Here is a 128,565-nt window from a genome sequence, read left to right on the forward strand (position 1 = left end):
GAATTTTTTAAAGTTCATGTTCAGCCCCCTTTGGGTGAGGGTGAGGGGGGTGTGAGATATAAAAATAATCGAAAACAGTATCGAATATACAATTTTCGGGGTCACTGAGATGAATGGTGACATTCCAGATTTTTTTATCTCTTAGGAGGTGGGGCAAGAGGGGGACAGTCTCATTGACAGTTGAAATCCTGTATATCGTATCTATAGTGCGAAACTATCCGGGCAACGCCGGGTACTACAGCTAGTATCAAATAATTCTGGGTCCGGTAATGCGTACTTTCCGAGATATCAGTCTCTGTTGTGGGCTAGCTTGCATGTACTGGTTTACTCCAGTCATTAATTACAACAGGTGTTCGCAAGTTTCATGGAATATCTTATTGATGCGGACTGCATGATGGAAACCATGACATGCAAACCTGGTGACCACATGTCTCAACTCGTAGTTAGACTGAGTCCACTCCCTTTTCTTCATCGCGTCAGTGTCGTAACTTCCCACCAAATGTAAATTATTTTTTGTTCTCGTCTTCTTAATGCAAGTTGAAGGGCGGTCGTTGATGATAGAACCTTTTTTTTCTTTTTTTTTCTTTTTTTTTTGCTTTACGTCGCACCGACACAGGTATGTCTTACGGCGACGATGGGAGAGGAAAAGCCTAGGTATTGGAAGGAAGCGGCCGTGGCCTTAATTAAGGTACATCCCCGGCATTTGCCTGGTGTGAAAATGGGAAACCACGGAAAACCATCTTCAGGGCTGCCGACAGTGGGGCTCGAACCCACTATCTCCCGATTACTGGATACTGGCCGCACTTAAGCGACTGCATCTATCGAGCTCGGTTAGAAGCATTTTATTTCTGATCTCTTGCATTAGATAGTCCTCTCTTGTCAGTACGTATAAAAGTCTCGATGGAGAGAATTTTGATACTCCAAGTGTTTTCACTTTCTCTAGGATTTCTAGATCACGTATTTTTAAATGGTCCATATAACATCTATTTCGTATGTGAGGAATCCAACCTTGAAATGATGCCCTGTATTTTTGAAACACTCGGTATAATTAGATTTTATTCATTTCAAGTTCGTTCTCGATTTTGTACTGTTAGCTTAATTGTAGTCTTTTTATGTCTATTTATGTTTCAAATGGGCCGTAAAATAATGCAACAGAAAGCATGAAAAAGGTTAAGAAACACTGGTATAGGCTATCTATGATAACAGATGGCGGAACTGCTTAGAGCACGGGTGTCAAACCTTGCCCGCCGTAAACGCATTGCCCGTGTCAGAAATACCTCTGCACGCGGGCGCAAGTCTCTTCTCCTCAGTTGGCGTGCCCTTCACCACGTCGCTGAGTCAGGGCTGTGCACGCTTATCGATGACAGGCTCCAGTTACCTGTTTTGATCTACAAGTAATGACTGAAATATAACAGCTACATAGGCTGTGCCATAAGGATTGGCACAGTAATTTGTTAGTGTACTTTTGTATCAATACGGTTACTTGTGGAGATGTTACTTTTATGAAAGCCTATTTTCCTTTGTTTAAGTTTATAAAAACATGACGAGTTGCCACAGAAGTGATACAGAAGTGGCATCATTCTGCTTCATAATAGAATTGTTCATAGGAGTGTTGAGGATGTTATGCAACAAAAAAACTATTACTTTACACTTCATAATTCATGGCAACCTTTAAAATTATTTATATTCCTAGTACACGGTGATTACAAATCATGGTGTTTCGCCCATTTTATACAAACTTCGTATTGAACACATTTAACTTTGTATGTCCCTATATGAAAGAATATATGTACATGTATTGCTGGAGTACCGTAGTTATGAACGTGCAACGTACACCCCTCCAGGCGTGCGCTATAGCGCTCGTATATGATTTTTCACGAGAGTTTAATCCTGATGTAAACAAGGCATGTCCACGCCTCAGCCAAAGAAAGAGTTGTGATTCGCTGAGCGTGTACTATCGACCTCCGCCCCGTCAATGTCTCGTGTTCGGACATACAGTGCTGAGCATATTACCTAAAATAGACGAGGAACAGATTTTGAGCTGTGCGAAACTAAACAGAGGGGTCTAAAGGGAGATCTACTGCTGAAGATTAGGGCCTACGTTATTTATTTATTCATTTCTGAATATTAAAGAAAGCTATCGTAGGCTAGAGCACCTCTTGCTCCATTTCTCTCACTGTGAATACTGACACTTTACAGCTGCTGCAAGATGCAACACCTTATCTCCACGCTGTACAGCTTGGGACTTTCCCTCGCTATGAGAAGACTTCCTGCATTACACCACGCCTTCTGCCTTCATATCTCGTTATTTAATCACTGTTTAATTTTAAAAAATTATAGATACACACCGGTATATATGACAACCATATTTTACTTTGATTACGTACTCTTTCAGACTATCTAAATGTAATAAACTAAGATAAAATTAAATTAATGCCACCTACTAATTTTCTTCGAGCTCGCATACAGTCCAGTGAGTACGACGGTTGCTTCTCCAATCAACTACGTCTGTGTCCACGTGCAAAGCCAAGGTGCTCCGCCTATTTGTTTACATCAGGATTAAACTCTCGTGAAAAATCATATAACAGCTATTTCTTGTGCACGCAAAGCTGTCAGTCAGCTTAAGACCTTGACATGGTGATGGGGACGGAGCGGTGCGGAGCGGAGCAGTTGTTGTGACGTCATCACCCGATTGTACCGAGTGAATGTACTGTGGTGGCACGTTTAAACACGTTATTGGTATGACAACGTAAATTCAATGCCCTTTTCCCACAACATAACTGTTTTGCTGAATACAGCAATCTTGTTTTCTGCTGGAGAAGCCGACCTGCTCATTTCATCTTTGTACTCTTCAGAAGAAACTAAACAATCCAAACGATAGGGAAAGTGACTTAAGTAGATATCAGTGTTATTTCAATAATGTTACATGATCATATCAGAATTTGCCGTGATATGAAGACAATGATTACGAATAGAATACAGTAATAGTTTAAAAGAAATGTAGGATGTGTCTGTAATGTGTGAAGGTTATGTCGTCACAGGTAATTGATAGGAGGTTAGATATGGTTATCAAAACAATATGAAGACATGTTCATGTTGTAAGTGAAGTTCATGATCCAAAGATGCATATAAATGAGAACGGAGTTACGTTACTTATACGTTGATATGAGATAGTTGAGATGAATACGTGGTATACTTCGAAGAGATATGATATGAAATGGAAAGAGAGAGTTATGAAACGACGATATAAGAGAATAATAATAAAGAAATGGAATTAATATGTTCCTACGATGATTTTGTGAAAGAATATGAAATATTTTGGGGAGGTTATGAAGAATATTGGCGTAAACTCGGATCAAATGTATTTTTGGGAGCAATCGTTGCATGTTATTGATGGAGATTCCATATCAGATATTAAAGATAGCTTGACGTGACATCAATGGGCTAGACTGAATACCTCGTATCTCACAAAGTTCTTCCTATCCATTATTTCCCTTAAGATTGGTTACGCCTCCCAGCCACACACGGATATGCAGTCCATCAGAACAATGTTCGTTGTGTTCTTTTTTCTCATGCCGATGTGTGAAGGAAAATGAACCTTACCGTACCGTACTATAGGAAAGTATGTTTATGTGACGTGTTTACTAACTCCTAGAGTATAAGTTTTGTAAGGCTCATTTTCCTTTACTCGTAAGCATAGGAAAATAAACCCAACGAACAATGTTCTAATGAACTGCATATCCAAATGTGGCTGGAAGGCGTGACCATTCTTAAGGAAAATGATGAATAGGAAGAACTTTGTGAGATACGAGGTATTCATTCTAGGCCATCGTTATATGGTTATATCGCACGAATGAATCATCGAAATGAATCATGTTAGGGTAAATTAGTCACTTAATTCCATATTTTCAACCTGATAATCCTATTCTAAAATACGTGTTATGATAGATGTTGATAGTTACGATTAAACATTCGTACGACTTTCCAGTTATTTATATTGAATAATAGTCACTTGCAATCCTTGACAAGGGTATTCCCTAATGTCTAGTTAAATCGTAGAAGATTGTAGATTGAATTTCCATTGCAGTTATGAATTTCTGTGGTTATTTTTAATACATATTTATCTTGATTTGAAGATTAAGTTGATCTTGAATGCAACAGTAGTTAATTTAGTTGCTTCAATGAATAGTAGCCATTGTTTGCTACAAAGATATATGAAACCTAACTTGCTTCTGTTAAGCACAATTTTATGAAACAGCGAAGATGATTATGAGGAAAAACTAACTAACCTCGAATAACTCGCTAACTTAAGAAATTATTAGAGGATATAGATCAAATACTTAAGAACGTGTAACTTAAAGAGGAATTGTTTGACTTTTACTGAATTTCCCACGATTATCTGGAAGTAATTCACATTTTACTTTTATTGATGAAATGTAATATATCCGTTCATTTCTATAAAACATTGTAGGCCTACATAACGATTGATGAATATGGCATTGGTATATGAATATTTAATACCTCAAACTCAAAATACCACAGCAATTTCATGATTTAACCAATTTATTTAAGACACGTTGATGTATTATTTGGAGCTGCAAGCAATGATAGAATTTAGAATTAAGGAATAGCTTAGTCTTTTACATCGAATTTTGAAGCGATGCGTTATCCTTAGACATTCATATGCGATTATGAGAAGTTTGAGGAATATTTCGATTGCGTCACTGCATCTTCTGGAACTCACGTTAAAAATGCAACCTACAACTTTACCCTGGGAGAAGAGATAACCAGAGTTTTCTTATGCATGTCGCATTAGTGACACTCCGAATGTCGTTGAAGTCCATGGTCCAAGCACCATGGGGGTTGCGAAGGGATGAAAAGAAAATGTTCAAAATGACCCAGACTATGGATGTATGTGTGTGTACATTCCAGCATAGATTTCAACCAAACTTGACTCACATTTAACTTACTATCCGGAAAAAATACGGTGGGGGTAAGACACCCCTAACACTATGTACTTTTTCCAGTATGAGCCAGAATAAGTTGGTTACATTTATTGACCTATAATAATAATAATAATAATAATAATAATAATAATAATAATAATAATAATAATAATAATAATAATAATAATAATAATAATAATAATAATAATAATAATAATAATCTCACAATAATAAAAATATTCATAATAGAGTCATTGATTTTACGTCCTACAAACTACTTCAATGGTTTTCGGAAACGCCGAGATTCTTATATTTACCAGAAAATCTACCGCGACACGGACTGACATATGTGAGCATCCTCAGATACCATCGGACTGAGCCGAGATCGAACCAGCAAACATCAGCTCAGAAGGCCGACGCTGCTACAATCTGAGCCACTCAGCCCGGCTCTCATCTTTGGCTTTGACAGAATTAAAGTGATTCATTGCTATTAATATCATTTCTTATGTAGCCAGTCCGTGTGATGAACGGTATGAAAGTATGACTGTGAAGTCAGTTGGTACATAGGTTTCAGTGGTCTTGGAAGGTTGATATGCTGTATCATACCCTGGCTCAGTGAGGAAACTAAGGAGAACCTACCTCTCTCATTTTCCACAGTATGCCTCTTTAGTGTTACCTGGACTTTCAGTGACAGCCGATGGTTGAATTGTTTGGGATCCAACCAACTCAGGACTGATGGCTCAACATACATACATACATACATACATACATACATACATACATACATACATACATACATACATACATACATGCATACATGCATACATGCATACATACATACATACATACATACCGAGAGAGCTGGCCGGACGGTTCGATTCGAGTAGCAGTGAGCTGGTATTCGGCACACCAAGTGAATCTCTCAGCACAGCAATGTGTCGCGGCACATCCGCTGAGAACCGCTGTTCCAAACGAAGCGTTCACACCTAACCAATTCTGAATTCCGTACGTGCAGCTTTAAACTGTAACTCCATACCCACTCGTCTATGCATTATTGGAATGACCGCCAAATTTCCATAACTCTCGTTTTGTATAATACGATAATCTCCCATGTTTCGTTATTGCTATTGCTTTTCCATTAAGTTTATAAACACTGTGACATTTGTTTCTGTCAAACAGAAATATTTCCAATATTTACATTACTTTTATGTCATATTTCACCAGGTAACTGCGTTTTCTATTTTTTAAATGCCGACAACATGAAAACCTCAAATATTAATTTGTTATTTCAGTGACGCTGGTGCATTTGTTTATTGGAAACCGATTTTTGTCCCAGGAATGTAAACACACGCAAACATCAGACTCGTTCCACACTGGTGGTATAGAAAGTATTGTTTAATGAATGAGTACAAAAACGTTAAATAATGGAATAGTAACGATATACAACGCAGATAACGTATGTGGCCTTAATATTGTACTGAGCGACATTAATTACAAGAAACGTATTTTTCTACAAAAAATAAAAACTCGCGAAACCCTTCAAAATAATGATCTGTCATCATGGAACAGAAAATAACACCATATAAAAACTCCCGTGTATAGATATGTATATAATTACTAGTGGCCTGCCGTAGAAATAGCTCCGAACAAAGACTAAAAACGAAACTGATGATAAAGGAAGCGTGAGAAAAGTAGCGATAAATATACTGAACTTTGGGAGACCATTTATTTGCCTTTGAATTCGCACTTCTGTTGTGACTATAGATATGAAATTTGTGAACCTTCGCAATTGCTCTATCATAATCGTCTTATGCATGCTTGTAACAATCATATTTTAATCGCTGTAATGAAGTAGGCTAAAGTTTACGGCAAATGATTGCATTTGACTGTCCTATTCATTGGCTGATTTTAGTATTTTCTTGTAAAATACACTCGTGTTCATATGAAACAGAACACCTTGAAAGACTAGAAATAGGAAGTTCATATTCACAGGACATGTTCATTACTATGTTCTGCAGAAGCGATTAGCATTTCAGTCGACTAGATTCAGCATGTGTCCTGTTGCCTAGTAGGCACTGGATCCACCATAGTCAATGATAACTTGTTCCATGCGTGATGGCATCAACACGTATAAGGCGCGAGTGGTGTCCTGGTGAATAGCCACCCATGATGCATTCACCTGGTTGCACAGTTCATCTTTGGTGGTTGGCATTGTGTCACAGCGCCGCATCCGTCGTTTCACCACATTCAACACATTTTTCGATTGGCGACAAGACCGGTGATCGAGTGGGCCAGGGCAACAGTCTGACATCCTGTGACAACAAGAAGACACGTGTTCGTTCAGCAACATTGGTCGCGCATTGTCCTGCTGAAATATGGCGTCTGGGGTGTCGTGCAGAAAAGGTGTGGCTACGGGTCGCAGGATGTCATTCGCGTAGGTCACAGTGCCCTGTACACGAACCAAATGTGATTTGTGGTTATACCCTATAGCACACCACACCATAAGTCCATGAGTTGGCGCTGTATGTCTTGTGCGAATGCATTCAATGTGATGCCTCTTCCCCTCTCTGCGGTGAACCAAAATGCGGCTATCATTTTCAAAGAAACAGAACCTGGATTCGTCCGAAAACACTACCTGCTGACATTCCTGTCCCCAGTGACGTCGTTCCATACACCATTGCAGTCTAGCACGTTTATGCACAGTAGTCAAAGGTAGGCGGAGAAGTGAACGACGTGCCGGTAGCCCAGACCGTAATAAACAGCGACGGACTGTCACTCCTGATAGTGTACGATGTGTTATACTGTTCAACTGTTGCGCCAGAGCCGAGAAAAGACGCAAATATGTCCTTTAATGCCATTCGAATGAGGTGTCGATCTTCTCGGAGAGTGGTCTGGGTGGTGCGACCAGACCCATCTCATCGCATGTTCTACGTCCCTCTGTGAACCATTCTGCACACATCCGTTGCACTGCCGACACATTTCGTCCCACACGAGCAGCAGTTTCCCGGATGGATGCATCACGTTCTCTCATGCCAATAATGCGCCCTCTTTCAAACTCACTCATTTGTCGGTACGATTCTCGCATATGTCTGCGAGGCATCCTGCACGTCTGCTCAAGTCACACTCATCCATTACCTTCGGTTTATAGCGACAACGAGAGCCGCAGGCACATTTTACCAGTCGGTGGTCGTGCGCCGAGATATCGATGTGGACCTTGAATCTGAGGGCCGACATGGCTCAAATGATAATCATTTCTTTAGAACATACTAATGCACATGTTCTGTGAATACGAACTTCCTATCTCTAGTCTTTCGAGGTGTTCTTGTTGTTATGAACATGAGAGTGTGTGTTTTTTTTTTTTGTGAAATACTCTTCAGTTTCGGGGAACTGGCCCTGATATGCTCTAGTTATAATTCTAATTTTGACATCCCTCGCAGCTTTAACTTTACTAAATACTACATATTACTGACCGTGACTAAAAACGCATCGAGGTAAGTAAAGACGTATTTTGTCAAAACTTTGAACCTGTGCTGTGTTAATTAGCACTGAATAAAGGGAACTCTCTCGTTTTAAATTTGAAAGGCAGGTTACTGCCACTAGACACTAAATCAATCCTAGGTAGATAAATTACCTTCTGGTTCTTGGAAGCACATGTAATGACCTCTGTTGTACTGTAAAATTTTGCCATACATTTCTGAAACTATCACACGCACTCCGTTTACTAAACCGAAGGCCATGTGTATATTTCTTATACTTGCATCAACTTTCAATTCTAATGCATGTGGAGGCATTCCAGATGGCATAATGGAGAGTAGGTATTCTATGGGTGTGCTGCATATGAAACCTGTGTCAACGTCGTCATCTGACAACATAGTATCGAACTGTTGTACAGTATTCCTTAAAATTTCCTGGGATTAGGTGAAGAACGTCTTCATTTATGATTTCATTGAAGGGGCCAATTGCTCTGGTATAGTAAGCTGAAGAATTAAACACCATACAATTGCCGAAAACGTGACTTACCAATGAATCGTTACTTATGAAGTTATTGGGAACCCTTATTATATATATATCATTTCCTATTTGACTTTTAATTTCATTTCCTTATTGTAGAACCCATGCCGCGAACTCCTATTCTGAAGACTTTGCACGCATGTTTGTTTTCAAATGCAATATTTGAATTTTAAGCCTCAGTTATCTGAGCTCTTCCACCTTTGGATACCACAGGAGGAACATGGCGAAAATCTCTCCCAAATATGACAATCTTACTATCCATTTAATTCTCATACTTTATAAAGTCATTTAGTAGGTGATCAATGCAATTTACTCCTAATGAAGAACTCGTCGAAACTTCATAAATAATAATGGCTGATTTTCGCAAAACGTCTGCTTCTGAGCTGTTCCATTAAATACATGAAACTGAACTTTCTGTTACTGGAACAGACAAACCAAACGTTTTGGGAATTGTCTTACCATATCTTAATAACAAGTTTGCAATTTCTGTCCAGGTAGCAGAGATTGCAATGTCACCTCTGCTTCTAATCATGCATACTAAACTTGAATAAAAAGTTTTCCCGCAAGCCTCCTGGCTTCTAAAAAAAGGAGTTCTGATCGTCAGGTGTGAAAATTGCATTTAATATTTCGTCGACAACACCTTTTTATTCTCAGTTCAGTTTATTGTAGGTTTCCATACATCTCTGAGCATTAGGGACATGTAATGTTGCTTTACTTGGGCTTAAAAGTATAGTATCTGTTAGCAGTGGCAAACCAAGATTTTTACATGAAAAACCATTTGAATTCAAAATTATTTCAGTTTCATGCAATGCCATTTGTTCGGAGCGGTTACTGACATTGGTTTCAGCAAAGTCTTCAAATAATTGATCCTTAAAGACATTCCATAAAGCCAATGGCGAGAATACCTCAGTAGTAGGACTTTACGGGTTCTAAACCACCTCGTCAGTATTTTTTCTGCTGAGTCAGCACCCGAGGTCATTGACGTGGGCATGACGTCACGGCCACGTGCTATTGTTTTCAAACAAACCCGCGTGCTTTTGACAGCTGTCATCTTCACGGACCCTAACCGCACTTTTTTGGACAAGAGAATGTCGTTAACTTCACTGCTGTCATCTTGACAGACCCTAACCTCACTGCTGCCATCTTAACCACGTGGGGGCGGGTAATTTGAAATCCACGTGCTTTTGTCAGCTGTCAAGATGACAGCTGCCATTTTGACAGGTCGTAACCACGTGCACTTGCTGATCAAGGGAATGTCGCTAACCTCACTACTGCCATCTTGACAGGTCCTAACCTCACTGCTGCCATCTTAACCACGTAGAGGCGCGGAATTTAAAATCCACGTGTTTTTGACAGCTGTTAAGATGACAGCTGCTGCTGAGGCAAGCAAGAGAGAAGGCTAACTTCAGAGAATTTTTTTTACCAAAAATAGGGGATGGTTGAATGAGAGATGTACTCTCTACCTCTCTCCCTAGAGGTCCACCGCCTTTGCGATGAGTCCTCTACAAAAATATTGCCCCGGATAAGATGCCAGAGCAGGGCCACCTCTCACGAGGCGACCGAGTGAAACTACATCATCATCAAATGCTTTCATTCCCCACCCTAGAGGGTTACGTGCCCTCTCTCTGGCCAAAAGATGCTGGTGGGTTGGGGAGATGTGCGGAAAGAGGGAGTTGGGTAAAGGATGTGAGAAATGAAGGAGGTGGACGGGGTATTTATGGCCAGTGGGCTAAGTTTTATTGAATTTCATGATGGATGAAAATATTGTTTAGACATAGGTACATAATTAAATATATAAAAGTAGGTAAATATGTCGTCGGGGTGTGGTAGGGTGGATCAAAGGTTGAGGAGGAGAACGAGATGGTTCAACACGATGGTGGCGGCCGTAAAGGTGTATCCCGTGGTCGATGAGGCGTTGAGCGTAGTCGGCAGTTGGAAGGTGAAGTGTTACTAAGGAGGTAGGGCCATCTGCTTTGCGAATCCGGAACGCCCTTCTCACTGGGAGTCCTGCCTGGCGTTCATGGACTATGACTTCAGGTAAAATACTAGGGTTCACGCCGCGAATAACGCAGCTGTAAATGGTATTGTAGTCGGGCGGCGGTGGTGAAGATGGTGGACGTGCTGTGTCGGCTGAAGGAGCGGTGGCAGTTTCCTCTTCAGGTGGCTGTAGTGAAGCGTGCTATGGAATAGGTGGATCAGGGATGGGAGGGATGGGAGAGAGGACGTCAGAAGGGGGAAGGATGGGACATAACTGTAGTGGTTATAGGAACGTTGGGGAGGTGTGAGCAGAGGTGGTGGTAGTGGTGGTGGTAGTGGTAGTAGTGGTAGTGGTGACAGGGGTGGTGTAGGAAGAGGACGAAGTCTGTGGTAATGGTATCCATGGACATGGCGTTGTTGTGACGAGCGGCTCAAAAGCGCCTTCGAAGTACGTTGGACAAGATTCCACTCGATGCATGGAGGTGGAGAAGTACATACCGTCGTGGATCAATTGCTGTACGGCGTCTTCTGTGAGTAGTTGTAGAAGCACCCAACGTGTTAGGACAAAGTTGTCCTGTACCCGAGATACATTTGTAACTGGGATGCAGTTGATGCGGAAGAAGTGGAGGAGATCTTCTTCAGAATAGGTGAGATCAACATCGTGGATAATGCCGTTTGGCACGATCGAAAGGCCATCTTCCAGCTTCGTGTCAGCCAATTTGCTTTGTTAGGTCGGCGGGGTGCGAAAGTAGAAGTGTGGCGTCATCTGGCTGGTCAAAAAGAAGTGGAGATGTTGGGAAGTGTTGAGTAGTCCACTTTAGAGACGTCGATGCAAAACGTCTCTGGTGCTGTGCCGTATGTTGGGAAGTGTTGAGGAGTCCACTTTAGAGAAGTCGATGCAAGACGTCTCTGGTGCTGTGTCGTATGTGTGTTTGGTGAAACTACGACTAGCAGTTGCATTTATACCTTCGTTGAGCGGGTGGGAGGATGCACAGATCAGCATGCAGTGCGCGCGCTTTGTGAGACGATTGTTGCGCTCTCTCGTAAAAGAAAATATAAACTTATCCAAAAACTTTTCGATTGTCGATGCAAGCTCATCGACTGGCGATTGTTGCGCATTCTGGTAAAAGAAAATATAATCTCATCTCGAAACTTTTCGATTGTCGATGCATGCACAACGACTGGCGATAGTTGCGCACTCTGGTAAAAGAAAATATAAACTAATCTCGAATTTTTTTCGATTGTCGATGTGTGCACATCGACTGACGATATTGCGCACTCTGGTAAAAGAGAATGTAAGCTCGTCTCGTAACTTTTTTCGAGTGTCGATGCGCGCGCATCTTGATGGGACTTAGCCACACATCACATGCTTTTAACAGGTATGTGGCGCGGAATTTTGAAAAATAGAACGACTTTATCCTTATTGCTGTCATCTGGACGGGACCTAGCCACGTGCTTTTTATGTGGCGCGGAATTTTGAACGATTCCTAACCTCACTGCTGTCATCTTGACGGGACTTAGCCACGTGCAGGCGTGGAATTTTGAACGTGGCTAACCTCGTGCTTTTGACAGTTGTGAGGCACAGAATTTGAATCTAACCTTACTGCTGTTATCTTGACAGGACTTAACCATGTACAGCCGCGGAATTGTCAACATCACCCCTTCCCCGACACCATCTTGGAGGGAACCTCTCCATGTGCTTTTGACAGGTGTGAGGCGAGGATTTTTGAAAAAAGTGAACGATCCTAACCTCACCCCTGTTATCTTAACCTAATTCCACATGCTTTTGGCAGGTGTGAGGCGGAGATTTTTGAAAAAGAGAGTAAGGCTAACCTCACTCTACGTGCTTTTGACAGGTGTGTTGTTTGAAAAAGAGATCAGGGCTAACCTTACAGACGAAGTGTCTACCTTCACTCAGACGACGTGCTCTTGTTTAACAGAGTTGTCAACAAGACTACGTGCTCTTGTTTTTCGGAATTTTCATACGTGATATACTTACGTTATTGTTATGTCATGAGCATGGTATAGAGATGTCCCCTTATCCTTTTCTCCTCCTGTTAAGACATATGCATTGATTTTTTACTTACCTTTTTTCTATTTTTTTTTATTTTTTACAGACGAAAGAAGAGAAGGGAGCGGAGGATGAATGCAGAGGGATCGATAAGGAGGAGGTGATGGATTTTATATGTGTAGCACGATTTTTTGTAACATAATCAGGTATTTTTACCTGCATCTGAGGGCTGGTTCGAGGTCCACTCAGCCTACGTGATTACAATTGAGGAGCTATCTGACGGTGAGATGGCGGCCCCAGTCTAGAAAGCCAAGAATAACGGCCGAGAGGATCCGTCATGCTGGCCACACGACACCTCATAATCTGAAGGCCTTCAGGCTGAGCAGCGGTTGCTTGGTAGGCCATGGCCCTTCGGGGCTGTTGCGCCATGGGGTTTGGTTTCGTATGTGTTGTCACAATGAGTTTAAATGAAATGGAGCCCTGTTGAGATCAACTGTAAAATAAGAAAAAGGAAAAACAAGTGTAAAAGTATGCACACAATACATATAAGACTTAATAATGATGTTGTAAAAAATATATATGGCATACCATAGGAAGGGCTGGCTTATCCCCGTGCTCAGGCTGTTGATCTAGTATTAGACGACGTTCAGCTTTAAATGCGGGGCACGCTGGAAGCACATAATAATACGTCACCTCAAGGCTGTGAATAATATGTTGCTTGCGACTGTTTCATTTAAAATTTTAACAGGTTCTGTTGCCTGCGCCAAGAATATCTCAATGTTTTTGCGGGTATTTAGTTTAAATTCATAATTACCTTTAACAATGAATTTAATGTCTTTTTTAATCCCTAAAGTGTTATGATTGTTGTTATAAATGTGTTCCGCAAAAGCTGAACTGTTTAAACAGTAGTATGGGGAACTGCCACATGGCGCCCAACTTCCATGCATTAGTCAGATGGGCCCCAACACACACGAATATTGGACAGCGTTGCTGTATATCATCACTTCGTGGAAGGATGGGTTCAACTGTTTATAACTCATTTTAACTCATTGTGACAACACACTCATGTAAAATCAAATGTTTTAAAATAATTTCAGCCGGGCTGAGTGGCTCAGACGGTTAAGGCGCTGGCCTTCTAACCCCAACTTGGCAGGCTCGATCCTGGCTCAGTCCGGTGGTATTTGAAGGTGCTCAAATACGACAGCCCCGTGTCGGTAGATTTACTGGGACGTAAAAGAACTCCTGCGGGACTAAATTCTGGCACCTCGGCGTCTCGGAAGACCTTAAAAAGTAGTTAGTGGGACGTAAAACAAATAACATTATTATTTATTAAAATAATTTCAACACTGATGATGGACCTTAGAGTCCGAAAACCGGTTTTGAAATAAAAATGTTTGTGCTGATACGACTGTATATGATTAATTATAATAATAAGTACTACCATCAGCACTGTTAGTAAGATGGCTTTGATATTTTATAATGATTGAAATACATATGAAAGAATACCACGCTGGTTGCTGCGATCCTCCCATTCGCTCGTTTGTAAATTGGTGCGGATATTGCTATCGTCAAAACATGTTACCTCACCATCTTTGAAAATCATTTTATCCCCGACTTGTATGCATGAGTTTCATCCACTCCAGTTATTAAACGACACCATAGTTTATTTCCCATTCTCTCCCATTCCTTGACAGCTGTTTATATCATTGTTTTGTTTTAATATCTTTCCATTCTCATTCTCATCCTATACAGAGTGGTAGCCGCAGAGTTGCCACCTCCACGGCATGAAAATCCTGTAATCAAGCTCTATAAACCTCTCCAGATTTTTCAAATGTTCAAACTCTCTTCTTACTAGCGACAGAAAATTATTACTGTAGGTAGGTTGTTATTATTTCATTAATTCATATCATTTTTGCCCTTGTGGACAGTGTTTGAACTCGAATATCTCATAATGACACAATTTTCACTTATTTCCCTTCTTCCTCTTTTCTTCCCAAAATCTCTTCTTCCTTTGGCTATGCTCCTGTTTCCTTTGTTCTGTCCACAAGGTTCCTGTCTTATTCTTCTCATTTGTTATAAATTTTGTATTCCTAATTTTGTTTCTGAATTCTTTTCTGTCTCCTGCCATTTGCCTGTTGATCTCCACCTGCCTTAAGTCTTCCTCTATTTCATGACATTATTATTATTATTAATCTGAGGACATTTGTTCGCCAATATCTACGAAATACACGAGATCTTACCAAAAGTCAACCACATTTCCTCTATGGTGGCTTTATCAATGAATAGCACATATCATTTTTAACAATGATTTTACCACTTTTACTTATTTAATATTAAACAGTACCAGGAATACAGAAGTATGAGAATACCTAGCAACAATGATAAGCACAAATAATATTGATTTATACACAAAAACAAAAACGAATGCCTGCCATATTGATAAATGCATAGGCCTATATTCTTTCGCTCAAACATGTTTCCTTTAAATGTTAAAATGATTAAGATAAGAAAATGAAGTGTTTATGCAACCGAGATAGGTTTTTTATGTCTCCTTCAAAATCTTGTTTTTGAAACATATAGGCCTGCCCTTTTAACAATGACTGATTCAGTCATTAAATAACATTATCACTTATCCATAATAAGGACAATTTATTATGCTTTAAGAATATGGTTTAAATGTTGTATTTCTGTATGTAAAACAAAAAAAAAGTCATATTACAAATCAAACACTTGCAGGAGACAGTCAGATGCGTCGGAAAATTGTCGACCAAAATTGCCCTCGCTAATTCTAGACAGACCACCAACCCAAAAACATATGATAAAAGTGGGACATTGGAGCGTCCCCAATTTAACTTTCGGGACAATGGGACATTTTGCCAAAAAGTGGGACTGCCCCGCGAAGAAAGGGACGAATTGAACCCTAGCGTAAAGTGCTTTAATGGAGGCCAGAACTCTAGTCGAGGCTCACTGGGTTAGTAAAGAATATTCTTTGCTTTCATTTAGGTATTACTGCACTCTGTTGGCCGAATATTTGAATTAGTCCTCGCAGCGAATCACGGAAACATTCAAACGCAAGATCTAAATAATCACGGCCGACTTGATGCGTCGTTGTAGCTAGCTGCAGCTAGCGCAGCGAGGGATCCAGTAGACCGTGATATAATACACAGGTCAGGACACAAATGTTACTTAAGTAGCCGCCATTCTGGGACTCGATATGAGCGATTTCTACAGCATTTCCATGTTGCATATAGGTGGGTTTCGGGTTTTTAAAATGCATTTAAGAACGCAAAAGCTGTTAAAATTAGTTTTATTTGCCTCAGACTACATGTAATTAATAGTTTTCCTGTAACATGCGAATTGTGATATAATGATAATGACGCCATCTACGAGAACTCGGGTTTCATAAATTGTGAACAGTTGCAATGGAATTAAAACCAGACTACCGGTATGTGACAAAATTATCATAATTTGTTGAGCTAGTAAGCGTAATTCAGGGTAACTGAGCATGAAGTAATATAATGATCAAAAAAAGTGTGGACGGTTAAAATTAAATAATAACATATACGTACGCGGGAGGAACCGAAATAAAAGGGTATGGAATCTGGCCGTAAACTGCGGATAGGAAATTACCTCAGTTGGTAGCCCGTTCGGTGGCCTAAACCAACATTATTACAATAAATATTACAGCCAGCAATTTAGGCTACACTTCAAGTAAGAGGAAAACATGCAAATATTAGAAAACTGCGATACATTACAACAGCGTGTCCGCCTCTGTAACTTAGCGGTTAGTGTTATTAGATGCCGTCCTCGGGGCCCGGGTTCGATTCCTGGCTCTGCCACGAAATTTGAAAAGTGACACGAGGGCTAGAATGGGTCCTCTCAGCCTCAGGAGGTCAACTGAGTAGAGGAGGGGGGAGATCGATTCCCACCTCAGCCATCCTCGAAGTGGTTTTCCGTAGTTTCCCGCTGCTCCTCCAGGCAAATGCCGGGATGGTACCTAACATTAGGCCATGGCCACTTCCTTCTCTCTTCCTTTTTCCCCTTCCAATCTTCCCATCCCAGGCCCCTGTTCGGCATATCAGGTGAGGCCACCCGGACGAGGTCCTGGTCCTCCAGCGCAGTTATATTCACCGACCCAAAATCTCACGCTCCAGGACACTGCCCTTGTTGCGGCAGAGGTGGGATCCCCAGTAGAAAGAAAGACTATTACAATAAATTACCGTACCAACCCACTTAATTGACAAACACAATTTTATAGATAAGTATTGAAGGCAGTCCTTTTTCGTTCGGGGCCTTCCTGAGACACGGGAAAGATTTCTCTGGGTTAGAAAAGTCGAAGAGTGTAGTGATGGCATTCCATTTTAGCAATTTCCTTTCAAATGTTCTCTTTACTCTGAATTGACATTCCTCAAAATGAAGCTGCAGGTAAAGATTATAATCAAGACGTGGTCAGTAAAAAACAACTTTGATAGACAAGCTTTTTACAATAGAAAATAGAATGAATTTGGTTATTATTACATTTTTCTCTAGCAAAATTTATACTAACCTCACACAGCTGTGAATGTTCTGCTGGCTGCCATTTATGACATCGGCAATTCTGCACCCATTTTCCCTCCTATTCTTATATTTCTGGAATCTATATAATCTAGTCCCTTTATATTAGTAACTTTTACAATCTGAAGCGACACAATAACCGATAACAGCAAGTAGAGAGCTTTGGTCCCAAAATGGCCTCTGCCGCAAAAAATTCTGGGAGCACATAAACCACCGCCGTCTCAATCCTATATAGAAATTGAGACGACGGTGATATAGACCTTGTTCAAACGAGTCGTCAGCAATGCTATCCAGGAGCCGAGTTACTCACTTCGCGTTGTCGTGCCACGTTGTGGCACTAGAGAGAGCTGATGCACGAACAAGCCTGTCAGAAAGAGATTTAAAAAGGTAAAAAGACTAGAGGCGGAATTGTGTAATTAAAAGTATTAATTATGTAAATAACTATTGTGTAGCACTTACAGATAAAGCTGATAATTCTGTTCTTTGACAGTGAGAAGAACAATCATTACCTCTACCATCGCCATCACCATTTCCAAGAGGTATTGTAGATGGAAATTAAATGGATGTTCTGCGTTTTAAAAATATTCATAAAGATTTATTTTTTCATATCTAAATCATATCTTTCAGGCGAATTTGAAGATCCGCGTGCGTCGAACTAGCCTGGCTTCAAGTTGAAGAATTTACTCGAGTAATTTTGGAATGTTGTGAAATCTTCAAATGAGGCCGTGTTAACTGGAAGTCAATGTCGGGGCTTTCATGGTTCCCAGGCCATCCATATAGAAATTTTGGAATGAGAAGTTACGTCTCTGTTGTTCAGCTACAACGTTTTTAAAGAGGTCCTGTGGCTTTGTGCAAGGACTAAAAAAGCAGGAGGGCGATATTAGGATCGTGAAGCCGCAGAAGTCGTTTCATTATCCCATCTTTAATGGTCCCTCCCACTCTTTAACCGATGCCATTCTTCGAAGAGTCGAAACTCTCCCTCCTCTTACGGGTGTTGTTAAGAGGGGCTGATAATCCCTTTTATTTGGCCCTTAATACAGTAATCACCAGCACTATTTAAGCTGATCACCGGATATTCATTTTCAATACTACACCAAACCAAACTTTAGCAATGACTATGACTAAGACCATGGTTTCAAAGTTAAGTGAGTACTGTGGAAAAGCTTGTGCGCTGATCATTATTAAATTACTAGGTGGGCTCCCTGATAGGAAATATGAGATGATAATGCCAACAGAATCAATACTATCCCGTATAAAATCATTTTGGTCAAAAATATGAATCCTACGTATGCAGATGATGTCATTTTAAAATGTCAAAACACTGAGGAGGCATAGGACAATATCCTCCGCAAGGCGCCCTTGTAAATTTTGAGAGCGTCCTGGGAGCCGCGGCGTACATTAGGGAACCATTCAATAGCTTCTTTTTTTTTTTTTTTTTTTTATTTTTTTTTTTTGTATACCAAGAGAAATGAATAATTCCATTGCTTTGCGCCTTAATATTTGCTGGAATACCGGAACTTTGTCCTGAAAAGGAACTTCAGCTTATAATTAAGTTACTATATTTCTGTATCCAGCCTGGCTCATTTTCGGCTCTTGCTGGGGATTAAAGGTCAGGCACCTTTGTTGACACACTACGATTTTCAAGGCGAAAATTGTATCGCACTCTAAATGCTAACCGACTGACAGGGAGTGAATCCTACTACCTTGAGCGTAAAGGGTAAGTGCCTAACCAACTATGCTACTCAGTTAATATTTTTTTTAAAGCTTACATTATTATTCACAAAAGTGATTTATCCTATCATTAATAATAATAATTTTATTGCACACAATGTGCAAAGAGGAAGCCTAACATTAACCGTAAGTACAAAATTTTACAAGTAATTCCATATGGTGCCTGTATGTAACTTAACACATTGTGACGGTGGTGGTGATTATTATTTTAAGAGGAAGTATACAACTAAGCAACCATCCTCAATATCACACTAATCAGAGAGAAAAAAATGGAAGGGATCCAACGCTTCGAAAAATGAAGGTATCGGCCAAAGGAAGACAAGGGCCACGAAGGGCGTGAACATGAAAGACTCCCTCAGCCTCGCAACCTAGTACTGTCGGGGTCGGAAAAGAACAAGAGTTAACCAAGGGAGGTCGGATAGGATAGATGAAAGTCAGAAGCCAGGTACAAGTAAGTGAAATCATTGCCAGGACTCATGGTCGCCAACCCACGCTCCAAAATTGAGAGCCCCTGGGGCCTCTTTTAGTAGCCTCTGGCAACAAGCAGGGGATACCGTAGGTGTTATTCTACCGCCCCCACCCACAGAAGGTAATAACGTGACGACACTACATAAATGTTAGTCCTTGACTAATCGAACAGGTCCTAGAGGAAAACTTCTGGATGTAGTATCTTCCACATACTTGGTCACATAGCCTACACACACAGTTTACGTTTGGTTCATGAAATGCTTTGTTCTTACACATCAATCATTAAACTCATACCGTACGTCCATTATAGTACACTTTCCACTGCCCATCAACATGGACCAATAATGGAGAATCATAGAAGCATTCTTCACAATGCCAGATGTTTCATATTGTTGATACCGTAGTTAATATTCAGATTCCCTTCAATGTTTTCATCAACGTGGCAGCAGAAGTTACTATCGTAAAACCTGCACACGCTTTTATTGCCACCGTGGCACTGACACGCGGAACTATTGAGACGTAGCTTTTCGTATCGCAGGCTGCGCAGCGCATGTGGCAGTGCTGGAACATCCTCTTTGGTGTCGAGTTCATTGTGTTGAAATCTGATGCGGAGAAGTGAAGGAACCTATCTTCCTCTCCACAGTGTATTATATATTACAACAACGAACGCGAAATGCGTATCAAGTCAGGTGTGAGCAACGAGCTGGTTGTGAGTAATGACATATCGCTAAGCGCTTGAATCCGTTTTATCAGTGTCAATTGAAGTGACACGCGAAATACCATACCGGTACATCATCATCTTTGCTGTAGGTACTATTTTTTCTTAAACCAGTCCAACGTCACGGAATCAGAAGATTAAGGTAAATATACAATTAATTCTTATTTTATGATTCTTAATATGACTTTATTGACAACTTCTCTAAAATAAAAATAGATTATATATTGGTTGCATGGAATAGCAGACATTTGTCAGTTATTTCTTCTTAGAATTTTTAGAATCCTCCTTGGCTTGTGACGACAACAGTTGATATTTACATTTTTGCTGTCCTGAAAATATTTTTATTATTGCGTACAACGCACGAACGTCATAAAATATGTCTAAATAGCCCTGATCGGTTCGAACTGGCTGACGCAGTTTTCTTCTTCTTCTTTTCGCAATTTATTGGAGGCGGCGCTTTGTATATATTGCCCAGTTTTACGGCCGTGTGTCCTTCCTGGCGCTAACCCTACGTGAAGGGATGTATTCACTATTGCATGTTCTTAAAGTGATTGGTAGTGTGATGTGTTGTATGTAGATGAAGAGAAGTGAATTAAGATAGAACACAAACACCCAGTTCCCGAGCCGGAGGAATTACCATATGCAGTTAAAATCCTCGACCTGATCGGGAATCGAACCCAGGGCCCTCTGAGGGGTATGGTAAAATATATCCACAGTATCCCCTGCCTGTCATAAGAGACAACTAAAGGGGGCTCCAGGGACTCTTAACTTCTGAGCGTGGGTTGACGACCACGGAGCCCTTAGCCGAGTCCTATAATTGCTTCCACTTACTTGTGCCACGCTCCTCATTTTCATCTATCCTATTCCGACCTCCCTTAGTCAACTCTTCTTCTTTCCCGACCCTGATGGTATTAGAGCATTCGAGGCCTAGGGAGTCTTTCATTTCCACATCCTTTGTGACCCTTGTCTTTCTTTGGCTGTTACCTTAATTTTTCAATGTTTTGGACCCCTTCCACTTTTTTAAAAATTTGCTTTATGTCGCACTGACACAGATAGGTCTTATGGCGATGATGGGATATGAAAGACCTAGGAGTGGGAAGGAAGCAGTCGTGGCCTTGATTAAGATACAACCCCAGCATTTGCCTGGTGTGAAAATGACAAACCACGGAAAACCATTTTCAGGGCTGCGGACATTGGGGTTCGAACCCACTATCTCCTGGATGGAAGCTCACAGCTGTGCGCCCCTAACCACACAGCCAACTCACCCGGTCCTTTCACTTTTCCCCTCTGATTAGTGTTAATAGAGGATGGTTGCCTAGTTGTACTTCCTCTTAAAACAATAATCACCACCACTGCCGTCCAGCTCCCTGGCTAAATGGTTAGCACGCTGGCCTTTGGTCACAGGGGTCCTGGGTTCGATTCCTGGCAGGGTCAGGAATTTTAACCATCAATGGTTAATTTCACTGGCACGGGGGCTGGGTGTATGTGTCGTCTTCATCATCATTTCATTCTCATCACAACGTGCAGGTCGCCTACGGGAGTCAAATCAAAAGACCTGCACCTGGTGAGCCAAACACGTCCTCGGACACTCCCGACACTAAAAGCCATACGCCATTTCATTTACCACCACTGTCATACACCAACAATGAATTCAGTTGATAGGAGGTAGGTATTATGTAGCACATGAGTCTGCCATTACCCTCATCTATATATTTCAAACACTAGGCTGATTTTTGTTGCTGTGAGTTTGAGAGAATGCCTGAACTGATTGACATCGTAAAGCACTCTGACAAAAGCTCTTGGCATGTAAATTTGCAGAGGGTCTATAAAAGCATAAAAATTTCTTGCCAAATATTTTTAAGTTAATTTTAAATTAATTAAATTTTGAGAATATTTCCATAAAATATAATTCACCATCATAATGAAGACATCTACAAAAATTCACTTCACACATAATTAGCATTCTGATTGGCCAAAACGCTCACCAGTACTTCAAGGCCACCTGTTAGTCCACTGCCCCAGCTAAGTGTGTAACGGGGATTCTAAAGAGTACACGTACATGTGCCGTGTGGTATGACATCTCATGACATTAACATAATTACCAGGGTTAGGATTTTTAGGTGCAAATTTCAGATGAAAAAGGAAGGAAAAAGGTGTTCAAATAAGGTTTTAAAAAATGGGACAAAAAGGTACTGGTTTATTCAACTAATTCAACAATTTCTCTTTCCTCTATTCTAGTTTATTGAATTACAAACAAGTACATCAAATTATCACACTTCAAAAGAAGGAAAAACATGCAGTTGTTGTACTTCAAGCAGTTGTACTGAGCAGTCAGTCATGGACTCGTGATTTGTCACGCGTCTTTCACATACAGTGTATGGGCTTGCTTAAGTGACTGAAGACAGTCCCAATGGCAGCTGGTATCGTGCATATCATATCTATAGCGGTATGTGTAAAAACATACATTTATCACGTACTTTTATTATTTGAAAGGATCATCTACTTCCCAGACAATCTGGGCTGCCACAAGGATGAAGTTCCACGTGTTGATTAGGTGGAACATCTACCCCCATTTTCTTTAAACTTTTCTCGATATGAGCATGGAATGAAAATCATTAATTACGACTCATATCCCATTGTCACCCTAGACCTATCTATGTCGGTGTGACATAAAACAAATTCAAAAACAAAAGAAATTCCATAAAATATCATTTACCATCAAAATAAAGACATTTACAATCACTTCGCACATAATTAACATAATTACCAGGGTTAGGATTTTTAGGTGCAAATTTCAGATGAAAAAGGAAGGAAAAGGGTGTTCAAATAAGGTTTTTAAAAATGGGACAAAAAGGTACTGGTTTATTCAACTAATTCAACAATTTCTCTTTCCTCTATTCTAGTTTATTGAATTACAAACAAGTACATCAAATTATCACACTTCAAAAGAAGGAAAAACATGAAGTTGTTGTACTTCAAGACATTAAGCATCTCTACATTTTAAAAAGTAAGTCTGTTTCTATCAGGAGATAGAATGCTAAAGCTTTTTTCGACGTCCACAGAAACCAGTTGGGCAAACCTTGTATTCACTTAGAATGGCAACTCTACGGATGTGGCGAATTCCTCATTGTCTGTATTCTTCTGAAGACTAGACTCAAGTTTGTCTTTGGCAAAGCCATGTAACTGCTCCCTCACGGAAGTAAAAATATCCCATTGTTTTTCATTTTCCAGACCTTGTTCTTCTAATCATTTAATAACTGCAGTCAGGTACTTGTAACTACGGACACAATATAGTTCTGTCTGCAAATTATGTATTTTCTCCGGTAACAGAAGTTGCTGTGCCTTGGAAATTGCATCTTCGTTGGCTGGATCCAAAGAAAGCACAAACTCTCTAATTTTGTCAAAATTCTCATACAACACTGCAGCACACTCCATCTACGATCCTCAGCGAGTAATAACCAGGAAATTTGAAAGGGGCAGGCCAGTGGTTTCCCTGTAAGCAACAACACGACTCGGAGCTTTCAGTAGAATCTTTTTCAGGGCAGAGATGAATTGACTTGCGACATCATATTTGTTCCTTATGGATTCACAAACCATGGTGTAGGGGTAGCGTGCCTGCTTCTTACCCGGAGGCCCCGGGTTCGATTCCCAGCCAAGTCAGGGATTTTTACCTGGACCTGAGGGCTGGTTCGAGGTCCACTCAGCCTATGTGATTAGAATTGAGGAGCTATCTGACGGTAGGATGGCGGCCCTGATCTAGAAAGCCAAGAATAACGGCCGAGAGGATTCGTCGTGCTAACCACATGACACCTCGTAATCTGCAGGCCTTCAGGCTGAACAGCGGTCACTTGGTAGGCCAAGGCCCTTCAAGGGCTGTAGTCCCATGAAGGAGGGGGGGGGGGGGGGGATTCACAAACCCTGTGAAGGGCATGAACCAAGCATGTCACATGCTTCAATTTAGGAAATAAAGGTTTCAATTGGTTAACAGCTGAAACCATGTATGGAGCTTGGTTCGTAACCACAAGAAGAAGTTTTTCAAACTCGATACCATAAGGCCAGAGTTTTTGGTAGAATCAAATCAAATCAAAATACTTTATTTGCAAATGAGGTGTCTACCTCAGTGGCAAATGATACAAAAAAATACATTATTCACAACTGCTACATTTTAAGTTAAAAATGAAAAAGACATTTTTCCTAAAATACAGTATTATACAATGTACATTAACATTTTTTCTAATAAACACACAGCTCATCCTTAATAAATTTATATTATTTAAAAAATTCTACTCATAATATCTTCTGCACTTACATACATAATCAAGTCATATACAGTATGTGGAATCACTTCAAAAAGGACTATACAATATTGCTATAAGATTTAAATGTACATTGCTTTTTTTTTGACCCATTTTGGTACCTAACATGCATAATGACCTGCTGTGTCTTAACCAGAGCCCCTCTTGCCACTGCTTTTCAGAGAAGTCCATAACTGATTGCATTACTGTACTGGCATTGGCTTTCTGCAGCCCATACATCTTTAACAACATGGGCTTAATGTTCTTCCCTTCTAAGAGAAAAACTAAAATGTTCAAAATATATTGTTCCATTGAGTCTATGGTTTCATCCACAATGATTCCCACATTGCAATCAGACACTTTCTCCTTGTTTCTTTGTATGGTTTCTTGAACAGGCTCCATGTAGAATTTCTTTGCTTGAAGAGCCTTGTTTATTTGATGCTTACAGCTGGAAATGTGTTGTTTGATGCGATCTCGCTGGTGTTTTTCATCTAACAAAATTCTTGAATCACAAATAGTACACCGCATAATGGTTCCATCAGTGTCTATGAAATCTTGTTCAAATTCCTGAGCCAGAGCAATGAATTGGGCACTGGACACCTTTGGCATGGTAAAATTTAGTAGTACACTCGTTTAGTAATGTAACAAAGTGCTAACACCAGTTCACTTGCTAACTCAATGCAACTATCACACAACTCACTCTTGGGCTCATTCGCTCACTTGCTGTCCACACTCTCTTATAACACCGCGACAGATACCGGAATGTTCTCATTCATGCTGGAACTGCAGTCTCAGCGTTTTCTTTATTGGGTTGATGCATAAGTTCATGTGGTATTCTGTTGGGTTGGCAAAAATGCGCCGTGAAGGGATTGCTTATGATTATTCCATTGTTTTAACTGAGTTTGGAGTTTGTGTGTTGTGAAACGCAGGTTTTCTTGATTGTGAACATAATTATTTATGTATATTTCAGACAAACAGGTATGGAATGTCAGGTTGAGAAAAGTTAGCATTTCTGACACATTTTACTCTCTGAATGTAATTGAAGATCCACTGCAGCAGAAACTGCGAGAATAATTTGTGAAGTGTACGGGAATGAAGCAATTGCTGAAAGAACAGCACAAAAATGGTTTTCTCGCTTTCGAGCAGAACAGTTTGATGATCCACATTCTGAAAGACCTTCAGATTTTGACGAAAATCGTTTGAATAAGTTGCTTCATGAGAATCCTTGTTGAACAACGCGGGAAATGGCATAAGTTTTTTAATGTGATCAGTCAACTATTGTCCGCCATTTGCATTCAATCGGTAAGGTACAGAAATTGAGTATATGGGTACCACATGTGCTAATTGGCAGTAACAAAAATCAACGAGTAAACATGTGTTCATCATTGCTTGCCCGGCCCCGGTTGGTTTGTGATAGGCACGAAGCATTCCTTTTGAATATTGTCACCAGTGACGAGAAATAGTGCCTGTATGTCAACATGAAAAAGAGGAAAGAGTGGCTCAGCCCATCAAAAAAAGTTCCCTGTGCCAAGGATAGTGCCCATCCATAGAAAATCATGTTGTGTGTTTGGTGGAACAAAGATGGCATTCTTCACCATGAACTTCTTCCAAAAATGTAACGATTACCTCTGCTGCGTATAGTGACCAGCTAAGATGGCTTGCCGTTGCTATTGACAACAAAAGACAACAACCAGTTTATTGCTCCATGATAACACTCGTCCACATAGAGCGCAATTGACTTAAGGTGTGATTGCTGAACTTGGTTGGGAACGTCTTCCTCATCCTCCTCATCAATCAATGATCTGAATTTAGGTTTGTTGCCCAGGTGACAGATTCCCTATCAATTGTTTATCTCGCATTTTCTTAAATGTTTTCAAAGAACTTGGAAATTTGTTGTATGCTGAAAAACAATCTAGCATGCAACAGCGTTATTTATTAGCTCCCCTTTACTTTTCTTTTTTGCAGCATGACTACCTTTGAAGAATTCATTCAAATGAATGAAGATCGAGATGGCATTCGGTTCACTTGGAATGTATGGCCATCTAGCCGTCTGGAAGCCTCTCGGCTGATAGTACCAATTGGATGTATGTATCAGCCACTCAAAGAAAGACCAGGTAGGTATTAGACATGCTCTGCAAACACCAGCTAGAACAATGACTACAATACATTAGTGATACCTACTCCGGTAAGAAATGATTCCTCATAACTCCAAGTAGCAAATGAACTACTGGGACATTAGCTCATTATCACCAGTTGTATGCATTATTTTCAATCTCAATAGTATTAAAAAAAATTGTATTCTGAATCCTAAGAAGATTATATTTTGTATTCAAACCTGTAAAGTTAATTAAATTTTAATTGTGTAGATTCATGATGCAGCTTTGGGTGCCTCAACTCTGAACAGTCAAGGCGCCATGTTTGTCTCTTTTGAAGCTAACAACATAGGCAATAATGCCCTTATAACTGAAATGCTCCTTTCCAAATGGGCCTTAGTCCAATTTCATGATGAAATGAGTTATCTGTAGGAAAAGGCAATTCAGAAGTTGACACTTTATTGTACAACAAAAGGGTGTCAGTCTCAGTAACATTTTGTGTGAACTGCCATGTCAAAACAGTGTCAGTCCTGGACTCTAGCCTGTTTGAAGACAATGTTGGCAGCTTTTGTTTCTTGGACTGAGGCTTTTCTGGAAAGGAGGTTACTAGGGAAAGGATTTTTAGGCACAAAGAGGCTAAAGTGCAAATTTATTTAAGCAAGATGCAAGTATCTTCTAGCTCGCACAATGGTTCTGCGGTAAGATTTTCATAAATATTAGGGATATAGACTTTAAAAACCTCTAGAATTTATCCAACTCACCTAAATAACTGTACAGTGGGCTAGTTGATACTTGCGACTTGCCTGAATATGTTTGTATTCTAACCTATTAGCACCTAAAAAATCCTTTCCCTACTTATAATGCTAGCATCAACATCCCTTTAAACTGAAGATCGATCTGGCATACAACAGCTGTACTGCAATTAAACCTGCCTTTAGCGGAACCTTTAGGAACCAGAAAATTATCCATATCAGAATACATTCTCGGTCATGTTAATTGTGGTTTAATATTCATGTAAGTCTATCTATATTTAGCGGAACTTGTCTGATGCAGAAACAGAAAGAAATGTTGTTACTGTAACAGAAAAAATATGTAAATTTTTTTCCTAACCTTTTTCAGTATATGTGTATTCCAAGTGGTTATAAGATGGTCGAGATATCGAGAGAGCATTCGGCCAGGAAATGAACTCAGACCAGGCGGGCTGAATGGCTCAAACGGTTGAGGTGCTGTTCTTCTGACCCCATCTTGGGAGGTTCGATCCTGGCTCAGTCTGGTGGTATTTGAAGGTGCTCAAATACATCAGCCTCATGTCGGTAGATTTACTGGCACATGAAAGAACTCCTGCAAGACTAAATTCTGGCACCTCAGCATCTCCAAAAACCATAAAAGTAGTTAATGGGATGTAAAGCCAATAACATTATTATTATGAACTTGGACCGTCTGATTGTAAGGTGGCAACTCTATATCTGCACACCATGACAGGGATATTCCGTGTGGTTTGTACATCCTTTACTGTAGGAATGTGGAAAGACCAAAACTTGAGACAGGAAACTTGGGGTCCTTCTTCATCCCTATCAGTCATAAAGGACATTCAGTCTCTTACGCTAGTGAAAAATGAGGCAGAATTGTAGGAGGTTATTTGACGTGCCCGCATTTTTATTGAGAACTGTGCTATCAGGGATAGTTGTGTCTAGCGTACAATTCTGTATTACTGGAAGAAGTAAATTATAGTATTGTACAGTATTACCATTGGTGTTATTTCTAAAAAACCTGTCATGTGTATTAAATAAGTGTATGTACTATGCTACTGCGCACCATGAGAAAGTTCTAAGCAAGAACAAATTTGTGTTAGTGGAGATGAACTAGTGTATATAAATGTGTGATTAGTGTCATTATTGTATCTGCTATGACATGAAATCATGTAAATCTACTCCTTGATATTCTAACGGAGGTATGTACTTATGGTTTTTATTTTATTTTGAACCATCTTTTTGAAGCAGAATCCTGCATACAGAGGAAAAAAATTCTGGTTCTTCAGTTTCCGCTGAGGACAGGTTTTATACTTAGCTCACTTTGGTTCACTTCAGCTTATCACCAGGGTTGTCATTGTCCAGCAGTATGCTAACGCATGCAACCTTATTAGACATTTCTGTGTTGATTTCAGGACTTTACAGCTCAAAATGGTAGCTTTGCTTTCTTACAGTCCCCTCATCCTCTCTCCGAAATTTCATCGATATGCACTTATCGATAGCTCCCTTGTAAGGAGCTAAGTACAGTAAAACCTGTCCTCAGCGGAAACCCAAGGAGCTAAGGAGCTTTCTGTGCCAGGCAGTTAACACGTGTTGCTTTGAGAAAGCAGTCCTAAGTCTGGCCAATGTTCTAGAGTATGCATTATGTTATTCTGTGAAAAAGATTTCTCTTCTTCCCATGAAATAACGTTGGAAGAAAGGGAAATTAGTATACATGTGATCAAATTAATTGAAAAGCATTCCATGGGTGCCAGCATTGTCTCACAATTGTGTCTGGAGAGAAACAGTGATAGCAAAACTGATAATGGAAGCAGCGACATCTCATCTGCATTTTCTGGAAGAGAAGGCAGCACACCATTGCCTGATACGAGAGGTGTTATGGATCCAAGTTTGAACCCAGCATCCAATTTCCATCAGTCCAATGAAGCAATACCCCATTCACCTGACAAATCTACCAGTTCAAGCTATGCTTTCAGTCCACAGAAGAAAGTGTAACACACTGTAGATATTGTGTACAATAGGAAAGTTGTAAATTTATGGTTAAATAAGTGGGGTAAGAAGAGGCTTTCATTAACCACTGTTCACAAAATTTGTCATAAGATGACATCACTACAACAACTGTACATGTGGAAGAACCAATTAAAATCTATGTCAGTAAGTCTCGTTGAACACAGGAAATTGATGTATAAAAAATGTTCTTGCTTTGCAGAAGCAAGAAAGTTGGAGTGGAATGTTTGCGATGAAGACCTGCAACTGTGAGCCTTGGAACTTTCAAGAGAGATTTCAATGGGACAAATTAATTTCTGTACGTCTACTGGTTGGTTGAGTCACTTCAAGAAAAAGTACAGAGTCAGAAGTAGAAAAATCATGAAATTTGTATCCCTTGTGTATCTACAAGAAGACAAAAAAGACAAATGATACAGATGTTGATTCCCATAGGGAACTTAAAATATTTGTCCTGAATGAGTAAATTTATAATACCAATATAATGGTCCGTTATTGGACATTATAAATTTTCCAGCTAACTCATTCTTGGTTGCCTGCATTTCGCCCTCGTGTGCTAAGTTAGGCTCATCAGTTGGGACTTAGCACACCACCCAAGACGCAAGGCTAGTGCATACTGTGGAGGCCACTGCACAGGCTACTTGAAGCCACCAGCAGTGCCAATGCACTATGAGAGCTACTGTATGTCTCATTTCCAAAAATTGATGCCTGCCTGGCCATCAGATGATACAGATGTTGATTCCCATAGAAGAGGAAAGGCCTGGAGGGTGTGAAAATATAAGTTTCTTACCTTAAAAATTGCTGGAATCACAAGGAAACCACAGGTGACCTAATAGAGTCAGATAGCAAACATGAGAGAGTGGAACTTAGCACAAGAAAGTGTTATTGGGCTCACTTTAGAACATCATTGTTTCCACTCTATGATCAAAAGTTGTAAGATCCTGAACCTACAGTCATTGTTGTTGTGATCATCATCATCATCATCATTGTTTCAGTTTATTAAATCAACTACTGACTTTTGAAGAGAACTAACCCTTGAAAATGCTGGGTGCAGTTTCTGGTGACCGAGTGAGTTGGCCATGCGCCATGTGGTTTGGGACGCGCATCTGTGAGCTTGCATTCAGGGGACAGTGGATTCAAGTCCCACTGTCTGCAGTCCTGAAGAGGGTTTTCCATGGTTTCCCATTTTCACACCAGGCAAATGCTGGGGCTGTACCTTAATTAAGGCCATGGATACTTCCTTCCCACTCATAGTCCTTTCCTGTCCCATCATCACCAGATGACCTATCTGTGTCGGTGCAACATAAAACCAGTTGTAAAAAGAACGTTTCTGGTGAAACGTGGGGAGAAAGAAACCCAATTCAACCATGGCCATCAATCCTAGAAAATTTTGTCTATATTCATCAATAATAATGTATGTTTAGTGCCCCTTTAATAACTATCAACTGTAAGACATGCCAGAGAGCCAAAATTTCACCCTTAAGAATGTTTTTTTGTAGTGTGCTAGAGAGCCTACTAACATGGGCCTGTTAAATTTAAGTACTCTCAGTGTTAACCAACAACATCAGAACTTAATCTTGCAATTCTGAACACAAGAGGAAAGTACCTGATCAATGAAATCAATTTCATATAAACTGAACAAGTAATCTATGTGCTATGGAATGTCCGACTAAAAACTTACATTCAGAGGTACTGTATAAACTACAGGTACTGGAAATTAAGTATATTTTGATTTTAATATTAGTTAGAGAGTTTAAACGTGACAATCTGCATCCCAGATGGTGTTAGTGCAACATTAAACCAGTAGTAAAAGTGAAATTAAATTTAACATCAGATGATTGTTTGAAATATCTGATGAATTGTCAGAAGTAACTTTGACTAACTGTTACACACAAACAACCCTCATTTTATTTTTCAGGTGTTCCTGATGTCCAGTATGATCCACTGGTATGCAGAAGAAGTTCTTGCCATGCAATACTCAACCCTTGGTGTCAGGTGGATTATCGGTCTAAAGTGTGGGTCTGCAATTTCTGTTTCAACCATAATTCAGTAAGTAAGAGAAAATGCATAAGCAACCTTAGAATGTACGATTTGGGTTTAAGTGATCCACCCATTCAATACAAACACATGTGAATACAACTACAAGTATATCTTAGTATCAGTTAAAACCTCATTTTTTAAATTTTGGTACTAGTTTTGACCTTTTTGGTCATCATCAGCCATCACAATCATTGGTGACAATGAGATAGGCCTAGGAATGGGAAGGAAGCAGCTATGGCCTTAATTAAGGTGCAGCCCCAGCATTTGCCTGACGTCAAAATGGGAAACCACGGAAAACCATCTTCTTCAGGGCTGCCAACAGTGGGGTTCAAACCCACTATCACCCGAATGCTAGCGCACAGTTACGTGCCCCTAACCGCATGGCCAACTTGCCTGATAAACATTTAAACACCTGAATCTGTCTGAAAACTTGAACCCCAGATAAAATGAACATCCATAAAACCACTTTAAAATACACTTATAGACATATTTGAAGTATATTTTAAAGCATTTTGTGTGTTTTTATTTTATCTAGGTTTCATGATTTCAGACAGATTCAGGTATTTAATGTTTTTATGTACCAATGATTATAATGGCCGATGATGACCAAAAAGGTCGAAACTAGTATCAAAATAAAAAAATTAGGATATAATTCATACTAAGATATATTGTATTCATATGTGCTTGTATTGAATAGGTGGACCACTTAACAACCAAATCATACATAATTGATGTCATGGATCAAAAGTGAATCTTATAGCACATGACAACCTTAGAAGTTAAATAAAGTTTTTAATAATGTTATTGTTTTTACGTGCCAGTAAAGCTACCGGCACAAAGGCGTAATTGAGCACCTTCAAATACCACTGAACTTAGTCAGGATTGAACCTGTCAAGTTGGGTTCAGAAGGCCTACGCCTCAACCACCTGAGTCACTCAGCCCGGCTAGAAGTTAAAGGAACAAAATCTGTTTCGCATGGGGAGTAAACATTAATGCTCACATGCATTCCTGTACAATGATACTGGTCTTTATTATTTAGACTGGAAATTAACTGGGAAATAATTCATTGTTTTATGGGAGGTTAAAAGTACTCTTCTAGGTTCCTGTCTAGAGATAGCAAACAAATATCGGATATATCGATATTTTGAGATGAAGATATCAATATATCGACATTATTTTGAGGAAAATAATGTATCAAAAACATATCAGATGTAAGACTTTTCAGGCGTTTGCTCTATTAACCAGCGTTTTGTCTTAGGTCTGACACTAGACTCATCAGAGTGGGATGTGTCAGACCCTACCCACTGACGCTGGGGTGCATGCAGGTGAACGTATCAGAAGCCCTTATAAGAGGCACAGTCTGATAACTGCATACGGGAGATAAATCTCCACAATGGAATTATTGCCTGCCTAGCAATTATTTTGAGGTCCGATATATTGTCGATATCGATGTTTTGTGCCCAATATATCGATATTTCTGTATAATTTAATACTTTTGGCTACAATTTTATTCCTTTTCAGACCCTTTCAATATTTGCATGCCACAGTTATGAAATTTGAATGTTCATTTCTCAGTTCACTTCGGTAAATACAGTGATAATATTACAACTCATTCATCATGCATATATTGCACACCTTGTATGCATAGCTTTACATGTTAGCTAGGCAATGCTCGAGCATTATAGCGACCTCTGTCCCAGCAGAGAGACTGTTTTCAAAGCTGGTAACACCATCACGGAAAAGGGAAACTGATTAAATGGCAAACTAAACATGAACAAATGGAATTGCAGTGCTGAGGAAGAAGTTGGAAAGAAAATGTTTTATTATTTTATAGAGCTCTGATAATTATCAGATGTACTTCGTACACAAATTATACATTTGTAGGTAGTTTTTTCATATGGTTTTTTGGTGTAAGTTCTTAGCTCGTTACTAGACAACTTGCTTATACTGTTTTTGTATGTATCATAACATCTTTCGGCTGTAAATGTATTATAATGTGTCATTGTAGCAAAAAATTCATGTTACTTGGTCATTGTTTTAAGCTTGTTTACAGACTGTTTTCTGATTTGTGTCAAAACTTATTAAACCTAATGAATCCTTTCATCATTGTGTTAAATGTAAAACTAGACTTACAATAATGGATAATAGCACCAATATTTTAAAAGCAGATATATCGGTGATATATCGATATTTTGAAGACCGATATTTCAATGACATCAATATTTTAATACCGATGTATTGAAAAACCAATATATCAATATTTTGTCATCACTACTCTTGTCAGTGAGTAAGCAAATAGACTTGGAAATATGAATGTAACAGCAAGTTAAGTAATAAAGGCATGTGGCCTCCGGAGAGGCCTCTTTAGAGTTGACATCTTACAGGCGACCTGCACATCTGTAAGGATGGGGCTCTACCTATAATGAATAAAGTCAGCACTTACACTCAGCCCCTGAGCCATCGGAATTAACCGTCGTCGCTCGATACTCCTATCCGAGTTTTCATTTCCGCCTGCAGTTCCGTAATCCTTAGGCCATATGATGAAGGTGGCGCTGATGGCTTATCAGACCAATATTTGCATAAAACATGTGGCCACACATGTTGCATCTGATGGAAGGTGGGGGACGTGGCAGTGTTTGACGTAGCTTCTTTCTCTGGCGAGTTTCCTCTTCCTGTCTTCAAAGTTCCTGCTCAAGCTGTGCAACTGCAGCTGAGATGGTAACACACCAGCGAGGGCGATCCAATGTGAGTGTATGCCAAGTATTTGGGTTTATATCTACTCTTCTCATGGTCTGCTAAAGTTGGTCTTTATATCGCTTTGGAGAAGCACCATGAGTCCTCTTGCCAGTGCTGAGTTCACCATACAGGATTTGCCGAGGGAGTCTCCTTTCACTCTTATGATGGACATGACCTGCCCATCTGAGTCGATGACCAGCGATGGTGGCTTCGATACTGTTTAGCTTTGCTTTCTCGAGAACTGCAATATCTATATATATAAAGAGTTTTGTCTGTACATTGCTCAGAATTTGAAAAGAATTGTATTTCTGTATCGGTCATATTCACAGTAACAAGAAAACGCATTTTTTAATTTTCCGTAATGTCTGTCTGTCTGTCTGTCTGTCTGTCTGTCTGTCTGTCTGTCTGTCTGTCTGTCTGTCTGTCTGTCTGTCTGTCTGTCTGTCTGTCTGTCTGTCTGTCTGTCTGTCTGTCTGTCTGTCTGTCTGTCTGTACACTCATCAGAGAAAACAGCTGAAGAGAATGTAATGAAAATCAGAATGTAAAGTCAGGTGATGAACCGCTACAATCTAGGCTATAAATTATTTTAATCACGCTGAGTGAAATGGTAGTTTAGGGGAAGGCCTGAAATTTAATTCTCAAATATTTATATTATTAGTGGTCGTGTCTTAATGAAAATCGCTACTAGAAAAAGATGGGAAATAAGTCGCTACAATATAGGCTATACATGCTGAGAAAAATGATAGTTTAGGAGAAGGCCTAAAATTTAATTGTCAAATATTTATTTTATTAGTAGTCGTATCTTCACGAAAATTGGTGTGCAAAGTCGGGGAATAGGTCGATATAATCTAGGCTATCAATAATGATATTCGCACTGAGTGATATGGTAGTTTAGGGGAAGGCCTGAAATGTATTCTATATATATATATATATATATATATATATATATAAAATTAGAGTTTTGTCTGTACATTGCTCAGAATTTGAAAAGAATGGTATTTCTGTATCGATCATGCCCACAGTAACAAGAAAATGCATTTTTTTACTTTTCCGTCATGTCTGTCTGTCTGTCTGTCTGTCTGTCTGTCTGTCTGTCTGTCTGTCTGTCTGTCTGTCTGTCTGTCTGTCTGTCTGTCTGTCTGTCTGTCTGTCTGTCTGTCTGTCTGTACACGCATCAATAGAAAACGGCTGAAGAGAATTTAATGAAAATCGGTATGTAATGTCGAGTGATGAACCACTGCAATCTAGGCTACAAATTATTTCATTCATGTTGAGTGAAATGGTAGTTTAGGGGAAGGCCTGAAATGTAATTCTCAAATAAGTTATTTATGTTATTAGTGGTCGTATCGATAAATACTACATAACTAACATAACTTTAGTTATGTCGTAAGTTAGTAGTAGTTATGTAAGAAGTTATTAAATTTCCAATCACTTATGTCTTATACATTGTTACCGTACCGCATATAATCAGAGATATTCATGAATTTGGTTTTTTGTTACTAAGTCCATATCAGTGCCGAGTCACGAGAAAATGGGTGAACAGAATTTAGTGAAAATCGGTATGTAAAGTCTGAGAATAAGGAACTACAGTCTACGATATAAATAATTTTGTAAGACACCCTAATATCACAGAGTCGAAAGAAAACTAATGTGAAGGCCTGCAATATAGAAAGCTCATAAACTTTATCAACAATAACATTACATTGACCATTGTTTGTTGTGATGTGCTTTTTGTCTTCTGTTTCCTCTCATCCCCGATAGATAGGATTACTGCAGCGTACCAAGGGTTTTTTAATTTGCTTGACGTCGCACCGACACAGGTAGGTCTTATGGCGACGATGGGATAGGAAATGAATAGTGGTGTGAGGAAGCGGCCTTGGCTTTAAGGTACAGCCTGGTGTGAATGGTGTGAAAATGGGAAACCACGGAATACCATCTTCAGGGTTGCCGGCAGTGGGGTTCGAATCCACTATCTCCCGGATGCAAGCTCACAGCTGCACGCCCCTAACCACATGAGCAACTCGCCTGGTCGTACCGACTGTAACAGCCTGCCTGTATATTGGCGGGAAGTAGCTGGGGAGTAAGATAACTTTCTTCTTTAGCATGCCATTCCTCTGGTTCATACATTTTCTGATATATCTGGTACGTAACACACTGATTCATCATAATATTCGAGCTAATAAATCCCTACTCTGAGGCACTGATTGGAATGAGTAGTGTGCATATTTAACGGAATAATGACAGAGGAGTGATCACGGCAGTCTGCGACCTGGTTATTCCAGCTCTGGAACTTTGGACTCTTAGATCGGCACCGTAGTACTGTTCGTTGAAAGTGAGAAAGTGTGCGGTTTTTCATTTGATCAAGTATTTTATATGATAACATTGCTTTCAATCGCTACATTCCTACTGACATTTTTGTAATGACCTATGTTAAATTCAGTTAGGAAAACCACCAAGTCAGTCTTTCTGAGAATCGCATAGCGGAGCACGGGTACATCAGCTAGTCTATCTATATAAATAAAATCGTAACGAGGGGGGTGCCTCTACATTGACTATTTTGGCAAAATTATCACACAGCTATCCGTTTAAGGGGTAATAATGACCATCTGCATATTTTTTTTGGTTTAGTTTCCTGAAAGTCCTAATTTTTACCCTCCTCGCCCAAAATCCAGATTGCGGCATAATCTGCCAGACGGAAAAGAAAATGGAAATTTGACAAAATTATACGTTTTAGCCTGTAATGGATGGAAAACTTCCAAGATCTTTAAATTTTTCACTTTTTATCCCGGAAAAATATTGAAATACGGAGGCAATTTTAATGGTGGTGCAGACCTTCGGGAAGTCATATCACATAACGGATTGCAGAATCTCCGTTCAATTTGGAATGATCTACAACCTAGGTGTTATGACTTTTTGTCGTATCTGTATCCTTTTTTACGTTTGATTTTTCTCTATTAACCAATGTTAAGTAAATTTGGACTTTCCACATGCATAATTCATACTTTCAATCACATATAGGAAATATAGAGCCATCGAACTCTTCACGAAAATTGGCCCACCCAGTAGCCATATGTGAGCCAAATGTATGTAGCTGTCACATAATTATCCGAAAAGTAATGCAATGTGAGATAACTTACAAAAACTTTACCCTTTTCAACGTTTCTAACTCAATCTGACCCAAGAATAGATGAGGTATCATACGACCAGCCATTTAGGCCACTAAATCCGGCGTCTTATGGTACAATCCTTTGTCGATATGATGTTCGTTTAGCAGCAGTTAATCTGTAAATGAAGATGAAGGTCTGCAATATTGTAAACACGAATATACTTTCGTATGTCGATCTATATATATATATATATATATATATTCACTTATGTCGATTTGTAGCGATCAAGAAGGGGTGTGTTTGCTATTGTAATCAGTACTTCCCACACCGACTTTGACTGGCAGTAGGAATGGGGTCCTTCTCCAACTCCTGTGTAACTGGCATTAATAAGGAAGGCCCACCATTGTAATGAATAGTTCACTTCTCGATTTGACTTGCAGAAGGCAAGGGAGTATGCAGTTTTGTTTAAAACTCCCCTACTCGATTGTGTTTGGCTGTAGGCAAGGGTGACCACAATTATAAACAAAGGTCCTCATATAAAATGTGACTGGCATTAGGCATAGTGGCCTGCTATTTTGATGGAAACTCACCAGCTTGGTGTGACTGGCAGTAAGCTGGCTGGCAGTAGGAAAAGGGGCCTGACATTATAATGATAAGTGCACAACTCAATTTTGACTGATAGTATGGTAGTTGCCTGCCATTATAATAAAAACTCCTCAACTTTTATCTGCCTGGAAGCAGGAAAGGGGGCTGCCATTGTAATGAAAACTCGCCAAATCGATTTTGACTGCGCAGTAGGCAATGGTGCCTGCAATTATAATGTAAACTTCCCAACTTGATTGTGAATGGCAGTAGGCAAGTGAGCCTGCCATTATATCACAAATCCATAACAAACACTTTACATTGGAAACAGCGTATTGGGACTCTCCATGCTGTTTCTCGGATAACGCTAAGAGACATGCAATTTTAAAACAATCTTATTTACTGCATGTACAGTATTTACTTCGATATTTGAATACAATGTAGAATACCGTAGCGAAGCACGGGTACATTTGCTAGTTAGTTATATAGTCATCCCATTTGATGTTCATGATGGATCTAAGATTTTGTTGATGAAAGCGTTCCAGTTTCTTGATGTCCCGGTAATATAGGGTCAAGGTTTCACACCCATAAAGTAACATAGAAATAGCAACAGCTTTGTACACCATTATTTTTGTGCGCACACTTAGATCATTGTTCTGGAATACACAATGTGAGAGACGTAAAAAGGCCACATGGGTAGCCTGTATTCTGTTTTCCACGTCCTTCTCAGAGGTACAGTGCATTGATAGAATACTCCCAAGTTACGACAAGTACCCCATCCTTTCCAGAGCTGTGTCAGATATGGTGATATCAGAATCTGGGGAGGTGGTTCCAGGAGTAGGCTGAGTAAGCACTTTTTTGGTCTTCTGAATGTTGACAGTCAGGCCAACAAAATGTTCATAAGCTGTCTTGAAGCAGATGACAGACTGTTGAAGCTCTTCTGGTGTGTGGGCTGGAGAAGCATTGTCATCTGCATATTGCAATTCTGTGACCCAGATGGAAGAGGTTAATCCTTTGGAGCAAAGTCTGGCCTGGTTGAAAAGCCCCCTGTCATACCAATATTTAATATCCACACCGGTGTTGTTTGCAGGCATTGTCTCATAAAACACAGCTGCTAGGAACAGGGCAAAAAGTGTAGGCGCAAGTATACATCTTTGCTTGACTCCATTTGTGATTGGAAATTCTTCTGAGATATCATTCTGGTACCGTACCTTCCCAACCATACCATCATGGAGAGCTCGGATCAGATTAATAAAATGCTTGGGGCATCCAAAGCGCCTCAAAACCATCCACATAGCATTTTAAGAAACCATATCAAAGGCCTTTTCAAGGTCATAGAACACTAAGAACAGAGGTGTCATTTGTTCTCTGCACTTCTCCTGGAATTGTCTTGTGCAGAAGATCACATCAATTGTACCACAAGAGGCATGAAACCCACACTGAGATTCAGGTAGTAACCTCTCAGAAACAACCTGAAGTTGATTCAGTAAGATTCTAGCAAATATTTTTCCAGCTATGGAGAACAGGGATATACCACAGTAGTTTCCACAGACACTGCAATCACTTTTATTGAAGATTGTAACTATTCTGGAGTTTTTCATGGCAGCAGGCACATATTTGGTTTCCCAGATTAGAAGAATCAGAGGGAAAAGCCTGGTTTTTAGAGGTGAGCCTCCACTTTGAATGAGTTCAAGAGGAATGTTGTCTGATCCTGAAGCCTTCCCTGTTTTCATTCTGCTAAGAGCTTTGATAAACTCATGGAAGGTTGGAGGAGTGTCCATCGTCTAGGGTTGGGGAGTATGTTGAGGAACATGTTGATGAAAATCTTCAGCAGCAGAAGAACTACGGTTCAAGAGTAAGTTGAAGTCCTCTTTCCATCAAGATGTCTTGGCTGTCTGTAAGAATGGTGATATTATCACCAGCTTTCAGAGTTCCTGATGATGAGCAGACAGGACCATACAGCTCTTTCAGTCCTGCGTAAAAGTCCCTGATATCTGAGAATTTCTTAAGTTCCTTGGCTTTTTGCTGCCACCAGTTGTTTTTATTTCCCTAATTTCAGATTGACACTTCTGTTTTAGTTCTTGAAAATGCTTTTTCTTCTCTCTGGAGGTTGGATCTTGAGAAATGGATAGATAGGCATCCCATTTAGGCTTGATGAGGTTCAAGATTTCTTCATTGTTTTTATCAAACCAGTCTTGTTTCTTCCTTTCCTTGCAGCCATTGACTTTCTGTGCAGACTCTGTAATGATATTTTGAAGTGTGGTCCATTCACATAATAATGACATTTACAATAAGATACAAAAGTTGAAAACTAGAAAAGCGGCTGGAATTGATAAGATTTTTGGGGATAAAGACAATGGGTTGGGATATAGTACCATATCTGAGGTACTTATTTGATTATTGTTTGGTTGAAGGAGCTATACCAAATGAATGGAGAGTTGGTATAGTAGCCCCTATCTATAAAGGAAAGGGTGATAGACATAAAGCTGAATATTACAGGCCAGTAAGTTTGACATGCATTGTATGTAAGCTTTGAGAAGGCATTCTTTCTGATTATATTAGACATGTTTGCAAAATTAATAACTGGTTCGATAGAAGGCAGTTCGGTTTTAGGAAAAGTTATTCCACTGAAGCTCAACTTGTAAGATTCCAGCCATGGGCGCCCGCAGGATCTTTTCCAGGGGGGGGGGGGGGGCACATTAACAATTTTCTTGAATATAAAAACCAATATAACGTCAGCAACATTAAATTGTTTACAGAAACTTCCAGTTATAACATATGCTAGATGACTGTCAGTAATTTAAATTTATGAAATAATCTGCTATGATATTAAACAATTGAATATCAACATCTTTAGAATTCCAGGGGGGGGCAAGCGCCCCCCCTTGCCCCCCCTTGCGGGCGCCCATGATTCCAGCAAGATATAGCAAAATGGACTGTATTGCGATTGACATATCTAAAGCATTTGATAGGATGGATCATGGGAGACTACTGGCAAAAATGAGTGCAAATGGACTAGACAAAAGAGTGACTGAATGGGTTGCTATATTTCTAGAAAATAAATCTCAGTGAATTAGAGAAGGCGAAGCTTTATCTGACACTGTAATAATTAAGAGGGGAAATCCTCAAAGCAGTATTATTGGACCTTTATGTTTTCTTATTTTATATAAATGATATGCGTAAAGAAGTGGAATCAGAAATAAGGCTTTTTGCGGATGATGTTATTCTGTATAGAGCAATAAATAAGTTGCAAGATTGTGAGCAACTGCAACATGACCTCAATAATGTTGTGAGATGGACAGCAGGCAATAGTATGATGATAAGCGGGGTTAAAAGTCAGGTTGAGAGTTTCCCAAATAGGAAAAGTCCTCTCAGTTTTAATTACTGTGTTGATGAGGTGAAAGTTCCTTTTGGAGATCATTATAAGTATGTAGCTGCTAATATAAGGAAAGATCTTCATTGGAGTAATCACATAAATGGGATTGTAAATAAAAGGTACAGATCTCTGCATGTGGTTATGAGGGTGTTTAGGGGTTGTAGTAAGCCAACTCATTCCCTATGGGAATCAAAATCTACAACATACTAGCCGATGACGTGACTATTGCTGATCTCATCATCCACTTTATCTGCGACAGTGGATTAATCAAGAGTATATAGATTACAAGTGTACTGTTAATCAGGGAACACACATTCTCTTTTGATTTGTTAGTAATTTTTTGGCCTATTTCAATACGTTTTTGTTTTATTTTGTACTGCGTTTTGAAGCACTGCAACAATTCAACATTGAAAACTTCATATCTGGTCTGTATTGAAAGGAGATAACATACAATAGAAGGAAATTTGATAGATCCATCTTTTTCAAATACATAATATGTTGTTAATATGATCACAACACTTTTTATTCAGTACCGGTTTCGTTGTCTATGGACACCATCATCAGATTAAACAGGTCGTATGAACAAAGATATACAAATATGTAGTACCTACAGTACATAGAATAGAACCTTAGTAACAAATGACATTAATAGGATGAAGTAAAAATACAATGCTTAAAAGAATATAAACAAGTTATGTGCTTGTTGGTCAAAGTACAAAAATGAAAGTAAAAATATTAACAAATGTTTAAAGACTTGATCACTTTGGAATGGTTAAAAAGTCTCAAGCGTAGCACTGCTAAACACACACTCATAAATGACAGCTTCTTTTTATGAGTTGATGTTACAAGCCACCATCAAACTTACTTATGTTACTTTATTATCAATACTCTGTGAAAGGATTGCATACTATGTCAGTTTTTGGGTGTCCATGTTTTATTTTCACCTAGTGTTTAGCAGTGCTATGCTTAAGACTTTTTAACCATTCCAAAGTGATCAAGTCTTTAAACATTTGTTAATATCTTTACTTTCATTCTAAATTCCTTTGTTGAATTTTTTTTTTTAATTCCACTAATTTGTTCAGAGAGGATGATTACCCAGTTGTACTTCCTCTTAAAACAAGAATCACCATCCCTCCCTCTTCCAAAGCTGACCTGTCCTTGTGTTTATCCTATTATGTTTTCTTTTTCTTGATTCTATGTTACTACATAGAGTATGACTTAATTTGTCACTTATTTGTTCCTTTCATTAACTTATACTGAGCTAATTGGGATCCTTTTCTCCTTCTGTGTATTAGGTGGCTAATACTGAAATTCACCTATGATATCCAAGACATTTACAATAAAATACATAAGTTCAATCTACAAGAGCAGCTGGAATTGATAAGATTTTTGGGGTTATAATAAAGGCTGTGGGTTGAAATTTAGTACTATACCTAAAATATTTTATTACTGTTTGCATGAAGAAGCTATAAGATGAATGAGGAGTTGCTGTAGTAGTGCTGTAGTATACAAAGGAAAAGGTGATAAACATAAAACGGATAATTACAGGCCAATCAGCTTGACACGTGTTACAATTAATATCTGGGAAAGCATTCTTTCTGATTATATTGACATGTTTGTGAAATTGCTAACTGGTTTAATAGAGGGCAGTTTGGGTTTAGGAAAAGTTATTCCTGTGAGGTTCAACTGGTACAATTCCAGCAAGATACAGCAGATATTTTAAATTCAGGAAGTCAAATGGACTGTATCACTATTGACCTATTCAAGAGTAGATCATGGCAGACTGCTGATGAAAATGAGGGCTATAGCAGCAGTCAAATGAGTGGTTGAATGGGTGGCTAAATTTATAGAAGACAGAACTCAGAAAATTATAGTAGGTGAAGTGTTTCTGATCCTGTAATGATTAAGAGGGGGTCCCACAACAGAGTTATTGGACATTTATGTTTCCTTACATACCATATATGCATGATATGGAATTGCAGATAAGACCTTCTGCAGAGGATGTCATATTGTACTACAGTGCCAGATTAAGGTGTTTGGGGCCCCTGGGATATTTAAAAATGTGGGGTCCCTTCTTCCTAACATTATGTAAGACTAGCATACTGAAGTCGTTATGGAACTACTTCCACTTAAATTGATGAATAGGGAAGTGTTGAAATAGACTACAATTTTTCTCTATTTTTCATGTTAATATTTCATAATGCCAAATCATATTTTACATTTGTCTCATCATCACTATCAAATCGACATACAAAACAGAACTTACGTTTTGTGCCACCACTAGGATATTTTCTATCAATTTTACAAGAACACTACAATTGCAACTTACGAATGGTTCAATAATCAGAGGTGAACTGGAAGTTCTCTTCCTGATGCAAAGATATAGTATAGCATGTGCATTCCACCGTGCTTCCCCTGTCCCCTCCCGCTCACTTCCTAGACCTCTTCCCCCCTTCCCCCTCTGTACATACCCGCAAGCTGCCAGATTTAAATTTTCGTCAACAATAACCTTTACAATAATTACGTGCGTAAGTAGCAAGGATTCGTGTCTCCAGACAGTAATTGATTCTAGCAGTGATGAAATACTAGTGCAGACAGCTGATAAGAAGGAAGCAAGAGTGCGTGTTCGATATTTTGAGAGCGTAAATATTCATATACACACACGGAGGTGGAGCAGCAGGCCTTTTTATACAATTTTAGGTTCAGCCAAGGGCCGGGGCCCCTTGGCATGCGGGGCCCGGGGCTGCAGCCCCTTTAGCCCCCCCTCTTAATCCAGCCCTGACAGAGTAATAAATAAATTACAGGACTGTGAGCAACTGCAAAAAGACCTCAGTAACATTGTGAGATGGACGGCAGACAATGGTATGATGGTAAACAGGATGAAAATACAAGCAGTAAGTTTCACCAAGAGGAAAAGTCCTTTCAGTTTTAATTATTGTGTTGATGGAGTGAATGTGCCTCACGGGGATCATAGGCTTCATCACATTTGTCCTTATCTTTTTTTTCTGTTGGTTTATTATTATGTTGTTATGTGTATCCTGTTGTGTGTTCCTTTCTTGTTCCTATCTTTGTAAATATGACATAATTTAATAAAAGGTACCATATTCTTGCAGATTTACCAATCTTAGTAATACCAGGTATGCAGAATACAGAATAAGTCTGTGTGAGTGGCATAAAGCCAAGTCACATCATCGCTGGCTTCTCACCAAGGCAGCTGGGGTCAGTAGCGGCGATTGGGAATTAAAAGTGCGGGCAAAAAAAAGGTACAGACAACAAACAGTACCCAGGAATGTTGGATATAGCATGGGGTTGAGATATAATATATATATCAAAACTGAAAGGAAAAAAAAGCTACAAAATGGTTATTTTGAAGCTCTCTGAGTGAATTTTGACAGAGAGATAAAGGTTGACAGTTTACCAACTTAAGTGCACTAATAATAGGGATTTTTTTTAGATTCTGATTCAATATTATACAATAAAACTTTCAGCAATGGCAATATTACACATGTATTACAATTAAATAGAAGTACGACGTGATTTTACAACTACAATCATTTAGTGTTTGACTACACACTAAGAAACTAACTGACACTAAAGAGACTACCAGACTGATGAATGCATGCAGCACGCAGATGAATCATACCTCAGTGTCCATGACATTGGCAAAAAATACATACAGTATACCTGCTACCCTTCCTCACAGCACATGCAAAGTCTCCACTACTTGCTGTGGCACTATACAGGTTAGCCGGGACGAATGACATTTTGTGCATATTTCTGCTAATAATTTTGTTAATAATTAAAGAAAATAAAGGAGACAGTTAGCTGATAAGACAAAAGGGCTTGTACAAATCGCCTTTTTTAATAATTCCTAGTTTTGGCCAGCTAAAATGGAATAAAAACGTAATGTTATCTCCACAAAGTGGGGGGGGGGGTGACTGGGATTTTTAAAATGAAAGGTCATATCCTGGTGCATTGGATCACAATATTCATATAAAACTGCATGCTTAGGGTTTATTAGAATAAGATTTGGTATAAAAGAGTTCAAATACTATACCCCTTGATCAGCTACTTAGAGAAAACTTTTGGAAGCTTATATTTATTTATAATTCTCTCTTTTTATATTTTCAGCTTCCTTCCCAGTACAATACCATTACGGAACATAATCTGCCAGCTGAGCTCAATCCAGCTTTGTCAACCATCGACTATACCCTACCGGTATGTATCTGTGAATTTTTCATTCATGACTGGCAGATTTCCATTCAGATTAAAAGGAATTACAGACACATACTGTTCATGCTAATACTGTATCATCACTACCAATAAGTAACATTATTATTCTTTACAGTTAGATACTCAACACCTTGGACACAAAGAGCTAAACCATAGTTTTCCAAGGGTGCCGTGTCATAAATGTCAACAGTGCCATGAATTCAATGTAAAATTTGCAGTGCGGTAAAACTAATTGTAAGCTCCCTCGACTCTTGTGGTACTAGCAATAAAATGATCTACCTGCACGCAGTCATTTTCTACCAAATTTATCTCTTGTACTATTATTATTATTATTATTATTGTTGTTGTTGTTGTTGTTGTTATTATTATTACGGAGATATCCGTGGTAGTTAGAGGTGAAAGAAGGTGCGGGCTGGAATAGGTCTCAACTACAAAATTAAAGTTAATTTAAAACTTTAACTAAGGTTATATTTCCTTTTCAAAATCAACAATTAACAGAGTATAACAGGTACCAAGTAGCAGATCAACAAATTAACAAATTACAGTTCGTTACAAGATTTGGGCTTCGAGCCCCAAGTTTAATTCCTGAACTCTCAGCTCACAACCACAATTGCTAAAGGGCAGAAAACCCCTAAGTACGAGGAGCACTTGCTCCTAATTACAATGTTAAGAAAAAGAGCAGACCCGCTCTCAATTTTACAAGCCTATCAAAGGCTACAACAAACTTCATTTCTGTCTGCCCTTAAGGCACACAAGGAAACAGGGGTAATTAATACCCAACCTACGGGGCCTTCGCATGAAGAAAACAAAACATCAGGTTAAGTTACTGGCCCAAAGTACAGAAGAGATTGGAGGCGTGAACTTGCACTCCTAAATACACTTTTAAAACCTAAGTGGCTCTAGGCCGAAACACAGGGGCTAATCCCAAACTAAGGAGGTGACCCGTATGAGAAACTTTAATATTTTAAGGAAGAGAAGAAATGGTTATGAAAACGTAGTCACCTCGATTTCCAAATGAAGGGGAGTTCGAGATGGTAAAGCACTCTCTATCCCCGCTTTACAGTAATTTATAGATTTATAATTTATAGATTTACATAGACAGAAAAGAATTTACATTTTAAAACAGGTAGGTTACATACTAAAGGTTTCAAACCCTCCCCGAGAGTTAAACTGCTGAGCTAGCAAGAAATGAAGATGTTAACAGGCCATTACCTTGTAGAAGAACTGCTGCTTGAAGAAAGAGGCGCTTCCCGCCCCCTGCTACATTTCCACACACACTAACTTAGATGTTACTGAAGTGGCACCGAGACAAGAAAATCAGCAGTTTATATACCCTCGTGGAACATTCAAGACCTTTCAGGAATGAGTAGACACACCCTTTCGCTTTTATTGGATAACAGCAAAAACTAATACACAAGACGAGGAAGAAACACCTTATTGGTGGAAAATTAATTACATAAATTCCTGATTGGTTACATTCAAAACGGGCGGAAAGAAAGGATTTATATTGCCAACCCACAAACCACAGAACAAAATTTAGTAAAAATAAAACTTAGGAATACAATATTTCTTCAAGAAAGTTCATTCCATTGCACCAGAGTGTGTTACCATAGTTTTGGGTAGAGACATCTATTAGAGATTGTCCACACCTCTTAATCATTGAAAAACAAAAGGCAAATAAAAAACACTCAGTAACATCTTCTGAATAACCGTGGAATTAGTTCAGTAGTTAAAGTTCCAAGTTTCTCCAGTAGAGAAGTTTCAATTGGCGCAATATTTGAATTAGCGGCGTGGAGGTGTACCGCCCGGTACTATTATTATTATTATTATTATTATTATTTCTTCTTTCGAATGGACAACGAGAGGACCACGTGCCAATTTCAATTCATTCTTCTTTGTTCTTTCCTTTTCTTCCAGTACGCTTTCATCTGTTCACTATGTTTTTTCTTTCTGTCTTCAGACCTCTTTGAACCAGTCTTTTTTACTTTCCTACCTTGGAATCCTTCTATTTTCAATACTTTTTCCCGAAAGCCTTCTCTATTATTTATTTCTTCTGTTGTTATATTGTTTTTTCCTAAATCCTTTCTTACTTCATTGACCCAGCATATCGTTGATTTCTTACCCCACAAATATCTGAAAATCTTACTGGTTAATCTACTATCTTGCATTCGATTATAAATGTCCAAAAAACATAAGTCTCCTTTTCCTCATTACATCTGATATATTTTCTATTTTTTGATATATTTCAGCATTACTTCATAATTTCCAACCTTCTGCTGTGTTTTGTGTGCCTAATATTTTCCTCATGATTCGCCTTTCTAGTATTTCTAGTTTATCTAAATTATAGTTTATTATTATTATTATTATTATTATTATTATTATTATTATTATTATTATTATTATTATTATTATTATTATTATTATTGTACCAACTGGTACACATCTACGCTGCACATTTGAATTTTCTGCCTTATAGTACTCCTCTATAGGAGAAACTGTGAACTTAAATCTGGATGTACTTAAACCTTTCCTCTGAAGATGTCACTCTGTGTATTTCGACGTGTTCTTGTTTACTAATTATCAAGAAGTTTGGACATTCTCTCATAGATGTCACTACAAAAAAAACTATGATCATGCACACTGGTGCGAAGTGAGGGAACTTTCTTGAAGATATTTTGCACTCATAAGTTTTCTTACTACTAAATTTCATTCTTTCATTTGTGGATTGGCAATATTAATCTTTTTCTTTCTGCCAGTTTTGAACTTTGCCAATCCAGAATTTCTGTAATTAATTTTTGATCAATCGTGTCTTTCTTCTTCGATTTTGATGTGTAACTGTAAGCCACCCAATAAACGCCTGTGGGTGTGTCTTAATTACTTATGAAAGGTCTCGAATCTTCCCCGAGGGTATAAAAACTGCAGATTTTCCTGTCTCTCGGCCACATCATCAACATCTAACTTAGTGTATGGACGTGTAGCAGGAGGCGGGAAGCGCCTCTTTCTTCAGGCAGCAGTTCTTCAGTAAGGTAATGGCCGCTTAACATCTTTATTTCTTGCTAGCTCAGCAGTTTAACCCGCAGGGAAGGTCCAAAACCTTTACTATGTAACCTCTCTCTATAAACATGTAAATTTCTTACAGTTTAAGTGAAAACTTCATATATCTTTAACTGTAAATCGGGGATAGAGTGTGTTTTACCCTCTCGAGCTCCCGTTCATTTTCATTTGAGGTGACTACGTTTTTGTATCTGATTTTCTACTCTTCCTTAATGTGTTAAATTTATTCTGTATACGAGTCACCTTCATAGTTTGGGAATAGCCCCTGTTTCATCGGCCTAGTGCCTCTTAGGTTTTAAGTAGTTTCATGTAGGAGTGCAAGTACATGCCTCCATTCATCTTTGCATTTTGGGCCATTTACTTAACCTGTTCTTTTCTGCTAAGTCCTAGTTGGTTGGGTACAAGATACCCCTGTTTCCTTGTAAGTTGTGCCTTGAGGGCAGTTAATGGTAAAGTCTGTTATGGCCTTTAATAGGCTCAGAAAATTGAGAGCGGGTCAGCTCTTTTATTGGTGGTAAACGTGCCTCAGAGAGGCTTGATATTTAAAGTTGGGAGTAAGTGCTCCATGTATGAAGGGGATTTCTGCCCATTGGTAAATATGTGTTTGTGAGCTGAGAGCTCAGAAATTGGAAAATTTGGGGCTTGAAGCCCAGATTGTTAAATTATCTCTAAATCTTGGCTTTTCCTGGTCTTGTACCTGATTGTCGGTTATTTGTTGACTTGTTATTTGTTAAACGTTGAAATTCTATGTGAAAATTGTTAAGTTTTGCTATTTTTGAAAATATAACCTTTAATGCAATTTTAATTCATATCTTGGCCTTGTAGTTAGACCCATTCACCCCGGCACCTTCTTTCACCTCTGCTGTTCCACAGATACCTCGGAATTATTATTATTATTATTATTATTATTATTATTATTATTATTATTATTATTATTATTATTATTATTATTATTATTATCCTTATCCTTTTTCTGACAATGAACTAATGGAGAAGAGATCTAATGTCCACATTTTACAAAGAAAAAATTCCATGTGAAACATGCCAAACTACAGGAAATCTAGTGTCAGAATGGAATCAACTTCTATGAGTTTCTTTTATACTCAAAACAGTGAGTGATCATGTACCCTATTTCTGCTTGACTCTGAGTAGCATAGTGAACCAAAGTCCTGTTACCATTGCTCTTGCAATGCATTGCAGAAGCTGCTTGTTCTGCCTCTAATGAAGCAGTTTTAGGCTGGCCTCTAGGTCAGAGGTTATTTTCCCCCCTCACCGTCCTCTCACATGTCTGCTTCATCCTTCCTGGCAGCATTGTCATCATTGGCACTTGATAGCCCAATGATATTTTCATTGGCTTCTTACCAAAGCAACCATAGTAAAAGCAGTGGGCTTATCACTTACAAAATTTCACAAACAGTTGGAGTACTGTTTCACAAAGGAATGAGGAGTTTTGTCTCTGTGATTTGCTTTCCATATTAAACTGGAAGGAGCCTCTGTGGCTCAGGTGGCAGCGTGCCGGCCTCTCACTGCTGGATTCCATGGTTCAAATCCCAGTCACTCCATGTGAGATTTGGGCTGGACAGGTTTTTTCCGGGTATTCTGGTTTTCCCTGTCATAATTCATTCCAGCAACACACTCCAATATCATTTCATTTCATCTGTCATTCATTAATCATTGCTGCAGAGGAGTGCGACAGGCTTCGGCACCTGGCACAATTCCTATCCTCGCTGCTAGATGGGGGCTTCATTCATTTCATTCCTGACCTGGTCAAATGACTGGGAACAGGCTGTGGATATATATATATATATATATATATATATATATAACTGGAAGTTACTTGGCTATGATAGCAATCTCAACTGGAAGTTACTTGGCTATAATAGCAATCTCAACATTCACATAAATGCAATACATGCACTATCAAACTTTACTCTCACTATACCATATGAAAATTATATAAAATGATTCTCATCCCTTTTCTGACAATGAACTAATGGAGAAGAGATCTAATGTCCACATTTTACAAAGAAAAAAATACCATGTGAAAGATTTATTGGAGTTACTTTCCAATAAAGGCATAGGTTACAACAATATCCACATAAAACTACAAGCTTATTTACTTATTTCTGTACACTCTCATCATGTACCCAAACTATTTCAGCTTTGTTGCATCTGGTAACACCCATTCATTTTTATATCCCCTCATTTTGGACTTTGTCTCGCTTGGTTCTTCATACAGTAGAATCTTAACTGGATTATCTGACAGTCTTTCCTTTTTTAAAGAATGAATAATCCCAGCTAAAATTCTATGTGCTTGCTAGAATGTAATAAAGTGTTGCGTCTCTTATAACGATATGTATAAAACATCCGAGAAGAGACCTTGTGTGAGGATACAGTTACCATTTATAAGATAGGGTATTCTCAACTGTTGAGTGGGAGGGAGCCTTATTGGTTGCTGTTGAGACCAGGCTGCCAAACATCACAACCATTCACTGTTGAGTAGGAGGCAGCCTTATGGTTGCTGTTGAGACCAGGCTACCAAACATCACAATCATTCAGGAGATATTCTCAAGCAGATGTGGAGTACAATATTTCCTGCAGTCAAATTCCAAGGTTCTACCTCCTGTAGTATGAAGGCTTCAACTCTTTACCAGATTTTGTTAAATAAGCCAGTCTTTCTAGCCTGGACACTCATTGGTAGACCAAATTATAAGACATTACAGCATCAAAATTGCTGGTAGTAAAGACCGAAAAGAAAATTGCAGACTTTTTAAAAGAACATAAAATCATGGTAAGAACAAGTCAAATGGATTATCTGTCTTTTCCGATTATCCATTCTTCCCCTCTTCATTATGACAAATAAAATCAATGTTCTACTGTATTTTACTTCATTTTATTTTAAACTACTTCTAGACTCCTATTATTATTTTCCCCTTGCAGTAAAATTTCACACGATGTTGCATGTAATTGACTGTTACAGCGTTTCCAGTACCAAGCACCCATTTTCTTGTTTGTTGTGGATACTGCTCTGGATGAAGATGAGCTGAATGCCTTAAGAGACTCTCTGCAGATGTCATTGAGTTTAATGCCACCAAGTGCTATTTTGGGACTGATCACTTTTGGTAGAATGGTTCAGGTCCACGAACTGGGATGCGAAGGCTGTTCCAAGTGTTACGTTTTCCGAGGCACCAAGGATCTTAGTCCCAAGCAAGTTCCTGAGCTCTTAGGCATGGGAAAATATTCCACACAGCCACAGTTGCAGGGTCAAGATGGACAGCCCCTACCAGTTTCTTCCAGGTACTATTATGAACTTCCTACTGTGAATATTGTTCTTTTCTACTTTTAACACAGTAAAACCGTGTTCTTGCAGAAAAACTGCAATTCCAAATGCTTGATGTTTTAACTTCTGAGCACACAAGCTGCTTAATTAATTAATTTATCTCCCATCCTCATCCTAGTCCTGGAAAGCAAAGCTAAGTCATCACCATATACAGGCCAGTAGGGCCCATGGAGGAGTAGATGGTACAGACTTCCACTGTTCATAACTTGACTGTTACGTGAGATAGAGTGATCTGTTCTATCCCAAGCCACCTTTCCCCTAGGAATTAAACAGGTACTCATTTCTTGTGTAGGCTGAGTGAACAGGGCCACGTGGCTCTCCACAGGTAGATGTCTTGTTTCTAAATTTCTTGACTTCCTTTTCCTGATTGGAGAACAGACAGTCTTTGGAAGGGATCTCATTTATTCTTGGGTACAGGCAAGGATAAAATGCAGAGTCACCAGACAAATTTCCAATAATCTTAAATGAAAGCAGAACAAAATAAATTATAGTAAATGTTTGAGAGTACCCCAAATTACAAACACCCTAGTTTTTATCAGGAATTATCTTTGAATTATAGGGAAGTTTGTGAGCAATGAAATGAAAACCTACAACCTGTTTTCCAGTCATTGACCGGGTCAAGGATGGAATGAATGAATCATATATAGGTTATTAGTACGATGGGGTCGCTGCTTCCAAAGTGATTTAGTAATGACTGATAGATGCTATGAAATGTGAATGGAGAGTGTTGCTGGAATGAAAGGTGACAGGGAAAACTGGAGTACCCGGAATAAAACCTGCCCTGCCTCTGCTTTGTCCAGCACAAATCTCACATGAAGTGACCAGGATTTGAACCACGGTATCTAGCGGTGAGAGGCTGATGCACTGCTGTCTGAGCCATGGAGGTCCACTTTTGTGAGCAATATGCTTGTCATATTGTCATGGTCGGAAATGTTGTCAACTCTAATCTTAGCACTTTATTTCTGAATTATCTCTAAGTTGTGAACCCTAAATTGTTCACATTTTCTTTGAGTTATTGAAAGATTGTTGAGTTCTCAACTTACCATATTCTCTCTAAGTTACTGAAATGTTCGTCAACTCAAAGAAAATCATATTTCTGAATTACTGGAAATTTTGTGTTCTCTAATTTTATCATTCATTTTTGTATTTATTAGAAAATTACTCATCTCTAAGCTTATCCTTTTTCTTTGAATTACTAGAAAAATTGCAAATTGTAAGTTAGTCATATTTTCTTGGAGAACTTGCAAATCGAAGTGTCCATACTACTGTCTAATAAACACAATTTCTAATTGTACAGAAGATCTAATGTACAGGATGTCTTATCCCAAAGAATGACTACAAAATGGCATATGAAGATGTTTTCTTAGGGGCTCTGTTTATTACTGTTTAAAGCAGCCAATTCAATATCATCAGACCCTACCTAAATTTATAGGTTGCATTTTAGAGTGATGATGACCGAGCGAGTTAGCCATGCAGTTAGGTTCACGCAGCTGTGAGTTGGCATTCAGGAAACAGGGGATTTGAATCGTATTATCGGCAGCCGTGAAGATGGTGTTCCATGGTTTCCCACTTTCATGCCAGGAAAATGCTAATGCTGTACCATAAAATGGGGTGAATGGGAACGGTTTTATAGTATTTTCTGTTCCTGTTTTCTTGATTTATATAATTTAATACATTTCTGCATGTGGCAGTGTTGATAAGGTCAGATAGCTAGTTATGGTACGTGAAATGAACAGTTGGGTACAAAGAGTTATGTAATATTGACTGAAAACTTAGTGTTCCCATTCACCCCAAATATGGGTTCAATAGGAACAGATACTTAAGTGTCCCGTCTAAACCTATTATCCTCTCACTGGGGTGAAAAGGAACACTGAAAACCTTTTTAAAATGTTGTATAAGATATGAAAAATGCATAAACATTAAAAAACAATACAATAAAGTAATTGTCATCCTAAAATATGTTACAAAAGTTTACCATTCGTGGAAATTTACATCGAATTTCATGAATCGCCTTCTCAAAATCTTAGGGTGGTTTACCACACCAACAACGCTTGACTTATCATTTTCACAGACATCTTCATGTTTGGACCACTTAAAAATTTGTCCGCTATCAACTTTAGCTGGCACATACTTCAAAAACATTAGTGTGAAGCATTTATTGTCAACACTGATGACTGTTTCAATGAAATAAAATTGCTTTGAAGAACTTGGGTGATTTGATTATGATGTGGATGGACAAGAAAAATCTACCATAACCCAGTCACCTTCTTCAATTTGTGCTTTCTTCACATACACGCCTCTCATTATTTCTTCATCCGGATGTGGTTCACAGTTATAGTCCTGATTTAGGTGTGATTTAGAGTTCTGATTCTGGCGTCCTTTGGTTGGAATGGGCAACTTACTTTTACTGACATGTTTATCAGTAGGAACTTCATTTTCTTTTGAGATCTCCTTCTGCTGTTGCTAATCATCTGACAGATGTCCTTCTTGGCTATAATTTTCCAAGTCGTCAGCTTTCACACTCTGACCAGGAGGAATGTTTTGCTTTCTCTTTCTAATTTTTACTGTCCCAGGATGGAACCTCATATCATTGTGTATAGAAACAATGCAGTCATCAATGATACCATTGTTTCTTTCAACATCGTCCACTGTTTCTTCTGCTGATGAACGGGGCAAGCAACTTAGAATACGGTCTCTGTTGTATTTTGACACATTAGTTGAGATAAAACATTTCGGTGACGGTTAAGGAAACTGAGGGCAAAGTCATGACCTGGCATATTGTTTACTAGCAAGATACCCGTGCTTTGCTACGGTATTATACTGAAATTTATAATTGAATGCTTATTGTTTTAGATATATAAACTGCCGAAATTCACGATCTGACTCGTTTTCTGCGAGAATCCACCAAAATTCGTGATCTGACTCGTTTTCTAATAGATTACGGCAAGTTTCCTCCCATTTTTCAATCTTTCTTTCCAGCAATCGATTTCGTACTTCCCAGGCTAGGTCCAGGTATTCCACCCGGTCAGTTGGGTCCCTAAATCTTTACCATCTTTTCCTATAAGCATTTTTAATATGGATCAAATCTTTCAGGAGATCCAGCGTGGTGTCATCTTGGGTGCCTTGGCGGTACTGAACCCGCGGCCGGACTGCATTCTTAGTCATTACCCGTCCAGGACCTGTTTCCAGCACGGTCCGCACATTTGATGATGGTCCAGAACATCATCATCACCATTATTATTATTATTATTATTATTATTATAGATGTTCTGGACCCCACAGCAAAATGCAAGACCGCTACTTGGCGGTAAATTACATCTGCTGCCATTGTCATTGTTGACAATGTGACCAGCACCATTGTTGCGCGTAGGCAAGTGTGCAGGATTTCTGGCGATACGAATGACATACTTCCGTGCATTATTGACCTTATTATAGAGGTGAAAAATTTGATGGTCAATCTCATTCCTATCATTTATTTCAAATGTGTTTAAATTTTTATTTATATGCCAGGAGAATCTACTGTAATCTAAGAATGTTCTCCGAAGGAAAAGATGGCTGTTGAAAACGAACCCAGGAAAGATAAAAATGATTGGTTTATGACCAGAATAAGTACATCGAAAAGCTACAGCCTGTTTCCAGTCATTCGACAGGGTCAGGAATGGAATAAATAAAGCCCCATCTAGCGGCGACAATAGGAATTGTGCCGGCTGCCGAAGCACTCCTCTGGGGCAATGATCGATGAATGGCAAATGAAATGAAATATTGGACAGTGTTGCTGGAATGAATGATGACAGGGAAAACCAGAGTATCCGGAGAAAAACCTGTCCCGCCTCTGTTTTGTCCAGCACGAATGTCACATGGAGTGACCGGGATTTGAACCAGGGAACCCAGCTGTGAGAGGCCGGCACGCTGCTGCCTGAACAATGGAGGCTCCTTATAAGTACATTATGAACAGTAAAATCAATTGGTCTCACATCCTTTTACACCCCACTGCCATTAAGTTCATTTACCCCACCCCCAAAAAAATTAAAAGAAGGCGTGTTTCTCTATGTTTAAAGGAGATTCCAAACACCAATATTCACGTCTGTTACCTTCAGTTTTGAGATATAAGTATCCCCATAAAAATAATTCACTTTTTCCACTTCCTTTCACATTCCTCCCCCCCACCCCCACCCCCACCAAGTGAATTTTCCGGCAACAAATACTTGTTTCTTTAATAGTAATGGATGTTCTAAATACCAGTTATCATGACTCTAACTTCTTCAGGTTTTGATTTATGTGTCCTCATGAAAGGAATTCAACTCCTTTTCACTCCCCTCCCCCCCAACATGTTTTTCTTTGTTTTAAAGGATATCCAAATACCAATTTTCACGTCTGTAACAAATTTAGTTTTTATTAGATGTATGTATTCTCATACACGTTTCTTTATTTTTAATAGAGATAAAAAAATACCATTTTTCACTTCTGTAACATATTAAGTTTTTTGAGATATACTGTAGAAATTCTCATTTTAAAATTTCACCCTTTTAATTCCCCTTAAGTGAAGTTTCCAAAAACAAATCACCTGTGTTTCTTTACATTTACAGGAGATTCCAAATACCCACTTTTAACATCGGTAACATTTTATGTTTCTCAGATATTCTGTAGATATAGTCTTTAAAAAAATTCACCCCAATTTGTCACTCCTGTTTAACCGCCAATAATTGGATTTTACAAAAACAAAAAAAATATGTGTTTATTTTTAAAGGAGATCCCATATACAAATTTTCAGTTCTGTAATATCTTCAGTTTCTGAGATATATGTATCCTCATTAAAGGCATTCAACCCATTATTCATCCTTTTACAGCCCTCCTGTTGGGATTTACAGAAAAAAATATAAGTGTTCCTTTATTTTTAAAGGAGATTCTAAATACCAGTTTTTACATCTGTAAACTTTTAAAGTTTTAAGATGTAGACACACTCATTTTACAAAATTCACCCCCCTTTTTACCCCCATTATTTTGATTTTCCAAAAACGAAATTATACCTGTTTCTTTATTTTTGAAGTAGATCCCAAACACCAGTTTTCAGGTCTGTAATATCTTCAGTTTCTGAGATATAAGTATCCTCATTAAAGGCATTCAACCCCTTTTTCACCCCTTTTCACCCTTCCTATTGGGATTTTCCAAAAACAAAAAAATTTGTGTTTCTTTATTTTTAATGAAGATTCTAAATACCAATTTTTACATCTGTAAACTTTAAAAGTTTTGAGATATGGATGCACTCATTTTAAAAATTCACCCCCCTTTTCACTCTCCCATTAATTGGATTTTCCAAAAACAAAAAAAAATATGTGTTTCTTTATTGTTAAAAGAGATCAAAAGTACCAATTTTCAGGTCTGTAATATCGTCAGTTTCTGAGATAGAAGTACCGGTATCCTGATTAAAGGCATTCAACCACTTTTTCACCCTTTTCACCCCTCCTATTGGGATTTTCTGAAAACAAAAAAATACATCTTTTCTTATTTTAAAAGAAGATTCTAAATACCAATTTTTACATCTGTAAACTTTTAAAGTTTTGAGATATAGATAGGCCTACACTCATTTTAAAATTTCACCCCCTTAGCGACGGAATATCCAAGAATCCTCTCTTAGTGAGCACCTACATCTTAATATGAATATATCCCCAAAATTTCATTCATGTCCAGTAGTTTCGGCTCGGCGATGATGAATTAGTCAGTCAGTCAGAACAAGTTATTTTATATATATAGATGAACCACCTCACAGTGACTCCCCTTCTATCAAGGTAAGCCTTAACAATAAATCGGAGGTCATATGCATCAAATGGATAACCAGAGAAAGAACACGTCGCCAGCTGATCATCCAAATGCTTTTCACTATCAGCACCAAACAATGTCTGTCCACCTTTTAGCTTCATTTCTATTCTTCCTTCAATTTCATTACATTTCATATGTCTGCATAACACTGTTGTAGGTATGCCATACTTCTCTGAACATTTTCTGTATGATAATCCTCTAATGCAGCAGAAATTGTTTCTGGTGGGTGTTTCCTGTGGATTTTCCCCCTCTGATCTTGCTTGTATTGCCTTGGCATCTTTCTTGTTCAACTGGAATACAAATAAAATAAGGGATAGAATTACCAAACAGTATTTATATGAAGGCTGTATTCACATTTAGCCAGCCCTGTGATGTAGGGGTAGCGTGCCTGCCTCTCACCCAGAGGCCCCAGGTTCGATTCCCGGCCAGGTCAGGGATTTTTCTCTCGACCTGAGGGCTGATTCGAGGTCCACTCAGCCTACGTGATTAGAACTGAGGAGCCATCTGACGGTGAGATGGTGGCCCTGGTCTCGAAAGCCCAGAATAATGGCCGAGAGGATGCATCGTGCTGACCGCATGGCCCCTCGTAATCTGCAGGCCTTCGGGCTGAGCAGCGGTTGCTGGGCAGTCCAAAGCCCTTTCAGGGGCGTTAAGTGCCGTGGGGTTTGGGGTTTTGTATTCACATTTAACCTTCATTTTACATATCATCTATTACTTGCGTAACTTTTAGTGATACATGGGCTCCCAATTGCTGAATCGGTAAACCTCAGTTATCTTCGAAATTCATATTGGCAACCTTTGAAACACAAACTATGAACCAGTTATGCATCGCTGTGGGACATCTGGCGTACACTTTACATACTAGAACTGTTGTTGTTTATACAGCAAAACCAAACTATAAAATTCATGCTAGGAACAAGATTCATGTCGAGTAATGTTATATAATGTGTGCATGGCACAGTTGTTGGCTTAAGATAATAAAGGTTTAGAAAATTCATGTCGATCGATCATATTATCGATTCAGTTCAGATTTCATTTCCATTCAGTTGGCAGTATTACCGGAACTGGGAGAGCTCCCTCCTTACTCTTCACCCCGTAACACCAAATATTACTAAAAGTTGTGCAAGTAATATGTGTTCCCATTCACCCCAATTTTCAATGATTTTGTTCACTAATTCTGCATAGTGTTTACGTGGTAATATGTCATGGTAAAATTATATTTAACTGTATCACAAAATAGCATAGTTACTTATTCTAGACATTAAAAGCACTTACCTCCATGTGATTTTCTAATCCAGAAGAAGATTTTATGGTCTTTAATACCTAGCTATAAAAAATACAAGTATTCCTTATTGCGCACTACTGTTGCTTCAAGTTATTGTTATCCTTTCAGAGCACATTGAAATGGCACGAAATAAGGATAGGAAATATTTGGGTGAAAAAAATCCCACTGAACTGCTTTACACATGATGCAAACCTTCCATAAAATAAATTCCCTACTATGTGTCCCCTTTCCCCACCATGTTCCTAGTCACCCCATTTTACAGTACCTAAAAAGGCCATGGCTGTTACCTTCCAAATTCTAGCCCTTTCCCATCCTTTGACTGCTGAAAGCCTTTGGTTTGTTAGTCTATTGTTCAACCAGTAGTGACTATGTAATGTGCCCCTTTAGAGAGGCCTAGTGCAGGTCTTGCCTATGGGCAATGATGGTAATGATGATGATGATGATGATGATGATGATGATGATGATGATGATGAAGTAGGGAAAGGGAGAAAACCAGTGTCGTCACATAGCCTACTTCTGTTGAAAAACACCAAGGGGTCTGCTTAAGACTTAACGTCCACATCTGACAGACGAATCACCATCAACAGAGCCATATGCCCTTACTCCATATGAACGCTGTGGAGAGGAATGGTACGGAACCCAGGCTTTTTGCACATAATCTAGTGATTAGAAATTGTATACCAGCATCTTCTTCTTGCTGGCCAACATTCTGATTATGAAAAATATTTTCCACTAATGAGACTCAAACCAGCTAACCACAGATTCATGCTACCAGGTGGGCTGCATTTTAAAGTAACAAAACCATATTTGCTTTTGCAGTCACATCATGTTTGTTTGTTTGTTTGTTTGTTTGTTTGTTTGTTTGCTTGCTTGCTTGCTTGCTTTAATATACCTAAAATTATAGAAGTTCACAATTCTTCCTGCGGGTTCTATGTATCATCTTAATGCTATGGTTTTGAAAATCATGCCATTGATTTCTTGATATCTACATACACTTGAGTTCTATCTAGAAGGTATACATAAAAAGTTCTAATACTTTATGTCCGATACATTTTTTTGTTCAAGCTATAAAAATGGAGACATTTATGAAGTTAAGTTTTTATTGCTAAGTCCATCAATGCAACCATCACTGACGGGGACATATTGTTCAGTCATCATGGTAGTCAACTAGCTAACAATGGTGGTGGTTGTGATAGTTGATCAGAAAGATTATAAAGATGACTGTCAAAATGAGCAAAAAAGCTCTAATATTCACTGGAAGAATGCAGGAAAAAGAAATCATAAAAGAGGAGGTTGGAAGCTTAGGCCTCGAAAGCTCTAATATCATTGAGCGTGAAGAAAACTAAGTGTAATGGGCTTCAATTTCCTGTCCCTAAAACTCAACAAGTACCTTATCATGATGGACTGTTGTTGTTAGTTGAGGTGTGCAATAACTCATTTCTAATCTATTACATTTCTGCTGCAATTATATAAAAACTAACCCATCAATGACAGGTACAACAGCCAGTTAAAAATTGAATTAGAGTTATAAGTGACTGACAATACTTTCTTGAAAAGTAAAGGTTATTTAATTCCAGTTCAACGATTGGCCCCTATTGCAATATACATACGTAATGATTGATCATTTTGATAAATAGAAGAGGATGTTTTCACAAATCAATATCAGTGTCTGCACATCAAAATAAAAAGTCTTAAGAAACTGTAGGACATCATCAGGAGCAGTTTTCCTTAGTCTGAAAAGTTAAACTCAAAAGGCAGTCTGAAAAAGAAAGTTGAAAAGTTCAAACTCCTCTAAGGCCTTTACTTATATCTTGTAGTAATTTTCAAACTCTCCATTAAACAGAACTGATTTCCTAACAATTTTCTTCCTCTTTTTAAATATGAAGATGTAAAATGCTCATAATATGCAAAACAAACTGAATTTTGTAGAGTCATTGTATAAGAATTCATAATATTTTGAAGGCAACTGCTGATTACTTTTCACCAGTAAAATTAGCATTGTGACTCTTTGCCTGGTGCCTCCGTGGCTCAGGTGGCAGAGCACTGGCCTCTCACCACTGGATTCCATGGTTCAAATCCTGGTCACTCCATGTGAGATTTTTGCTGGACAAAGCAGAGGCGGGACAGGTATTTATCCGGGAACTCTGATTTTTCCTGTAATCTCTCATTCCAGCAACACTCTCCAATATAATTTCATTTCATCTGTCAGTCATTAATCTTTTCCCCATGGGAGTGCAACAGGCTTCGGCAGCCGACACAAATCCTATCCTCGCCACTACATGGGGGCTTCATTCATTCCATTCCTGACCCGGTTAATGACTGGAAACAGACTGTGGATTTTCATTTTGTTTTATTTTTCTCTCTTTGCCTGTCCATTGACACATATAGCCTGTACTTATCAAACTCACCACTAGTATTTCTAATATAATAGTTCTAACTGAAAGATTGTTTGAACTGGACCTGAGCTCCTATAACTGATTAATTTGTTCTGGAATCCCTATTGGACTTAAGTGAGGAAAGCACCACTGCTTGTTTCAGATTCCTGCAGCCCCTGCATACTTGCGACATTAACCTAACAGATCTACTTGGTGAGCTACGTAAAGACCCATCACGTGTAGCCATGGGTAGACGACCACTCAGATCTACTGGTGTGGCTCTCTCAATAGCCATCAGCCTATTGGAAGTAAGTTTTCTTTCATATTTGTTAGAGTTGTTTTCTACTATCAAATTCAGCCTGGCTGAAAAAAATTGATATTGACAAATCTAAATGACATTAGTTGAAACATTAGCCCACCTGGTGGCCATCATCATTAAGGCATCAAGTCTTTATGATCTGACACCATGGTTAACTGGTTCAAGTCCAGTTGTGGAAGCAGTTTTAACCATCACAAACTTGACCATCAGGGTAGGAGAAGTGGTGGCGGTATACAATTTCTGATCGCTGGATTGTATTCCAAAAGCCTGGATTAACTTCCAAACCTCATACAGAGTGTGAGCATATGATACTGTTGATGGTGATAAGTCCATCGGATGGAGATGTTAAGCCTTGAGCAGACCCCCTTGGTATTATTCGACAAGGAGGAAGCTATGTGCCAACTTTGGTTTCACTCTCTCCCTACATCATTATCACCATTACACACCCAGAAACACAGGTCGCCCATGGGTGTCAACTAGAAGGACATGTACTAGGCCTCTTCAGAGGCCACACGATATCATCACCACTTTAAAACGCAACTTATAAATTTGCCCGTGTCTCAAGTATATGGTACCGGTTGCACACCTTTTCACATAATTCGCATAGACAATATTCACTGGGTTAAAACCTCTTTGTTTGCAGATCTTATAGTGTTAGCTGTGTACAGCAAGGCCTGTTACCATCTGGCTCAATTTGAAGACTGCTTCATTCCACTCCCATTGAGTCATGGCATCCACTGCATAAAACTCTTTGTAAAAATTTAAACATAGTTTCAAAGTCACAAGTATGCCTTGGAATATTGATGGTAAAACTAGACAGTGGCAAGAGAATGTTATACTCCTCCCATATTTCATCTAAGACTACATTATATTTCTCTGTGGCTGACAATAACAGTTCTTTCCTGAGATCTACTAGAAAGAAAATCTCTCTCCCAAGTATATAAACCAGTCTTTATGGTATATATTTGGATAGCCCAAGGATCCTTTTTAAAGGTCTTCTTTTGATGGATTCCAAATTTCGTAGCTGGGCCCATATCAGGTATTCCCATATGATATGAAAACATATGTGCATATTGGCTGAATGTTGACTTCAAATAGCTTCAGGGCTACAGCCAGCAACATGTCTGTTGAACATTTGATCTCATTAATGCCACACACTACTGCCATGAGCCTTTTATTTACATATATCACAAATGTTCTTCCATTTACCTGAATAGTTACCCCTAGGTATCCAAATGACTTTGTCATTCTTCAGGTATGCACATTGCAGGTCACCTGATCTTCTGTCAGTTTGCCCCCTATCCTGCTTACCATCAGTTCTGTTATTTTTCCTCTTTATCTGGATTTCATTTTTCTGTCATCCATTTTGTTAGTTTATTTATTGCATTCTGCATGTTTGAAAGATTCTTTGAGGCCAGAAGCTACATCATCTGCATAGATGTACATTCTTATTTCAGGCACTTTCTTTATTGCTCCACTACATCATGCATGAGTACCTTGAAGAAGAGGGGACTCATAGGATCTCCCTGAAGCACTCCATTTGTTTGACTGATCCACTTTGATCCACATTATCCTTAATTTTGAGATAACTTTCTCGTGAGTATTGTCCTCGTGGGAAGCACAGTAAGGAACGTGTGACACAAATAGTTATGTGCAAATAGTGACAGAACAGAACATCTGCCTCCCTTGTCTATAGGACTGTATCTGCAAAGCAGTGATGTTTTAAAAACATTGTGACACTTCCTATGAGGAACTAGACCTCATGGATCACAATTAAAGTGTTTGAATACTGATCGATAGGAATTGATGCAAAAATGGGTGCTGCTTTTGTGGACAAATGTACAGCGCACCCTCCCAAAACGTCATACCTGAGAAATGCAACTAGAATTTTTCCCTGTAAATTTCACCAGTGAACTGCAACCGCTGGATCTTGGGATCATATGCAGTTTTAAGTTGCACTAGCACAAGATGTTGGTGCAACATGTCATCTGCTGTGTACATAAAGGAGAGAATGATGCAATGAATATCCACATTTTAAGGGCAATATATTTTGTTTTGTTTTTCTTTCCTCCGTAGTGACCAATGATGTGGTAGTCAAACACATATCATATCCTTTCACATGATATATTTTTGTCTCGGTCTTTTCCTAACATTAGTAACTGTAATTCCAAAATTGTGCAAATCTGTAACACTTAAATCTCTTTAATAGGGAATGCATTACACCTCAGCTATGTGGCAGTGAGTGTACCAATGAACATATGCAACTTGTTTCCATAAAGTGGGATTCAGCGATTGTGAAGACTCAAGTGATCAAGATGATGACGATACTCTCGATAGTGATGAAGAAGGACAGTTTGGGAGAACGGGCAATGGTTGTGTTTTTTTTTGTTTTTTTTGTTTTTTTTTTTTAGTACATAGAACTTGACAAGAACGTCATTAATATGGAACCCATGACCATCGGCAAAATTGCTGAAGTTATTCTGTAGGAGATGAAACTGATGATGACAACAATGATGGTCAGCCGTCAAACACTCCCGTGTATTTCAATGAGGTTGTTAGTGCCCTAGAAACTATAAAACGTTATGTGATGCATCATAATGTGTCTGTTGAAATAACCTGAGAGATACCACTATTTGAGGCTGTAGTTTAAGTTACAGCAGCAGATAACGACTACTATAATATTAAAAAATAATCAATTTCTTCCATGTAGTTTAATACAGAATTTTAAATGATGTATATTGCAAATTTATATTACCTCAAAAATATAATTTTCAATGCAATACACTACTATCTTTTTATCTCTCTATATTGTTGGCACACTTTTGGTTATATATTTTGCACACGTACACTTACATGTTGTTTTCTTTGTTTCATGTTCAGGTCGTTGAAAAACATATAAACAAAATGTTACTTTATTTTTTACAATGTGCTTTACGTCTCGCCAACACTTGCCTGGTGTGAAAATGGGAAACCATGGAAAGCCATCTTCAGGGCTGCCAGTAGTGAAGTTCGAACCCACTCTCTCCCAAATGCAGGCTCACAACTGTGCGACCTTAACCACATGGTTAACTCACTCAGTGATACTTCGCTGTAGTCAGCAATATGTAAAGATAATTGGATTTAAGGACAATGTTGAGGTAGAAGAGGTAACTAATACTCATGAAGTACTGAAATTTACAAAAATACAAAAGTATACAGCTAGAAAAGCAGCTGGGATTGGTAAGATTTCTGGGGATATACTAAAGGCAATGGGTTGGGATATAGCCCCATATCTGAAATATTTATTTGATGGTACTGTTGGCATGAAGGAGCTATACCAAATGAATGGAGAGATGCTATAGTAGCCCCAGTGTGCAAAGGAAGGTGATGAACACAATGCCAGTAAGCTTTACATGTGTTATGTGTAAGCTCTGGGAAAGCATTCTTTAAGATTATATTAGTCGAGATTGCAAAATTACAAACTAGTTTAATAAAAGGCAGTTCTGGTTTCAGAAAGGTTGCTCCAGTGCGAATCAACTTACAGGATACCCTGTAATAATATAAGGACACAAGTTAACTTTATGTTATCTCATTTGGCTGTAATTGGGCAGAGAAATCATGAGATTAAAAATAACTAATAATTCTAAGCATCTCAGCCTATATTCTTTTATGAGCCTTGAATTGAAATATGCACCACTGATATTCATTACTGGGATATTTTCTTTTTATTGAAATGCAGCTTAGTGTCCAAATTACGATTTGTATTTTCTATAGCAAGATGTTCTAATTTCTTGTCCTGATTTGCAGTATGCGTATCCCAATACAGGTGCAAGAGTGATGCTCTTTGTGGGTGGGCCATGTTCACAAGGACCAGGTCAAGTAGTAAATGATGACCTCAGCCAACCCATCCGCTCTCATCACAACATCGTCACAGATTCAGCACCATTTCTGAGACGTGCAGTGAAGCACTATGAGTCATTAGCCTCCAGAGCTGTGGCTAATGGACATGCACTGGACATCTACTCATGTGCTCTTGATCAGACAGGACTACTGGAGATGAAGAATTGCTGTGATTCAACTGGGTAAGTATCACATTGTTACTGTTTAATAATGAAATGTCATAATTGTGGGAAGATATTAAATAAGGAATTCTCCTCTTAACTCTATTTTGTTTATATATAATTATCAACCTATAAATTTGATTGCATATTTGTAATAAGATATTAACCAAGCAAACTAGCAATTGATCTAATTTTTGATATGCTCTATTGGTGGAAAAATATCTAATTCCCTCCATGGGAACTTAGAATTTCCATTCGGAATTGCTAGGCGGGCATTAATTCCATTGTGGAGTTTTATCTCCCATGTGCAGTTATCAGACTGTGCCTGTTATAAATGGGCTTCTGATAAGTTCACCTGCATAAACCCCAGCGTCAGTGGGTAGGGTCTAACACATCCCACTCTGATGAGTCTAGTGTCAGACCTAAGACGAAACGCTGGTTAATAGAGCAAACGCCTGAAAAGCCATACATCTAATTTTTTATCTGATTTTTGATATGCTATATTGGTGGAAAAATATCTAATTCCCTCCATGGGAACTTGGAATTTCCATACTAAGACTTACATAAAATCAGCTTCATGGTCCGTATCGCACTTCAATAGATTCACAATTAAGTATTTATTTATTTTCCACCTAGTCGATACAATGATTGCCTTAAGCTGACATATTTGAGCACCTTCAAATATTAATACGAATTTCAGGATTTTTAGTCTTTTGTTATTAACTGCCTTAAGCAATCATTGTATCGACTAGGTGGAAAATAAATAAATACTTAATTGTGAATATACTAAGACTTGTCGGTGCATTTTGGGTATATTCTGTATATTATAATTATACATTCAAAGATTATTTGTATTGAGAGAATAAATGTTTAGGTTCAATTGAATACATAGAATTCCCTCCTTTAGTTTGCACAGTAAAGCCCTTAAGACACTATGCAGGATAAAAACTGTAGTGCTGAGTTGATACTGAAATATTAATATCATAATAATGTTATTGTTTTTATGTCCCCACTAAGTACTTTTTTAATGGTTTTTGGAGATGCCGAGGTGCTAGAATTTTGTCCTGCAGGAGTTCTTTACATGCCAGGAAATCTACCAACATGAGGCTGACATATTTGAGCACCTTCAAATATTAATACGAATTTCAGGATTTTTAGTCTTTTGTTATTAACTGATTAATAACAGCCTAAAACCTGAGTTTGTGCTTCGATAGCTGAGAAGAGAGGAGAGACCACACCAGGAACTTGGACCTCAGTGAACAACTGCACAATGTTTTAAATGTAATATAGAGTACTAGTTGATTGTAGAATAAGTCCTGGGGAACAAAGTAAATTTCATAGAGCTTTCCTCACTAAATGCAAACATGTCACTAGTTCTTCATGATCATCTCTAGGTTACATGCGAAGAGATTTGCACACTGTCATACATTAGGAAAAGTAAAAAAGTGGTAGATGACAAACATACAGAATGAAGTTATTTGATTGCTTCATCTTCCTGGGCTTATTCCCAATTTATTGAGGTCAGCACATGCTGTAGACTTGACCCAGTTTTACAGTTGGAGTGCCTTCCTGATGCCAACCCTATGTTGTATTCACTATTGTATGTCTGCTACTCCATCATCATCATCTTCTTCTTCATTTCCCGTTTCCAGCTTCCCGGGTCAGGTTGTGAATCAAGGACCTCCATCGCTGCCTGTCTCTCCACCACTCTTCTCCCTTTTTAAGTATATCTTTTGGTTTTCCTTCCCTCTTCTCTATGCACTCCCACACAGAATCTGTCCACCTCTTTCGGGGGTCTTCCTCGTGGTCTCTTTCCTGTTAATTTCTCTGAAAAAGCTTTTTTGCCACTCTCTCTTCTCCCATTCTCATTATATGCCCATACCACTTTAGCTTTGTTGTTTCTATCCTGTCTTGAAGTTTCAAGATTCCTGTCCTCTTCCTTATCTCTTCATTTCTAATTCTATCCTTTCTGATCTTGCCCTCGATTCCTCTTAGGAATTTCATCTCCGCTGCCTGTACTCTACTCTCCTCTCGTTTTGTTGTAGTCCACGATCCAGCTGCATAGATTAGTATGGGTTCATAATAGGTTGAATATAATACTTTCTTACATTTCTTCGGGACATCTTGGTTCCACAAAATACCCATTAAACTCTGGTAGAAGCTGATTGCTTGTTGTCTTCTTTTCCCAGTTTCCTCGGTTATCTTTCCATCTTCTGTGATCACATTTCGCAAGTACTTGAAACTTTTAACCACTTCCTGAATGTTACCATTCAATTTTATCTTTCCTCTTCCTTCCTTCCTTCCTTCCTTCTCCTTGTCATCACTATTGTTTTACTTTTCTCTGTGCTTACTTTCATCTCAAATTTTTTCTATCTCTTGATTCCATACATCTACTTCTTTGTGCACTTCCGTTTCATCCTCACCGCATATCACTATATCATCTGCAAACAACATGGCTTTTGTTGCCTGTCTTCCCAATCTCTGTTTAATGTTCTTATGAATTTCATCCATGACTATGATGAATAGTATGGGGAATAGTACATTTCCCTGTCGGAGACCAGTTTCAGCTTTAAACCATTTTGTTTTTCCTATACTAGTCTTCACACTAATAACACAATTTTTGTACATAGCTTTTATCATTTGCACTTCCACTCTGTTAACATCTTTTTTCCTTAATGTGTCCCATACCAACTGTCTGGGCACACTGTCATAAGCCTTCTCAATGTCAATAAATGTCATCACTATGTCTTTTCCAAACTCCCATCTTTTCTCCATCATATTGTCTTAATGTAAAGATCAGGTCAAACGTTGATCTGTCTTTCCTAAAACCATATTGTTCTTCTTCAATTTCTCCTTCTAGCTTCCTCTTCAGTCTTCCTTCCAATACTCTCTCAAATATCTTAGCTGGGCAATAAGGGTGATCCCTCTGTAGTTATTACATGTCTGCTACTACTTGTTTTTAATCTCGCACTAACATATCAAAGGTTTTCGGTGACAGAAGGATGGGAAAGGGCTAGGATTGGAAAGATGGCAGCCGTGGCCTCAATTAAGGAACAGCCCCAGCATTAGTGACGACATTTATTGACATTGAGAAGGCTTATGACAGTGTGCCCAGACAGTTGGTATGGGACACATTAAGGAAAAAAGATGTTAACAGAGTGGAAGTGCAAATGATAAAAGCTATGTACAAAAATTGTGTTATTAGTGTGAAGACTAGTATAGGAAAAGTTGAAACTGGTCTCCAACAGGGAAATCTATCCCCCATACTATACAGAAAAGGTTTTCAGTCTCCACAGGTAGTATAAACTTTATCATGGGTAAATTATGCATGATGGAAACATACTGGCAGCTTGTTTGAATTCAAAATGAAAGGTCAAAAATTCCATAGATATTTATTTGAATTCTAAGGTTCTATTGGAAATTATTTCTATGTTTCAAAAATGATAATGATCAGAGACATTTCCTATCATCTCATATCAAAATTAAATGCATGTACAATATACAGTAATATCCAAATTATTACTTCACTTTGAAATAGAAAGAAACAATGTCTGTATGATAGGAAAAGAAAACTTCTGCCCTTCATAGAGGTAAGGGTGATTACAAACATTAGTTTCAAAAGCTATTAGTCCAACAATAAAATATTATCATTTTCTGATACAGCAATGTCAGAGTTATGAGCTAAAATACAGTAATTATCATGGAATATACACCATTTATCTGCAACTCTAGTTCCTTTGTTTATATTTATTTTTAACTTCCTTTTTCAACAAAATGTTGTTACTGGTGAGTTAGTATCAAGCTTAACTTCTTTTCTGTATTTAGAGGTCATATGGTACTAGCTGATTCGTTCAACTCTTCTCTCTTCAAACAAACCTTCCAACGAGTGTTTGCTAAGGATAAAAAGGGGGAATTCAAGATGGCTTTTAATGGAACATTAGAAGTACGAACATCTCGTGGATTAAAAGGTAAGTTAGTAGTCTCCACCTTTCTTTCCTGTAAAGTATCTTTCATGAAGTTTCACATATATAACATCTCAGGCCAAAGTAATCATATTTATAGTTTGCATGAAACTTATGTGTCTTGTTCTTTATATATACTGGTGGAAAATGAAATCCCAACAGCAAGAAGACATTAGTTTAGCGGAATGTAATTTAGGCTAAGCAATTGTCTAGATAGCATATTTATTTGACTTAAGTTTTTTTTGTCGCACCGACACAGATAGGTCTTGTGGTGATGATGGAATAGGAAAGGGATAGGAGTGGGAAGTAGCCATGGACTTAATTAAGGTACAGCCCCAGCATTTGCCTGGTGTAAAAATGGGAAACCACAGAAAACCATCTTCAAGGCTGCCGACAGTGGGGTTTGAACTCACTATCTCCCGAATGCAAGTTTTCAGCTGCATGGCCTTAACCGCACGGCCACTTGCTCGGTGACTAAAGTTTCCAGGCCACAGGTTCAAATATGCACAAGAAGACATGTGAAATGGTGATACAATAATAACAGCTGTAGTCACCATGATTTTCAATGCAAGCATGTAAACGTGCATGCATTGTGTTGAGGGATGGAATTTCATGCCAATTGCACTTGGTCAGTCGAATCAGCAACAGTTAATGCTCGTATTGGATGACGCTGGATTTTCATCCTATTATGTCCCATACATGCTCAATATGCGATAGGTCCGGTAATCTTGCAGGCCAAGACAACTGGTCAACAGTCCGTAGGGCACATTGGCTAACACCAACAGTATAAGGATGGGAGCTATCGTGTTGAAAAACACTAAATACTGTGAATGAATGGGAACACAACTGGTTCAATCTCCAATCTGACTTACAAATCCTCTGTCAATGTTCTTGGGATAACAAAGAAAATGCTCCTGCTGTCAAAAGAAATCACTCCCTAGACCATAACTCCTGGCATAGGTCCAGTGTGTCAATGCCGCAGACAGCTTGGTTCCAAGTCAAAGAGGATATAATAGGATAGAGATGAAAATCAATAATAAATTTTGGTTCCAAGGCAGATGGCCCCTTGTAGTTTCAGTCCACAATCAGAGATTGTGCCGCAGTGTGCACTGTGTGCAATACCTTACTATTATTATCAACAGATAGCGTAGAGAAGTGACTTCCGCCGTTGTGACACACATCCGGTTTTCCCTCCCTCCACCTTCTATCCTATTCTTCCCCTCATTCACCTCACCCGCTCACCTACTATGACGATTATAATGCAGTTCTACTATTTCCATTCCCAATACATTATAATTCATATATATTTATTTTCAAGTACTTGCTACGTCCTAAATAATGATAATGATCTGATACCCCTAGTTCGTATGGCGTACGGATATAATAGGATATAGTAGGATAGGAGTGGATAACAACTATGTTATTGAGAGCATAACCTCACATAACAAAGTAGCTTTACCTTGAAATGAATGGTTGACATATTACCACAAAGCTGAAATTATGACAAATAATAAATTCCTTCAAAAGCAAGACAGCAGAGCATAGCATACGCAAGATATGGATATCACATCAGTATACAAGTACCACATGAAAATAAAAATAACAGAATTAAGTACACTGAGGCAGGAAATATTTATACATTAATAGAACCATTAAAGCTTCCAGCCCCTGAGGTGTACTCAAACAGGAAATACAGGATTTCAGGAGGACTGGCAAAGACATATTTCTAATAAACAAGCACAAGGAACAAAGATTTACAGCACAGGAATATGGGCACTTGGAATTCAAACAACACAAATACTATAGCATCATGGGAACTATCGCTTAAAATCGATATTAGTTCAAACAAGGTTAATCGATTGGGTAAAGTCGGATTAAATACAATCCAGCAATATTATCTCCATAATACTTGAAGAGCCCACTGATTGAGGTTAGACTTGAAATACTTCACTTCAAGGCAAACGGCCTGTAATTACAAAAATCGGTCTTTTCATGCCCACTTGCCTGCCATCTACAGAACCTTCCTACAACTATCTACACATTGTGAATGAACCCCAGCGCCATCTAAAAATTAGGACTGGAACTACCTGAAGCTAGCTACAGATTGGAACCGGGGCATTCCAAGTGCTCAGCTGGCCTCCTCCTTACCAACCTACGGCCATTAGTAGCACCAAGACAGAAACGGCTCTCATCTGAGAACACAACAGATCTTCACTCCTCCTACAGTGAGCTCTAGCTTGACGCAACTGAAATCACACATGGCAGTGATTTGCAGTTAGTGGCATGAACACTGCAGGATGTCTGGCTTGGAGCTGTCCCTCAAGTAATCAATTTGTTACAGTTCACTGTGTCACTCTGATGAATGGCTGCTGCAGATGCAGTTCAATCCACCACAGTCATGCAGCAAATACGACGGTGTTCCCTCTCCATAGTGGCCCATGTGTGGCCTTCTCTTGACCATTGTTACATATACCAATGCACTGTGGATACATCCCCTGCCATGTCTCTCTCTAATATCTCAGAAAGAACTCCATCTTCTCATAGCCCTATTAAGTGGACTCATTCAAACTCAGTAAGATGTTGACACTGCCTTCTTCATCTCCTTAAAGGCATGTCTGACTCTCACCTACCTCACAACGTCAACACCGGATGATGACAAACACTCACGAAGTGTACAGCGCCTATTTAAAGCAAACTTGCTTTTCAAGATCATAGTGGCACTCCTAGCACCACTCTTCATCGTCTAGTGCGCAAATTTGAATAGGCATCACTTTTCAGATGTGCAAGCATACTTCCTGAATTTCGTTTATCTAGCACAACTCTTTCTTGGTGTTGGAATTTAATTTTCTGTCAGTATATTATGGGCGGTATTAATTTCAGGTAAACTAAGACTGTGCATATGCCTCTGAAGCCATAAAGAAATAATATTGTATTTTATTCCATCCAACTGATCATATAGTGATATGGAACACATCAATAATCATATTTACAGTGATAAATGATAAAAGAGAAATATACAATCTAGTAATGAAACTCAAGTAAACAGTCTTCCTGAGACAGTGCCTTCCCTTGACCATTGTTACAAACACCAATGCACTGTGGATACATCCCTGCCATATCTCTCTGCAATATCTCAGAAAGAACATCCATCTTCTCAAAGCCCATACAAGTTCATTTTCAATATTCTTTAATATAATAAAAACAATTATGACAAATAAATCTAACCTTTCCTAAATTTTGAAGGTGATTTTATACACTTAATGTTGTCTGGTAATTTATTCAACAAATGCACTCCTGCATATCTCTGACTGAATTCATAAAACTTGGTTCTGTGTGGTTTTATAAACAGACAGTATGTGTATGGTATAATACAGTACCTATGTATACTTGAATTTATGCTGAAACTGATTACATTCTTTCATATATACAATAGAAATGTTTGGAAGATGTAAAGACTAGGCAATGGTAAAATGGAAAAGAATTTAAAATATTTTGCAGCTTGTCCTTCTGCTGACCCTAGCCATTTCACTAATTATTTTCTTTTGTAACTTATGGACTTCTCTTCTTCATGAATTCCCCCGTTAAATAAAAATATAGGCTAGCAGAGGATGATTTTTCAAAGACATTATCATGAAATTAATTCCACTTAGCTTTTTCCTATAAACTATGTTCTGTGTTCTTCCCAGGTTAATGATTCATCTGTACATAAACCAAGGAACTTTGTTCATGATGAGTACTCAACTGTGGTCTCTCCAAATTATGTTGGACAAAATTATATATTTTGATTAATCTTAGGGTGAAATCCAATCACAGATGTTTTGTTTACTTAAGATTAATTTCGTATCTTCAAACCAGCTCAGGATTTTGTTCACTACATTGCCTGCCTTTAATTCTAACCCTTCACTTTCATTAGCTACAAAAACAGTAATATCATCTGCAAACAAAGTTATTTAATTCCTTGGAAATTATTTACAATTTGGACCACATCATTAATAGGTACATTACAAAAGTAATAACAAACCTAAAAATGACCCCTGTGGAACACTATGATCTATGTTTCTGGCACAGGAATACATTTTTCTTCATTTCATTTTTGCTCATATCAGTAGGTACACGATATCTCAATGATCTGTTTCCTATCCCCTAAAAATTATTTCAACCAGTTATAGGCCATTCCCCAAACTTTTCAAAAAGTAAGCTGTGGTCAACTATATTGAAATCTTTCTTTTAAGTCTAAGAAAATATCTAAGCATGCACCCTTCCCATCTAGAATATTGTATATCTGTTCGGTAAAGTTAACGAATGCTATGGTAGTAGATTTACTTTTATGAAAGCCATCTTGGCAACCTGCTAATATATTTTTCTCTAAGAAATATAGTACCCTATCATGCATGATTTCTTCCAGCATTTTGGAGAATAGAGATGGGAGGGAGACCAGTCTATAGTTCCCAGCATCTTCTTCCATACACTTTTTATGTATCAGAACAACTTTACTTATCTTGAATTTGTCTGGAAATTGGCCAGTGGATACTGAAAAATTATTCAAATAACACAGAGGCTTCATTACTGGTAACAACATTTAATAAGGTAATTTGAATAACCATTTAAACCAGAAATTATTTTCTCTATATCTTGCTCAGTTGCAGGAGTAAGAAATATGGAAAGAAATATGGATGTTACATTCCTATGAACTGTATTAACATTTGTTCTTGTGTTTGAAAAGTTTCTGTTAAACTCGAAACTATATACAATGAATGCATGTATAGTGAACTGATGTCCAATAAGTAAGAGAGCTGCAGTGGGCTAATAGTTAAGGTGTTATCCTTCCAGCTAGAAGGGTTGCTGTTCGACACCAGTAACAGCAAGGAATATTCACACTGAATCATCAGCAGTTTCAGATGGACTTAACCATCTCTAATTTTCTATTTGTTTAACGTCGCATTGAAGGAAAAGGAAAACATTGAAGGTTTTAGTGACAGAAGGATTGGGAAGGTAGTGGCTATGACCTTAATTAAGGTATAGCCCCAGCATTTGCCTAGTGTGAATATGGGAAACCACCTCTTTAAAAAATATATCAGGACTAGCTCAGATAATTTTTCAGGTTAGTGGGTAATAACAACTAGGGTAGACCAAGGCATGAATATGATAAACAGATTAGAGTAGATGTAGGATTCAGCCAAAACTGTTACACTGGGTTTGGATGAGCCAAGGAACTGCTATATTCTTTTGTCCTCACTTCTCTAAGAGGATCTATTTTTATTCTGAAGAACCATCTTTATAGCCTGTAATAATTATGGTTAAAAATACAAATGTATTTTTTCTTTTTTCTTTTTACAATTGGCTTAACATCACACCAACACAGACAGGTCTTATGGTGACAATGGGATAGGAAAGGGCTAGGATTTGGAAGGAGGCAGCCGTGGCCTTTATTAAACACCATTTGCCTGGTGTGAAAATGGGAAACCACAGAAAACCATATTCAGGACTGCCAACAGTGGGGTTTCAACCTACTATCTCCCAAATGTAAGGTCACAGCTATGTGCCCATAACTGCATGGCCAATTCGCTCAATTTTTAAGTACTTCGTCGTACAGGAGGCCTCAAATGAGGAAAGTTTAATTTTTTTTAAACATTGAAATAAAAATTTAGTACAGGATAGGGTGGCATGGAGAGCTGCATCAAACCGGTCTATGGACTGATGACCAAGCAACATAAATAGAAGCTTTAGAAATGTGGTGTTACAGAAGAATGAAATGGGTAGATCAGATCAGAAATGAAGAGATACTGAATCGAGTCAGTGTGTTTGAGTCATCAGTCCATAGATTGGTTTGATGCAGCTGTCCATGCCATCCTGTCCTGTGCTAACCTTTTCATTTCTACAAAACTGCTGCATACTACATCTGCTCTAATCTGCTTGTCATATTCATACCTCGGTCTACCCCTAGCGTTCTTACCACCTACACTTCCCTCAAAAACCAACTGCACAAATCCTGGGTGTCTTATGTGTACTATCATTCTGTCTCTTCTTCTGATCAAATTTAGCCAAATAGATCTCTTCTCATCAATTTGATTCAGTATCTCTTCATCAGTGATTCGATCTATTCATCTGACCTTCAGCATTCTTCTGTAACACCATATTTCAAAAGCTTCTATCCTCTTTCTTTCTTAGCTAGTAATCGTCCATGTTTCACTTCCGTACAATGCCATGCTCCAGACGAAAGTCTTCGAAAACATTTTTCTAATCCCTATATCAATGTTCGAAGTGAACAAATTTCTTTTCTTAAGAAAGGCCTTCTTTGCCTCGTGCTAGTCTGCATTTTATGTCCTCCTTACTTCTGCCATCATTAGTTATTTTACTACTCAAGTAACAATATTCATCTACTTCCTTCAAGACTTCATTTCCTAATCTAGTATTTCCTTCATCACCTGACTTCATTCGACTGCACTCCATTACTTACTTATTTTCATCTTGTACTCGTTACCCAAGACTCTGTCCATACCATTCATCAATTTTTTCAGATCTACTGCAGACTATCATCAGCAAATCTCAGGGTTTTGATTTCCTCTCCTTGGATTGTGATTCCCTTCCCAAATTCTTTGGTTTCATTTACTGCCTGTTCTTTATACACAATGAAAGGGAGGGGGGACAAACTGCAATCTTGCCTCACTCCTTTCTGGATTGCTGCTTCTTTTTCAAAGCCCTCGATTCCTATCACTGCAGATTTATTTTTATACAGATTGTAGATGCTGTAATTCTTGGTTCTCAGTATCTGATCCTGATCACCTTCAGAATCTCAAATAGCTTTGTCCAATCAACATTATCAAATGCCTTTTCAAGATCTGCGAATGCGACATATGTAGGCTTGTCCTTCTTAATTCGATCCTCTAAGATCAGACGTAAAGTCAGGATTGTTTCACGTGTTTCTACATTACTTCTGAAGCCAAATTGATCTTGCAACTCAGTTTCAACTTGTCTTTCCATGCTTCTGTAAATTTTCACACTTGTCAGTACCGACTTTCTTGGGAATAGGTATAAGAAATTTCTGCTGAAAATCAGATGGCACTTCTGTCTCATACATCTTACACACTAAATGGAATAACCTTACCTTGCTGGTTTCTCCTAAGGCAGTCAGTAATTCAGAGAGAATGTCATCAATTCCAGGTGCCTTGTTCCTACTTAGGTCTCTCAAAGCTCTGTCAAATTGCTGACCTCAAAATTTGGTCTCCCATTTCATCAGCATCAACAGCCTCTTCTTGTTCCACAACCATATCATCTACGTCCTTACCTTGATACAACTATTGGATATGTTCCTGCCATCTTTCTGTCTTGTCTTCTTTCCCTAGAAGTGGTTTTCCATCTGAGCTCTTAATATTCTGACATCTAGTTTTCCTTTCTCCAAATGTTTCCTTGATTTTCCTGTATGCAGCATCTACCTTTCCTAGAATCATACAACCTTCAACATTCTTGCACTTCAGCCATTCTTCCTTAGCTGTCCTGCACTTCCTACCCACTTCATTCTTTAATTGCCTGTATTCCTTTCTGCCCTCTTCATCTTTTGCATTCTTGTACTTTCGTCGTTCATCAATCTGGTCTAGCATCTCCTGAGTTATCCATTGCTCCTTAGTTGATCTTTCCTTTCTTCCTAACATTTCTTCAGCAGTCCTAGAGACCTCATTCTTCATGACTGTCCATTCTTCCTCTATTGTGTTTTCTTCAGCATTTTCATTTAGTTTCCATGCAAGATGTTCCTTAAAACAGTCTCTCACACTGTTTTCTTTCTACTTGTCTAGATCCCATCTCTTTTCATCCCTTCCCTTCTTCAATTTCTTCAACTTCATATGGCATTTCATGACCAGCAAGTTGTGGACAGAGTCCTCGTCTGCTCCTGGGAATGTTTTGCAAACTAATACCTGGTTTCTGAATCTCTGCCTAATCATAATGAAGTCTGTTTGATATCTTCCAGTGTCTCCAGGTCTCATCCATGTATACAGCCGCTGTTTGTGGTGTTTGAACCAAGTATTAGTAAGGACTAAATTATGATAGTTGCAGAATTCAACCAGCCGACTTCCTCTGTCATTCCTTTGTCCCAATCTGAATTATCCTTGGCCTACCACTGCATTCCAGTCTCCCATCACAATTAGATTCTCGTCACCTTTTACGTATTGTATTAAATCTTCTATCTCTTTGTACATTCTTTTGATTTCTTCATCATCTGCTGAACTAGTCGTCATATACCTGCACTATTGTGGTGGGCATTGGTTTGGTGTCTATCTTAACAACAATAATCCTTTCAGTAGCTTACCCGCTGCCCTATTTTCTTATTCATTATTAAACCAACTCCTGCATTTCCACTGTTTGATTTTGTGTTGATAGTTCTGTAGTCACCTGACCAAACATCCTGCTCTTCCTGCCAATGTACTTCACTTATACCAACTACATCTAACTTCAGTCTATCCATCTCCCTTTTCAGATTCTCTAACCTACTACAATGATTCAAACTTCTAACATTCTATACTCCGACTCGCAGAATGTCAGTATCCATCTTCCTGATGATTGCCCTTCTCCTGTAGTCCCCACCCAGAGATCCGAATGGGGGACTAGTTTACCTCCGGAATATTTTACCTGTAAGGAAGCCATCGCCAGTACATCATTCATACAGAGAGAGTTGCATGTCCTTAGGAGATAGTTATGGCTGTAGTTTCCCATTGCTTTCAGCCATTAGCAGTATCAACACAGCTAAGCCATGTAGAGTATTATTACAAGGCCATATCAGTCAATCATCTAGACTGCCGCCCTTGCAACTTCCGAAAGGCTACTCTCCTCCTTGCAACAAACCATTCGTTAGTCTGGTCTCTCGACAGATACCCATCCGATATGGTTGCACCTGCGGCTCGGCTATCTTCTTCATTGGGACACGATGGCAAGGTCACATGATTCACAAGGGAGGATCAAACTGGTGAGGGCAATGAATACATCCACAATATCCCCTGCCTATTGTAAGAAGTGACTAAACGGGGTGAATCTCACAGGCTCTTATTTTGGGAGCATGGAGTAGCAACTACGGGTACCTAGTTAAGAATAAATATACCGTACTTCTATTTACTTCTGCCAGGCTACTCACTTTGATCTTTCCTATCCATCATCCTTTGGTCAACACTTGCTCCCTTCAGACTTCAATGGAAGGTTTACAAAGCTTAGGGAGTCTTTCATTTTCACAATGATAAAGAATGCTAATAAATGTTTGGTCTGTTATAGTTTCTGGTGCCATTGGACCTTGTGTGTCTCTCAATGTGAAGGGACCTTCGGTCTCGGACCTTGAGGTTGGAATTGGTGGGACCTGCAAGTGGTTATTTTGTACCCTGAATCCCAATACAGCATGTGCCTTTTTCTTTGATGTTGTTAACCAGGTATTTTTGTTTTCTACTTTCTATAATTTAATTAGTATTTAAATGTACAATACTTTATGAGGTATTTCTCTTTTCAGCATTCTGCTCCTCTGCCATCTGCTGGCAATGGCTTTATCCAGTTTGTGACTCAATATCAACATCCTACTAGAACGCGACATGTACGAGTTACCACCATTGCAAGGAAGTAAGTTATAATCCCTCTAATTTGAAGACTGATAATGGTTATTAGCTTAGTGATACTACTACTACTACTACTACTACTACTACTACTACTACTACTACTGGAGATGGGAATTCTTCTCACTCAAGAGTCTCAAGACTGGCAATCAAAATGCCGAGTCAGAATAATGTTGCATTGTCTGCACATATGTGTAAATTACAATATTATTTGATTTTAATTTTATTTTGGTGTTTACCTTAATCATTTAGTTAAATTCAGCTTTAATTTTATTAATTAAATTTTAATTACTTTATTTTGAGATTGTAAAGATAATCTGGGTAAGTGTAAGAGGACTAGATCCCTAACTTTACTGCTGATAAAGACACTAATAAATAAATAATACACTCCCGGAAAAATTAATACCAATTCGGTGAATTTTCTCCTCATATCAAACTATTTCATGTTTCAGTGTGACAGACCATTACAAAGTAATACAATCTATATATTTTCTGAAAGCTTGTTTGAAATGCCTCTCTAATGCAAGGTAACAAATTAATTTATTGCCCTTCACATAGCAGTCTGTGTAGTATTTCTTAATTGAAGGGAAAATACAAACATTTTGCACTTTACGTGCTAGTGTGTATTGAACCACCAGATAGCAGTAAATGCTTCTACTTGTGTTACTGACCATACACGGATGTCTGTTGTGTAAACAGTTGCTAGGTACTACTTCCTGTTGTGCATTCCTACTTCTTGTCTGTGAATAATCCCTCTGAATCCTCATAGAAGTTTTTGTGTTTACCAGTATGTTTCTTTTTGCTTGAAAGAGTTCGAGTGCCAAATTGTAATAAAAAATGTGATATATCACCAAGAAAGGCTGCACAGATTGTGACATTAAGTGAATGTGGTAAAATTAATTCTGAGATAGCTCAAATTGTGGGAGTGCACAAAAGTACAATTGGGAGACAATTGGCCAAATTTCAAGAAACGGGTGGTCTCATGAGTGATAGAGTGGGAAAATGTGGCAGAAAACTGAAAACTTCATCCAGGTCTGATAATGCTTTGCATCATTTATGTCTGGAAAATAGATTTGCTACCTCGGAAGTACTTGGAGACAAATGGAAGGAAACGTCTGTGGTTAATGTTTGTTCTAGAACTGTAAGGAACAGATTGCGAAAATTTGATTTGGTGTCCAAAAAGCCTGTAAAGAAACCAATGCTCACCAAACAGCAGTGTATGAAGCGTGTTCAGTGGGCTAAAGAACATCAGCACTGGCCAGTTGAGCAGTGGCGTAAGGTTCTCTTCAGTGATAAATATAAAGTCAATATTGGTGGAAGTGATGGGGGTTGTCGAGTGTTTCGGAAAACAAGTGAAGCACTGAATCCAGCCTGTACTCTGAAAACTGCAAAAGTTTCCAACTAGTGTTCTGCTCTGGGGGTGTTTCTCATACAATGGTGTTGGGCATATTGATGTCCTAGAATCCACCATCAATGGGGAGAAGTACAGGACAATTTTGGAGAAGAAAATGTTACCATCAGGAAGGGATTTATTTGTACGACAACCATTCATTTATCAGGATGATTCAGCACCCTGCCATCGTGCAAAAGTGGTCAAAAACTTCTTAGGTGAACAAGAAAATGTCACAGCCCTGTCTTGGCCTGGAAATTCTGTAAAATTATAACAGATTATACACAAAGCAGAAATGAAGAACAGAACATAGTTCTGCCTGCAAAGTAGAAGAGCTATTAGCCATAGCTCAACTTCCTTAAAGTGTTTCAAGGCTCTTTCAATGCCAAATTGTGCCCAATGCATTTTTCTTTTGAAGCTAGTACGCCGGGAACAAATATTACAAACCAATTCAACGGAAATAAATATTACATTGCATTTATTTTCTATGACTTCTGTGAAGTACTCCCAGACACATAACTTTTAACTGGTAGCCAAAAGGGTGTGCTAAAAATATTACATTCAATAAATTATAAGCAAAAGGGCACAGTAGATTTTTCCCATCTACCATGATTTTGCTCTCTTCTCCAAGGGTTGATGGGGGGAAAATCTGACCTCACACCACCTTTCTCCCAGCTATTCAAATTGTTGGAGATCGTATTTTCTCCCAGCCTGCATCATCATCATCATCATCATCATCATCATCATCATCATCTGCAGTTTCCAGCTGTTGACCGGGTCTGCTTGGAACATAAGCCTCTCCATCTCCTCTTATCTTCCCACCACTTCTCCCTAGTCACTCTTGCCCAGTCCTCCCTCTTCTCTGTACACACTCTTCCACTCCTTTTATCCACCTATCTCTTTGTCTTTCTCTCGACTGTTTACCTGTTATCTCCATTTCGTGCATCCTCCTCGGTATCCTTTCCTCTCTCATTCTCTTCATGTGTCCATATCATCTAAGTCTAGATGCCTCTATCCTATTCAGTAGTGGCTCTTCTTTTACTATATCTTGAACCTTCTCATTTCTCATCTTATCCCATCTTGTCACTCCTATCCTGCTTCTCAGAAATTTAATTTCGCTTGCCTGTATTCTATTCACGGCTCTCTGCTTCATTACCAAAGTCTCGACTGCATACGTCAGAATAGGTATATAGTACACCCTGTATATCACCCTTTTGCTTCTCTGAGGGACATCCTTGCTCCAAACCAGGCTTCTGACACTTTTCAGGAATGCTCCAGCTTGTCTTCCATGCTCGATTATTTCCTTATCATTTCTTCCACTTTCCTCTATGATACTTCCTAAGTACTTGAAACTCTCTACCTTCCTAAGCTGTTCATCTCCAAGCATTATCCCTCTCGTAGGTCTCTCCTTCTTTCTAGTTGTGATCACTATCTCGCTCTTTTGGGCATTAAATTTCATTCCATATTGTTCCATCTCATCTACCCAAGCATCTAACTGTTCCTGGATATCCTCTTCCTTTTCTCCCCAGACTAACAGGTCATCTGCAAACATCATCACTTTCATTTTTCCTTCTCCAATTTTCCTTGCCACTTTTGTCATTATTTTGTCCATTGTTACTACGAAGAGCAAAGGTGACAGAGCACTTCCCTGTTTTAATCTACCTTTTTGCTCAAACCAGCCTGTTCTCTCTCCTCCTATTTTCACACAACTGACACTCTCATTGTACATTTCCTTCACTCTTTTTACGGTCTGTTCCTCGACACCTTTTCTCTGTAAGGCTTCCAATACCTTGTTTCTACACATACAGTCATAAGCTTTCTCAAAGTCCACGAAGGCCATCACAAGATCCTTACCCATTCATAATGACACTCTTGTAGTTGCCTTACTATGAATATAAGGTCTACTGTGGACCTACCTGATTTGAAACCATACTGCTCTTCTCCTCACTTTTCTTCCACCTTCTTTCTGATTCTGTTCTCCAAAATCTTCTCAAACACCTTTGCACAGTGGCATATCAATGTGACTCCTCTATAGTTCTTAAACTATTTTCTATTCCCCTTCTTGAAAATGGGTATGATTACTCCCTTCTTCCAATCTTCAGGGGTCTTCCTTTCCTTTCATACTACTTTCAACACATAATAAAGCCACTGTTTCCCTACCTCTCCTGCTGCCTTCATTATCTCAATACTCACTTCATCTAACCCTGGGGCTTTCCCTCCTTTCATCTTGTCCAGTGCTAGCTCCACTTCTGCCCATGTTAAGTCTTTTCCTTCTTCCATATTTCTTACCTCCTCCCTGCATCTACTTTCCTCCTCAGCGCATCCTTCTGGGTTTAGCCTGCATATACATACTCTTTTTTTTAACATCACAATAACATATCATAGGATTTTGGTAATGGAAGGAGATGAAGGGGTAGGACTGGGAAAGTAGCAGCCGTGGCCTTAGTTAAGGTACAGCACCAGCATTTGCTGGTGAGAAAATGGGAAACCACAGAAAGCCATCTTCAGGACTGCCAATGGTGGGAATCACTCTCTTTGCTTTTCACTGTGCATCAAAGACCAAGTTGCCTCCTGACTCACCCGGTTGACTTAGACATCACAGCATTTTATTTCTCTCACTGTACCATCATCATCATCATCATCATTTCCCTTTATCCAGCTGTAGCCGGGTAGGGGCAAATATGGTTCCTCTCCACTTTCTTCGGTCTTTCCACCACTCCTCCTCCAACACTGTGTCCCAGTCCAGGTTTCTTTCTATAATGCTGCATTGGATGGTATCCTTCCATCTCAATCGTGGTCGTCCACGGCCTCTCCTTCCTTGGATTTGCATTTCCATCACCTTTTTTGGCATTCTTTCGTCGCTCATTCGCTTTATGTGCCCAAACCATCTTAGTCGGCTCTTCTCTATTCTATCATTCATTTTTTCCACTCCAATTTCTTCCCGGATTTTCTCATTCCTTATTTTGTCTCTTCTACGCTTCTGTATCATACTCCTCAAGAATTTCATTTCGGCTGCCTGTATTCGACTCTCATCCTTCTTTGTCATTGTCCAAGTTTCTGCTCCGTAAGTTGTTATGGGTACGTAATACATCTTGAACATAGTATCCTTTGCTTCCATTGGCACATCTTTGTCCCATAACATATTTCTTACACTATGATAGAAACAACTTCCAGCTTGAATCCTTTTACTAATCTCAGCATCCAGTCGAGCATTCTCCATTAATTCACTCCCCAGGTATTTAAACGTTTCCACTACTTCCAGGGACTTGTCTGCAAGTCTAATCTGACCTTTCCCTTCTTTCTCCCCTCTAGTCATAACAAGAGTTTTACTCTTTTCTACACTTATTTTCAATCCACATTCTTCAATCTTCCCATTCACCACATTCAACTGTTGTTGAACCTTCCTGTCGTCTTCTCCCCAAATCACAATATCATCTGCAAATAACATCATGTTCATTTCTCTTCCTCCATATGCTGCTTTTGCTGTTCTCATGATGTCATCCATTACTATTGTAAACAGGATTGGTGATAAAACACTTCCCTGTCTCAGCCCACTAGTTATTTTGAATCAACTTGTCCTGCCAACTTGTGTTTGCACGCAACTACAACATTCCTTATACAATGCCATGATCATTTTTATTAATCCCTGTCCAATTCCTTTTTGCACCAGACTGTCCCAAACTTTCGTCCTAGGGACACTGTCATATGCCTTTTCATTATCAATGAATGTCATCACCATATCATTCCCGTACTCCCAATGCTTTTCCATTAGTTGTCTCATAATGAAAATGGGCTCTATTGTTGACCTTCCACTTCTGAAACCAAACTGATTTTCCGGTATCTGCTTCTCAACCCTCAACCTTATTCTACTTTCCAGTATCCTTTCCATTATCTTAGCAACATGGGATATTAGAGTAATTCCCCTGTAGTTCTTCAAAATTTTCTTATCACCTTTCTTGAAAATTGGGATGATTATTCCTTTTTGCCAATCCTCAGGGACCTCCTTATTCACCCAGACATTCCTGAGAACCCGATATGTCCACTGCAGGCCTACAGCTCCAGCTGCCTTTATCATCTCCACTGAAATTTCATCTATTCCAGCAGTTTTTCCATTCTTCATCTTTCTTACTGCCATTTCAATTTCATTCATTGTAATTTCTTTATCCATTTCTTCGTCAACTAATTGCCTTTCCTGGTCGTCCATTGAATGACCGTCATCCGTTCTTATGTTCAGCAGCTTCTGAAAATACTCTCTCCATCTATTTCTTATTTCTTCTGGCTTTGTTAAAATTATGCCACCTTCATCCTTCACAAATCTGGTGTTTACTTGATCTCTCTTTTTGTTTTTTAAGATGCCATACAGTAATTTCTTGCTGCCCTGCGTATCATCTCTCAATTTCTGTGTGAATAAGGCCCAGCTTTTCCTCTTTTCTTCCTCCACTACTTTCTTGGCCAAATTCTTTGCCTCCACATATTTTCTTCTACTTTCTTCAGTCTTAGATGTTTTCCATGCTTTCCATGCCATTTTCTTTTCCTTCACTTTAATCTTTACCCTATCATTCCACCAGTGTGTTTCTTTGTCTTTCACATTTCCTGATGTTCTACCACACACCTTTTCTGCACATCCAACCAGTGCTTCCTTAAATCTTTCCCATTCCTCTTCAACATTCCCCACCTCTGTCCTGGGTACCAAGGGTATTATTTCCCTTTGAAATTCTTCTTGTATGCTTTTCTCCTTTAACTTCCATACTTTAATTCTTTTCTCTCTTCTTAATTGGGGTTTTTCAATCTTTCCGACTTTCAATTTTCCTATCACAACTCTATGATCTCCACCAAAGGCTTCTTCAGGCATGGCTGTTACATCTACAAGGTTCTTCCGGTGTTCTTTCTCTATGATTACATAATCAATCATGGTCTTTGTTCGTCTGTCTCCCCAGCCATAACTTGTAATCTTCTGACTGTTCCTCTTCCTAAACCAGGTGTTTCCAACAATCATTTGATTCCTCATGCAAAAATCCACCAACAACTCGCCTTCTGGATTTACATTTCCATATCCAAAGGGCCCTACAACATCTTCCTTTCCTTGTCTTTCCATTCCAACTTGTGCATTTAGATCTCCCATCAATAGTACTTCCTTATCTTCTATCTGTCTCTCCACTTCCTCTAAGAAGTCCTCTAGATGTTCATCTATGCAACCAGTTTGTGGGGCATACAACTGAAATAGATCTTTCACGCCATTTTCAAACTGGAGTCTCATCATCATCATCCTATCGCTGACGTACTTTGTATATTCCAGATATTCTTGGATTTCTCTTCTAAATATGATGGCCACTCCATTTTTTGCTTCAGGTCCTCCGCTGTAATACAGCCTGTATCCTTCTCTCAGAGGGATCTCCCCTGTACCCCTCTTCTTGGTCTCGCACAGTCCAAGTATGGCTATATCTTTTTCTATCATGAAGTCAACCAGTTCTTCTGTTTTTCCCGTCAGTGTCAGTACATTAACTGTTGCAATTTTGATGTAGTTTGGTGCTGGTTGCCCATTTTTCACAGTTCCCCCAGCACCTGAAGAGCTGCGCGTCGCTTTTAGCAGGGGACGCCCTAACCTTTTCCGAGGCACCATATCTGCTTTGTCCATATAGGCTATTGTTACGATGGGCTCGCCACACCCAAAGGCATTTTATACCTACTGCCAGGTTCAAAATTAGGCCGCCCCTAACATGGAGACAGACGCCTTTCATAGCCGCTCCTCTGGAGTACAGACGCTACGGGTATGCCCCTTCCGCCATCTCCGCCGTACCGAAGTCCACCTTCTCCGCCATAGATGGCGTTGAGGTCTTCACTCGTAACCCTGAGCTGGGACCCATACCAGATGTTACACACCGGGTCAGTGTGCTCTGGGACTCACATAGGCAGGGGCGCCACTCCCTGGGTAGGGCTGCCTCCGAAGAGGGTCCCTACCTGCTACCTGTCTCACTGTACCGTGTGACATAAAAAACATACTTAGTCTTCTGAAGAGGCTCCCAAGACGAGTATCCTCAGCAAGTCGTTGAGAAATTCTCGTCCTCTTTAACAAGAAGTTTTTAAAATCAACACACATTAAAGGTGTGATATCTAAATAAACAAACTGTAAATAACTTATTTTTGTTTAATGTTCAGAAGGTCAGATTCACTATACAATGAGGGACAATAAAGTTTTCTAAGTGGAAAGTATGATACTTTTAAACTTTAGGAGAGTACCAAGAAAGTGATATAAACAACATTTTATTTATCTAAATTATTTATTTGTCTAGGTGGGAAGATTCATCAACTGGTGTGCAACATGTGACAAGCTCCTTTGATCAAGAGAGTGCTGCTGTACTTGTGGCACGAATGGTTGTCTATCGCTCAGGATCTGAGGAAGACCAAGATGCTGTCCGTCGCTTAGATAGGCTGCTGATCAGACTTGTATGTTTCACTAGCACTAAGTACAGCTAATAAAGACAAAGTTTACCCTGTAACTAAGAGGTACTGTAGGGGAACACCAAGGTACAGGAATTATAACAGTTGTGCTTTTCAATTATTAAGAGTTCAATAACAGTGATTCTGAATAATGAGGAGGAGCTAAGCTCTATATGCTTGAAATTATGCTACTTTCAATGTGATATTGAAAAGCAATAACATTTTTGCATTCCATGAATTATTATCAGACACAATTTTTTTTGTGCTAGTGTTACTCAATAAACACATGAGTGTAGTGAGTGAGTCAAAATTGAACATCCTTTCATGATAATGTACAAAACTTTTATGTTGTACTTTTCAAAGTAATCTGTCTGCTTTTGAATATTTTTTTCATTCATATAGCTATTTTTCAAACAAGAAGTCCACTTTCTCAGTAAAGAGAGACATTCGTTGGTTATATCCATTAATCTCTTCATTTAATATGCTAAGTTAGAGGAAGCTTTATAACTCAGAGAACAATATCTGCATTATACTGGGACTGGGGGTATAGTGCTTACATCTCTAGAAAGTTTTCAATATTAATTTAACTCATTTGTAAAAATAAAAAAATCCCTTCTGTTACTTACACTGTTACAGTGCCAGAAGTTTGGAGAATACCGGAAAGATCTGCCAGATACTTTTGCCTTACCCGAAAATTTTTCATTGTATCCTCAATTTATGTTCCATCTGCGACGGTCACCCTTTCTGCAAGTATTCAACAACAGTCCTGATGAGACAACATACTACAGGTAATATATACATTTACTTTTGCAGTGTATACAACTTTATTAAATGTTTAAAGATAATAACATCAATCTAATTGATATTGAATAGGTGGGTGGCCCTTCCAATCCCCTTCTTAGAAAATGTTCATCTTGATGTGAAAAATCCGTTCAAAATGGTACAATCAGTTCTGTAAAATATATATATATATATGTCCGGGCACTTATTCTTCAGAAAGCCATTGCTTGGAATATCTTTGTAAAATGTTGTTTGAAATTCTTTTCTACCTCTGAATTGGAGAAAACCAGTACATTCTTGTTTGAGAAATTTTTCTACGTCTGAATCAGAGAAACCTCACTGCGAAGTTAGTGACTGGTATGATGTTCCAATTAAAATCTATAAAGAAAAAAGAAAGATAAGAATTTCATAGAAAAGGAAGTAAAAAGAAAGCATGTTTTAATTACATGCCAGTACATCCAGTGATATGTACACCTTGCAACCTTGCCTCTGAGACAACCCATACTACCTTTACTTTTTTCCTACAGGGTGGCGCAAAAGTCAGTTCCCCTAACATAAGCTCACCGGACAAAAAAGGAGTCACCCCTGGAGAAATCATTACAAGCATCATTTAATACTGTGTCACTCTGCCTCTGGATTCAGTTAACAAGTGAGTCCACAAGGTTGTGCAGGTACATCACATCCATATTAAGCCACTCGCTGAGGATTTGATTGTGCAATTTCACCAAATTGCGAGGATGCTGATGTCGGCATTTCGAACATGTCCCACAGATTTTCAATGGGGTTCAAGTCAGGTGATTTTGCAGGCCAATTGAGATGTAACAGAGTAGATGAGTGTTTATAAAACCAGTGACATATGCATCCAACCCGATAAACTTTGCCGTTGTCATCTTGAAAAATCGGGGCATCAGTAGCATACTCATCAAGCAGATGTTGACTGAAAGGCAATGTTTAAATAAACATGCTGGTTCATGTTAGCGGTCACCTCAGTGAGCGGGCCCAATCCGTGATATGAAAAACATCCCCAAAACATTACAGATCCACCTCTGGCTTTGAACCTGACCTTGCCCAAATCCAGGATGAAATGCTTCATTTGGCTTTCGGTGCACTCGACAATGTGTGTCATTGGAATACAGGCAAAAACATGATTCATCAGACCACATTACGTTCCGCTAGTCAGCTACTGTCCACGTTCGATGATTTCTAGCCCATTAAAGACATGCAGCTTTATGTGCCTGTGTGAGCAATCGCCTCTGTGAGGTGACCGACTCCAAATGTTCCTTGCATGCAGTTCCCGTCGCAATGTTTTCTCACTAACAGGTTGGGATAGACCTTCATTCACTGACTGTTTCCTGTCGGGTTTGGAAGTGATTTTGATTCACAAGCCATGAAATGCGTCTCCAATCATGATCTTTTTCTGACCACAATTCTAATGTCGTGTTTCGAGGCTGCATGTAGTACACCACTGCTTGCAGGCACGTTCAACAGTCCGCTGCAAAACACCAACAAATCCAGCAACTTCACACCGTATGACCATGGGCACGGCCAAACACGATTGCCCCTTTTTTTCCACTCCTGTCACATCCTTGCATCTACCCATGTTGACGTGTACTGTCCGCTTGAAACATTAATCTCTCACTGATTGCTACTCCTTATGCTCATGTCGAGGCAGTGTGTATGCGGTTGAGCATGGGACTCATTCGTCATTGACAGCTCACCAGTATGTATATGAAATCCTTCAGCACCAGTTTTTGCCATTTCTCCAGCATATACTGAATGACAGTCTGTAGTATAGCACTTGAACACACGTTCAACAGGCTCTACAAGGTGCTTACACTTCACTTTGGTCAGCAAATTTTGAGGAGGAATGTGCCGCAAGACAACATATGGCACGTGCACAACAATACAATATGCAACATCAAGTAACTGCCTACATAAACACCAGAAGGTACCACACCACCTGCTTGAATCTTTTGATATAATCACCATGATCATGTGGTGTAGTTTCCCTTATACAAAGAGTTGGTGAGTGATTTACAAATCACTACTAATTTACAGTGTGTTTTCCCTGCAAGAATGGATTAATTAAGTTTCCATGCCTCATACAAGATGTTTCACTTTTTCTGTCCTATACTGTAAATGTGGTATTTCTCTAGATTACTGTAATTACATCAATATGCGTAAGTTACATAGTGAATATGAAGAATGTGTTCCAGACATGCACTAATACGCGAGAGTGTCTCGCAGTGTCTCATCATGATCCAGCCAATTCTGTTCAGCTACAGCTTTCACGGTCCACCCGAGCCTGTTCTCTTGGACTCCAGTAGCATTCAGCCTGATCGTATACTGCTGCTAGACACTTTCTTCCAGCTTATCATATTCCATGGAGAGGTAATACAACTTTAAGGGATCTTTTGCTTAAAACTGTTGAATATCTTTCTTATCTACCTATGTAACAACTGTTCTACAGTTTTACAGAAAACAATCTTCCTAGCTAAAATTTTTCATTACATCACAAAGAAAAATAATATTTGCTGAATGAGATGAGCAACATCTTGCATGAACCATTCTGTCTCTTATTACCAAGAGTTGTGGAAGGAAACTGCTTTGCAATATATTCATAAAGAGCAGACTATTAACTATCTTTAAAAATAATCCATGTCCAGGAATTGAACCACACACATTATAATTTTTAACCTTACATAACCTTCTAGAGTCAACTGCTGTGTAGACTTTATTATTGCATATGTTTATTGTCCTCCCTTGCGAACCATGTGACCTTGCCATGGTGCGGTGGTTTGTGCATCCCAGTGAAGCAGATAACTGAGCTGTAGGTGCAACCATATCAGATAGATTTCTGTTGAGAGACCAAACTAACAGTTCATTGCAAGGGGGTGTAGCAGGCTTTCAGAAGTTGCAAGAATGGCAGTGGATGATTAATGATATGGCCTTGTAATAATATTTTGCACAGCTTAGCTACACACCTTAAACAACATTTTGCACCACCTGTAATTTTTTTGTTTGTGAAGGATATTCGCTTTAAGAGTTCTTGCATAACAGACAGACGTCCAATGACGTGTAACACCACCGGTTAGTTGGACATGGAGATAATAAACGCAGTCTCAGAACAGTCCAAAAATGTGTGTTGTTACTGTCCCCTGTGGACACAACATAACAAAACCACATTTGTGTCCTGTGCAGTATACAAACATACCTCGACGAGTCATTACCGCGTTTGACCATACGCGCATAGTGACATTGCGACAGGAAGGTCTCTCTGTGAGGGCAAATGCCGGCATGGTTGGTGTACACCATAGTGACATTGTCAGAACATACATCCACTACCGTGTGACACAAAATGCTGAATATCATCCTTGCAGTGGTTGTCTGCAGTTGACAACAGCAGCTAACGACCATTACGTGCAAATCGTTGCTTGCAAGAACCTGGCAGACACCGCAACAGAACTGTGTAATGCCATATGGCATGCAACTGGTAGAGCTCTGTCTGTGCAGACAGTCAGAAGTTATCTCCATAAGGACCACCTACACTCAAGAGTTCCTTGGCAAGCACCTGCATGTACACCCAAGCACTGTGGTGCCAGGTAAAGATGGCAAGGGAGCACTTCAACTGGACTCTGGAGGAATGGTGGCAGGTTATCTTCATGAATGAGTGTTGAATGTGTAAGACGCTGGATAATCCTCAGAGGGGGGTTTGGAGAGAGTGAGGTAAGGTCAGACGAGTCCTGTACATATCCATTAGGGAGGCGGATACATCATGTTTTGGGGCGGCATTATGTATGGATGTCAGACACAACTCATCATCGTTGAGGGCAATATGGCTAGTACACAATACCGGCAGAGAAACCTCAGGTCCATTGTTTAACCATACCGACAACATTTCGGTGACAGATTCATTCTGCAAGATGAAAAACCATGCCCACACCACTCCAATCTTGTGAACCTTTTCCTCAAGGAGACCCACATCCATTGAATGGACTCGGCTGCACTATCTCTGGACATGAATCCCAGAGAACATGCATGGAATATGCTGAAACAGGCAGTGCGACAAAGAACAAATCCACCTATCAACCTCGCCGACCTCCGGAGTACTGCTGTCAAAGAGTAGGACAGGATCGACCAGGACAGCCTGAACTGCCTTGTGGACAGCATGCCACGATGGGTCCTATTATGCTTCACTGCACAGGGTAGAGCACCACCATACTGAAAGGCAGAATCAGATTCCCATGTTAGATAGACGGATGCACATTGCCAAAGAATAGTGTTTGTGTTGTGTATGTCATCATTTTTCTATACATCAATCATATTATGCTTGACAAAAAGTGTGTATTTGCATCCCATACATCAGCTACCTAGAAACCCAGACCTCCAGGTAGTGCACGTCCTCGGGAGTTAGTTATGGCTGTAGCTTCCCATTGCTTTCAGTCGTGTAGCAGTATCAACATAGCTAAGCCATGTTGAGTATTATTACGAGGCCACATACTGTAAGTCAATCATCACGCAACATGTGTATTATGCAACTCTCACTAACAGGAGAAAAAATATTGGAGATACTGAGAGAATTTCCATCATCAGTAGAATTAAAACAACTTCTGCCATCTATGAGCATATTTGTGTACCTCCTCGGCAAGTAAAGCTGCGAAATTCGAACGGAACATATGTGTCTGCCCGGAGAAAAAGAAATGTAGAGCATATATATACATATGTTTCTTCCTGCAAAGATAACTTTGGTTCAAACACCACAAATGACTGCTGTATTCATGAATGAGACCTGAAGATGCTGAAAGTTATCAATCAAACAGACTTCATTATGATTAAGCAGAGATTCAGAAACCAGATGCTGGATTGCAAGACCTTCCCAGGAGCAGATGTGGATGCTGACCATAACTCGTTAGTCATGAAAAGCCATCTGAAGTTGAAGAAATGGAAGAAAGGGAGAAATACAAGGAGACTGTATCTAGACAAGTTCAAAGAAAAGAGCATGAGGGAATGTTTCAAGGAACATGTTGCCCAAGGACTAAATGAAAAGGCTGATGGAAACACAATAGATGAAGAATGGACAATCATGAAAAGTGAGATCAGTAGGGCTGCTGAAGAAAGGTTCGGAAGGCAGGAGAGATCAAGTAAGAATCAGTGGGTAACTCACAAGATACTGGATCTGACTGATGAATGGCAAAAGTACAAGATAGCAAAAAATGAGGAGGGCAGAAAAGAATACAAGCGATTAAAGCACGAAGGACATAGAAAGTGCAGGACAGCTAGGGAAGAATGGCTGAAAGAGAATTGCAAGGATGTTGAAGGTTGCAATAATCGAAGGAAAGGTAGGTACTGAATACAGTAAAATGAAGAAAACCTTTGGAGGAAGAAATACCAGGTGTGTGAATATTAAGAGCTCAGATGGAAAACCACTTCTGGAGAAAAAAGACAAGGCATAAAGATAGCAGGAACATACCCAACAGTTACATCAAGGGAAAGAAATAGACGATAAGGTTGTGGAACAAGAAGAAACTGTTGATGCTGATAGAATTGGGAGACCCAATTTTGACATCAGAATTCAACAGAGCTTTGAAAGACCTAAATAGGAACAAGGCACTTGGAACTGATGACATTCTCTCAGAATTACTGACTGTTTTAGGAGAAACCAGGATGGTGAGAACACTCCATTTAGTGTGAAAGATGTATTATACAGGAGAAGTGCCATCCAATTTCAGACAGAATGTTGTTTTTTCTTTTTCAAGGAAAGCAGGCACTGACAAGTATGAAAACTACCACACCATTAGATTAGTATCTCATGCCTGCAAAATTTTAATATGTCTTATTTACAGAAGAATGGAAACACAAGCCAAAGCAAGTTGCAAAGAAGATCAGTTTCGCTTCAGAAGAAATGTAGGAATAAGTGAAACAATCCTGAATTTATGTCTGATCTTTTCGAAAAGGACAAGCCCATGTACATTGCATTCGTAGAAAAGATAGTTGATAATGTTGATTGGACCAAGCTATTTTAGATTCTGAAGATGATCGGGATCAGGTACCGAGAATGAAGAATTATCTACAACCTGTTGAGTCAGGTCAGAATATATTCTGCTATCATATGCGACAGAAGATGGTACTACCTGCGACTGTCTGGCCGAGGGTCTGGCGGCCGATACCAAACCAGGCAAACTAAGGGAAAACCAATAGCTGTGAGCAGAGGAGTTTTCCCTCAGAAGGTTGGATAAGATGAGACCTTTGTGTGGGAAATAACACATAAATTCATCAGCTGCTGCCTTGCAGTGAGGCAGGGGACTGATGATCAGATAAAGAAGGCTAAGGGAGACCACCCTGAAAGAAAATCCTCTAGTCAGTACAGGAGTACAATGCAGTTGCTTTCAAAATGAAAACGAGCCTCGGAAAGAAACATATTCTGAATGTCGACAATACTTCAAGTACTCTTGGAACTAATGACGATGTCATGTCCGATGTTCATTCAAGATGCACGAGAAGAACCGATCATAGAAACAAGCTTCGGATTGGAACCCTAAACGTTATGACTCTAACAGGAAAATGCAATGAAATCATGGATTTAATGAACCCTAGACATATTCACATCCTAGGGCTAAGTGAAACCAAATGGAAAGGTTGCAACACAAGAATGTTAGAGGATGGATATAAATTATACTGGAGTGGTAATCCTGCAGTGGCGAGGAATGGAGTTTGTTTTATACTCCATAAAGACATTGATAGTGTAACAGATGTTTCCTTCATCAATGAGAGATTAATCAAAGCTAAAATATGCCTAAATGGAGAAACTCAAACTATAATCCAAGTTTATGCTCCCCAGCAGGGTTGTAGCAATGTCCAAAAAGCAAGCTTCCTAGAAAAACTAGAGGTCATCATTGATGAAGAGAACATAATGATAACTGGGGATTTTAATGCCCAGGTAGGATATGATAGGTCAGGTTATGAAGGCATTATTGGTCCATATGGATTTGGTAATAGAAATGAGGAGGGTGAACTTCTACTTGATCTGTATGTATGTTGTATGTTGGGTAATCAGCCCGAAGGCTGGTTTGATCCTCTGCAGCTTCGCCAGCAGCTGTCATAAATAGCCTAGGCGTCACTGAAGAGGCGTACTAGGGAAACGAGGAGTGAGGTAGTTTCCCGTTGCTTTCCTCACCGAGCCAGCAGTTGCTCTTACATATCAGTCTGCCAAGCCCACTGAAATGTATGCACCAACTGACCCTATGAGCGATATTTTCACACCATTCATAACAGGGACTGGCTGCATAAGGAATGGTATTACTAGCATTACTCATACCTCAGTCACTTTCATATCGTCAAAGCCAAGGATGAGACTGAGACAGGTCAATGAAAGTAACAAATTTGATATAGCCCATACCAGAAGACATAGTGCACTGTAAACACTACATCTCGCCAGCAAAGGCATCTACTTGATCTATGTACACGAAACCAACTTATGGTGAAGAACTCGTGGTTTCAGAAACGGGATAGCCACAAGATAACGAGATACAGCTGGGATTGTCAGTATAGTGATAGACCTTATCATCACAGATAGGTCAAGTGGAGAAAAGGTGCATGATGTAAAAGTGATACCTAGTGAGAGCCTTGATAGTGACCATAGACTCCTCATTGCAGACCTAAGAGTCACCAAACCTATTATTAAAGTAAACAAGAAGAAAAAAACCATAAATTAAAGACTGGAAATTGAAAGATGTGGAAGTCAAACAGCAGTTTCAAGAGGAAATCAGAGCTAAAATACCAATAACAGACACAAAGAAAGGTAATGAAAAATGGAATGATTTTAAGGCAAGTCTGGTTGGTAGTGCAGATAAAATATGTGGAAGAACAAGCAGAAGAGTGAGAGAGATAAGAACATCTTGGTGGAATGATAAAGTGAAAGAAGCCATAATGAAGAGGAATAAAGCCAAAAAAGTTCTTGATGTGGCTAAGTCTGACAGAAGAATCAACAGCGACCGAAAAGACAACAATAAATTGGAAGAGATGGCAAAGGAATAGAATAGAATAGAAGTTGGAAGTCAAGAGAATTGTACGGGAAGAAAAAGAGAAAAGTTGGAAAGAATTTACAACTAAACTGGAAGAAGACAGTAAAGGGAATATGAAAATGATATATGGAATAGTAAAAAGTAAAAGATCAGATAAAGAAGCAATTACAGCTCTGGAGACAGCAGATGGGAATATAGTTCGCAATATGAAAGATATCACGGATACAATGGGGCAGTATTTTGACAAGCTCCTAAATGGCCCTAAAAAGATCTCTGTTGAGGATGTAGGACAGAAAACAATAGAAGAAGATATCCCAATTACATGGACAGAAGTAGAGTAAGCTCTCCATAGGATGAGAAGTGGTAAGACAGCAGGAGCTGATGAAATTACAGCTGACATGATTAAAGCTGCTGGTCCACCAGGAATACAGTTGCTGTATAGAGTTCTCAGAACAATATGAAAGGATAACAAAATACCTGAAGATTGGACAAAAGGGGTGATAGTTCCTATCTTTGAAAGGGAGTAGAAGAAAAAGTGAAAATTACAGAGGCATTACCCTCTTATCACATGGCCTTAAAATTATGGAGAAGATCATTGAAGCCAGAGTAAGGGATATACTAGAGCCTATCTTAGAAGAGGAACAACATGCCTTTAGGACTGGAAGAAGCACAACAGATCTGATATTTACTTTGAGGATGTTGGCAGAGAAACACTGGGAAAGAGGAAAAGACCTAATTATTGTGTTTATGGACCTTGAAAAGGCGTATGATAATGTTCCTCGATCAACTATTTGGAAAAGTCTTGGAAAACTTGGTGTACCAGAGTACCTTATTAGGAAGATGCAAATGCTATATACTAATTGTAAAAGCTGTGTCAGAATTGGAGATGGTTACTCTGAATGGTTCAATACAACCAAAGGAGTACAACAGGGAAATGCCTGATCACCTCTTCTATTCATAGCAGTTATGGATACCATTTTAAAGGAACTAAAAGGAAAAGGTAATAAAGATCTTCAGGCTCTGGTGTTTGCAGACAATGTGGCAATATGGGATGAAACAGAGAAGGGAGTGCAAAATAATCTGAATTGCATGGTGTAAGAAGTTTGATGATTATGGAATGAAACTGAACCCATCAAAAACAGTAGCATTGAAAATCAGCAGACCTAATACAGAATGCAACATAAAAATACAGGACCACCAAGTTGAAGTAGTACACCAATTCAATTATTTAGGAAGCGTAATGGCTAGTAATAACAGAGCTGAGATAGAAATAACAAACAGAGTAACCAAAGGCTCTAACTTTTACAGTATCGTTAGACACCTACTATGGGATGAGAAGGTCCCACAAAGAACAAAAATGACTCTGTACAAGTCATATTTCATTCCCATCCATACATATTATCTAGAAACCTGCACACTAACATCAAAGGATTCAAGCCTGTGAAATGAAATTTCTTAGAACTGTCCTCCAAAAGACCCGACTTGATCATGTGAAAAATGATGAGATCCGATCTAACCTAGGTCTAAATGAATCGATGGAGGAAAGACTTAGGTCATCTAGGCTTAAATGGTTTGGACATGTTAAACGAATGAATAGCACAAGGTTACCATGTGCTTATTTGGAAAAGAGAATAACAGGTAGAAGACCAGGTGGAAGACCAAGAAGAAGATGGATGGACCAACTGAGGGAAGACGTGGAGAGAAGAGGATGGAATTGGGAATCTGTCTTGGACAACGAAATGTTTTTGAACAGGCAACTTTGGAAGACGCTCGTTTTCAAACAACCTACCCGGATCGCTGGAAGGGCAAACCGATGATGATCTACAACCTGTACAAAAATCAGTCTACAGTGATGAGGATCGAGGGCTTCGAAAAAGAAGCAGCAATCCAGAAAGAAGTGAGGCAAGGTTGCAGTTTGTCCCCTCTCCTTTTCAGTGTCTATATAGAACAGGCTATAAAGGAAATGAAAGAGGAATTTGGAAAGGCAATCACAATCCAAGGAGAGGAAATCAAACCTCTCAGATTTGCCTGTGATATTGTTATTTTATCTGAGTCTGCAGAAGATTTGGAGAAATTGCTGAATGGTATGGACAGAATCTTAGGGAAGGAGTACTATTATGAAAATAAATAAGTCCAAAATAAAAGTAATGGAGTGCAGTCGAACGAAGTCATGCGAATTTATAACTGTTAAGTTCTACAGTCTGCAGAATCCAATTTTGAGTAATAAATGAAACTACCAAAAAAAAAAAAAAATATGGTAACAGTATTATAGTTGAAAAAGAAACAAATTCATTAAAATAAAATGACACGTTTTGTTCTTGAAAGAACATCATCAGATTCTATCAAATCACACTCAAATACTGTATTTAGAAATTGCTTAAATACGTAGAGTGGAGAAAAGAGAACTTCATTAAGTTCCAGATTTCAAGTGACCCTTTACATGTTTGTTGGCTAATTATAAACCAAATGCACAATTTTCTTATGTGATTTATTCAAAATAAAAAATAACAGTATGCTAATAAGGGACAAGAACCTGTCATTAGAATGGGGTTTATCTCATACCCAAGAAATACACCATAAAAGTCAAAATAAGAGTGATGAAAGTGAACGTAAGTTTAGAATTGGAAACTAAGAGGTCATCTGCACCAACAATAGTTAACAAAAATTAAATTATATAACAATCTGTACAACTGAAAATGGCGAGGAAACATTCTGGAAGTTTGTTTTAAATTAACTGAAAATTACGTACACTTGCTGAACTTTGTGTCAAAATTGAACAATACAATTTCCGCAATTAAGAAAAATGAAACAATGTCCACAATGTAGTCACTGATTCAGTCAAGTTTATAATTATGCCTTTTCCTCTATATGGAACCTAAATTCATGCCATGTATGAAAGTATTTAATTTCGTTCATTGAAATTTTCATCTTCTTGAGAATTCCCATTGTATGCACAATCCGCACAGTATGTCACTCAATGTTCTATGCACAGGAACCTTCAGCATGACATTCACGACACTCTTGAAGATCTGGTCTGTTTTCAGGTACAAAAAGCGCAGCACCTACTTTCTTGGTCTGCATTTCCATGGCACTGGCATTCATCTTCAATTCCAGTAATTTTCTTAATTTTTTCTTCAACTGTCGTGGAATGTACGGTAACTAGTGTCGCATCTTCCAATAATTCATGTGATGTATCCTCTCTGATCGTATCATCTTTTCAGTTCTCCAGGAAAATTATATAGACATTTATTGCTGAAATACTTATGAGGGCAAAGAAGAGTAATAGAGGCATCTCTTACTGAGCATAATTCCCCTTCCACCTTCGTTTATGTCAAAAATCAGAATGATGACAAGTTCACTACTGGATTGTTCACTCTCTGAAGGGTGATCACTCAATTCTAAATCATCTTTATGCTCATCTGACAAACCTCAAGCATCTGAATCATCTGGAATTTTTTTGAGTAAGTTTCTTATTTGTTCCTTCTCTCGTGAATCCACCTTGCTGAAACAAATATAACAAAAATGCCATTATGGTGTGACTTATGAGAAAAAGATCCTAAGAACACTAAAACATGCTCAGGTCTGTTATGCATGGGATTTGAAGAAATATTCAGTAAAAAAAAATCCTTATTAGCTGCTCTGTGTTATCACACAGCCCTAAAAAGTGCAATGACTGATGGATATGTTTTCTTAAAATTGATCCTACTAACGGCCTTTGGCAGTAAAGCACGACTGTAACCATGTAATAAAGAAAGTAATTCCACACATGCGGAAAATATAGAACTACGCTTATCAGTTGCACAAGGAGGAAACGTCTGGGCTCAGACAACGGTCTCAGAAATGTCCCTTCCCTATCACAACTGCGGTGAAAAATTCCACACAAGGAAATTTCAAATGAATGAGAAGGAAGGTACAGGGGTGGACAGCTTCACCAGTTGAAGGTAACGAATTCTATTGTGCTATGTATAAAAGGAAATCTCCATCCGTGACTAATTGAGGGTTAATGCAATCGAATAAATAATTAGCATAGAATGTACATTGAAGGCAGATCCTAAAGTTGCTTAGGTTTAACTGGATGCATAGAATTTGTTTGTTGACTTCCTGTTTCTTTATGTATGCAAATTAATTTCGTTTCTGATCCGTAATAACTGTGATTGGGGCATTGATATTTTAGCCAAAGTTGTGGGTTTAGCTTTTTTGGGTATGTACTTGGGAACAACCTTTAATTCTAGACATTCTTATTAAATGCCATTGATTTATCAATGTTCATGATTTTGATTTTAAGCAACTCGAGTTTTTGGCTTTGTAATTTGCCTAACTGGCCGAGAAGAAGGAAGCCATACTTTCCAGTGTTGACTTAGTTAAATGTAACTTAAAATTTTTTCAGTTGTCATCCAAAACAGAATATTCTTCTTGTTCATGGCACCAATCACAGAAATGTACACCTCATCAAAGACTCATATGTTGTGAAGCATAACTCAAGCAGGAATCTGTGTATGCCATTCCGCATCATGTGCCAACAGTTTCCGATGCACTGTCATTTTATAGGGGAAGTTATGTTCATCAGCTATTTTCAGATTAAATCCAATTAGCTGAAATTACCAACATAAGTCATATACAGTAGGAACTGTCAAAAAGAAAGGATCCAGTGTAATAATATCTTGGTATTTGTCTTGTTTGCTTTCACAGATTATTGTCAAGTGGAAAGAGATGGGTTACCAAAATCAGTCTGAATATGACAACTTCCGCTCCTTACTTCAGGCTCCTTTGGATGATGCTGAAGAAATTCTCTGCACGAGATTTCCTGTGCCACGTTATGTTGTGACAGACCAAGGAGGGTCCCAGGTATAAATCCTAACATTTTGAACACATTTTTTAAATTATTTCTTTTATGTATCACTGACATAGACAGGTTTCATGGTGATGATGAATAGGAGAGACCAAGGAATGGGGAAAAGTGACCGTAACCTTAATTTGTTCTGATAAGAATTGCCTTGTCCCAGGTGTGAAAATGGGAAACCACAGATAATCATCTTCAGGGCTACCAACAGTGGAGTTTGAACCCACTATCTCCCAAATGCAACTTGCCAGCTATGTGAGAGAAAATTGTGTAGCCAACTCACTCTGTCAAACTCATTTTACTCAAGCTTAAGTCGCATATGCACATGTGAAGTAATTTATAGCAAGATACTGTTAGATTACAAACTCTGATTTCATGTACCAATATTACCAAATAAACTATAAAAATTTGAAATACTGGATCAAAAAATAGCACTTTAAAGTGGAATATTTAATTCAAATACTGTTTTTTACTAGTGTTTTAACATCGCCCTGACACATCGAAGGTTTTCAGCGACACAAGGATAGAAAAGAACTAGGATTGGGAAGGTAGTGGCCACGGCCATTATTAAGAAACAACCCTAGCATTTGCCTGGTGTGAAAATGGGAAACTATGGAAAACTATCTTCAGGGCTGCAGACAGTGGGATCTGAACAATTACTATTGAGATTCAATTAATTTTGTCACGTAAACACCAGAGATATTCTACATGCCAACATCATCAATATATATAAAATAAAAGTTTTATTTGCTCAGAATTTGAAAATAATGGTATTTCTGTATCGATCATGTTCACAGTAACAAGGAAATGCACTTTTTACTCTTCCATCATGTCTGTCTGTCTGTCTGTCTGTCTGTCTGTCTGTCTGTCTGTCTGTCTGTATATACGTATGTACGCGCATCACGAGAAAACGGCTGAAGAGAATTTAATGAAAATTGGTATTTAAAGTCAGGGGACGAGCCACTACAATCTAGGCTATAAATCATTTTATTCACACTGAGTGAAATGGTAGTTTAGCGGAAGCTTAAAATGTAATTCTCAAATATTTATATTATTAGTGGTTGTATTGATAGGTACTACATAACTAAAGTTATATAGAATTAAATTTCCAATCATTGATGTCTTATACATTTTTACCATATCAGCTATGATAACACAGATATTTATGAATTTGTATTTTTGTTGCTAAGTTCATATCAACGCCGAGCCATGAGAAAATGGGTAAACAGAATTTAATGAAAATTTGTTTATAGAGTAGGGGAATAAGAAACTACAGTTTAAACTATAAACAATTTTATTCACCCTGTATGAAATGGTAGTTTAGGGGAAGGAACCTAAAATTTAATTTTAAAATACATACCGTTATTAGTCCTATCGACAAGTACTACATAACAAAAGTTATAGAGAATACAATTTCCGACCATTTATGTTTTATTCGGTTTTACAATACCAACTATGATAAGAGTGGTATTTCAGAGTTGGAAGAAAATTAAATGTGAAGGCCTACAATATCGAAAGCACATAATATTATTCAACAATAACATTACATTGACCATTGTTTGTTGTGATGTTCTTTGTCTGTTATGCTGACATCAACTCCGATATATGGGATTACTGCTGTGTACCGAGTATAACAGCCTGACAATATTGGCGGGAAACAGCTGGGGAGTTAGATAACTTTCTTCTTTAGCATGCCATTTCTCTGCTTCATACATTTTCTGATACTCCTGGTACATAACACACTGGTTCATCATATTATTCTAGCTATTTGATCCCTACTCTGACGTGCTGTTTTGAATGAGCAGTGTGCATACTTAAGGCAGAGGCTCACTTAGTAGTAGTATGAACTGGTCTAGAATTCCAATTTAGGCCTATTCCAAATTATAGTACCACAATTCACTAAATAACTCAAAATTCAATCCTGGAAAGAGCCATTTCTTAAGAAAATCTTCTTCCTCTCCACTTTTATTAAATTTACATTCATTTTATTGTAAATTAGCAGCGAAGATGGGCTCTCCTCTGGCTTGGAGGAAAAATTTACCTCCAAGTCAGATAGTTTTTCCCCTGCCAGTGTAGTGAATTGAGATTTTCCAATTCATCAGGTACTCCTAGGAAACAGATAAGTAAATGAGCATAGCTTTTGTCCTGGGATTCTCCACTACTCAAATTCCCTCGCCGATAAAAAAACGAAGTGTTCATGGGTCACGGATGTCTGCGACCTGGTTATTCCAGTTCTGGAACTTTGGACTGTTAGATCGGCAGCGTAGTAGTGTTCATTAAAAGTGAGAAAATGTGTGGTTTTCATTTGATCGAGTATTTCATATGAAAGCATTGCTTTTAATCGTGCCATTCCTTCTGACGTCGTTGTAATTACCTATGTTCATTTCAGTTGGGATAACCACTTAGAGAGTCTTTCTGAGGATCTAAAAAGGCAGATTGTGAATGAGTGTCATGCCATTATAATGAAAACTCCCCAACCTGATTGTGACTGATGGTAGGCAAGCGGGCCTACCAGTACAATGAAAATTCCCTAACTCAGACTTCATATGAGAAAAGACATTTGGTGACTTCCCTATCGCGTTTCTATGGTAACGTTAAGAGCTGTGCAATTTAACTTAATACAATCTCACATACAACGTATACACTACAGTAACCTAGAATTATGTATACAATGTAGAATTCCATAGCGAAGCACAGGTACATCAGCTAGTACAGTATAAAGTGTGGAAAGGAGTTTCACCCATCCTTCAAATATTGAAAATTGCAAGGTTTGAGACCATGACATAGGGTCCATAGCCAACACCGCAACACTTATTGACAGATCTCCATCAAAGGACTACATTAACATTACTAAAATTTTTAGTGACTTGCTAACACTTAAATGCAATTTTTCAAGGTGTACATCTCTTTTAATCCATGGGGACAAGAGCCATACAAGACAGATCACAAGCTACTATTCTCTCGTTTTAGAATCAGTCTTCGCCGTAAACCACCCAGCCATTTTCAAACCCTGTTCAGGCAGAAGTTTGATACATCTAAACTTTGAGATGGACCCACTGCCATGAATTTCCACAACATGATCTCTGACATGCTGGCAAGTGCTCCATTCATAAAAGGAATGTTGAATAGAATGGGCTACATTGCTGAAAGTAATCACAGAATCAGCTGAGAAAACCATTGCTTTTAAGAAAAATGTAAGACACAACTGGTTTGATGACAACAACAAAGAGATTTTGTGTGTCATCAACGCTAAACAAGAAGCTCATCTATCCCTTCTTCAAGATCCATCTTCAGACACAAGTGCCCTTTCTTAAACTCAAGCATAAATGTCAGGGGAAAATAAGAAAAAGATAAAGAACAACTGGTGGCAGCAGAAGGCTCAGGAACTGCAAAGTATGTCCGATGCCTGAGACCTGGGTAACTTCTATGCAGGAATAAAGGAGTTATACGGCCCAACATGCTTCTCCTCCGAGACACTGAAAGCTGCTGATAATGCTACCACTATTACTGATAGTCAAGAAATCCTAGAACATTGGAAAGAACATTGGAGTTCAAATGCTTCTGAAGACTTTCTCAATGATGTGCCTCTGCATCCCCATCCACCAACATTCAAGGAATTCAATGCTACTCTCAGGAAACTGAAACATTGGCACTGCCGGTGGCTCCAAGTAGCCTATGCAGTGGCCTCCACGGTGTGCACTAGCCAGCGTCTCGGTAAGTGTGCTAGGTATCAACTGATGAGCCCAACCTAGCACACGAGGGCGAAACGCTGGTAACCAGGAATGAGTTAGCTGGAAAAATTTTTATGTCCAATAACAGACCATTTACATTGGTATCAATCAATCAATCAATCAATCAATCAATCAATCAATCAATCAATCAATCAATCAATCAATCAATCAATCAATCCTGATCTGCATTTAGGGTAGTTGCCTAGGTGGCAGATTCCCTATCTGTTGTTTTCCTAACCTTTTCTTAAATGATTGGAAAGAAATTGGAAATTTATTGAACATCCCCTTGGTAAGTGGCTCCAATCCCTAACTCCCCTTCCTATGAATAAATATTTGCCCCAATTCGTCCTCTTGAATTCCAACTTTATCTCCATATTGTGATTTTTCCTACTTTTAAAGATACCAAACAAAACAAAACCATACCCCATGGCACTACAGCCCTTGAAGGGCCTTGGCCTACCAAGCGAACGCTGCTCAGCCCAAAGGCTTGCAGATTATGAGGTGTCGTGTGGTCAGCACCACACCATCTCTCCACTGACAGCTCGGAACGTACCACTTAATACCAATATAAATGGTCCGTTAGTGGACATTATAAATTTTCCAGCTAACATGCTCTATTGGTGAAAAATATCTAATTCCCTCCATGGGAATTTAGAATTTTCCACTCTCTTATTTCCAAGAGGATCCTACCCGAGTCACAGTGTTGTTTTCTGTGCAAGGCAAATCCAGGAAAAATGCAAGGAACGACAGACTCCTTTATACCTAGTGTTCTATAATCTGGAAAAGGCTTTTGACTCAGTCCCGGGTTCAGCTATGTGCTCAGTACAGAAACACTTTGGCTGTCCACAGCATTTTGTAGATCTAGTCAAGGCTGTTCATTATAACATGTCTGGGCAAGTCGTTCATCAAAATATTATCTCTAATCCATTTCCAATCACTCCAATTTCTCCGTTATGGAATTGCAGTATGCAGATGATGCTGTCGCACCTGCTCTCACACCTGAGAAGCTGCAACAGTCAGTCAGTCAGTCAGTTGTTTCTAGAGTGCTTGCGATCATTTTGGTCTCTCCATTAATGTTCAGAAAACCAAAGTACTCTCACAGCCTGTACCTGGATCGAACCTCCCACCTTTCATTATCTCCATTACGGATTCTCCACTGGAGCAGGTCGACCATTTTTTATATCTAGGAAGTGAAGAGAGTAAACGACGAGCACGGAAGCTCCATCAAGCTCAGTTCCACCCTCCCCCAACCATTTCATGTGATCTGTGTGGACGTATGTTTCATACCAAGATTGGGCTACTGAGTCATATGAAACACATTCACAAAGCTTTGAGTGTGAAAATGTAAACTGCTGAAGAATATCTTTACTCGGATACGAGTTGCAGCCGACGATGACGACAAGAGCCATATACTTCTTACTGCAGACTATTAATAAGATCTATAATCCTCTCACATAAATTATAGAAACAAACTCATTATAACACAAAAAATCAAGTAATTATGAATAATATTAATCACTGTATCAAAAATGATTTTCTAATTGTGATATCTTATTATTCTACAGGCGCGTTTCCTTCTGTCTAAGGTGAACCCTTCACAGACACATAACACCATGCTTGCCTATGGTGTAGGGGTGAGTATTATTGTTATTATTATTGAATTTCCAATACAGAAAAGAAACCCTATTTTGCATAGCATATTAGGATTATAGTTAATTAGATAAGATTCACCACAGATAAATATTATTCTAAAAGCTTATTAGAAATGTGGTAAATGAATCTTAGAAAATGTGAATAACAACATAATTTTTTGAATTATGATACAGTGGGGTGAGTAATAATCTTATGCTGTATCAGCATAATTCTGTAGAAACTGGTAAGTATTCAGTATCTAGCAGGTTAACTTAAATATAAAAACCCACTGTAATCATACTCAGTTCCCTTCCTTTTTTATGCAGGAAAAGGCAACATAATTTGAAGAAAATCAAAGTAACTGTATCGTTTATGTTCTGGCAATGTTTTATTTTGATTAATTGCTTCACTTTATGAAATTAAATATGGAAAACCTATATATCACCTCATGAACTATCTCTTGTACTTACTGTACCAGTTTGATTTTGTTAGAAGTTAAAAATAAAAAAAAAAGAGAGAAGAAAAAAAAACAGTAACATCCATCGTAACATATAGACACCATAAATTTAATAATAATGTTATTGATTTTACATACCACTAACTACTTTGATGGTTTTTGGAAACGGTGAGGTGCTAGAATTTTGTCTCGCAGGATTCCGCATGTAAATCTACCAACACCGGGCTGACGTATTTGAACCCCTTCAAATACCACTGGAATGAGCCAGGATTGAACCTGGCAACTTGAAATCAGAAAGCCAGTGCCTTAACTGTCTAATTTTTTTTTTTTTTTTTTTTTAATTTACAACTGTTAGGTTGAAAATAGACTGAACCTGCCAACTTGGGCTCAGAAAGCCTTAACTGTCTGATTTAAATTTGTTTTTACAACTGTTAGGTTCTTCAGTCTGTTGAAACTAATCTATCTATAAATAAAATTTTGAAACTACTTGAAAAAGAAAACATATAATAACATATACCTAAAAACAAAAGACAACTTCATTAAAAATAGAATGACATGTTTTGTTCTTGAACGAACATCATCAGATTCTATCAAATCACACTTAAAAATAGATTTAGAAATGTTTAAATATTTATGTTTGAATTCTGTTTAAATCCTTAAATACTTGAAATTTGGAACTATCTTCATTAAGTGCTCGAACAGTGCTTCCTCACTCCTTACTCATCCAGCATAGAATGAAAGGTGGTGTAATACTCTGACGTTAGCATGTGTCCAACTGGCTACACTGTCTGTTAACTTTCTGTTACATCATGCTCCCATAGGGTCAACTATTATTATTACTACTCCCATTTTTAAAAATTTCTCCTACTTGTTTATCATTGCACTAACACATTGAACGTTTTTGGCGATGGTGGAATGGGAAAGGGCTAGGATTGGGGAGGTAGAGGTTGTGGCCTTAATTAAGGTACAGCCCCAGTATTTGCCTGGTGTGAAAATGGGAAACAACAGGAAAACTATCTTCAGGGCTGTCAATGGTGGGATTCAAACCCAGAATCACCTGAATGCAAGCTCGCAGCTGTGTGACCCTAACCGCATGGCCACTCACTCGGTGCTCCCATGATTTTTATTATTATTAATATATTTTAATTGTTTTGTAAATTATTTAGGACTTCTTTAATGAGCATTTATTGGGCTGGATAGTTTACTGGTAATTTTCTGTTATGTCATTTTCTGTTGACAACACTTTTTCTTGAACTGTACTTGTAATTTATTATTATTATTATTATTATTATTATTATTATTATTATTATTATTATTTGTCGTTTAGTCCTACTGAGGACAACGGGGCTTGTATCTACTCTTCGGTAAAGTTGTTGCTTTCTTCTTCTTCTTCTTCTTCTTCTTCTTCTTCTTCTTCTTCTTCTTCTTCTTCTTCTTCTTCTTCTTCTTCTTCTTCTTCTTCTTCTTCTTCCAATACTCCTTCATTTGCTAACTATGAGCCAGCTTTCTCTCCTCTGTCCACTTAGTTCCTGTAGTCTTCTTGCTTGTAAGGGACGTTGGGAAAACTCCCTATCGGATAGCTTGACGGAACAGTAGTCGGTCATGAGTTTGTCCCAGTGGAATATTTACTTATTCCATATCCAACGTAACTGACGTGATCCATTTTTTCTTAGAAGCCTTGCCTCTTCCTGTTACTGTGAATATCCTGTTGGTGAGTCTTTCGGAATCCAGATAGGCCAAGTGTCCATAAAAGGTCAGGCGCCTTTTCCTTATAGACGTGACGATGTCCTGGTGTTCATACAGTTCATCATTATGGCGGATTCTGTAAATGCCTCCTTCCTCACTGACTGGTCCTAATATCCTCCTCAGGATCTTCCTCTCTTTTAACTCTAGCTTTCTGAGTGGGCCCTTCCTGGCCATTACAAGGCACTCAGAAGCATACAGAACAGATGGTTTGATGACCGAGTCGTAGTGTCTGAGTTTGAGGTTCTTGGAGAGGCACTTAGATGAATGGATACTACCGTACGACAGGAGTGATAAGCCCCTTCAAACTTGGTACGTCTGATATCTATGGCTAGGTTCTCACTCTTATTCGCAGAGATCCATTCTCCCAAATACTTAACTGCAGATACTTTCGTATGATAGTGTCTGCGAGAGGAATTATAGAAGGGGCCTCTTTGATATTGGTCATAAATTCAGTCTTCTGGATGCTGATCTTCAGACCAGTCTTAACCGCTACACTATAAAGACTCCATAAGTTGTAGGTAGCCTCCTCTATATTGTCTGCCAGTAGAATGAGGTCATCGGCAAAGGCTAGGCATGGGACCATGAGGTTGTCTCTCTTGTACCGAAGCTTCAGTCCAGCTCCTGGTGGTAGCATTGTTCTCCATTCCCTAATGATCTTTTCCAGGACACAGTTGAAGAGAATGCAGGAGAGACCATCACCCTGTCTAACTCCTGTTCTGATTGGAAAGCTTTCGGATAGTTCACCTCTGAACCTGACCTTGGACGTCGTGTTTCTCAGAGTGGCTTGAACTAATTGTAGTGCCTTCCCATCCAGACCAAGTTCCCATAGTATGGAGAAAAGGGTGTCTCTGTCCACAGAGTCATAAGCTTTCTGAAAATCTACTAGGACCACCACCCAGGGATGTCCATCTCAGCTTTTGTAATTGAGAACTGTCCTAAGATTGTGTATCTGTACTGGACAAGATCTAGTCTTACAGAAACCATCTTGGTATTCACCTAATTGTGAGTCTAGCTGTGTGGTGACTCTATTTAGCCGGGCTACAGAGAGGATCTTGTAGGTAATTTGTAACAAGGAAATGTCTCTGTTGTCCATATGTCCTTTATGATTTGATAGATGCTCTGCAAAGACTGGTCATCTGCATGTTTCCACATCTTGGCAACTATGCCGTCTTCACCTGAAGCCTTGTTGTTCTTGAGACCACCGATGATGTCCATTATTTCTCTCGTAGGTCGTTGAAAATCAGGATTCCTGTGTGAAGGCTCATGGAAAATAAGCTTTTCTTTAGGTTCCTCCATGTTTAGTAGCTTCTGGAAATAATCTGCAAGAGTTTTGGTGCAGTCTTTATTGTTCAGTTGAAGTTTTCCATCTGGCCCATGGAGGATGAGGGTAGGAGCTGTGTACTGGGTCATTTGCTTCTTAAGTCATTTGTACAGGTCTCTTGAGTTGTTTCTCTGAAAATTATTTTCAGTCTGTTGCATTAGGCTCCTGAGGTAATTTCTCTTGGTTCTGTGGATGGTGTTAGCTGTAGCTTTTCTTTGCATGAGGAAGGCTTCATAATTGGCTTCAATTTTATGTTGGTTCCACCTAGTCCAGGCTTTACGCCTTTCTTCTATAACCTCATCACACTTTGTACTTCACCATGGGTGTTTGCCTTTGGTTGATGAGGCAGGGATAGTTTTCTGAGTGGCATCCAGCAAGGCCTTTTGTAAGGCAGGCCACCCTTCTTTCTCTGTATACTTCCTGAGGGTAATAGATAAGTAAAATTAAAAATCCACCTTTTCAATACTAATATTAAACGGAACTAAATAAGTTATAACATTTACTTGGAACTAGTTTCGACGCTGGTGAGTGGTATCATCAGCCAAATGTGAGAACAGGCAATCGTAAATATACATATCATTAAATCAATGCACATATTAACACTCCTAATATGGAACTTACGATGCCCCTAAAAGTATCTGGAGAATAAAACTTCAAATAATCACAATTTCATAATCTTGATTAGAATGAAACTTGAATTAAAAGTCTGAATTGTTTTCTGTTTCAATATGGCATATGGAGCTTCCGTATGCAGTTTAAATATGACATATGGGGCTTCCGTATGCAGTTACATGAAGCATAACTGTACACCCAACATCGAAAACTATGTGAACTAGGATTCATGTTGCCAACCTTGACGCAAGTAAAACCTGCATCCCAATTTCGTGCCTCAATTTTTTTTTAATATGCAGGGATTATTCACGTAAAATATGGAACTTGTTGATCAAATAATATATACAGTGGAACCTCGGTTCTCCATTTTTGGAGGAACCTCGAAAAAAAAAAAAAAACATACAACATGGAAAAACAGAAAATCCAGGAACAAATGAACCATCAACAATTCGGCTAAACATCACAAAAATGAAATATCATGTATAATTATAATCTTATAAACACCCCTAAACCAAACCAAACTACAGCCCCAATGGGCCGTCCGCGTCTACCAAGCGACTGCTACTCGGTTCAAAGGCCTGTAAATTATGAGGGGACGCATGGTCAGTGTGACGAATCCTTTCGGCCGTTATTCCTGGCTCTCTAGACCAGGGTCGCCATCTCACCATTCGATAGCTCCTCAATTAAAGGTAATCATAGAATGAGTGAACCTGGAACCAGCCCTCATATCCAGGTAAAAATGTCTGACCTGGCCGGGAATCAAACCCGGGCCCTCCAGGTGAGGGGCAAGCAAGCTAGACTGCAGGGCCGGCTTCAAACATTAAATACCGGTACGTGAAAAAATCTCTAAACTTTACATTCAGTTTTACCAGGGAAACTTCGTCAGTTTCCTCTGAAAACTTCTTTCAGTTCAGCAACTTTGATTAACCATACTTTTCGAAAAATTTAATACCTGTAACGCCAAGCCAAACAACTTTCGACCACAAGTAGTTTTTAATTCTCTAATAAAATATAGCACATTAGATACAAAAGCGCCCAACATGATGGTAAAATCCCTTTTTTTAATCTTCCATTGTAATTTGGTCACCGGTGTGTACTGTTCGTAGTCAGTTTATGGAAATCTTATACCGCATAAATTAGGCCTACATCAACTTTTAAAGGTTCTGTTGAACTCGAGAATATGGTTTCGAATGTTAGTATCGATTCTCAAGTTCTCGAATGCGTTGTATTCAATTCTGTCTGTCACTAATCACAATCAAAGTGGAAAGAGAAAGAATATCATCAAAACTTCAGAAATTACAGTTATTTGTGACCTTGAGCTCAGCTGGAAAGCGCGCTCACTGTACAAGTCAGTACAAGTGTGAAATTATCCTACAAACTTCTAAAATGTAACGTATGCAAATAAAGCAACTACAGTTTTTATAACATTTTAACACAAAAACATAAAATCCCAGCCTTATCCAAACCACACCCCATGGCACTACAGCCCTTGAAGGGCCTTGGCCTACCAAGCGACCGCTATGAGCCCGAAGGCCTGTAGATTATGAGGTGTCATGTGATCAGCACGACGAACCCTCTCGGCCGTTATTCTTGGCTTTCTAGACTGGGGCCGCTATCTCACCGTCAGATAGCTCCTCAATTATAATCACGTAGGCTGAGTGGACCTCGAACCAGCCCTCAGGTACAGGTAAAAATCCCTGATCTGGCCGGGAATCGAACCTGGGGCCTCCGGGTAAGAGGCAGACATGCTACCCCAAACCACGGGGCCAGCATTCCCAGCCTTATATTAGGACTAAAACAGTAACAGACAATCCCAAAACCTCTGATTGCTTTATGTATGTAAGGATTGCTTTATGTATGTAAAGTGCAACATCTGTTCTGGTTTTGATAACACAATTGTATACGATAATATTAAAATACTAAATTTGTGTTACTTAAAAAGGAGTAGTTTCAATTCCTGCCTTAAAGCCCAGTGCCCTGAGGGAAGTGCCAAAAACTTCTTCGGCGATACACTAAAAAAAAGTTTAAAAAAAAAAAAATATATATATATATCTAACCCTGGACATAATGTAGATGTTTTGCAAGTTTGTGAACATTTGACGAAACTTGCTCCGTCTTCAAGTAGAGGTGTCGAAACGTGCTCTGTCTCATTCCAATTGTTGTGGACACTCACTACTTCATGATTTCCAAGGATTCTCAAAACAATACCACCAGAATGCAATGCTAAGATGGTCCCTTATGCAAGGTCACTCGCCAATCACTTTTCCAGTACAGTAGCTTACTTCCTCTAATTACCACAATGACGGGAGGTTAACAGCAAGATCCTTAAGTATGCCGTAGCCATCCTTGCATGAGATACAGTTACTTGAAAAACGTGTGATCGAGGATTTAGCATTGATGGGACTGACATTTCTGGACGGTTGATTCGGGAAATCGTTTCTTTGAGGAATGGATAATGCGGGATTTTTACAACATGATTTAAACGAATAATACAGGAAAACGTAGTTTCCGGGAAAGTATAATTGAGGTTCTACTGTAATTTTGTATCAGTATTTTCAGTTTACCTAGTTCAAGAGAATAGTTGTCCTACAGTGTGTTATGGCTAATGAGAAGTAGCCTAAAACTGCTCGGTAATTTTATGAATTAAGATGACGTTAAGTGGCGTAAATAAAACTATACAGGTGCAAAGTACTGCCTTGTTTTGTAAGCAGCATCATAATGATATCATGTTACAATTGACAGCCTAACAAATTGCTGTAAGTGCAATTTTGTGAAATAAAATGCACTTTATCACTAAAATTTTTGTTCTGTTATAGTTCTTATTTATTTGTAATTTCCACATTGTATATTTTCATGTGGCTGACTGCAAGACTTTCCAGCACGGTACTCATTACACTTGTATTTTATCTACTATTGACATACAATTTCCTGTCATAAATAAAGCTTATCTTTTTCATCCACATGGAATTATCTCCTTCAGTCACAGTTTGTATACTGAACGCAACACATTTGTCTTACTAGTAATGGTTAATCTTACGTGATAGACAGATTTTGTGTTGCTGTGTAATTTACATCATATTAAGAAGGTGAGTGGTTCCATATCTTATACTACTGCATGTAGTTTCTCCTATATCCCTTGTTGAATTTGAGCATATGCCTACAGATTACAAACATATTTGGATAAACTCTAGGGAAATAGGTACAAGTAGCAAAAGGCTTTAATTGCCCCAAAAATGTCTAAAATAATCTGTTACATAAGCAATTCCTTCACTCCAAAATCACAACGGCATATAATCAGAAATTAATTGCACCAATTGTACTTTGGTGATCCTCTTGGTAATCAACGGACTTAGGGAACTGAGTACAAAAGAAGAAAATGTCACATTTGACATACCAGTGATATGGCAGGAACCAATAAACCACACTGATGATTGTTATTTTTGTTGTGTAAATAGGTATTATGGGTTTCTCAGAAAGAAAAAAAAATCATATACCCAAAGGAGGCTGGTCCCACACAATGACTGCTTACCAATTACAAAACCTTCAGAAAATTAAACTGAAATGTTTCAAGAAATGGAATGTGATCTAGGTATTCGCTAGTAGCAAATTAGAATGTGCTTCTAATTCTGAATAATTATAATCTAATTATAAACCAAAGTGTTTACCCAACATGAACTCAACAATCTCATTAGATATCTTTCACTCCCATAAGATAAAGTAGAACTTCTCCAGACTTAAGGAAAAACATCTTATTGAAGATGTCACAATCTGCCATTACAGAAAATGAAAGAAAAGAGAAGCCTTTTTGTTAGATGGTCCAGTGGTCTTCTGTAACAATGTGCCTGATCTCCTTGAGGAACTAAAACAACAATATATTGCATCAGGCTGGAGGCTGGTTTAACGACTCTTACCCAGAAAGTTTGAAGGCCATTCTTCTGCACAATGGTAATTTAAAGCCTTCTGTACCCATTGCTCATTCTGTTCATTTTAAAGAAAACTATGGAAATATGAACATAGTACTGGAATCAATTCAATACAATCTCCACCAGTTGCATATCTATGGGAGACTGAAAGTCATTGCCACGCTGATGGGTATTCAGGGAGGATTTACAAAATTTTGCTGTTCTTTTTGCCTATGGGGTGGTTGAAATACAAGTGATCGTTATATCAAATGAGAGTGGAAATATAGAAGCTCTTACAACCCACGAGAAGGAAACATCCAGCACCTACCCATACAAAACTTGGCTTGTTGTTTGAGTCAGTCCATAGACTAGTTTGATACAGCTCTCCATGCCACCCCATCCTGTGCTAACCTTTTCATTTCTACGTAACTACTACATCTTACATCTGCTCTAATCTGTTTGTCATATTTTTATCTTGGTCTACCCCTACCATTCTTACCACCTACGCATCCCTCAAAAACCAACTGTACAAGTCCTGGGTGTCTTAAGATGTGCCCTATCATTCTATCTCTTCTTCTGGTCAAATTTAGCCAAATCGATCTCCTCTCACCACTTCGATTCAGTATCTCCTCATTCGTGATAATACCTACCCATCTCATCTCATTCTTGTGTAACACCACATTTCAAAAGCTAATTTCTTTCTTTCCGACCTGGTTATCGTCCATGTTTCATTTGCATACAATGCCACACTCCAGACAAAAGTCTTCAAAAACATCTTTCTAATTCCTATATCAATGTTCAAGGTGAACAAATTTCTTTTCTTAAGAAAGGCCTTCCTTGCTTGTGCTAGCCTGCATTTTATGTCCTCCTTACTTCTACCACCATTAGTTATTTTACTACCCAAGTAACAATATTCATCTCCTTCCTTTCCGACTTCATTTCCTAAACTAACATTTCCTGCATCACCTGACTTTGTTCGACTGCACGCCATTACATTTGTTTTGGACTTATTTATTTTCATCTTGTATTCCTTCTCCAAGACTCTGTCCATACCATTCAGCAATTTCTCCAGATCTTTGTCAGAGTCAGATAAAATAACAATATCATCGGCAAATCTCAGGGTTTTGATTTTCTCTCCTTAGACTTTGATTTCTTTTATCGCCTGTTCTATGTAAACATTGAAAAGGAGAAGGGACAAATGCAGCCCTGCCTCACTCCTTTCTGGATTGCTGCCTCGTTTTCAAAGCCCTCAATTCTTATTACTGCAGACTGATTTTTGTATGGATTGCAGATTTCTCCTTTCTCGGTATCTGATCCCGATCACCTTCAGAATCTCAAATAGCTTATGCCAATCAACATTATTGAATGCCTTCTGTAGATATAAGAAAGCCATGTTCGTGGGCTCGTCTTTCTTAATTCGGTCCTCTAACATCAGATGTAAAGTCAGGATTGCTTCACACGTTCCCACATTTCTTCTGAAGCCAAATTGATCTTCACCCAACCTTGTCTTTCCATTCTTCTGTAAATAATATATGTTCAAATTTTGCAGATGTGAGATACTAAACTAATGGTGCGGTAGTTTTCACACTTGTCAGCACCGGCTTTCTTGGGAATAGGTATAACAACATTCCGCCAAAAATCAGATGGCACTTCTTCCGTATATCATACACACTAAACAGAATAACCTCTCCATGCCAGTTTCTCCTAAGGCAGTCAGTAATACTGAGGGTATGTCATCAATTCCTGGTGCCTTGTTCCTACATAGGTCTCTCAAAGCTCTGTCAAATTCTGACCTGAAAATTGGGTCTCCCATGTCATCAGCATCAACAACCTCTTCTTGTTCTAGAACCTTATCATCTACTTCTTTACTTTCATACAATTGTTGTATATATTCCTGCCATCTTTCTGACTTGTCTTCTTTCCCTAGAAGTGGTTTTCCATATGAGCTTTTAATATTCACACACCTAGTTTTCCTTTCTCCAAAGGTTTCCTTGATTTTCATGTATGCAGCATCTGCCTTACCTAGAACCATACAACCTTCAAGATCCTTGCAATTCTCTTTCAGCCATTCTTCTTTAGCTGCCCTGCTCCTTTTATCTACTTCGTTCTTTATTTGCCTGTATTCTTTTCTGCCCTCATTTTTTGCATTCTTGTACTTTCATCGTTCGTCAATCAGGTCTAGTATCCTTTGAGTTATCCATTGTTTCTTAGTTTATTTTCCCTTTCTTCCTAACTTTTCTTCAGCAGCCTTACTGATCTCATTCTTCATAACTGTCCATTCTTCCTCTACTGTGTTTCCTTCAGCCTTTTCATTTAGTCATTGTGTTACATGTTCCTTCAAATAACCCCTCACACTCTTCTCTTTCAACATGGCTAGATCCCATCTCCTTGCATTCCTTTCTTAAATTTCAGATGGCATTTCATTACCAACAGGTTATGGTCAGAGTCCACATCTGCTCCTGGGAAAGTCTTGCAATCCAACACCTGATTTCAGAATCTCTGCCTAATCATAATGGAGTCTATTTGATACCTTCCCATGTCTCCAGGTCTCGTCCATGTATACAGCTGTCATTTGTAGTGTTTGAACCAAGTGTTAGCAAGGGCTAAAATATGATCGGTGCAGAATTCAACCAGGCGGCTTCATCTTTCATTCTTTTATCCCAATCTGAATTTGCAAAGGTACTTGAAAGAAGAAATTCAAAAGGATTCCATACCTGAGTGGAACATTTTGCCATAATGTCAGCTGCTAAACTACAAGAATGTGTCTTATCAGGGAACTATTGTGAGATCAAAAATTTGAAGAAAAGTTGGATGAGATTAAGTGAAAGCTTGGAAAACCTTCAAGTGGCTGTGTATGAACTTCTTAGTGAAGGCAAAGTCTCCTGACAATAGGCGAGTTAAGGAATTACTGGATATGTATAAAGAAATGGTTTGTTGTATGTCACTTAAAACTCAGTAATGTCACCATCACTCTGTTCAATCCACCAAGGAGGAAATATGGCAAATAGGTTGGAATTCATGACACACCATGCCTATAGTTCCGACATGGCACCCTCTGACTTCCATCATGGTTGAGTGAAGGATTAGATTTAAGGCCAGTGCTACAAGACAACAGTGGAGGACATACAGGTATCAGTGCACCAGTATCCAGTAGCGGTGATTAGGGGAAGGGGAGTTGCCCCCTCAATTTTTGGAGAAAATGTTACATTTTTTATTCCATTTTAGCCGACTGAAACCAGGAATTATTAAAACAAGCAATTTGTATAAGCCCTGTTGTCTTATCAGCTAATTCTTTCCTTTATTTTCTTTAATTATTAACAAAAATTTTAGCAGAAATATGCACAAAATATCGTTCAACTTGTCCTTCCATTCTTCTGTAAATAATACGTCTTCAAATTTTGCAGGTGTGAGATACTAAACTAATGGTGTGGTAGTTTTCACACTTGTCAGCACTGGCTCTCTTGGGAATAGGTATAACATTCTGCCAAAAATTGGATGACATTTCTTCTGTATTATACATCATACACACTAAACAGAATAACCTCTCCATGTCAGTTTCTCCTAAGGCAGTCAGTAATATTGAGGGTATAACCAATTTGTATAGCGCCACAGCAAGTAGTGGAGACTTTGCATGTGGTGTGAGGAAGGGCAGCAAGGGTATACTTTCTTCTAAGGTCATGGACATTGAGGTCTAATTCACCCGCTTACCATGCGCATTCGTCAGTCTGGCAGTCTCTGTAATATCTGTTAGTTTCTTAGTGTGTAGTCAAATACTAAATTATTTTTAATTGTATAATCTCACATTATTTTTTTAATTGTAATAAATGTGTAATATTGTTCCATTTGTAAAAGTTTTATTGTATAGTATTGAATCAAAATCTCAAAAAACTATTATTACTGCACTTGAATTGGTAAACTGTCAACTTCTTCCTCTGTCAAAATTCGTTCAGAGAGCATAAGAAATTATCATTTTGTAGCTTTTTCCTTCAGTTTTGAATTATAATAACGTTTTTGGCTTTATGTCCCACTAACTACTGCTACGGTTTTTGGAGATTGCAAGGAGCCGCAATTTAATCTCGCAGGAGTTCTTTTACGTGCCAGTAAATCTACCGACAATAGGCTGGCGTATTTGAACACCTTCAAATACCACCAGACTGAGCCAGGATCAAACCTCCCAAGTTGGGGTCAGAAGGCCAGTGCCTCAACTCTCTGAGACACTCAGCCCGGCTTCAGTTTTGATGTATAACCCCCGCCTCCCCCACCTTGTCCACTATATCCCACAAACCCGGGTACTATTTATAGTCTGTATACTTTTTTGCCCCCGCACTTTTAATTCCCAATCGCCGCTACTGCCAGTATCTGCAGATTGTTCTACTGTAAGGTTATTTACAAGCTTGCAGAACAGTGGAAAAAAAGTGTATGCAAGGAAATTGAGATTACCACCTCTACTTAATGAGTATTCAATTAATTTATCTGATATAGAGTATGAAATTTTATTCCACGAAAGCTTCTCATTATTTGTGAAGAATTCTGTTAAGACATCATCTTCAAGTTAAAAATGATATTTTACAGCTGCAATGGATGTGCACTCAGAGAGGATGATTATCACCTTATATTGGGTTTCCACAATTAAACTGTGTTCAGCATGGCACAACACTGGCTGTTATGATCGTAGGAGTCCCTGAAATTTTGTAGATATATTAAACAAGCAATGCGCTCGCAAATTATGCCACAAACATTATTAGTTTAAGTCTTGCCACTGGGCAAAAATACGACACTGCAAGCAGTCAGAACATGCAATTTTCCGTAACTCTGACGCCAGAATGTTCTTTCGGTGGAACTGCGTTGTGTCAGTCCCATGGTTGTTGAAGGAACAACCACTGCATTCAGCTTTTGTGAGTGGTGTGATTTTACAAGCTCCTTCATTCTTAGTCCATATTTCTTTGAGGAGATGACCCCTCGTGGGCCTGTTAGGTGTACAGTGACATCTGCAAGTTTTAGGGACCCCCTTGTGCAACATGCGATTCCAGCTCTGCAAGAAAGTGACTGTAATCACACAGTTATTTTCATGCAAGATAGGGAAACATCACATGTCGCTCGCCAAGTGAAAGATTTGCTGCGAGAAACCTTCAGTAATGACTGCTTGATCTCTGGGCATTTTTCAGATGCGTGACCTTCAATATCCTCCGGCCTAAATTCAAGTGACTTCTGGTTGTGGGGATATTTGAAGGAACGTGTTTATCAGGGATAAATCCAGTCTCTGCCTTATCTGAAGGCTAGCATAAAACGACATATCACTCTGATTTCATCCGAAATGCTACGGGCAACTGTCGACCATGCAGTGTTACGGTGTTACGGATGCACCATGTTGCTGAGTTGGGAGACCATATCAAACAGTGTTTGTAACCATAAATCCTAACAGATGTGCCAGAACCACCGTTATCATGTGTTTAATCTTTACTGCCATTTTCTGCGACCCTACCTCTGATTACAGTGCCATATTTTCACTTGTTGGCAAGAGTTTGAACTAATAATTTTTGTGCCATAATTCGCGAATGCATTGCTTAGTCAGCATACCTACAAAATTTAAGTTCCCTACGATCATTACAGCCCGTGCTATGCCGTGCTGAACACTGTCCGTTTAATTGCGGACACCTGGTACTTCTCTTTAAAATAATAATCACCACCACCAAAAGTATGCACTCTACCAGTGATACATTTTCTTGCTACAGCCTGTATATCTTTCAGTGTTCCTTCTGCAGTAGTTACAGATATGATATGAATCACTAGCATATTGAGAAAGATACGGTATTGTTTGGTGATGGTGATGGTTTTAAGAGGAAATACAACTGAGCAGCCATCTTCAGAAAGATACAGTACTAATAACAGCATTTGGTTTGCAGGAGGCTGGAGAACCTGTTCTAACAGATGATGTAAGTTTGCAAGTGTTTGTGGAACATCTCAAGAAACTAGCTGTGTCTTCCACAACTTAAGATACTTTCAAGTCCATTATGATAAAATATACTGGGAGTTGATCCAAGGATAAAATACCCCTGCATTAGTATGAAATGGATAAGATGTTTGTCTTCTTATCTTTTTAACAAATTATCTCATGATGCCAAGATTTGGGGAAAATGTGCTGCTCTTATATCAAATTTGCTTTGATTCTGATAGACTGAGTTCTAGAGTAGCAAATAATCTTCCCACAAATTGGAGATTTCCCACTAACTGGTTACATAATGTATTGTTGGCAGTTAACTCTACACAAAATTAAAATATACCATTCTTGCCTCAACTCATATATACCAAGAAGTATTTTGTAATTTTTATTCTAAAATAATGGTACCTAGGCCTATGTTGCTGTATTTTTAAATTGTGATGAACAATGTAACAGACTCAGAGATCAAAGGTGGAAAAGTTATGGAGTGGAGATATGTATATGAGTGTGTAATATATATGTGATTCGGCCCAGGAAACCATGCCATATGTCGACTGCAGAAAATACTCAATACAGAGAAAAACAAGTCAGGTCAAGAGACAATTTCTGGCTTTTAGTGCCATCTAATAGTTAAAATGCAGCCTATTATATGCCTTACATTAAACTGAAATAAAAAATTATACTAGTACAGATATTTTTCTTCTCTTGAACAGTGTTTTTGTTCTTTTTTTTTTTTTTTCAGAATTCAATTCCCTAACCCAGAAAAATAACTTTGGGGACTTGTGGCATGGTTTCCTCAGTCGCATCACTTTTTTTTTTTTTAAAGCGATTACTGAGTCTCTAACATACAATAAACTCAACTGCCACTGAAGGAAGTCGCTTGTTTGTTCTTTTCCAATACTTATGTAACTGAAGGAAAGTAAACTTTAACGTCTGAATTTGAATATTGTAACAATGTGTTTCATTCAGTGTTCCATATAAATAGGATGTCAAAAGAGAATATAATGAAACAAAAACAAATGTAAAAGAAAAGACAATTATAAAGGCAACTATTTCAAAAGATAAAATGTACCTTGAGGAAAACTTGAAATCCAATCTCCTGTCTCAGGAACAAATAATATCAACTTCTAATCTTTACCAGTACACTTCATATTTTGTACACGTAGCCTATATTCAAAAGAGATATAAAATGACTTGTACTAGATTTACGAATAATACATTCACTATTATTTATATAAAACTTGTTCGTTGTTCTTTTAATGTTTATATTTGGATAATAAAGTTTAAATAAGAAGACAAATAATACATTCACTATTATGTATATAAAACTTGTTCATTGTTCTTTTAATGTTTATATTTGGAAAATAAAGGTGATGGAAATGCAAATGCAAGGAAGGAAAGGCTGTGGACAACCATGATTGAGATGGAAGGACACAATCCAACACAGTATTAGAGAAAGAAACCTAGACTGGGACACGGTGTTGGAGGAGGAGTGGTGGAAAGACCAAAGAAAGTGGAGAGGAACCATATTTCCCCCTACCTGGCTACAGCTGGATAATGGGAATTGATGATGATGATGATGATGATGATGATGATGATGATGATGATTAATAAAGTTTAAATAAGAAGACAATGGGTCTAATTTGTGCATTTATCTCTAAATATTAAAAAATGAAATGATGTATGTCGGTCTTTCCGCCCGTCCGCCTTCTGAAACGACATCAAGTCTAAACTGCTGGGTGGAATTTCATGAAATTTTGCAAAAACATTCTCAGAGTAATCTGTCACATGACTATGTTTTATTATCAAAATACAGGGTGTATTTGAAATAAGGCACGACATTTGAACTGGTGGTGGTAGATGGTATTCTAAGCAAATATCTTCAAAACATTTTACTCCTATCTTAATTAGTGTAGGAGAAAATATATCACAAAACTTCAATCAATGTTTCTGAGAAGTAAATAGGCACTGGATACTCCATCTGCTAAACAGAACGTCAACACAGCTGTGACTTCCCCAGGTTGCCTTCTCTCTAAGGCTGTGTAGTGATCTAGGCCAATGTGTCTTGAGATAAGTGCACTGTAACCTGCAGTCAATGGGTACAAGCTCTATGTACAGGCAAAATGGCTTTATCAGTACAGAGGAATCCATAGTGTAACGGTTAGCACTATTAGTTGCTGTCCTCAGGGGCCCGGATTCAATTCCTGGTACTGCCAGAAATTAAGAATGGCAGGAGGGCTGGTATTTGGTTAATATGGTATACGCAGCTCACCTCCATTGGGGGTGCACCACCTCAGGACGAGGACATGAATTTACTTTAGCACAAAGGAATATATCTTTGAATAATAAAATGTAAATACGAAGATAACTGGGACTTCTTGTGCAATTATCTCTAAATATATAAGGCCATCTGTCTACCTTCCAAAATTAGTAATCTGACACAAATCGCATGAAATGTATGATATGATTTTAATTTATGGTAAGGCAAGATGTAATAGAGAAGGGGTGGGACGAACGTATTGAGAACATTTTCCCAACAGAACACACCCAAATACTTTTGTCCCATTCTTCAGAGACTTCGAGACACTGGACAACTACAGCCTGCATTTGAAGGAAGAGGTCATTCACAGCAACAACATATAGCCTATATTTACAGTGGAGGAAGACATTTTAGACTTTGTCAAAAATGACCCAGGGAGGAGCACTAGAGGAATATCCACGAGGTCAGTGCGTCTCACTATGTTATGAACTGAACACTTAGGAAGAACTGTTGTATCCATACCAAGTACAACACGTTTAGCACCTTATATATTTTACACGCAGGGAGTGATTCCGTCACCGATTTCTGAGTAAGAAACAGCAACAGCCGGATTTTCTTACCAGAAGTTTTGCCACTGATGAATCTTGTTTCACACAAATTTTCATAACACTCATATCTGGAGGGTACAAAAAGCCTACCACGTTGTCAAAAGACACTTTCAAGAGCAGTTCTCTTTAAACTTTTGGGTAGGAATTGTAGGAGAGATAATTAATAGTCATTTTGTACTCCTACCCCGTTTGACAGGAGAACGCTACTTGCAATTTCCCACGGATATGTTACCAGAAGCTATACGTAGAGATATATGGTTCTTGCATCATGGTCCGCCCCTTACATTTCTCGACCTGTGAGCAGGTGTTTAGACAACACGTTTCTGAATGTCACTGTTTATAGTTTTTCATCTCACAAAATACTTTAAAAGGTTTTTGAAGACACCTAAATCAGGAATTTTATCTCGCAAGAATTTATTTATGTGCTGATAATCGGCTTGAGGCTGACATATTCAAGCCCCTTCAATTACCACCATTCTAAGCTGGAATCAAATGACTTCGGCACTCTACCATCTGATGCACTCAACTTGGCTTTTAGTAATTATGAGCCACAATATTCCAAAGCTTTAAACAGATGTAAAATTATAACTAATAGACGAATAAATTGAACAGAAAGGATGCAACAGACAAGAACTTTGAGTTAGCAACATGGAATATCACATTTGTTCCCATATAAATTTGTGTGTACTGTTTGTGCAGCGGACCTTTGTTTCTTACGATGTTCATGATGGAATTCAATATTTTAATTTTCTTTCTCCCTGCCATAAGTGGAATTTAATTTGTTCATCCTTTTTATTACGGTAGGTATTCAAAGATACATCCTTTTAACAGCACTGACTGTGTGTTTTTTTTGGTGCTTTCTTCACTATTTCTTTGTGTACAAACGCTAACAGAAAACCCAGGCATGTAACACCTGTAAGGCACATGCAATCTGCCTCTTTCTCAACATAGCAATCTTGAAAGATAATCCAGTTATGTTCAGAATCATTACATAATTTGGCAATCATTAACACAATTGATAAAGACTACGAAGATTTGTACACTCGTCTAGTATTCCCGCCATTATTAATGGTTTCTTGTTGTACATCCCATATTATTGTTGCCAGGCATGATCAATAGTCACACTGTTCACTAGACTCCTGAGCCTTAAGACAAGAATTTAATACCCTGCTAAATCTGCTCAAAAAGCAGAGAGAGACAAATAAGTATGCAAGTCAACTGGTGGTACATGACAACCTCTGCAAACAACATGCATGTTCCATCGGTGGTACATGCAGTCGCAAATGTATTAATCTGCATCCATTGAATCAAGTTGCTGAATTGTTGCTGTTGCTGTTTTTTTTGTTTTTTTGTTTTTGTACAAATACCGGATAGACACATCTTTTCAAACATCTGCAACGTATGATGACCATAAGGTTGATGTCCAAGAACCTCTGTATTCTTGGCCTGAGTGAGGCAAAGTGGAAGGGAAGAGGAACAAGAAAGCTAAGAAAAGGATACAAACTACACTGGAATGGAAAGAAAACAGAAGCCAAAAATGGTGTAGGTTTTATATTAAGAGAGGACATTGATGTCATCAGTGAGGTAATATATGTTAATGAAAGAATTATTAAGTTGAACATCTCTCTTAACAAGAGTGTGCTGACAGCAGTACAGGTGTATGCCCCACAGACTGGCTGTAACGAAGAGGAAAAAGAACAATTCCGAACTGATTTAGAAGAAGCTATAGAAAGAGAGGAAAATATCATAGTAATGGGAGATCTAAATGCTCAAGTTGGATCAGACAGGCTTGGATATGAAAATGTACTAGGTCCACATGGTTATGGAGACAGGAACCCAGAAGGAGAAAGTCTTCTAGATCTATGTGTAAGGAATGGCTTGAGAATAAACAACAGTTGGTTTCAGAAGCAGCTAAGTCATAAACTAACAAGATACAGTTGGAATGGAGATACTAAAACTCTGATAGATTATTTTATATCAGACAATGAAGCAGGAGAGACCATATGTGATGTCAGAGTTATACCAAGTGAAAGCCTGGACAGTGACCATAGACTTCTCCTCGCAACAATAAAGTACATTAAAATTTGCAGACCTCAGAAGTACAGGAAACCAAAAATCAAGACATGGGAGCTAAAGAAGGCAGAGAAACAAGCTGAATACACAAAAAAGTGACCAATAAATTACCATCAGATGCATTACAAGAAGGCAACATCGAGTGGACTAGATTCAAAGGAAGCATTGTCGGAGCTGCAGTAGAAGTTTGTGGTAAAACTAATAGCAAAATGAAGGCAAAAGAAACTCCTTGGTGGAACGATCGGGTGAAGATTGCTGTGAAAGCGAAAAATGAAACCAGGAAAGCCAGAGACAAAGAAATGCAAAAAGGAAGTCAAAGGAATGAATCTAGAGTAAACGAACTGCAGCAGAAATACAGAGATCAGAAGCTACGAGTAAAGAAAATTGTGGCCGAAGAAAAACAGAAAGCTTGGACTGATTTCACAGATAAACTAGAGCAAGACAGCAAAGCTAATTCTAAACTACTTTACCGAACAATACAAAATATAAGAAGAGACAATGAACACATAACAGCAATAGAGGAACCAGATGGTAACATAGTCAGGGAAGAGACAGAAATATGGAAGATCATGAAATCCTATTTTAATAATTTATACAACTGTACTGGAAAAGAGTCCAATAATGTAACCATGCAGGTCAGTTTAGGCTGCAATGATGAGCCTGACCAAGAGAGCCCGCCAACATGGAAGGAAGTAGAGACTGCCCTTAATAGTATGCCCAAAGAAAGATCAACAGGATTTGATGAAGTCAGTGCAGATATGATCAAAGCAACTGGTGCAATAGGAATACAGTGGCTTCATAGAGTAATTAATGCAATATGGAAGGATAGGAAAGTCCCAGATGATTGGAAAAAGGGAATAATAATACCTCTCTTCAAAAAAGGAAGCTGGATGAAATGTAGGAATTATAGAGGGATCACTTTATTGTCTCATGGTTTGAAAATATTTGAGAAAATACTTGAAAAAAGGCTAAGGAAAATAATAGAACCACAACTACAGGAAGAACAATATGGATTCAGAGAACACCGATCAACTACCGATCTCATATTTGCACTTAGAATACTGTTAGAAAAGCATTGGGAGAAGGGCAAAGACTTAACACTAGTGTTTTTGGATCTCGAAAAAGCATTTGATAGTGTTCCAAGGAAGAGTATATGGGAATGCTTAAGAAAGAAAAATGTACCCAAAGGTCTTATCCAGAAAGTTAAAATGCTTTACGAAGACTGCTGCAGTTGCGTACAGATAGGAAACGGTAATTCTGATTGGTTCCAAACCACTAAAGGAGTGCAACAAGGCAGTAACCTTTCACCCCTACTTTTTATCACTGTCATGGATGAAGTCATGAAAGAAATTAAGCAGAAGAACAATATGGACATCAATGCATTTGCATTTGCAGATGATGTAGTAATTTGGGGAAATACAGAGAAGGAAGTCCAAGAGAGGCTGAACACCTGGAATGAACATTTGAAAGCACACGGATTAACGATAAATAAATCGAAAACTGTTACTATGTCTGTCAACAGGCACAAGAAGAAAGGAAAAATAATGCTGGAAGGTACACAGCTCGAAACAGTAGACCAATATAAATATCTTGGGTGCGTTATTTCAAGTGATAACAGAATACAGCATGAGATTAACAACCGCATTCAAAAATCAGCTCAGTTTTACCATCAAGTTCAGAACCTCCTCTGGAATGAACAAGTTCCCTTAAGATCAAAGCAGATTCTATTCCAATCATACTTCACCCTCATACTAACATATGGCCTAAAAACCTGCACAACAACCCAACAAGTGGATAGCAAACTACAAGCCGCAGAAATGAAGTTCCTACGTACTATGGTACAGAAGACAAAAAGGGACAGGGTAAGGAATGAAAGAATAAGGGAGGAAGCTGGTGTGTACCCATCCCTGAATGAAAAAGTAACAAGGGCCCGTTTGAAATGGTTTGGCCATGTCAAACGATTGGACGATGGAAGGACAGCAAAACAATGGCTACACACAGTCGTGGCCAGAAAACGACTGGTAGGAAGACCTAGGAAGAGATGGCTGGACCATGTGAAAAGAGGACATAGGAACAAGAGGAGTCAGCTGGGATGTCGTCTTGAGAGAAGAGAGGTACATGGACAGACAGAAGTGGAGAGTGCTCGTAAACCACACCCGGGCAACTGGAGTGGAAAACTGATGATGATGATGTTTTTTTTTGTTTTTTGTTTTTTTACAGTACTTAATTAAACAGAAGTAGAAGTAATAGGAGAAGTTGAAGAAGACAAATATTTAATAAAAGGTACAGTGGAACTGAGATGGCACGTCAAAACAAAGAATGGTGAATGCAAAAGTGAAGTGGAACTGAAGGATCCTTCAATAGCAGTTACAATGTTTACAGAATACAAGTGAAAAAATCAAAATAATCTATCAAATACGCAGGTCTACATCTCATCAGGTTACTTGCACGATATACAAATTACTGGATGAGGTAATGAGAGGTAGGTACACAATTTTGATAGAAAAATACTCTCTTTACATCACAAGCCACTGATAGCTCACTCACTTCTTTAACCCTCGTAGTGCCAGAGTCGCTGTGAGTGATCCTAAAAAAATAAACAAAACTTGTCAGCATCGCACTGAGAAACATTTCATTTCTTTATTGTTAGGCTTCTAGACCAAAAATGGTGCCTAATCTTGGCATGACCATTAAAGAGAGTTCAAGCTACCATGTTCTGACAACAATGTCTTGTTTTCTGTCTATCGATAATCTCGAGTGATGTTTTAAGTTCCTTGACTTGTTTATATGTGACTCATAGTGTAAGTGTAAGAAGAGTTGTGTAAGAGAGGAGGAAATTAAAGAACTAATGAGTCCAGGAAATGTTGTAGAGCCTTTGCTGGATTGTCCTGGTCAACATTGCTTTCTTCCTAGTCACTATTATATTAACATCATCACTATCACTTGCTTGGTTATGTACAGTCACATTCTGTGCAGGTAATTCATTGTCTGAGGCGAAATAGACACTCGATTCATCACCAAGATCGGAATCAGAGTCCACGAAGTCCAGCAGGTCACCAATTTACTCGCCAGTCATAAGATATATGGCTGTTTATTTTCACTGTCATCATTTTATTGTCTTTACTTGTGTGATTGCCATTGTTAGTGTATTTTTCAATATGCTAGATTTTAGAATTTAGGAAATTTGACACCCCTGCAGATATTTTTAGAACAAAATGCGTTTCTTGATTCTTGTATTGTGTGTGTGTGTGTGTGTGTGTGTGTGTGTGTGTGTGTGTGTGTGTGTGTGTGTGTGTGTGTGTGTGTGTGTGTGTGTGTGTGTGTGTGTGTGTGTGTGTGTGTGTGTGTGTGCGCGCGCATGCCCTCCAGTGTTCATTTTTACTGCATTTTTAAGCATGTGGTATAGGAA

The 128,565-nt window shown here is 38.7% G+C and overlaps 1 protein-coding gene across 1 annotated transcript; it reads left to right on the top strand.

Annotated features, from left to right (window-relative positions):
• Positions 1-20,415: 20,415 nt before the first annotated feature.
• On the top strand, positions 20,416-121,503 carry LOC136869220 (protein transport protein Sec23A). The gene is made up of 16 exons (XM_067144832.2): positions 20,416-20,558; positions 26,677-26,825; positions 31,476-31,606; positions 45,530-45,616; positions 51,666-51,982; positions 61,666-61,810; positions 65,608-65,882; positions 69,687-69,829; positions 79,079-79,230; positions 79,308-79,414; positions 87,088-87,241; positions 87,872-88,023; positions 90,232-90,406; positions 100,726-100,881; positions 106,173-106,241; positions 120,181-121,503. The coding sequence occupies exons 2-16, from the start codon at positions 26,678-26,680 to the stop codon at positions 120,268-120,270; spliced, it is 2,301 nt and encodes a 766-aa protein (XP_067000933.1). The 5' UTR covers positions 20,416-20,558; position 26,677; the 3' UTR covers positions 120,271-121,503.
• Positions 121,504-128,565: the final 7,062 nt, after the last annotated feature.

The sequence above is a fragment of the Anabrus simplex genome, chromosome 1 (assembly GCF_040414725.1).
Source record: "Anabrus simplex isolate iqAnaSimp1 chromosome 1, ASM4041472v1, whole genome shotgun sequence".
Lineage (NCBI taxonomy): Eukaryota > Metazoa > Arthropoda > Insecta > Orthoptera > Tettigoniidae > Anabrus > Anabrus simplex.

Coding starts and splice junctions, on each gene's coding strand:
- LOC136869220 (XM_067144832.2), top strand. CDS start 26,678: ATGACTACCTTTGAAGAATTCATTCAAATGAATGAAGATCGAGATGGC. Junction 65,883..69,686: donor AATTGCTGTGATTCAACTGG/GTAAGTATCACA, acceptor TTCTGTATTTAG/AGGTCATATGGTACTAGCTG. Junction 79,415..87,087: donor GTTACCACCATTGCAAGGAA/GTAAGTTATAAT, acceptor TTATTTGTCTAG/GTGGGAAGATTCATCAACTG.